General features: G+C 27.9%; 6 protein-coding genes and 1 pseudogene across 15 annotated transcripts; 2 read left to right on the top strand and 5 right to left on the bottom strand.

Annotated features, from left to right (window-relative positions):
• Positions 1-13,064: 13,064 nt before the first annotated feature.
• Positions 13,065-33,394, bottom strand: LOC111295141 (protein STRICTOSIDINE SYNTHASE-LIKE 2-like). Of its 3 annotated transcripts, XM_089742886.1 has the most exons (4): positions 33,008-33,394; positions 15,456-15,617; positions 14,001-14,267; positions 13,065-13,828 (listed from the first exon to the last, which is right to left on the bottom strand). In XM_089742886.1, exons 1-4 carry the CDS (start codon positions 33,259-33,261, stop codon positions 13,258-13,260), a joined length of 1,254 nt encoding a protein of 417 aa, XP_089599012.1. In that variant the 5' UTR covers positions 33,262-33,394; the 3' UTR covers positions 13,065-13,257. The 3 variants fall into 3 exon arrangements, with proteins under 3 accessions (XP_089599012.1, XP_022744254.1, XP_089599013.1); XM_022888519.2 differs by lacking the exon at positions 33,008-33,394 and having other exon boundaries at positions 13,066-13,828; positions 15,456-15,891; XM_089742887.1 differs by lacking the exon at positions 15,456-15,617 and having other exon boundaries at positions 13,068-13,828; positions 33,008-33,390.
• Positions 33,395-37,935: 4,541 nt separating this feature from the next.
• LOC111294289 (protein STRICTOSIDINE SYNTHASE-LIKE 10-like) lies at positions 37,936-41,249 on the bottom strand. The gene is made up of 3 exons (XM_022887554.2): positions 40,852-41,249; positions 39,463-39,726; positions 37,936-38,678 (listed from the first exon to the last, which is right to left on the bottom strand). Exons 1-3 carry the CDS (start codon positions 41,127-41,129, stop codon positions 38,111-38,113), a joined length of 1,110 nt encoding a protein of 369 aa, XP_022743289.2. The 5' UTR covers positions 41,130-41,249; the 3' UTR covers positions 37,936-38,110.
• A 449-nt stretch (positions 41,250-41,698) lies between these two features.
• LOC111294748 (pentatricopeptide repeat-containing protein At3g04130, mitochondrial-like) lies at positions 41,699-55,002 on the top strand (annotated as a pseudogene).
• A 35,900-nt stretch (positions 55,003-90,902) lies between these two features.
• LOC111293703 (two-component response regulator ARR9-like) lies at positions 90,903-92,979 on the top strand. The gene is made up of 5 exons (XM_022886583.2): positions 90,903-91,359; positions 91,475-91,578; positions 91,713-91,790; positions 92,252-92,322; positions 92,443-92,979. Exons 1-5 carry the CDS (start codon positions 91,263-91,265, stop codon positions 92,747-92,749), a joined length of 657 nt encoding a protein of 218 aa, XP_022742318.1. The 5' UTR covers positions 90,903-91,262; the 3' UTR covers positions 92,750-92,979.
• Positions 92,980-93,214: 235 nt separating this feature from the next.
• Positions 93,215-98,606, bottom strand: LOC111293702 (uncharacterized). Of its 3 annotated transcripts, none has more exons than XM_022886580.2 (10): positions 98,048-98,606; positions 97,694-97,775; positions 97,278-97,372; positions 97,078-97,149; positions 96,770-96,849; positions 96,559-96,658; positions 96,322-96,369; positions 96,172-96,240; positions 95,525-95,674; positions 93,215-95,336 (listed from the first exon to the last, which is right to left on the bottom strand). In XM_022886580.2, the coding sequence occupies exons 1-10, from the start codon at positions 98,306-98,308 to the stop codon at positions 93,453-93,455; spliced, it is 2,841 nt and encodes a 946-aa protein (XP_022742315.1). In that variant the 5' UTR covers positions 98,309-98,606; the 3' UTR covers positions 93,215-93,452. The 3 variants fall into 3 exon arrangements, with proteins under 3 accessions (XP_022742315.1, XP_022742316.1, XP_022742317.1); XM_022886581.2 differs by having other exon boundaries at positions 93,215-95,333; XM_022886582.2 differs by lacking the exons at positions 96,559-96,658; positions 96,770-96,849.
• A 1,724-nt stretch (positions 98,607-100,330) lies between these two features.
• LOC111293996 (inositol 1,3,4-trisphosphate 5/6-kinase 4-like) lies at positions 100,331-112,630 on the bottom strand. Of its 4 annotated transcripts, XM_022887101.2 has the most exons (14): positions 112,492-112,630; positions 109,633-109,810; positions 106,438-106,810; positions 106,303-106,338; positions 105,867-106,056; positions 105,566-105,660; positions 105,197-105,265; positions 104,792-104,994; positions 104,400-104,553; positions 103,492-103,605; positions 102,240-102,302; positions 101,669-101,814; positions 101,437-101,575; positions 100,331-100,820 (listed from the first exon to the last, which is right to left on the bottom strand). In XM_022887101.2, the coding sequence occupies exons 3-14, from the start codon at positions 106,567-106,569 to the stop codon at positions 100,602-100,604; spliced, it is 1,560 nt and encodes a 519-aa protein (XP_022742836.2). In that variant the 5' UTR covers positions 106,570-106,810; positions 109,633-109,810; positions 112,492-112,630; the 3' UTR covers positions 100,331-100,601. The 4 variants fall into 4 exon arrangements, with proteins under 4 accessions (XP_022742836.2, XP_089599523.1, XP_089599522.1 ...); XM_089743397.1 differs by lacking the exons at positions 109,633-109,810; positions 112,492-112,630 and adding an exon at positions 107,411-107,844; XM_089743396.1 differs by lacking the exons at positions 109,633-109,810; positions 112,492-112,630 and adding an exon at positions 107,415-107,829.
• Positions 112,631-131,108: 18,478 nt separating this feature from the next.
• LOC111293895 (uncharacterized) lies at positions 131,109-137,686 on the bottom strand. 3 transcript variants are annotated; one of them, XM_089743395.1, is made up of 8 exons: positions 137,663-137,686; positions 136,767-136,939; positions 135,320-135,425; positions 134,658-134,840; positions 133,142-133,621; positions 132,706-132,789; positions 132,521-132,601; positions 131,109-131,576 (listed from the first exon to the last, which is right to left on the bottom strand). In XM_089743395.1, the coding sequence occupies exons 2-7, from the start codon at positions 136,812-136,814 to the stop codon at positions 132,537-132,539; spliced, it is 966 nt and encodes a 321-aa protein (XP_089599521.1). In that variant the 5' UTR covers positions 136,815-136,939; positions 137,663-137,686; the 3' UTR covers positions 131,109-131,576; positions 132,521-132,536. The 3 variants fall into 3 exon arrangements, with proteins under 3 accessions (XP_089599521.1, XP_022742675.2, XP_022742678.2); XM_022886940.2 differs by lacking the exon at positions 137,663-137,686 and adding an exon at positions 137,533-137,656; XM_022886943.2 differs by lacking the exon at positions 137,663-137,686 and adding an exon at positions 137,533-137,656 and having other exon boundaries at positions 133,142-133,591.
• Positions 137,687-144,179: the final 6,493 nt, after the last annotated feature.

Raw genomic sequence — 144,179 nt, 5'->3', positions numbered from 1 at the left:
GTGAAAACTCAAGTGGAGTAATTTATTCCCAAATGTCACCTAGATGATGGGGTATTTAAGAAATTTTATTCCATTAAGTTTTTTAGGTGAGTCATTAATTCCCTTTAACAATAGGATTAAAATCAATAAATAAAAGAGGAATATTAATAAAATGGGATCTTAAATATAAATAGTCACACCTAAGCTCTGCCTAGATGTTGAAAAGTCAAGGTGATCTTATTATATTTAAGAATCTAATCTTAAATTTACATTCCATCATTATACACAGCAGCTATTAGCTTACATACATTTTATTTGTTATTGTTTGCATTCATTTATATTTCTCTATCTTTAATTTTTACTTGTTATCTGATAATACTATTATTTATTTTTTCGCATAAAATTTTTTTTATTTACTTACTTTTAAAATTGTGATATCATAAAATAAAATAAAAAAAAATAACATTCTAAAAGAAATAATTTTTGGTACTTTGCCTAGATGTTGGAGAGTCACCAACAATCATTTCTTGCAATAAGTGTTATTTTCATTTTAAGGGATATTGTATTAAATCTCAAGTGAAAATAGTTATTTTAAATTTTGCCTAAATGTTGAAGAATTTTAAGATAATTCTTTAACTTAAATATTTTCTCAATATTTCTAAATAAAGAATTTTAGCAAAAATATTTTTAAATGAAGAGGATTAGAATTAAATTTCAAATCGAAACCATTTCATCTAACACCGAAAATAACGCATGATTAAATAGTATCAATTTATGGGCGTTGTGGTGGTGTTAATCCTTTCCTAAGCGTAACTGACTCCCGAGCCCAACCTGATTTTTCATATACCAAAATTTATCATTTTGATAAACTTTAAACCTGTTTTTATTGTTTTATTAAAAAGATAAACTTTTGGGTGGTCAATCACACCGTAAAAAAGATTGGTGGTGGCTCCTTTTATTTTTTTCGATTTTCAAAACTCTTTATGTTTGGCGATTCCAAAATCGTTACGACAACTTGGTGACTCCACTGGGGATATTTAAAAGTCCAGCCAAAATTTAATTATGCGTTATTAAGAATTGTTGGTTTGATCGATTTTATTTGACATTTAATTTAATCCCCTTTATTTCCATTTTTCAAAATATATATATACGAGTTAAAAAATAAAATAAACTGTATGTTAGTTATTATTTTGCTTGGATTTTGTGTTTATGATTTTATTTATGGTATTTTGATTAATATGTCGCTTTGTACACTTTTGGATATGCACTTAGATGCATGAGCTTTAGATCCGAGCTTTGTCATTTTATGAGGAAGTGAAGTAGCTATGCTTCTGTAAAGTGATAACCTCTATATTTGCTAGCAAAATACTTTCACTTAGATTGAACCATTTTCATTGGTAGCCTACAATGGGTGAGGATCGGGGAGTTTTACTAGTCTATAATAGACGATGATGTAAGGAATAGTCTGGGAACCTTAGATAAATAAATCCTAACCTAGCATATTAAAAGCCATAGGAAGCCTACCTAGGATAGAGCCATGCCGTTTTTTAGAAAATTACCAAAAGTTAGGATATTATACATTATATTATTTTGTTGTATAGTTGTTATATTATTTCTCTTATTTGTTTTGAATTCTTGAGTCATTTTTTTATTGTGTGCATTATGTTTTAAGATGTGATATTTATTTTAGGTCAATCATTGAAATAAAAAAAATGCAAAGAAAAAAAAAGTTCTCATGAAGCCATTAGTGGTGTTGACCTTTTGTAAAAATCATTTAAAAGTCCAAAGCCATGCCATTTTTTCTTCTTCTTCTTTAAAAATTATTCAAATTAGGATAAGTGGGCCACTTTGATACAGTTAGTGTTTAAGGGTAATAATAGTGTAAATAAAGTTAGGGTAAACAAAAAGAGATGAAAAAAAAAGTAAAAAAAAAAAAAAGATTTGGATAGGTAAGTTTTGTTTTCTTTTTGGAATTTAGTCATTCCCTTTATCATTAGGTTGGTTTGTATATTTTTTGGTTACTCCATCTTTGCATCATTATCATATTCAAGCATTCACAAACATGTTACATGCAAATTAGGAATTGTACCATTCATTTAGCAAGAATAATAGCATAAGCATTGTTGGTGTTAAGCCTTTGAAATAATATTGTCGTTAATGGGTATAAAAGGCCAAAAATATGAAAGATTAATTGAAAGCTCGAATTATTGCATTAGAACAAAATCAAGACGAGTTTGGTCATGACATTCGAGAGGTAATAAAACAACTTGCTGAGTTTACAAAGACTATGAATAAACTCAAGAACTTACCAACTTCAGCCTAAGTGAGTCTTATGAATTCATGGAGTCATGATTAACCAATTCCCACTAAGCCTAGTAAACTTTCAAAGCATGCTGAATCATTTTATGGTTTGAGCAATAATGAAGGTTTTGATAAGATCATGAAAGGGATGAGTGATCTAACTATTCAAGTATCTGAGCTATAGAATTTGATTTTCAAGATGAGGTTATTAGGTTTCGTGCAGCCTTCACTAATTGTTTCAAGCTCAAACTTGCATTCAAATCCTTTCATGACTGTTTTCGACCTTTTTTCCAAACGTCTATGATCAAGCCCTTAAATTTCATATAATCTCCAAAAAGTCCATATTTGAACCAAAATCTTTAACCTTTCATTCCCTAACCATATGTTCAGTTGATTGCTCAAGTCCAAACCTTTACACCACTGTCAAATCTTAGGACTCCTAGTCAACTTGTTACCTGAAAATTACCCAAGAAAAAGAAATAGCGAGATTTTTTCCCCATTTCATAGAAAATTTTTTTTCTATCTATTTGAAAAACATCTTATTTTCCTTGTGCCTTCAAAGCCATTAAAGCCTTCCTACCTAAGATAATTTGACCCAAATGCAAGATGTGAATACCATAGTGGGAATATAGGACATTCTATTGAGAATTGTGAGGGTTTCAAGCACAAGGTATAGTTATTCATAGATGCAAAATGGTTCTATCCAACTATAATAGGGGATTAAAAGATTTAAGAATAATGGAAAAAGGATTGCAAGATGATAAAATGGACGGGACTTTTGTTTAAAGAGGGTTTTCAAGTGATAGGCTGTTTGAAAAATAAAATGCTTTATGAATTTCTTCTGTTTGAAAATTTTTTTTATTTTGACATGACATTGTCCGTTGAACTTAGATATGTGAATTATGGTTCATCTTTCATTTTTGCCCTTTTACCAATTTTTATAGTTTTCACTAAAGAGTTTGTCAATTGTGCATTCACTCATTTTTTCATTCATTCATCCATTTATGTATTCATTCAATATGATTCTTATGTGCTCTAAAAGAAAGAATTTTTTTTAAAAATAATCGCTACGATTCTTTTAAGGATATAGAGAATATTGATTGGATAAGAGAGATGGAGAAGATCATCGATAGATAGTGTGCTCAAAGAAATAATCATCTTGAAAGACCTAGCTTAGGACTCATAAGGGAAAAGCCAGGGAATCTAAATGAACAAAGAAGGTATAATCTCTTGGAAGAAAGGGTTCGAGCTATTGACGATAAGGAAGAATCTTGTGATGTAAAAAAATCTCAGCTAGTTCCAAATGTGATTATTCTACTCAAGTTCAAGGTTTCGACATTTGAAAAGAATAATGGAATTGGATGTCCTAAGAAACATTTGGCTTAATACTATCACAAAATGGTTGGGTACGCTGATGATGAAAAGTTATTTATTCATGTCTTTCAAGAAAGTTTGACGGGGTAGCAGCTAAGTGGTATTATAGTCTGAAGAGCAGTCAAATTCATACTTAGAGGGATTTATTACAGGCATTCTTGAAGCAATATCAGTATATATTGAAGTTGGCTTCAAACCGATTAACCCTTCAAAATATAATTTGAAGAGCCCTAATGAAAGCTACAAAGAATATGTTGTTAGATGAAAAAATATGACATCGTAAGTACAACCACTTCTTACTAATAAGGAGTTGAATTTTTTGTATGTGGATACCCTTCCTTCTCTTTATTATGATAAGTTGATCAGTAACACTTCGTTAGAGTTTACAAATTTATTATTTATTGTGGATAGAATTGAGGATGGGATATAAAAAGAAAGAATTATAGATGTTAATGATGAAAAGATTGGAGATATTTTTGCATAACAAGATCAAAAAATAATTGTTAAAGGGCGAAATGAGAGAAACTTCACCATGATGCAAGAAGATTTAATAGATGACTATTCATAATGGTCACCATATTGTCCCCATCCGATATTTTAGATAAATGATTTTCCTCAACCACTTAATCTATGTGCTCAAATTTCTTCACCACAAATAGAACCGATGATCAACTCAAGCCATTCATAAAGTCGTAAGAGAAAGAGAGTCAAAGTGTATCATTCACTTTCAATACCTTATGCTGAGCTCTTTACCTTACTGATCAACAATCATATGATTTTTGTTATTCCTGTAAGACCTAGAAAGCCTTCATATCCAAAGTGGTATGATCCTAATGCTAGATGTGAATTTCATGATAGAGTTAAAGGGCATTCCATTAAAGATTGTATTACCTTCAAGCTTATAGTTCAAGCTTTAATCGATACAGATGCTGCAAAGTTTAAAGAGTTGGTTGGTGGTCTTGATGATTGATAGTAATAGAGTTACAAGTTAATGATGCTAAAGTTGAAACATCAAGGGGAAAACTTTTGTTTATGTAACTTTGAATGTCATATCAAGAGTACCATCAAGATGATAAATTTTTAGGTCAAGTCTTAAGGTTTGTATTGCATGAGTAAACATTGTGCATAAGTTTTTGATATATGGTTAGTTTTCTTAAAAAAAAAATTTAAAAAAGGGAAGATGTTAGATATGAATAAAACCCAACGTGGTTAAATTTCGAGGCTATAGAAATACCTTAAAAAAGTAAAAAAAGAAAAAAATTTTGAGTCTAAGATGAATTGGCAATCACTATTAGGAATTTTCTAAATACCTAAATGCCAAATTGCTTTAATCATTCAGTTGACCCCATTCACCAGTCATGACCCCTTGACAGCCTTGAATTCAAATTTGTAAACCTTATTTTCTCCTGATACTATTATTATATGAAAGGGCAATATTCTTTTCTAAGGCAGTGAACAATGAAACAACCATTGAAAAAATGTGTGGTTCCTAGAAAATCAAGTGTATATGACCTTTTTTTTAAGAATTCAAATACGATAATTTGATGTGTAAAGATTATGCTGTAGTTCTAAAATTTTAAAACCCAAGTTTTGTAAAATGAACTCAAACATACTACCCTTTCAACTTTTTATCCCAAAATTGACCTGATCCTTTGTCCTGAGGTATGTTTGCTAGAAAAGAAATACCTCATTTCCTCTAAGGTAACTTGAGTTATGATTAACTTTTTTATTCTCTTTTTGTGGAGTAACTTAGATCATTTGATACTTCAAACATGTTTACCCCACATAATCCTTTTCTTGTAATTACTTTCATTATGGGTGGATTATTAAAATGGGGCATCTTTCATTAAATGTATTATTGGAAAAATGAATCTAGGTGTTAACTATGGGGCATGTTAAAAAAAACAAAAAAAGCATAAAAGAGAAAAAAAATTGTTATAACCTCATGCACTTAGAAAATTTGAGCGAATCCAAATAAAGTCCTGACAAAGTCAAAGTTTTAAAAAAAAGATGAAAAAAAAAATCCAAAATAAAAAAGCCAATAATTCAAAAAAAAAACACAAAACTTTTTAAAATAAAAACCTTTCTTCAAGTTCATTTTCTTAAAGAGAATTGCTCTTCAATTTAAATGTTTATGCTTGAAATGACAAATGGCTATCTTTCATTATCCCTTCACAAAAATAAAAATTTATCTTTTGTTACCCCTTTGAGCTTGATTGCATTCTTTCAAAATAAACCCTCACTAAGAATCACCATCCACATTGGGGGGCAAAAAGGAATATGTTTGAAGGATAAGAATAAGGGTGTCTAATGGAATCTCATGTGGTGGGGGCAAAGGCCTAATATAAAAGTTCACAAAAGTTTTGAATCCATTCAGTGAAGGAATGCAAAAGAAAAAATGAAAGGAACAAAAAAAAAAGAAAAAAAAAAGACATGAATGGGTGGAAAGCATAAAAGGGAATATAACTTACAGTGTATCCTTCAAATGAAAAGTGATCCTTAGTTTCAAATACCCTTAAATATTTCTTTTGGGCCTTTCTATCCTTTTCTTTGGCAACCATGAACCTTAACCTATATTACAACCTTTGAAAAATCCATATTGGATCGAGTATGAAGGCTTAAACTTGAAGAGTTTCTCTTGAAAAATGAACATAAATCTTTTGAGTTCCCCTTTATTATCTAATTTCTTGTTTGAACCGTTAAACCCTTTCGAAAAAATTCTTTTCCTCTGTCGGATTAGGTTTGAATTTTTTTTAAGTGCATGGTGTGTAAAAAAAATCAAATCAAATCAAAAAAAAAAGAAAGAAAAAATAGAAATAAAAGGGCTCTAGGGTGAAAACCCTCAAAAGGGCAGTTTAGAACAAACCCTAAAAGGCCATTCCTGATGCTAAATATGGTGGATACTAAATAAAGGTAAAGCTAAACCTTTTTGAAAGATATGAAATATCAAAGCCACAAAAGTCTGAGATGGTTTGATTTCGAAAATTTTAATTGTTGTTCATTCCCAAATAACCTTTTAAAATCTCAAGCCCTTACAGTTGACTTTGACATATACCTAAATATCGCATTTGGAAATGCTTGATTTTCAAGGAATTCATGTTTTAGAAATGCTTATGTTTCATCTGTGAACTTGCATAAAAAATTATATGCCTCTTTCACTCTTTTCAAGTGTTGAAGCCTTTTGAATAGACAAAAATCTATCTACATAACCATTACATCCATTTGAAAAGAAAATTCCCACCTCTTTCATTTCTGAAAGGGATTGCCAAATTCTAAAAAAAAATTAAGCCTAGTTTAGCTGGCCCTTAAGGAAATTTTAAGCCTAGTTTATCTGGCCATCAATGAAGTTTTAAGCCTAGTTTAGCTAGCCCTTAAGGAAATTTTAAGCCTAGTGAAATTTTAAGCCTAGTTTATCTGGCCATCAATGAAGTTTTAAGCCTAGTTTAGCTGGCCCCTAAGGAAATCTTAAGCCTAGTTTATTTGGCCTCCACTCTTAAGCCCAATTTATTTGGCTCTTAATAAAATCTTAAGCCCAATTTATCTGACCTTCAAAGAAGACTTAAACCCAGTTTATCTGACCCCAAATAAAGTTTTAAGCTTAGCATAGCTGGCCTTCAATAAAAGCCCAATTTATCTGGCCTTCAAAGAAAGATTTAAGTCCAATTTTTCTGGTCATCAGTAAATTTTTAAACCAATTTAGCTGGAATGTAAACCTAGATTAACGATTCCTTAATTTTGACTTTATCTCGATCGATTCTTTACTTTTCGACTCACGGTATTGTCCTGATCGATTCTTTATTTTTTGACTTACGGTGTTGTCCCAATCGATTCTGTAAGACCTCTGGGCATGATTTTTAAGACCTTCAGGTATAATTTCGATTTATGATGTTATCCCAATTGATTTTTTCTTTTTTGACTTATGTGTTGTCCCAGTCGATTCTATAAGACCTTCAGACATGATTTCTAAGACCTCCAGGCATAATCTATTTTTTTTTACTTACGGTGTTGTACGATCGATTTTGTAAGATCTCTGGGCATGATTTTTAAGACCTTCGAGCATAATTTTGATTTACGATATTATCTTGATCGATTCTTTATTTTTTAACTTACGGTGTTGTCCCAATCGATTTTGTAAGACCTCTAGGCATAATTTTGATTCGTGGTGTTATCCTAATCGATTCTTTATTTTTTGACTTGTGATGTTATCCCGATCGATTCTGTAAGATCTCCAGACATGATTTTTAAGACCTCTGGGCATAATTTCGATTTGCAGTATTGTCTCGATCGATTTTTTATTTCTTAACTTGTGATGTTGTCCCAATCGATTCTTTACTTTTCAACTCACGGTGTTATCTCGATCGATTTATTATTTTTTAACTTATGGTGTTGTCCTAATCAATTCTTTATTATTCAATTTACGATGTTGTCCTGGATATTTTTCTTACTTTTTGACTCGCGATGTTGTCCCAATCATTTTTTTATTTCTCAATTCGAGGTGTTGTCTTGATCGTTTTCTTATTTCTCTGCTTGCAGTGTTGTCCCAGTCATTTTTTTTGTTATTCGGCTTGTGGTGTTGTCCCGATTGCCTTTTTTTCTTGACTTGCAATGTTGTCTTGGTCGTTCTTTATTTTTCTACTCATGGTGTTGTCTTCGTTTTTTCTTTATCACTTGACTCGTGATTCAATCCAAAAAAAAAAAACACACAAAACAAAACAAACAAAAACTTTTGAAAAAAATTTGAATCGTTATTTCGAACAAAATTGATGTCTTTGTCTTTGCCCTAATCCTGATTCTCAATAATGTGCAAAGAGGAACAGTTATAGATACCGAATTTTATCCGGGTCTACTAGATTAATTTTTTTTCAAGTTTTGTTTATTAATTAATAATTAAATATAATATTAATAAAAACAAAAAAAATAGAAAATTAGGGTGGCAATGGTGCCTTGCACAGCACCACTGGCCACCCACCCCTTTGGTCACCCATACCCTACAAACCTTGTTCACCTTATCAACACTCCTAAACCACCACGCCACAGCCCTATGCCCTATCAATCCTAGATCTCTACAAAAACCAATTTGAACTCCCAATCAAGGAGATTAGAAGACCCCAAACTCCAATCCATCTCCCCTCAGTCACACTGCCTTCGAACACCTAAAAACTCCAAGTATTTCTTGCCCAGGAACCCCAAACTCTTATGCCCAAATGATCCAGCCCCTGCATGCCCAGAAAACCAATCCTCCACAAGCACCTGCACGTACCACTAGTATTCTACATCCAGAAACCCATACGCATCAAAACGCCCAAACCAAAAAAAAAAAACAACAAAATCAACAAAAAAACACAATCCTCGTCGAATCGACGAGGATCTCAATGCCAAAGAGGTAGCTGCAACAAAAAAGAAAGATCAATAGTTTGAGATTTAGAAAAAAAAAAAAGAATTCAAAAACTTCAAACCCCCAATCTACGTCGATCGGGGCCATTTCTCACAAAAGGGAGATCGGATATGGGCTCAGGGGATCGAAAGAAATTTTTAGGGAAAGTTTGACCATCAAAGGTGGTGACCAGTAGCTAGTCTAGATGCGGCTAGCACGGTGGCACAAGCGCCGATAATTATACACTAGCAGAGCCCTTGGAGCTCTCTTAGAGCTTTGAGATTTTTTTTGGGATAAAAGGGAAAAAAATGAGTTGAAATTTTTTTTTTTTGGTTTTATATAGAAGAGCAAAGCCTAAAACGACGTCGTTTTGGACTAAGAGGATTCGCATATGGACCCGGATCTGACCCGAGATTTGCATAACCCGACCTGTTTCAACTAGCCTCCAACCGGTCTAAACGAACCACCAATGAATCGATTCGGACTGGTTGAAACTCCTGAACCGTCGAGCGGCCCAGATCAGTTTTGACCATACCGTTGATCAGTCCGGTTCAAGTATTTTTTATTTTTTAAATTTTTTTATTTTGAGCTTTATTATTAATATTTATGCATGATAAAATTTTAAAATTTATTAGAATAAATATTGGTTTTTAATAATAATAAAAATGAAAACAATAAATAATAATAATAAAAATAATAATAATTGAATAATATTTTTTTTATTTTCCCTGCCTAGATGTTGGAGGGAATAAAAATACACTTCTAAAAATAATTCTATCTAGATGTTGGGGAAGTATTATAAAAAAAATTAAAATTAAAAAGTATAAAAAGATAATAAATAATAAATAATAATAAATTAATAATATTATTATAATAAATTTTCATAAGAAAGAATTTTTTTTAGATTAATTTTCAAAAATTATAAAAATCGAATTTGCTTCGAAAGTTCGCCTAGATGTTGAGAAATTTTAGAAATGTTCATGTTTTCCATAAACCCTAAAATCCAAAATCCAACAATTAAAACCATAAATCCTAAAATCTAAAATCCAAAAATCAAAACCATAAATCCTAAAAAACTAAATCGTAAATCCTCTAAATCCTAAAATCAAAACCTCAAACCTCAAACCATAAAGTTAAAACCTTAAAATCAAAACCCTAAACCTTCCAAACCCTAAAATTCAAGCCCTAAGACCCCCAAACCCTAAAAATCAAAACCCTAAACCTTATAAACCCTAAGATCGAACCCTAAAACCCTTAAAACTCAAACCAAAACCCCAAAATCCAAAACTCCAAAATCTTGAAACCCCAACCTTTAAAGCCTCGACCCTTACCTATATTCAAAACTGTTCCAAAATTCTAAGAATGCGTGTGAAAACTCAAGTGGAGTAATTTGTTCCCGATGTCGCCTAGATGATGGGATATTTAGGAAACTTTATTCCATTAAGTTTTTCAGGTGAGTCAATAATTCGCTTTAACAATGTGATTAAAATCAATAAATAAAAGAGGAATATTAATAAAATGAAATCTTAAATATAAATAGTCGCACCTAAGCTCTGCCTAGATATTGGAAAGTCATGGTGGTCTCATTATATCTAAGAATCCAATCTCAAATTTGGATTTCATCATTATAGACAGTACCTATTGGCTTACATACATTTATTTGTTATTGTTTGCGTTCGTTTATATTTCTCTATCTTTAATTTTTACTTGTTATCTAATAATACCATTATTTTTTTTGCACAAAATGTTTTTAATTTACTTACTTTTAAAATTGTGATATCATAAAATAAAATAAAAATAAAAATAATATTTTAAAAAAAATAATTTTTGGTACTTTGCCTAGATAATGGAGAGTCACCAATAATCATTTCTTGTAATAAGTGTTATTTTTATTTTAATGAATATTGTATTAAATCTCAAGTGAAAATAGTTATTTTAAATTCTGCCTAGATGTTGAAAAGTTTTAAGATAATTCTTTAATTTAAAGATATTCTCAATATTTCTAAATAAAAAATTTTAGCAAAAATATTTTTAAATGAAGAGGATTAGTATTAAATTTTAAATCGAAACCATTTCATCCAACCTCGAAATTAGTGCATGATTAAATGATACTAATTTATAGGCATTATGGGGGTGTTAATCCTTTCCTACGCGTAACCGACTCTCAAGCCCAATCTGAGTTTTCGTAAACTAAAATTTATCTTTTTGATAAACTTTAAACCCACTTTTATAATTTTATTAAAAAAATAAACTTTTGAATGATCAATCATATCTTAAAAAAAATTAGTAACGACTCTTTTTATTTTTTTCGATTTTCAAAACTCTTTATATTTAACGGTTTCAAAATCGTTATGACAAATGATCACATATTAACGTGAATTGCATTTAATATTTCAAATAAATTAGAAATTAATTGATCTATTATAAGGTGTTTATTAGACGTCAATTTTAGCAGTTGGGTGAGCCTTTCCCAAATATGAAGAGATGGAGATGAGTTTGTGTTGTGCGAGGAGTGTGGATATTGATCCTCTTTAATGGTGACGTTATAATCATATCTATACTGACTTGATGTGGGTCACTTGATTTTGTTAATTGAGTATGTTGGTATAACAATTAAAATATTAATTTTTTAGATTAATATTTATTTTTAATATTTTTTAACTTTATTTTATAATATAGTTAAAATTAAAATTAAGTAAAAAAATTTTATTAATAAAACAATGTTTTTTTATCAGTCCTGAATTTAAAAACTTTTGTCCGAGATTTTGCTTGAGTGAGGCTAGGCTCGCGGGTCTAGCAGGCCGTATCAGCCAATGAACATATTTAATGCAAACCAAATGAAGTCAAGCTTCAAAAAAAAAAAAAATGGTGAATATGTAAAATAGCCCTTATACTATTTGTCTTCCATCGTTTTAATACCTAAAAATATAAAATTTTCATTTTCATATTTTAACTTTTATTTTGTTAAATATTTTGATACATTATACTGTTTTAATCAATTAAGTCATTAATGTTGTATAAATATCCAATAAAATTATGTCACGTATCACAAATATTCAATTTTCACTAAATGAATTATTATCACGTGAGCAAAAAATTTTAAAAACATAAAAAATATGATTTTTTTAAAATAAAAAATAAAAAATAACATAAAATAAATAATTTGACGATAACTGAATATTTATGTCATGTGTTATAATTTTATTGGATAATGATATCATGTAAGTAACTTGATTAATAGTGTTAATTTGAAGTATCGAAGGATTTGAGAGGATGAAAGTTTGAGGGTAAAAATAAAAATTTTATTTTTTTAAGTAACAAAATTGATAAAAATATATATATAATACAAGAATATTTTTTATTTAACCCAAAAAAATGGTGAAGTACTTTTGTTGTTAAAACTCTTTAACAGATATATTTGCAAAAATACTTTTAAGAGACTCCACTTAAATTTTATGGATCATCTAAAAAATGGATAAAGAAAATGGTAGAAGGGCAATTTCTTTTTAATTGAAATTATCTAGCGTTTAATCTAAAAAAATATAGGTAAAAACATTTATTTTAAGGCATCGAAAACATAATGAAAAATATGCCTAAGATTTTTAGGGATCTCTTATCATTCTTTGCGCGTGCAAGTTCTTGTCATTTTTATGACTAATATTTTAGTTGAAATATTTTTTTATTTAATTTAATTTTAGTTTCTTAAATTAATTAATAAATCTTATTTTATTAATTGTAATAATGCTCATCAATACAATCTAACTGACCTCGGTAGAAAAAAATAATTATAAATAAGTTTTTTTTTTTTTTTTCGTTGTAATTGTTACCAATAAGTTTTTTCATCATACCATATTTCTCATGCGCTTCATGGACAAAATAATTTTCATTGTCATATCAAACTTATTACAATAATTCATCATTTTCTTTGACTGATTTTTTTTTTTCTTTGAAACAAAATAATTCTAAAACAATTTAAAAAACATATCGGCCAAATTCTTGAGTTAACAAACTTTTGAAATCGCTTAAAAGTTTTTTTTTTTCGATAAAGAATGATAAATCTTTTATTGAGCATCCAATAGAATTTATTTAACATGTATATAATCCAACTAGATCTGTCCACAACTCTGTAGCTACTTTATAGCAGAAATTTATACATTTCTTTCATTGGGATACCCTTTCATCTTATCAAGTTATAAGTTATAACCTTCCAAAGAAAAAAAAATTAAAATTTATATCCTATACAAACCTATAAAAGGCATGTTAATTGATCCAATCCATAAATGGCCATCTTTCTCTTGCACTTCACTCATGGACCTCATTGTCTTTCCACTTTTATGTTCTAACGTTTCTAAAATTTCGCCATCCTCACTGAGCCTCATTGCCAATCCTGTCCCGCTGCACTTGGACCAAACCGAATAAGCTTTCATAATGTCAATGGGCAGCAGTTTAATCAAAGCACTGCCTACTTGTGGATAGGAAAGAATCCACGATATAATCATATGTCTTCGTGAATGCATGGCCACCCAAAACCCTCCTCTTGGGCTTCTTTTGATATTGTCAGGGAATCCTGGGAGTTGTGCGAAAGTTTCAAGAGTTGCAGCTTTTGATGTTGTTAACCAGTACCTCATGATTCTACAATTGGTGGTTTCGGCAAAGAGAAGAAAACTGCCATCTTTGCCTAATGCCACTCCATTGGGGAATGAAAGATTGGTTAAAAGAATAGTCACTTGTTTGCTTTCCTGCTCATATTTCATCAGCCTTCCCGTTTTATCCCCGGTTAGTATTAGAGGGATATAATTCCTGTAAAATTTATTAAAAATATATAAAAAAAATTAAAATGTTAATAAAAATATTAATGAAAATAACAGTTTTACCCCGACAAAATTAAAATTTTTTTCGAAAATAATAGTTTTTGCTCCATTTAAATGTATCAAATTAATTTAAATTTTAGCAATAGAGTTTTGAGATGTACCTCCTTTGATAAAGAGAACTGCTGTCAGTGAAATAAATGGATCCATCGGATTGGTTGATGTCCAAACCATTGATGAATTTGAAAGGGCTGCCTTGAGCATGTGTTGCTATCCTAGTGGCCAAGCCGCCTTCAGGACCAACTTTTAGTAGCCCCATGTATGCATCAGCAATGTAAAGATCACCTGTCGCCTCGCTGAAACAGATGCCTAATGGGCGCCCACAATTCTGCTCTGTTTCACGATGATCATGTTGCCCTTCACACCCTTCTCTGCTCAAAGCAGCCACTTATGTCATGACTTACATATATTCTGTCTATTTCTATGAATAAATTCCATATCTAAATTCTCAATACATGATTCACAATTGTGAGTTTTATTATTATTTTTTTTTTGTTAAACAGTTGTTAGTTTTAATTGGTTTTACCTTGCTTGGAAGATCATTTATTTTGAAATTTGTTGGTTTAATTGGTTAAGTATTAATTTCATTTTATTTTAAAACTTAAATGTTACACTTTTAAATTTTACTAATTAATTTTCTTTATATCTCATTTTTTAGAATATATATAATGATCTTATACTTGCCATGCCATCATATTCATGCCAAGATTGGACTTGATATTGTCTATTAATTTTTCTTATGTTTATCATTTGTGTGTTTGGAATCTACAATTAAAATTATAATGCATGTGTAAAGATGATGAAATATATTTTGTAAAATAATGGATAAAAAAAACTTGTAACTTAATTTAATTGATTAATATAATTATTTTTAAGAGATGATATTTAATAAATTTAAAATTAAAATTTTTTTCCTTCAAATTGTGATTTCTTGTATAAAAACACAAAATTGTAGAAGTTTACGTTGTGGGGAGTGTTTTTTGTAGTGCCGTGGGGCTAAACGAGCTGCGGATGTTTTGAGTGTGGGACCTAATTATAGATAAATCAAAGGGCTGCCTCTGCTAGGAGGGCGATGACAAATACAAACCACACAAACCTGGCGAAGACATCTCCAACCCTATTCACGCGACCCAAAAATTGAAAAATGCGATTCCCAATCACGTTTTTTTTTTTTTTTTTAACAAAGGATGGGTTTAGTCAATAAGAAAAGAAAGAAAATCTTGCTTCCAAACAAGGCCTTTCTATCTTCTTTTATATCTTCTTAAGAGCTCAGATCAAGGAGTTGAGAAAGACTTCCAATCACTTAGGTTGGTAGTAAACTTTTACAAGATTGCTTGATAATTTCTTGTTGGTAGATGGGCTAGCGCTAAGACGAAGAACCTTAAATAACCCACTTTTGATCCCATATGAAGGAAAAACGTAAAGCAGGTGTTCAATACTTCCAAACTCTCCGTATATACTGCAGGCCTAACGCTCCCATGGAAGATAAACGAAAACAATTTTCAAACGTAGAGAATATTGGCTATCACACAAGGTATGTGTACGTTGGAGATACGTACCTTTTTGGGGAAGTCGTGGCAAAACTGATCCATCGCTGTTCATTTTCTTGCCACTTGATGATCCGACCGTCCGATACTCCGGTATAGGGACCATCACCAAGTCGGTCAAACGCCACGCTTTCAGGTCCTAACGCATCCACAATTGGGACAAATTCCATTTGCCTATGTTTGCCGTTGAAAAGTTTTTCTAAGACGGATTTAGCCATATGATTGACGGTGATTGCACAGAAGAGTATGATCGTTGCTAATGCGATGAAGTGTTTGGAGGTCATGCTAATTATGGAGGAATGAAAGAGTTTGAAGAGAAAAAGGAAGAAGTGCTATGAAATACTGTGAGCAAAGGCAATGCAAAAGAAATTAATGTATACGTTTCATTTATAGTAAATTCCTGACGATGGATTGACTGTTGCCAAGAAAAAAAAAATGCTTTCCATGCCCTTAATTATTACCTGTATTGTCATAATGTGGAAATGGAAATTAATGAACCTGTTCCTTTGACTTGACAATATAGGGAATTCTATTTATATTCTATTTATTACTCTATATATTATATTTAAAATTTAAAATTTAATTTTTTATTTTTACTAAATACATCCACACTCTTTATTTTTTATTTTTTATTCTTATCCTTTTTCTCTTTTTCTCTCTTCACTTTTCAATAGAAAAACCCAAAATCCATTAAATTAACTTCAAATCACTAATATTTTTGAGTTTTTCAGTGATTAAAGGTAAGATTCCTATCTTGTTTTCAATTAATTTTGATTAAAATAATGTGAATATAGGTAAGAATTTACAGTAAAATTTAAGTGAAATCAAGTTTCTTGAAAATAGATATTCAAAAAGCTTTAAAAATTTTTTAGAATCCATTTTTGAGAAGTTTCAATGATTTTTGGATATCCATTTTTGAAAAGTTTCAAAAATCATTGAAGTTTATCGAAAATGAATTTTCGAAAAGCCTTAAAATTTTTTGGATATCTATTTTTGAAAACCTTTAAGAACTTCCATAAGTGAATTTTTTACTTTTAATCACTGAAAACCTTACTTATATAGATCCATGTCCTATGAGCTGTTTAAGAATGACTTAACTAAAAATATATGCACTAATGGACCCATTTACTTGATCATATGTACGAATGGAATTGAAATAGATGTTTTCAAGCATGCATGGCACAAACTTGTTTTTTCTCTTGAGACTTCAAAAAACAAAAAACACCTTTTTTTTTTTATTTTCTAATTTTGCATGGGCAAAAAGGTGTTCTTGGTTTTTTGGTCTCAAGACAAGAACACTTTTACGCCATGTATATTGTAAACATTGAATTTTGTCATGAACGTTTTAGCATGGGTAACTCAGGCCCATTTACAATCCTTTAAGATCCCATAAAATGCATCGATATTTAAGTATAATAAAAAAGAGACCCATATGATTACTATCAAACTCTTTTGCATGACTTTGGTCAAAATTGTACAAAACTTGATCAAAATAAATAGGACTTAGGTTAATTCTCAAAGTTTATAACCTAATTGGAATCAATGTGATTTAAAATTAAATTTAGTGATTTTTAAAACACTAAAAATTTTTATTGTACTAAGGAAAGTACAAAATTACTAAAATACCTTATACGAGATATTTTTGTAATTTAGGTTTTTTAAGCTCAAATTTTCATGAAACTTTTCAGATCTCAATTTCTTAATATTTCATGATTTTTTATGCACTTAAAATTATAGCAGCAGTACCTCGAGAAATATGAAATTACCAAAATACTCCTATAAGAATTTTTTTGTAATTTAACTTTTCTAAGCTCGAATTTTCATGAAATTTTTTAGATCTTAACTTCATAATATTTCATGATTTTTTGTATATTTGAAATCACAGTAGTACCTTAAAAAGTGTAAAATTATCGAAATACCCTTAAAAATGTATTTTCGTAATTTGACCTTCACAAGCTCAGATTTTCATGAAACTTTTCAGATCTTAATTTCATAATATTTCATGATTTTTGGTGCATTTGAAATCATAGTAGTACCCTAAAAAGTATGAAATTACCAAAATACCCTTATAAGGGTATTTTTTGTAATTTGACCTTTTCGAGCTCGGATTTTCATGAAACTTTTAAATTTTAATTTTATAATATTTAATAATTTTTGGTGTTTTAAAATCTCAAAAATGAGCATGGAAACATTGATTTCTAAGAAAATGACCTAAATACCGAAAACTTTGTACTATAGGTAAAATGATCTTTTCATGTGTTTGGAGGATATAAAAATCTAATATTTGTAGTGAATGATATGGATCATTGGATCTTTTATTGATCTTGATCCAATGACCAAAGGTGGTTCCTTGAAAAGAATAAAAAGACAAGCTTTAATCCTTGGATGAAATCTCATCCGAAGGTTTATATTAACCAAGAATGAGAATTTTTTTTAGGGGGCTAACTCTTGAAAGAAAAAAAGGGGGGTCCACCAAATGGAGAGGAGAAGAGGATGAAAGAAAAAAGGGAAGAAGGAAGCCAACATAAAGAAAAAAAAAAAGATTGAGAAAAAAAACCAGAAAAATCATAGAGGAAGAAAGGAAAGCTTGGTTGAAAAAGGGAAAAGAAAAGAAAACTCTTGAAGAAAGTGGGAAGGAAGGTAGTTTTCTGAAACTTTTTGGATATTCATGTTCTTCCATGTGAGATTAAGAAAAATGGTTCTTTTTTTTTCCTTCGTGTTTGTTTCGGTATAGGGTTTGTACGAAAGTTGAAAACTTGTTAGTTTAGGGAAGCTTAAAGCTTCAAACTTTTATCGATTCTAGTATGTCCTTGTTTGTAGGTTGTTTGTTGAGGGTTTAAAGGTTACTGTAGTTGTTTTCTTCTTTTACTTGTTTTTATATGTATGTTATTATATAAGCTTAAAAGTTCATCTTATATAGGTGCTATGGTTTTTAATCTCTACATGAAATGATGCAAAAAAGCTTAAAACTTCTTTTTTGTTATGTTTATTGGCTTCTCATTATTATTCATGCATCTTGTTCTTTTTTCTTTTCACTTTTGCACATGCTATATATAATGCATGCTTTGTAATTAGTCCGTAGAGGTTAATGGTCTTAATACTTTAAGGGTTTGTTTTTTTGCATGTGAATTGTTGGATAGAGTTTATTTATAAAAGTTTAGAATGCTACTACGGGTGGCATCGTTTTTAGGATGGAAGAATAGAAAAAAAATTATTAAAATGAAGAAGCCATGAATATGACAAAACTAGAGCTTTGTTTAAAATGGGTGGGGACTGCATGGTTTTCTTGGCTTTTTTTAGATTGAAGAATGAAAAAGGTATTAAAAAATGAAAGCCATGTAAAGAAGAAGACAAAGCTTTCTATAGAATGGCATGGGGACCATGGCATTGTTTTCTTTTTGCTTGATGGAGTAAGTAGGGATTTAATAGTATTTTGTCCATGTTGCAAGACGTGGGGAAGCAAGACCACATCTTTTGTTGACTTTCAATAGGTTAAGTTGTTTTAGTTGAAATTCTCTAAATAAATTTTTAATAAAAGAAATAAAATTGGTCTCTAATAAAGGTATATTTTCATGTATATTTAAGCTTAATCATGTTTACATGTATATTTCTATGTTGTTTAAGTTTAGTTACAAGTTTAATTTTATACATTTTTAATTAGATTCCTATGTTTGTTGTAATTTAATCCTTCCTACTTTAATCTATGTTTGTCATTTTATTTACGCAATACAAATGCTAATAGTAATAAATGAAAATTTTCGATGATGGGATTTCGAAAAGTCTGAGTAGTGATTCTCGAGAATTCTCTAGGTAAGAAAAGATTTCTAAAAATTATCAAAGTATTGGAATATTTTGAAACTTTTTTCAATACAAAATTTTTAATTAATTTGAACAATTCTAATAAAATGATAAAAAAATATACATATTTTTTAAAAACCATTTTTTAATAAGTAATAGGAATTTTTGATGATGGGACTTTGGAAAGTTTGAGTAGAGATTCTCGAGAATTCTCAGGTGAGAAAAGTATTTTGAAAATTGTCAAAGTATTAGAATATTTAGAAATTTCTTTTTAATACAAAAAATTTTTATTTTATAATTATTTTCTATAATTTGAACAATATTTCTTAATAAATAAGAGTGTTTTTAGGCAATAAATGTATTCATGTATAATATTATTGCTTGACTTTTAATTTTAAAAAAATAAAAAATCTTTCGCGATGAGATTTTAAAGAAATTCAAGTAGTGATTATTTATGAATCTTTAGGTAAGAAAATCTATCTAAAATGCTGCCAATATATTGAACCAATTAGATTAATTTTCGGTAAAGATTTTTCATTTTTAATGGCATAGAAATGAGTTTTTAAGAAAATGATATTTTCTTTTTTTAAAAAATTATATATATCATATTTTATGCAAGTAAATTTGAATCATCGAGGATTGAATTTTTGAGAATTTTGAGTAGCGATTCTTAAAAATTCTTTAAGTGATATGGTTCATTTTAATATTGTCAGAATATTGGAATATTTTTAGAAAATTTTCAATATAAGGTTCTTATTTATTTTTCAAGCTTACTAAAAAAAATAATAAAAATATGTGCTTAAAGAAAATAGAAAAATTAAATCTTTAAATACCAAAATTAAGACTATTCTAGTCAATAGAAAAAGATAGCACATAATTAATTTGTACTGTTTTAAATGGGTATTGTAGGGGTGCTAATCATTTCCCATGCATAACCGACTCCTGAACCTAAACTATTTTTCGCAGACTCAAAAATTATCTTTTTAATAAATTATAATTAATTTATTAAGAAAGTAAGTTTTAATAGGTGGTCAATCGCACCTAGCCAAAAAAGATTGGTGGTGACTCTTTCATTTGTTTTCAAATTCGTTTAGCGGTCCCCAAAACTATTACAACACATACTTAAGAACTAACATGTCTTTTCCATTCACACATATGATCAACTAAGCATGGGCACATTGATGACTGGACCCTTCCCACCCATGCTTGCTTGTGAACTTGTCTCCAATATTCCTACATTTGTATTATTTATTTTAAGATTAAATGTATTTATTTTATTTAGATTTAAATTAAACGTTGTCATGAGTTTATAATTAAATATATATTTAAAAAAATTTATGTATTTTTGAAAATAAAATTTCAAGAATATAATGTAAATCTCGAAAATGAATTTCCAAGAATATAGCATAATTCTCGAAATGAATTTTCGAGAATTATATTGCAGTATAAAAAATGGATTTTGATAATTACATTATATTTTCAAAAATCCATTTTCGAAAATGTAATTGCAATCTCAAAAACTCATTTTTGAGAATGCAATATAATTCTCCCTATTGTTGAATTCAAAAGAAGAAAAAAGGTTGGGTGTATAAGCTATTAAGGATATTTTTATCATTTACTAAAAGCTAAAATTGTTATTTGCTATGTGGGTATTTTCAGAAGAAAGGTTGGGTGTATAAGCTATTGAGGGTATTTTTATCATTTACTAAAAGCTAAATTTGGTATTTGCTATGTGGGTATTTTCAAAAGAAAATTTAGAGGGTGTATAGAGAAAATTTTATGGTGTATTTTAAAGTCTCCGACAAAAAAGTTTGTTCTTTTGGCCAAACTATCTTAAAGATAATAGTTTGCTTATTATGGTGCAAATTGACTCTTGAAAACATTATTTTCAAATTACAATGCTTTAATAAAAAAAACAAGATGCGTTTTAAGTTATTCTTGAAACAATTAAACTATAAATAAAAAAATGAGAGTGAGAAAGAATGATTGAAATTTTCAAGTAAGTAAAGTTTTGTTAATGAACATTTAATGGAAGTATTTATAAGTCTTAATCAGTGTTGAAAGTACCACTCAATGAATATTTATCTTTTGGGTGAAGAATTACCAATTTTGCCATGAAGTATCATATTCAACTGACTTTTTTCTTTTTATTTTTCAATAAGGGCATTCGAATGTTTGATTATGACATTCGATTACTTTAGGAAAAATTTTATATTTATGCAAGGAAGTTGATTACTTACTTTAGGTCAGTTTATTGCTCTAGATAACTTTTTACATAAAATGTGAAATCCTATAAAAACATCAACTGCCCTCCTTAAGAAGTCGAATGCCTCAAGTAAAATTTCAAACAAAATGTATGAAGGTCATGAGTAGTTGATTGCTACCCGAAGAACAATTGTTTGCTCTAGAAACTTTTATTTCAAATATTTTTATACTTAAAACTTCACTTATTCAAGACAAATGCATACTACATGTATTTAAAGCTTTGTTTTTAATAAAAGCACTTATGAAAACATCTTTCATAATATATACAACAATACCACACTTATTACTAAAAATTGCAAATGCATGCAACCTAAAAAATTCTGAAATTTGGTTCATATGCATGGTGTACGTCCAAAGCTAGCTATAACTTGAACTTTTATTTTGAATATGAGACATAAAGAAACATATTCACACTTTACACTAGTTCATGTATTCCTCCAAAAGTTAGTGCATTAATAATGATAGGCATTCACTTTTATCTTGTGATTGCAAGTACTCTACAATTAATCAAAAATTCACAAAGAGGCCTCTCACTTCTCTACTTGCATTGGTAGACTTATTAAAAGTATTCCACAACCTCCTATTTTACCTTACAATATACTCAAAATCTATAAGTCTGTTAAGGACTTATGTCCAACTTTTATGTTTTGAAATAAAAAGGCTTCTAGGTATGAAACTTTATAAGGAATAAAATTCATTTTAATTACCCCATTATTCCAAGGAATAATACATTCAAAATTTCATAAATATCATATATAATTTTTTTGGATAATTCATGATTCATATCCTTTTAAACTCTAATACACAATGACATCAAATGATGAGATTATCCTTTAAATTTAAAGGATCATGTTCTTAATTAACATTAATGAGATAAAATTGGTATCAATCAAGATCATATCTAGTAATTGTTATTAATCCCATTCCATTGTGTTAGCAATTTTATCACCCGATAAGGATTTAGTAAGGGAGTCTACTAACATTTGACTTGTAAGTAGTACCTTACTACCTTTACAACACATGATTATTTTTCATGGCAATGTGTTTTTTACTTTTAAATGATCTAATCTTTTTATCTTAGTATAGTTAATCATAATTTGATCACTATAATCTATAATAATTTTCATCACATAAGATAAATAATCATTTGTAGATTTGAAACTCAATATATTCAAATTCCAATTCAATCTCATTAATTTTTACAACAATAGATTTGAAATCTATTTTCTTGAAAGTAACATGTCTTGTAAATTTTCCTTACCTTATCTTTTTAATTATCTTAAGTATCTCCCTTTTCACTTGATGAATATAAGTTATCATTCATATCATCATTAAGGATAATATCTCTATATTTTCACTAGATGTACTTCTAGCTTGTAACTTAGAATATCAAGCATAATTCCTATAAAAATAATTTTACTCTAATACCTTAGCCTAAATGATAATTGGGCTAGATTATTACAAAAGCCCATTAATTTATTTAAAAGATTAATTACAAAAAGAAAAAGTGGCCTAGGTATTTTATAAGAGGAAACCTAGCCATTTTTATTTAATGTGAAACAGAAAAGAAAATGAGAGCTTTTCTTTCTTATCTTCCTTACGGTTAAGGAGTTTGAAAAATCAAGTTAAAAATTTGAAATCAGAGGCTACAATCTAGTTAATTTTCTAAAGACCATTAATTATTTTGGGAAAAAACTAAATAGTGGAATTGAAACGTGGCAAGTAAAATCTCACATACTTTGTTTGCTTTCAAACTTATGTATATATGTATGTTTATAAATGAATGAAGATTTTATTTCTTTATTTTCAATACATGAAAATAGGATCAAACATATGAATATTTTATGTTTTGCTATATAAATGATAGATCTTGTTTATGAATGAAATGAGAAACTAATTTATGCTTAAAGAACGATTTTATGATAGTTATGAATAAATCCTCAAGAAGTGAAATTATCGACATCAAAACTAGTTTTATAACCCTAGCTAATTGGTTATAATAGTTAGCATAGCTATAATCATACAGCTTTAGCTAATAGGTTATAATAGTTAGCATAAGGTCTTAACTAGCAGGTTATAATAGTTAGCAACAATCATAGGGATGAAATTATCAATATGATCATTACCATAGGTTATAGTAGTGACCGTAGCTAATAATGAATTAATGATAATGATGATTCATGATGATGAATTTATGATTTTGAAGACTTATCCATGATTTGTATTAAGTATGTACTTGACCATGATTTATGATTTATAATTAATGAAATGTTTTGATATGATGTTAATTCTTTGCATGTTTACTTAAAAGTTTTGGAAACATAATTTGATTGATGAAACTAAATGATCTATATGTATATATGAAAATGATGCTTGATCTGATAAGATGTGTGAGCCTATACTTGCTGAGTTATGGTTTGCTCATTTCACTTTTACTTTCTCTTTACAAATAAGTAAATGAGAAGGTTACTTAGTTTATAAGAAGCTCGAATATCAAATTGAAAATATTACTTGAGCATTGGAGATATTGTTGGCTTGTGAGATTTTACAAAGCGATTTTGTAATTTTATTAGTTTACAATTAAGTATATGGAGATTTATCATTATTTGAATTAAAGATTATCTTATTAAAAAATTTTACAATGATCAAGAAAAAAAGCATCGTATTATTTTGGAATTTTACCTCAAGATAATATGGCCATATTGCTTCTTGGTCTTAGGGCGTGACATGAAATGGGAACAAAGTTTAAGTTATGATTTTTGAAGAATTTCTAAGAGTTAGATTATAATTTTTAAATTATGTTGAATTTTCTTTAAAGATTAGGCCATGATCCTATAATAGATGGAATTCAAGTTATGATTTTTAGAGATTTTTAGAAGATTTAAGTATGATCTTTGAATAAATGGAGATTTTTTAGGAGTATAGTTTATGATCTTTATAATATGTGAAAGTGTGTAAGAGCTTATATTATGATTGAAATTTTTTAAGAACTTAGGTTATGATCTTTAGAGATTCCTAAAAGGTTAAATTATGATAATTTGATTAACAGTGATTTTTTAATAATATAGCTTATGATTCTTGGCTTGAAAGAGATATTCTACGAGTAAAGTTATAATCCATATATTATGTGAAGATTTTTAAAAACTTATATGATGACCTCTAGATTATGTGATGATTTTCTAAGGACTTAAGTTTGATCCATAGACTATAGTGGTGAATATAGGTAAATGATTTAATGAATTTTGGAGTAGTTGAAGTTTCAATGAAATTTTTAGGAATCAATCATTCAATGAATTCTTGGTATAATTATTTTGATTGATATTTATGTATTGCTTTTGGATTTTATAATGAAGAGAAAGTTTAATTACTTTGACATATTATAATGTTATAAGTTGAATAGATTTTTGTTGCAACTCATAATAAGATATAATTATGAGCTCAAAGGTTATTAAAAAAAATGAACTGATCAATGAAGGTCTTAAGGATTTGAGAAAAGATTGATATTCGATTTAAAGAGATTTTGAAACTATTTAATGAGTGTTAAACGAATCCTTAATCATGAACTAAGTTAAGAATAAAAGAGTACATTGTTGTAATTAAACTATGGAAAATTGTTACTGGAATGAAATGATATTTTAAAATAATTATTTATTGGTTATAATGTTTGAGAATTTATCTCGGTGGATTTATTGGTTATATGTAAAACAAAAAAAAAAGATATCCACTTAATTGGTTTTTTTTTTTATTTTCATTGAGAAAGGATTTAAGGTTGATCACGCGAGTAAGAAATTGGTATAGTTAATTTGAAGTTTGATCATTATATTTCTATTTGGAGTGAAAAGAATTTTCTAAATAGTCAAAGTGATTATATGTGGTTATAGTTTATAGCACAATATTGGATTCCTTGAAATTATATACTCATGAAGAATATTGCCTATTATGATATAAGCTGTGTGCACATAACAAGGAAATAAATTTGTGGATAAAAATTAAAATTGTGGTTATCTAAATGATTTAATAAGGAAGTTGGTTTTGAAAAACTAATTGACTTACATAAATATATAGATACGTTTTAGTTAAAAATTCATTTTTTTTTTTAAATCTTACAAGTGCAAAAAATTGTTGATATTATGTTTAGGTCTTAATAACTTATCATGATTTTGTATAGATGGTGATATTGAGTAGGGATTCAATTTTTGAGAAAATTAAAAAAAATTATGAATAATGTGATGCATTTAGTTATTGTTTATAATTATACTTTTGGCCTGAATTTAACTATGTGAAGTTCTTATTTGTTGAAATTCTATAAAAGAATTTTATTTATGAGTTATAATACATTGGTATTGACTTTGACTTGGAGATAATAGCAATATATTTGGTAAAAGGAAAATTTGAGACATGATGATATTGGTATGGATTGTGAAGAATCAATTGTTATCCGATGATCAGTCTATAGAATTAGAAAGAACAATTTTCGAAATTGAAGATAACTTGGGTAATTAAATATTTATATTTGAATTTACATAGTGTAAATTTATGATATGATCTATTGCATTGACTTCATATGTATTATAATGGTTAATTGATAGAAAATTTCATATTGTTGATGAAGAAAAAAAGAAAATTAAAGTAGTATGTGATTTTTTTTTTTTGTGATTAAAGAATTTATTGATATTGTTATTCAATTTTATGGTTATTATGGTTATTAATATTCGATGTGAAGCAAAAAACTTGCAAAATTTGTGGACATATGCTTTTTTTTTTTGTTATAAAACAATGTTATGAAAGTTAATTTATTATTTTAAAGTTTTATTAGAAGGAAATATTATAGTGTGTTGTGAAAGCTTGATTTGGTTTAAGATATAAATTTTTAGGCTATTGTTAGTCGAGAAAGTGATAAATATTTAATAAATAAAGACTATTTAGCGTATGATATTTTGTATTCCTTCCAGTTTTGGAGGCTTTATCATTGATGAGACATTCTTTTAGTAGTGCTTATGTTACGACTTTAAGAAAAACTTTTTATTTTAACAATAATTATAAGGCAAAAATTCAATGGCTCATTTTAAGGTTTTGTATGGAGGTAGATCTAACTCTTAAACTTATTGGAATTAAAATGTTTATTTCTTAAATTTATGGAACATATGACTAATAAATTTTAGTTCATTAAGAAATAGTTTAAAGTGAGCAAAAGAATTATATCAAAATTCAGAGATAGGATTTATAGCTTCAAGTAGGTAATCATTTATACTTAAATGTGTCATCATTAAAAGTGTTACAAGGATTATAAAGTAAGAAATGTTAAGTTTATATTATGTATAAACATTTGAAGTTCTTGGTAAAGTGAAAAAAATTTAATAGAAAGAATCTTGCTACCTCTTATATATAGTGTACATGATATGTTACAAATCTATATTAAGAGAATATGTTCTTGATCCAAGTTGTGTAGTTGGATATGAGTTTTTAAAAATTCAAGATGATATAAGCATGAACATATCAAAAATATCATATTCAAATAGTTAATTGGAAAGAATAAGTTTTAAGACAGAATTATTACTTTTGAAAAAATTCAATAGAAGAATCATATGCAAGAGAAGTAATTTGAGAAATGAAAAGAATAATATGTGAAGGTAAATCAAGTTTCGAAGACAAAACTTTTTATAAGAAGGAGATAATGTAATACCCTATACCAAATGATAATTGAGCAAAAATATTACCAAAAACCATTAGTTTATTTAAAAGATTAATTACTAAAAGAAAAAATGACTAAGATATTTTATGAGAGAAAACTTGGCCATCTTTGTTTAATAATGATCATAAGGATTAAATTATCAATATGGTCATAAGTCACAGGTTATAGTAATGACTAGAGATAACGATAAACTAATGATAATGATGGTTTATGATGATAAATTTATGATTTTGAAAATTGATCCATGATTTGTATGAAGTATGTACTTAACCATTATTTATGATTTATAATTGATGAAATGTTTTGATATGATATCAATTCTTTGAATGTTTATTTAAATGTTTTGGAAGCATAATTCGAATGATTTTCTAAATGATCTATATGTATATATGAAAACAATGATTGATCTTATAAAGTGTATGAACCTATATTTACTGAATTGTGGTTTACTAATTTCACTTTTACCTTTTTTTAACAAATAAGTAAATGATAAGTTTACTTAGTTTACGAGAAGCTAAAAAATCAAATTGAAAAGATTATTTAAGCATTTGAGACATTGTTGGCTTGTGAAATTTTACGAAGCAGTTTTATAATTTTATTAGTTTACATTTAGGTATATAAAGATTTATTATTAATTGAATTAAAGATATAAATTTTACTTGAACATATTATCTTATTGAAGAATTTTATAATGATTAAAAAAATTTTTTTGTATTATTTTAAATTTTTACTTTAAGATAATATGATCATTTTGTATTTCGATTGAGGTATAACATTTACTTACAAAAGAATAGATTTCAAATAGTTCATATGTATATTTTTTGTTTTATAATCTTTGGTTATAAATGATCTTCAGTTTGAATTTGTATTTTCAAACTCCCAATTTTAGCTCAACAAATTTAGAAGAAAGATATTTTTATAAGTCTTAAAAGGCGCAATTAAATAAATGAGATATGACGTGTTACTCTTGATGTTCATCGTTACTCGATATCATAATTAATTTCAGTGATCAGTGTTGTCATGTCATTTTCATTTATTACCACAATAATTTATTTCCAAATTAATTATTTTTTGTTAAAATGATTTACTTTTTTAAGTTCATTTTCATCACAAATAGAATATTAACATTTCTCTTCCTTGAAAAAATTATCAATCTTCAACTCAGCATTTGTAAAATTTTAGTATCATAAAATAATCTCATATGACAATATAATAGCATATAATTTAACTCATGCAAAAAATAAAATTCATCATGAAGCAACAAACATCACAATGTAATTCTAAAGTTTTTAAAACTTAGTCATGCAATTCTTAATTAGGATTAGAACTATGATCATTAATTTATTTGACAAACATAAATTTCTTGTATTTCTCAAAACTCATATACTCATAAAATGTTAGATATATGCATACTTGCATCAAGGAATTATAAAACACTCTAAAATAATTTGTCAAATAAGCATTTATTATACTTAACATAATAACTATGCAAAAATAATGCATTAATCTCAATTTATAAATCCCATAGCAATTTATCATAATCTCTCAATAGTCTCATACTTCATACTAAAGTAAACATTATGTGTAGATAGATCATTCAAATAATCTCTAATACCACTAAATAGATTCAGCAAACATATTTAGTAGATTTTACTAAAAAAAAAAAAGGATAATCATTGTCATTGACCTTAGTGTTTTTGGTCAAGAGATATATCTTTTCGAATTGTGTTGGTTAACCAACCAATTTGTATTCATTGAGTTTTTTTTTTTTTTTTTTTTGAAACTCAATAGTTACCATTGACAACCCTTTATAAATGAAAGAATACCGTTTGAAAAAAGTTTAAACATTTGTAAAATGAAACTAATCATTTTAGACCAAGAATTGAAATTTCACTCCAAGGCAATCAATTGTCCCGGTTAGAAAATTTGTTGCTCCTTTATATTTAATTTCCAAAATCAAGTTTTCATTTTAAAGCTTTCTGGTAATTGATTAATTGCCATAGATAGTCGATTATCTTATTTGGAAATGTCTCATAATTAATTATTATGGTCATGAAATTTTCTTTTCACTTCTCTTGATAATAAACCAGGTTTTAAAACTTAAAAACTCAAATAAATTATTGACAATCCAATAAAAATATATCCACCTTTTTGAAAAACAATTCAATCCATGATTTTAAAAGAAAATATTAAAACCACTAACATACAATTAAACATTCAATCATATAGATATTTATTTATCTTTCCACTATCACATAAAGAAGTTCAATAAATTAATTACTTACCTTGATTTACCGAAAAGATTTGCTCTTTATAGGAGTTACCATTTTTTTTCTTTGTTTATGAACTTAGTCTTGTCTGACTTCAAGATTTGTAAAAGAATAAATTTGGAAGATCAATCTTGTGCCATACTTGAACCAAGAGTAAAATTTGGGTAATATCAAAATAATCTTCCACCTTCATTAAGATAATTCTTCAACAAAATATTTTATGAATTTTGGTTCAATATCAAGAACATCCTTTCATACTATTGAACCTTTCAAATTTCTCCACTTTATAAACTTTAGGTTTGGTTGATTGCAAAAGTCACAATTTAAGAAGTCTATTATCCTTGATTTGTTGTATGTGATGGGTTTTAATTAATGCAAAAAATGAAGTAGCGGCGGATCCAGAATTTTGTTGAAGGGTGTTCACTTATAATATATATAAAATACTGTCGATGAATTTATTAATTTTATTTACAAAAATGATGTCCAAAAGAAAGTTTTGGGATGTTTATGAAAAATTTTCCTTTAAATTTTTTTATTTTCTAATTTTTGGAAGTGTTCCGTTCAAAATTTTCCTTTAAATTTCCTTGTTTTCCAATTTTTGAAGGTGTTTCACAATGACATGTAAATTCGCCACTGCAATAGAGAGAAGAAATGAAGAAACTTCAGGTATGTCGCTTTTATAAAACTATCTTAAGGATAATAATTTTTCCATTATGATGCAAATAGATTCTTGAAAACATAATCTCAAGATACAATGCCTAAATCAAAGAAGCAAAACATTTTACTTCAAGTTTTTCATGAACACACTTGATCCACGAATCAAAAAAAGAGCGTGAACAAGAAGGATTTAATTATTCAAGTAACTGAATGTAATGTTATGTTAAATGAATGCTAATTTAAGTATTTATAAGCTTCAATCGGTGTTTGAAACACCTTTCCATGAATAGATATCTTTTGGGAAAAGATCACCACTTTTGGAATGAAGCATCATGTCCAGCAAACAATTTAGATTATATATATATATTATATATATATTTCAATAAGGGCATTCGAATTAATGCTTGATCATGACATTTGATTGCTCTAAGCAAATTTATATAAGAAATGTAAAATTCTGTAGGGAATTTGACTGTTTACCTAAGGGCATTCGATTGTCTTAGGCAACTTTTCACCAAAGAATGTGAAATCCTACATGGAAGTCAACTGCTCTCCTTAAGAAAGCCAACATGCCCTAGACAAAATTTTAAATAGAATGTTTGAAAGTAATGAACAACCAACTACTATCCAAATAGTAGTGGTGATAATTAATTAAATCGGATTAAATTTAGTTCGATTTTTAGGATAATACATAGTATTATAAATTTTTAATATCTGATCCGAATTTAAATTGATTTTTTTTAAATCGATTCTGTTCATTGATTTATAGAATTTAATTTTTTATCTTTTATATATTATTTTAATAGGATATTTCATATATTTAAATAAATTTATATATAAAATAATTATTTTTATTTTATAAAAATTCAAAAAATATATAAAAATTAATAAAAATATATAATTCAGTTTGATTTTATTTTTGTCTTTTCACATTTCAATTTGAAATTCGATTCAAATTTAATATATATATATATATTTAACATCCAAATTTGATCTAAACCGAATAAAAAAAATTAATTCGAATTGAATCGAATATTACAATTTCGAATTAGTTTTTAGTTTTCTCAAATTTTTTTTACCCCTACCAAAAGCAATCAACTACTCTAACAACTTCCATTCCAAAACTTATTTTTGTCCTTTCAAATTTTATTTATTCAATACCAATGCATAGTAAATGGATTTAAAACTTTGTTTTTAATAATAACACTCAAGAAAACAACATCTTTCATAATGCATACAACAATGTTTGGCATTGCATTAACAAAATTAGCATATTTGGATGGCCAACTTAGTGTCAAAGTTATCCTAATTAAGTAAACTCTTGGAGAACGACAATTAGCCTTAACTTAAATACTACCGGTTCCATTTCCTATAGGATCACCTAAGAATGTTAGACAAACAACGACAGAACCTATTAAAAAAAATGAGTAAATTTCATTATTATGACTTTTTTTGTTAAAGTTTCACTTTCACATGTTACTTAAAAATTTTAATTGTTCATCCACCATATTTTAATTTGTTCCAAATTTATCAATCTATCATTAAATTTAGGATAAAAAATTTTCCATGTGTATCCATTAAAGCATCATGTGAAAATTATTTCATCCATATTTTATCCAAAATTCAATAAACTATTGAAGGATGGCATGATTTTTTCTTGTACAAAAAGGTCATAGTTTGAGGATATACAAGGTAAGAGATTGTAGATATTATTATTTAAATTTCAAACCTATTGAATGTAATCTTTTAAAGGTGATTGAAATAACATAGTTAAATTTCATATTAAAAATTTTAATAAACTATTAAAGGATGGATGGATTTTGAGCAAATTAAAAAAATGGCAAGTGGAAAATTAAGTTTTGGGTAAATGTATAACTAGTCACTCAGTTATAATTGTCTTTTTGAAAATATTATTCAACTATTAAAATTTTTAATTTAGTCACTCAGCCATATGTCACGTGATATTATTGACATGAAAAAATTTTGTTGACATGACAATATCATATGATACCTAACAATTGATATGTCATTATCATGTTAGCATGTCGTTAGACACTATTAGTTGGATGATAAAAAAATAATTACTCAAACTTTAATAAATTAATCAAAAGTTTCAATAATTTAGTAACCATTTTAATTAAAAACAAGAACATAATGAAATGAATGCACTTAAGTTTTTAAGTCACATGTGAAAATGCAACATTACAAATGCTAAAGTTTTAAAAATGAAATTATCTTATTTAACCAAATAAGAATTAAAATGATCAACATTATTAGATTTTGAATGAAGAATTTTAGAGGGTTCAATATTGAAGGAAGAAATTTTCATATTTTGAAGGCTATTATTGAGATCTGAATGTTAAAGCTTTTTGTTAGATAAAAGAGATTTTGTGTTATTGTGGTAAACGAACGTTGTGTTTTTTTTTTTTTTTTTTTGTCAGTAGCTTTATGTTTTATGAATTGTACTTTTTTTTAATCAATTTTTACTTTTTTCTTTTTTTTCTAAAATTTTAAAAAAGATATAAATTAAAAATAATTTAAGAAAAAATATTTAAAAACATGTGCCTTTGAAATATTGTTACTTTCTTTTGAAAGAAACAGAGAATTACGTGAGAGAGAAAACAAAGTTTATTAAAAAGATAAAAAATAAAAATGATATTATTTTTTTCTCTTATTTCGTATTTCTTTATTTTTATAAATATTTTCTAAACAATAAATTAAATAAATATAATAATTTTATCAATCTGTAATTTTAAAAAACACATTAACACTCTCGCGAGAGAAAATACGCTAATAATTTTTTATTTTTCTAGTAATTTTCTTTTCTGTCTTGCTTTTTGCCGATCACATAGCACATAAGACAATAAAAAAAGCACGCGTACCTCTCAGTGGAAGTTATGGCAAAATTAAGCCATCGCTGCTGAGTTTTGTCCCACTTGATTATCCTGCCATCGGATATGCCAGTGTAAGGGCCGTGACCATATGGGTTAAATGCAATGCTTTCGGGTCCAACTGCCTCTGGCAGAGAAATCGCTTCTGTACTGGATGGTTGTGATGAATCTCCGTTTCGATGAATCGCTACCATGGAGGAGAAAAGCACCACGATTATCGCCATCAATAACAGCTTTGCGTTCATAATTTTCGGATTTTGGAAAACTTGGAATCAAGCAGGGAGCTAAATTACGAGGTTGTTAGGTGTTGTTTGGTCGATTGTCTACCAAATTTAAAAGCCGTGTTGGATAATAATTGTATTTGAGTATTATTACAACTTTGAAGCTATTGTCAAAAGTTTGGTTTAAACACCAATTAATACATCAGCGTTTCACCAAACAGCACCAAGCGCCATTCGAGAAAGATCTACGTAACATCAACCATTACTGGACTTATACACGCCTCACGTTTATAATCAAAACTTGCACAAGGTCTTAGCCAAGTAATAAGTGAAAGGTTTTAGACTCATAAAATTTTAAATTCAAGTTTTATTGTACGAAAATTTAATTTAATTTAATTTTATATTTTTAATATGTGGCAAGTTAGAAATTTTGGGATATCATGAATGATTATTTGCCCCATGATTAGCAGATAAATGTCACATAGGAAGAGTGAAAATAAGAGCTTCTAAAAGAAAAGCTCAATCTTTTGGGTTTTACTAAAATCAACTTAAATTATATTAGATTCTAAATTTGCATTTATAGACCTCACTTCTTTAAAAAAAAAAAAAATTAATTTTACCCTTTTATCAAAGCTTAAGAAAAAACAAAATGAAATGTAATCCTAAAGATCCAAATATCTAAAATGATAAAGCCCAAAACAATATAAATAAACTAAATAACAATTTGATAAAGATAAATAAAATAATGAAACTCACGTCAATTTACAAGTTCAGATATCAATTTCATGCTCTCATATTGTCTTTGTCTTTAAAGGTGAAGGAAATTACACTTGTCCATGAATTGAATCTTAGACCAAGTTTTTCAAATTTAGGTTTGATTTGATTTGAGATATTATTTAATTAATAAAAAATATTTATAATATTTTTTAAAAAATTTTAGGAAAAGGTTATCAAAACACCAATTGGACACCTCCAGAAGAAATTGCTCAAAGACTTTTTCGTTTTTAGTGCCATCATCCATACAACGAACTCCATGCATGAAGTCATGCCAACCGAAGTTCCTTCCCTCTCAAACCTCTAACATCTTTGAAGGAAACAATAGAACTTAAAATCTTTAATTTTCTTCTATACGATGATGATAAAACTTTTCAAAATATGTGTGATTAAAAGGTTTGACACACACAAGATTGCTAATTTTTTTTCCGAAAAAAGTTGATAGTCCTGAAGTGGTTGCGAGTCCTATCACTCATCCATCATATTTTTAAAATTTAATATTGATTCAACATGAATTTGTTGTTTTTCTTTATTCGAGAATGAATCTTTAATTGCTTCAAATGGATCATTCTGATCAAATTTTTGAAGAAGACTTACTTGTTGAAAAGGTAATCTTAAAGAATTAAAAGTTTCAAGATCTCATTGAGAATGCTTATTAGATTGTGAAATCTTTTAATCTGACTCTAGATACCAAATAATATATACTTATAAATAAGAGAAAGTGAAAATAAAAGACTTCCAAAAAAAAACTCAACCTTTGGAGTTTTACTAAATTCAACTTAAATTAGATGAGATTGTGTTCGTTGATTAGGTTAAATTGGGTTCGGGTCGGACTCATATTTGCTAATAATAATTTATATGTGTGTCTAGATTTGATTAGGTTTGAAATTTTGAATCTCATAATTTTTTTAAATCTAACCTAAATTAAAAAAATAAATTCTAAACCTATCCATTAAACTTAATTTATATAATAAAAGAATAAAAAATTATTAAATTAATTTTAATGAGATTATATTTAATTCATATATATATATATATATTAAAATTAAAATTAAAAATTATATATGTAAAAATAAAAAAAAATTAAGTTTAATAAACTATATATAATTTTATTTTTAATTTTTATATATATGTAAATTAATTTATATATAATTTACATATATATAAAAATAAAAAATTTATATATATATGAATTTAGGCCAAACTGTATCAATTTTAAGCTTTAAATATTTTATCTAAGGCCTGGTTCAAATTTAAACAAGTTTAAAAATTATATATAAACTTATTTAATGTGATTTAATTTTTTGTTTAAATCCTCTCAAAATTTGGATAGACTTTTTTATTTAAAAAAGTAGCTCCAACCCTTGAACAGGTCTAATTATAACTCTATATTTATATACCTCACTTCCTAAAATAAAAAAAATTATTCCTATCATTTTATCAAAGTTTAAAATAAAAACAAATAAAATGAAATGTAATCTTAAAATTACACATAATCAAACTACAATAAAGCCTAAAAAATAAAAACTAAATAATAATTTGATAATAATTAAACTAATACTAATCTAGAAGTTTATAACATTAGCATTTTCAGAAAAGTGAAAGCTGTTCAACTTGAATTTTTTTAATTCTAGTGAAATTAAAGATTTTTTAATTCTAGTGAAATTAAAGAAGCTTGCAGCCAACAATAAAGAAGAAAAAATAAATAACAGAGTATTGAGAACCTTGTTTTAATAATCAAAATTTAAAATTTGACAACTTCAAATATTAAACAAATATAGAAAAATATTATGCATCCTACCTATATTACCCCCAACACTATGCACCCCGTCCAATCTCAGGGATGAATTTCCTTTCCATGTAGGGAATGTTTGCTCCCTTCTCAGATTTTAGAATTTCAAAAAAATATTTTAAAATATTTAATTTTTTTAATTTATCAAATAACCTAAGTTAACTTATACATTTTCAGATAACGTTAAATTTCAACGACAATAATGTAAAATTAAAAAAAAATTAACATATAAACAAATTCAAAAACATAAATTATACATATTCAGAAGTACAAAAAAACCATCAAATACATATATCAATAACATACTATTAAAATCAGAGTTGTGCATTTATAGCAAAGAATTGTGCTTTATAAGACGGCAATTTTTTGCCATTTGTGTGTCAATTGTGTGGTGAAAAGAGGTGTGTGCTTTGTTGCCGAGGTCAATTGGGTTTTCTTATTGAGATGGGCGGACAAAACGAGGTGGAAATTGATCATGTATGCTCTAGCTGGATTTCCACCAGTTAGCCAATCAACTCCCGTCCAAAGGACTAGCAATTTGTTGCTGCAATTCCTCACAATTGCATCAACTTTCACCTGCAGAATTTTGTTACTAGTAATGTAGAAATATTTTTTGGAAAATGAATTTTGAAAAATATATATTTTTAAAATTAAAATAGATTTTTTATTGTTTGAATGAGTTAATAAAAAATATTTTTTGTTAGTTGGTTATTTTTTAAAAAAATTATTTTTTTAAATAATATTAATACAACTATTAAATTATTAAAAATTATTTATTATTAAAATTATTAATATTAAAAAATAATTATATTTAATATTAAAATATTATGTTTAATATAAAAATACTTAAAATAAAACTATTTATTAATATATTATAATATTATTTATTAATATATAATAATAATTTTATTATTTATTAATATATTATATAATAGTATATTATTTATTAATATATTATAATAATATTTATTTATTTATATAATACTATTTTCAATAGATTATAATATTATTTATTAATATTTTATTATATTATTTTATTATATTTTTATTAATATAATATTATTTATTTATTTATATAATATTATTTTTAAGTAAAATTATGTTAAAAAATATTGATAAATAATTTTACTTATAAACGGTTCTTTTTTTAAAAATATATTTTTTTTCAAATCGTAAGATAATTTTAAAAAAACAGTCTTATTTTTATTGATCAATAAATTATTTTTTATTAACAAATCAATTTTTTACTAAACAAATACTTAAAAATGTAAAAATTATTTTTAAAAAATCATTTTTTAACGAAATAATCAGAATCTTAATTTTTTGTTTCATCCTGAAGCTGCTAGCTTGCCTTTTTAAGTTCACAGTTTACTTTAATTTTATCTCCAAAGAAGTAGTTGGTGCAACCAACTTGTACATGTAGCCAAATGATTTGCTTGTGTGGAAATTTTGAAACTTGAAACTTAGTCTTTTGCTATCAAATCTGTTTCAAATTCACATTACTCTTTCATCCTCTAATTTTTCTACAATATGAGAAAATTAAATAAATTAAGAAGGATAATTAAAGTAATTAGCTAAGAACTAAATAAAATTATAGAATTAATCACTATAATAATTTTACAAAATTAGAGTTATCGAATTTGTTTCATCAAATAGAAGTGGTATGTTACTGGATTGTCCTTTCGCACTTATCTTATTAGAAGCGATATAAAGCATGAAAATCATATTCATGCTTGGCTTTGTTCTTTTATTAAGTATAATTTTTGAGGCTAGAAATTATAATCAACTATTAGATAGCTGATTCATAAACTTATCATTTTTAAAAAAATGTTTAAATTCCAATTTCTTATTTTACCTTACATTTTATTCTATTAATTATATACAAAAGTAATTCTGGAGAAGCTTAGTTGGTTATATCAATAATAATACAATTAATATGAACAAAAAAATAGTTAATTAATGTTAATTATAATATATAAAATAATGTAGTGATGATGTTATTGTATATTGATTTTAGAATAAATATATTAAGATATGCAAAAGATATAAATATATAAATACTTTCAAAAATTAATAAATATGCAATACAAAAAAAAAAAATCGTCTTAGCATATAATGAAGTGGTATGTGAGTTATTGATTTAATTCAAACAGCAAGGAAATAGTATTGATGTTGCTAGAGAATGGAGTGAACTTTAAAAAAGAATCCTTCCATAGGTCAACTTTACATTTATCCTACTTAATGGTCCAAAACATATAAAAGAAAACAAACGATACAACATACCACTAATAAGAAGTGAGAACTCTGTTAGAGATTATAAATGCCAACAAAAGGCATCATTACTGATCCAATCCACAGTTTCCCATCCTTCTCTTCCACTTCGCTTATCAACCTCATGGTCTTTCCTTCAGTATCTTCCAAAACTTCCAATATTTCACCATTTTCACTCAGCTTTATAGCAATGCCATGGGGTTTCCCTCCTATAAATAGTGAGTGCAGTTGCTTGAAACTAAGTGGAAGCTTTAACCATGTTTTTCCAAACCACTGATACGAGAAGACCAACTTAGCAAATAGTCCCCTTTTTGCATGCAATGCTACCCAAAACTCCCCTTTCACATTTCTTCTAATGTTGTCTGGAAATCCAGGAAGCTCTGAAAAAACATCAACATTTCCAGCATTAGGACCATGAAGCCATAGCCTTAGAATCCGACAATTGGCGGTCTCAGCAACAAGTACAAAGGAACGATCCTTGCTCAATGCAACACCATTGGCAAAAGCAAGGTCTCGTAGTAAAACTATTACTTCCTTGCTTGATTTGTTGTATTTGAGCAATCTGCCAGTTTTGTCTTGACTTAAGATTGATGGCAAGAATTGCCTGCAAACAGAAAAATAATCTATGAGGGTCTCTTCTTTGCTTATTTTGTTTGTTCTTTTCTCCTCCTAGGAAAAGCCACGTAAGTTATAATCAAGACCCACACAAACAAATGTTATTTCATTTGCACCAAGGCAACCTCCAAGAGTAACAAATCAAGAAGCAATTAACCATCCAAAACCAAGAAATTTAAAGATTTCTATGCCACAAAAATCTGTTGTAAAAGAAAATAAGGCAGATGAAGGACCAATTTGCAAGTATTGGATTATATACTTCCTTTTCCACCTTCAATGTGTCATTTTAAAATTTACTTTTGGAAAAAATCACTTCTTTTACAGCATAAAGAAAATTTTATGGAATGTTAAAATAGAGATGCCCGCTCGGCAAAAGTTTCTATGAGCTTCTGAATATTTTGTCTATTAACTAATAATTCAACAATCGAACCAAGTTCAAGTTTTTTAACTGCAAATAATTGAAGGCTTTCTTTCTTCCTTTTTTCTTTTTTTTTTTTTTTTTTTGCAAGCCTTCTTTTATAAAAACATATTTTTCAACAAATACAGCCTACAACTCTTTATTGCATTCAAATTCAACAATATGGTCAAACTTGAAAATTTTTTAATAAGGCTATTGTCAAACTACCTTGGTGAAATATCACAAAACTAGTTTTAGTTTTCTCTAGAAGTCAATTTAACACATGCCACTAAAGAAGGCATTTTCCTTCAAACTCTTTCTAACAACTTTTGCATCTCAAAATATAAAGGCAAAGGAAAGTTTGGGCCCAAATCACCTTCTTTGGAAGCTTGTACTGGTATCAGTGAAGTAAATGACATCATCAATCTCATCAATGTCCAAATCATTGGTGAAGTAAAGTGGTTGGTCCTCAACTTCTGTGATGAGTTGAGTGGCCAAACCTCCAGCAGGACCTACTACTTGGAAGCCAAAGTAGGCATCCGCAATGTAAAGATCCCCAGTTTTTTTCTCAAATCGTAATCCTAATGGCCTTCCACAAATATGCTCCATCTCTGGTGCGAACACCTGACCACAGTCCTTCCTTGAAAATAAGGATTTACATCAAATAGATTATACAAAAAATAGTATTACCACTTGAAAATTATTGTACCATATTGTAATCATGAGTCCGATTTTGTAATGAACCCATAATCTACAAGCACTTTAGACTTTTTATCACAGCCTAGAGCCTCAATACAATCCTATCTAAACCAGGCATGAACTCACACTGTCAAACAGATATTCAAACTTCAATATCTATTAATGTGCATGTGTATGCCATTGTATGAAACAGCAAGAAAGTATGTATATGTGAGTATTTGTCTCAGTTATAATGAATCTGATTTATGTTCATGGAACAACCACTGTTTCACGACAAATTACATACCATAAAAGTAGCATCATTTTTTGTTAGAAAGCATCCTGGGGAAACTTAACTATGGTAAAAAAGTGGCAGTCCTCACATAATGGATCCATTTTTGTTGGGAGGAAGGAGTATGACATCGGTAGGATGGCACAGGGACCTGGGCAGAAATAATATAAGTACTCATCTGTTTTCTGATATAGCTGGGCCGGGTTTCCTTCCCTATTTTGTAATGTTTTATTTGAAGTTCTATGAATGAATGCCATTATATACCAAAAGAAAGAAATATCAGGCACTATGTCTCACAGTATTTTACCAATGAAAAAAAGAAATATCAGGCACTATGTCTAACAGTATTTTACCAATGAAAACCTGGAGTTGACAATATTAGGACAGAGCTATTTCAGTATGAGGAATCTGTTTCTTCATTTTTGTCCCAATCCCATTGAATCCCATAGCAAAGTCACTATATCAAAAGCCTTTCAGAAGTAATATTCTGTTGCAAACAGCAAGAATTGAAGAAAATGCTGTTAACCCAGCATGTAAAATTAACAAATTTGAGTTCTAATTGTGGAAGAACAAATCAAAAACCGTATAATATAACTCAAATTTGAAAGGTCATTTCACCCAACAACAGATTTAAGTTGCTCTATCTAGTTCACCAATATTATCTTAAAAAGATCAAATTGAAACAAATCATGCTTATGCATACCAAAAAAAAGTTTCAGTTCTTCTCCAATTCAATCATCCGCTGTCCAAAAGAAAATCTACATTATTTGAGGAACCATTTAATTAAAATGTTACCGGTGAGAAGAGGTGAAGGCAAAATCAGTCCAACCGAGAGCATCCCCTTGCCATTTAAGAATCCGACCATCAGCAACGCCGGTGTATGGGCCATCTCCGTTGGGGTCAAAAGCAAGACTCTCGGGGCCAAATGCTGAATGGAGCTGGATGGTTTTAGCACCGTGGAGGTGGGTGTTGGAGTCTGGAATGGCAGGTGGAGCCAAGATGTTGAAAGATATGATGATGGATAGTAATGTTACTAACGTTGTACTTAACGTCAGTTTCAGTTTAGTATTCATGGCTTTTTCTTATATCTTGGATTTGCTGTCTTTGCTTTCTAGTTGCAAGTTTTGGGATAAGTTCTCAATGGCTATGAGGATTTTATCATTATTTCTCTATCTACCATTAAACAATGGTTGAATGTAAGGTAAAGAAAATGTGCTTTCTCGTTTGTTGTTTGAACCATAGGTGGCGAAAAAGATAATTTTTTATATATTAATAAATTTACTTGAGTTGATTCAAGCATCTATGGAATTAAATTCAAAAAGCTTTACTATTAAATAAAAAAAATTGATAAAAAAAGTAAAGTTAGATGTTTTGGATTTTCAAATTGTAAAATATGTAAATCCAGCTTATTTGTACAGATATATTTGTTTATTTTTAAAAAGTTTTATTCAATTAAACACGTACCCATACCAAACTAATATGATATGGTCTCTATAATCTATACAAATAGTAACGACAACAGATGAGCCAATATAATTACGGTCAAGCATGATATGAAACAGTAGCCTTTGGTCCACTCAAATGATAAAAAAAAGAAAAGTACCCTTGGTGTTATCGAACTCCTATCTTCTGACTTTAAAATATGTTATGGGTTAATTACGAATTTCTTGGACTCTGTGAGGTGAAATTCGACGGTGCTTTTGATAAGAAAAAAAGCAAGGGCGGGATAGGTGTGGTCATTCGATACTCAGCAGGTGTGTTTATGAGAGCACTTTCAGCTGATATGAATAAGATTGTTGATCCTTTTACAGTAAAGGCCATGGCAGCAGTACGGGCTTTAATTTTTGCAGCAGAGATGAGATTCCAAGAAATAGAAATAAAAGATGATGCTTTGGGAGTTCGTAAAGAGGTTGAAATCAACTGAACCTGATGTATCACCCATTAGAGTTATTGTAGATGAGACCAGATGTAAAGCAAGACACTTTTTTAGTTGTCTCTTCATGCACACAAATAGAGTTGGGCTTAGCAGGGCAGGTAAAATTTAACCCAATACATGTGACTAAGAGATTATTGGGTTAAATAAATAAATAATTAATTAACTACCAATATGGGCTTTGAGATAAAATCCAACCTAGATATATATTAGTCCCAAGCGTGTAGGCTAATGATGGTTTGAAAAAATGAAGCCCACATAAGCGTATGAGAAATTTAGTGCAACTCAATGCAGTGGAGAAATTTCAACACGGTCAAATGGCATTTTGAGCCTTAATTTTGGATTGATTGATTTTTCAAATCAGACGTAAATGCACATGTTTTATATGCTTATTGAAGAATCAAAACCCAAAAATTACTTTTTTATTTAACCATTAATATATCCCTTGATCATGGGCTGGATATTAATTTCTTTCTTGTACTGTAACCCAAGTCTCTATTTTATCTCCCTCTTTTCCCTTGGTTCCATAAGCAGGTCAACGATGATCAGTTCCTGCAGTGGAGAAAGATCCTACATCGTGCTGAAAAGTTGCATGGAGCTAAGAGAATCACATTCAGTTTTAAGTTTATAAAAAGGAGGCTTATGCTGCAACATACCAGCAACAAGAAACCAATTATGCCTATTTTCAAAAAAAAAAAATTCATAATTATATTTTTTTATTTGAACCTATTTTTTTTATTTGAGAAAAAAATATAATTATGAAAAGGGTGTTCAACTTATCAAACATTTTGATTTAATGAAGTGGCCCACCATATCTATTCATGAGCTAAATAAGATCTAAGAAATGTATTTATATGATTTCATTGATAGTTGACCTAACAATGACGATGATGATAATGATGATTCCTTTTATTTGGAGGGTCAAAATGGTGGTTTACATATTCTTTGGTTGGTTAGGAACAGTTCATTGAAACAAGCCCATTGCTTCCATGTAGCTTGCAATCATGTTCCAAATTAAATAAATGATCATATTATCATTTGCACAAAACCTTTATTATTTACTTAAAAATTAAAATTGAAAGCATATATATGACACTTTTTTATTTATAAATTATGAGTTAAATTATGCAAATGGTCCATGTATTGACACAAAATTTAAACTTTAGTTCCTCTAGTATAATTCATAAAAATTTTATTTTCGTACGATTTAAATTTAATAATATTAGTCCAATTATTAATACTTTCAGTTATTCTCCATTAATTTTGCTATATGGCCATCGACTTTATTGACATCACAACTTAGATAGATGAAATTAGTTAGTCAAATTATACAAATAGTTCTTGTATTGACATGAAATTTAAACTTTATTCCCTTTAGTATAATTCATAAAATATATATGTCCGTAAACAAGTTTAATTCGATAATGTTAGTCCAATTATGAATATGTCAATTATTCTTGATTAATTTTGCTGACGTGATATTGACGTTGTTGACTAAGAATATGTTTTCATCCGAGATGAATAAGAAACTTAATTTGATGTTGAGCTAGCATCACCAATTTTGATGGGATTTGCGACTTATAAGATATACCAGTATCATACTTGAATTTCAAAGAATTAAGCTAATTTTAATTTATTTATAATCTAAAACTCTAGTATATAATTATACAAATAAGTCAAAATAATTTTTATAGGATACTTTTTGACAATTTTATTTTTCCTTTCCCTTTAACTTGAGGGTCTAATGTATTCATTGAAGAAGAGACTTCAATTGGTTCTATTTCGCACATCACTAGAACGAACATCAACTATTGGATTGAATTTCAAGGCTTATAAAATTTATTAAAAAAAATACATATGCAAGTTTATTTTAAAATAAATAGAAAGTTAATAATTGCTATATATAGTTAATCCTAAACATGTATTTATGAGTATAAAGGTAACTTTTATATTTGACTTTCAAACAATATCTCTTTGTACTTTGTCTTTCACAAGTGAGATTGGAGATAAAAAATCTTTTCTCACTAAAAATGTTAGAGATGAAAAATCTTCTTTCATAAAACAGGTTTGAAACTTTACTAAAAACTCTTTTGAGACACTTATTAGATGACTCATGGATACTTTTTTTGTTGCTTTTATTATCATGAGAAACAATAGGAATATAAGCTTTATTATTGAGTGTTCCTATAGTATGTGATTGACCATCACTTAAATCATTGGCATTGAAGATATGTTCATCTATTGTACATACAAAGTTTCCTTTTAACTATGTAGGAAGATCATCACAATTACAATCATGATAAATAATAAGAATAAATTTCGAACAAAGGAACTCTTTTAATTGAATGGCTTCAAGAAGTTTATTTTTCATTGAAAATAAAACATCTTTAATAGAATAGATGTTAAATAATCTTTTCATTTTATCAATATTGCCTTTAAGCTCTACTATGTTTTTCTCTATAGCAACTACTAACTTGTATAAATTTTGTTAGGTCATTTATATAACATTCCAAAAATCATTTAATCTCCCAAATCGTTTTTTCAATAGCACACTTTAAACTTTTTTTGATTTTTTCCTCCATGTAATCAACACATTCACATAATTCAATAAAAAATAAATATTAAAAATACAATTATCTTATTTAGTTAATGTAATAATAAAAATTAAATTTATGTACACATACTTGTATTGAGAAGAGGAATAAGCATCAAATGACAACTTCTGCTAACTTCATATAAGAAACTTGTGCAAATGATATGTGCCTAATTATTTAAACATAAAGTGTTATATCATTCCAAACAAAATAATACAACAAAAAAAAAAATGTATTAGAAGGAAGCTTAATTCACATCACCTTAACATCTTTGAGATTTTCGAAATCTTTAATTTTGGGCCAAAATTCGATCAATGTTTATTTGATCAACAATCTTAGTTTTGAATGTAGACCATATTCATTATTGAATCAAACAGCAAATGCATGTTCCAAAAAAGTACCTATGCTATAAGATTCTTGTGATCAACCTTTGATAATTTTAGTTTAAACATATATAAACTATAAAAAAAAAAATTACAAATTACTATTTGTGTTATTAAAGTAAAAAAAAAAAAAAACCTAAAGAATCAAAACACATCCACACAACCATCTTGTTTTCCCATTCCTCTCAATGCTTTTATTGCAAAAATTACAAACTAACAATGTTTCGCAAACATATTTTGTCAAATTCAAAGGTTTACTACATCCAATACTATATAGTAACAAAAGTTTTTTTTTTAATGTATGTTACTGTTGAAGGGCATAATAAACTATCTAATGCATATAAAATAAAATTTGCCTTAAACTACTCCAAATTAGAAGTAATGTGGGGAATTATCTTTTCTAAGACATCAAAGTTCATGCAACCATTCTTTGGAATATGAATATGCTTACAAATGTATAGGGTTTTCGACTTATCTCAAAATTTTATAAGATGGGTGCCTTTAGCTAACAAACCAAGAATAATTAACGTTGTTTTAGTTATCAATGATATCTTACGATCATACAAATTCAACCAACGGTTGTTTAAGTCCACCATTTCAACTAACTACAAACAAAGACCTTTTTTAAGTTTATGTTCTTGTAGTTGGAGCTAGTTTCCTAACCCAAGACTACAAATTGAATCATGGGATTGTGAAACAATATTTTTCAGTAACTTGTACAATCAAAAAGGGCTATAACGTGTATCCCAGCAAACCAAATTTTTTTTAAAAAAAGGTAAGCTTTTAAATTAATTAAAATAATAACCAATAAAACATTTTCATTAAAATCAATTAAACTTTTTGAAATCTTAAAAAAAATTGTGAAACCATACAAATTAAAAAAATATAACGGCAAATGACTAGCTTAATTTTAAAATAAAAAAAAAAGCATATTAGAAATACAATCTATGGAGAATATATGTTATTATCAATTGTAAGCGTTAATTATTATTCAACACATTATAGTAACTTTAATGATAATAACATAGTCAAACAATTATTTTTACATATAATATTAATACCTTATTAAGCTCCCGTTCAAAAATTTTTTCCCTTTTCATACCACACATAGTCAACAACTGTTAATTCTTCATAAACTAACTTTTTAACCTTAGGAAATGATGAAAATGCTTTTGTAATATCTCATTTAACCTATATAAAAAATAGTAATTTAAAATATATATATTATAAACTTGTTTGACATGTTTATTTACAAAATGCATATACAAAGAAAATTGACATTTTTCCACCTTATTCATCTTTTTCATCCTGTCATTTTTCTTTTCATCATAAATTGACTCACTGTAAACAAATAACTTAAAAAAACAAAATAAAACTAGTAATCACTAATGCAAACACTAAGTACATTACAAAGTTCTAAATTTATTAAGAAATGGTAATTACTATTATATCCAAACTTTCTAGCAAAATGAAGGAAGCAATAACTAAAGAATGGACAAAGAACTAGTTGTAAATTTATTTGAGAAAGGATGAAATATTTGATGGGATAAAATAACCTTAAACAATATTCAAATTGAATATGTCATGCAGCAAAAAAAATCAAATTATTAATCTCCTGTGTGAATCTAGCAGGAATCAAACAAATAGAGCTAACAAATAAATCTTCAAATCATAAACTCAAGGATATAAGCAATTTACATGGAAAACTTCCCCAAAATAAGAGTAAAAACTACAAGTGGCAACAAATAATCTCCACTATCAAAATAATGAGAATACAAGATTTTCTCTAACTAAAATTAGAGGTATACAACCATAATATCTCAAGATTAAACAATCTTGGTAAAAAAAATCTTGCAAGAGAAAATTGAAGAAGTATCACAAATTTTAAAAATTAACAAACACCCACAAAATTAGTATGTAGAAGACCTAAAACTTGATCTCTACCATTTAGACTAAAGAACAATGAGTCATGAATGCATTGTTAAAATTTTAGCTCAATCAAATCAGGAATTGACTTCGATTATGCTATTTGATTGAAACTACACAAACTCTCTTTTCTTCTTTTTTTTTCTTTATTTTGCTGCAACTTACTCTCTTTTTTTTATATTGGCCACATAAAACAATATATAAGAGTTTAAAACCCTAGGATTAAAAAGTCCCTATTAAATGGGCTTTGGTTTTAGGCCACCTCCATATGAAGGAAACCAAGTCCAACAAATCTCTCCATTTTTTACTATATGGAGGGATTCGCCATTCCAACGATCAAATGACAAATTTCAAGCTTTTTCCTTGGTAGTGTCTTTGTCAATATATCAAAACCATTATGATCAGTGTGAATATTTTCAAGTTCAAAAAAATTATCACTGAGAACATATCTTAACCAATGGTACATCATATCAATATGCTTTGATCTTGAATAAATAGTAAAATTCTTACCAAGGTGAATTATACTTCGATTGACACAAAATATCATATAATGTTGCTATTTGAAATCGAGTTCTTGTATGATTTTTTTCATCCATAAAAATTTTTTATATGCTTCAGTAGCTGTAACATACTTTGCTTGTGTTGTATAACACATTTATGTAGTCTCAATTGCCAAAACACAACCCCATCTGAAAATCTAATCAAATAACCTAAAGTGAACTTTTGAGAATCTACATCTCTTGTCATATCTAAATCAGTATAGCCAATCAGCACTAGTTTTCACTTTCAAAAATAAGTCTCAAGTCGAAAGTACCTCATAGATATCTCACAATCCAGTTAACTGCATTCCAATGTTTTCTTCCTGTATTTGAACAAAAATGATTAATAACTTCAACTGCATAGGCTATGTATAGCCTAATACATATCATTATGTACATCAACCTTCTTGCTACTGAAGCATATGAAACTATTTTCATGTTTTCTTTCTTTTTAGCTATAGAAGGGCTCTGATTAATACTTAGCTTAAAATGTGTAGCAAGATGAGAACTTAACCACTTTAGCTTGATCCATATTAAACCTTTCAAGCACCTTTTCAATATAATGCTTTTGTGACATGTATAATTTCTTGATTGCTCTGTCTTAATAAATTCAAATTCCAATAATTTGTTGTGCTAACTTCAAGTTCTTCATAGCAAAAGACCTACTTAATTGCTTTTTCAACTGATTAATTCTAGAAGCATTCTTACCAACAATCAACATGTTGTTAACATAAAGTAATAATATAATAAAATCATTATCAGAGAATTTTTGTACAAACATACAATAGTCAGAAGCAATTTTATAGTAACTTTACTCATTTATGATTGACTTAAACTTCTTATACCATTATCTTAGTACCTGTTTCAACCCTTTTTAAACTTCTTATACCATTATCTTAGTGCCTGTTTCAACCCTTTAAAACTTTTGTTCAGCTTACACATAAAGTTCTCTTTTTCTTTTACTATGAAACCCTCTGTTTGCTCTTTGTAAATCTCTTTGTCCAAGTCACCATGGAGAAAAATAGTTTTGACATCCATCTTTTCAATCTCTAAATCAAGACTAGCTACTAAACCCATAACTATATGAATAGATGATATCTTAACAACAGGAAAAAAGATTTCATCAAAGTCAATACCTTTCTTCTAACTAAATCCCTTGACAACCAATTTAGCTTTGAAACATGGTTGTGAAGTATGTTTTTCTTGCTTCACTTTGCATACCTATCTGTTCTTCAAAATTCTTTTACCTTTAGGTAGTTTTACCAACTAAAAAGTATCATTCTCATACAAAGACCTTATCTCATCTTGCATGGCATCAACCCACTCTTTATTGTGTTCATCTTCCATAGTTTCTACATAATATTTAGGTTCTCCCTCATTAGTTAGTAGCATATACTCATCAATAAAATATCATATGAAAGGCTATTGATCTCTAGTAGACCTTCAAAGTGAAACTTTTGGTAAAACCTCTAATGCCAGTAACTGTTCATGAATATCATCACCCACCTCAACCTATACAGGATTAGAATCAACATCATCTATATTATGTTGGTTATCTTGAACATCTTCAACCTTTATCAACACATGTGTTAAAGGAACTAAATCCAAGTCAATCAAACCATGATACATGGTTAAATATTTTATATGGTCTAATCTTTAATAAAAAAACAATATCTATTCTTTTTATAAGTTTCTTTTGCACTATATCGTAAAACTTATAGCCAAAGTCATCTTGACTATGACTAAAGAACACACGTTATATATTCTTAACATCAAACTTAGACTTTTCATCTTTAGAAATATGCATAAAAACCTTACATCCAAAGGTGCGCAAGTGATCATAAGACACATCCTTGCCTAACCAACCTCTATCTGAAATATCAAAATCTAGAAGAACACATGGTGAAAGATTCAAAATGTGTGCAATTGTACTCAAAATATCACCCTAAAAGGATTTTGATAGTTATACTTGTGAAAGCAAACATATCACTTTTTTTACTAGTGTCCTGTTTATCCTTTCAGCTAACCCATTCAATTGAAAAATTTTAAGAGGTGACCTTTGATGTCTAATGCCCTACTATCTACAATACTCATCAAAAAGTCTAGTGTACTCACCTCCATCATCAATCCTTATGCATTTCAATTTCAACTATGTTTGTTTTTTAATTAAAGCATGAAATTGTTTAAACACATCTAACACTTGCTCTTTCAATTTCAAGGTATAAGCCTATATCTTCCTTAAATGAACATCTTTAAAAGTCATAAAATAGATGAAACAACCAAGGGTTTTTGTCATAGGATCACAAACATCATAATATGCTAAATTAAGTATACCTAACTTTCTTAATGGAAAAGATATCTTGAATGCAACTCTGGTTTGTTTTCCTGCCAAGCGATAAGCACACTCCTTCAAGGATACATTTTTCATTCCAAAAAGAAAATTTTTCTTTGCCAAAACCTTCAAACCCTTTTCACTTGTGTGACTAAGTCACTTGTGCCAAAACTTAGTTATATCATCATTATCTATTGTATTGATAATGGAATCAAATACCTTCGTATGCATTAAATACAATAAGTAAAGTTTCGTACCCCTAGCTACAACCATATAACCTTTAGTAAGCTTCCATTGACAATCACAAAAAAATGTTGTAAAATCTTTCATCATCAAGCTTCCCTATAGAAATTAAATGCATGCGAATATAAGAAATTTTTAACATTTTCAAGACTAACATAGTGCCATTATTGGTCTCCAAGAACACATTTCTCATACTAGTGACTTTAGTTGAGTCATCATTACTCATTCTAATACTCCTAAAATCATCAGTGTGTAAGGTGCAAATTAGTCTTTTCGAGATGTAGCCCTAATTTTGGTATCAATATTAATCACTTAACTAGTCTTATGACATGCAAGATTAACAACATCATCATATAAAGTTAGAAAGTCATTTGTGACAGTAACATCTTTTTCAACATTTTTACAACCTCTATTCTTCTTTTCCTTATCCTTATCATTACTATTATCTCTTTGCAACTTTCAATAATATCTTTTTATATGCTTTTTCATATCACAATAATGACACTTAACATTGACAAATCTGTTGGACTTACTTTTACTTTTGTCTCTATTTTTCAAACCTTTATTTTTACTCTTCCTTTATTTTTTATGATTAAGACTTTTGGCTGTGAAGAGAAACCTTGTAACTTTCTTTTCATCTATTCATTTAAAACACCACTCTTAGTCAAATTTATAATGATGACACTATTTGGGGTTAAGTTAGATAACGTTGTTCTAAACATCTCCCACCAGTCTGACAATGTACCAAAAAGCTTAAGTCTTATATCTCATATTCAAACTTGATATTTATGTCAGCCAATTGATTAATAATATCTTAACATGCATTCAAGTGATCTGTCATAAGAGTTTTAAATATTTCAAACTCACCAACTATTTAATTAAAAATAGTTTATTATTCTCAGATTTTTTAGCATACAACTCCTCAAGCTTGCTCTATAAAGTATGTACATGTGTCTCTCTATTAACATAGTTTAAAATATTATCATCTATCTACTATCTAATACAACCATATACTTATTGATGAAATAAACTTCATTTTAAATCTATTTTATTTTCAGGCTTTTAAGTGGTAAACACAGGTAAATAATAATTTTTCACATAAAACAAGTTTTCCATCTTCTCTTTCCATACATGGTAATTTGAACCATTCAAATTAATCATTCTACATGCATTGGCTATCATTATTCAATACTAGGCATAAATCAAATAACCTAAACTCTGACACTATTTTGATGGGATAAAATAACTTTAAACAATATTCAAACCGAATATATATCATGCAGCAAAAAAATTTTAAATTATCCCTCTATTATGTGAATCTAGTTGGAATCAAATAGATAGAGCCAACAAATAAATCAACCAAAAGTACAAAGATGTGAAAAATTTTTCTAAAACAAGGAGTAAAAATCACAAGCAGTAATAAATAATCTCTACTATTAAAATAATGGGAATATAAAATTTTTTCTAGCTAAAACTAGATGTATACAACCATAATATTTTAAGATTAAATAATCTTGGTAAAGATACAATCTTGCAAGAGAAAAGTGAAGAAATCTCACCAAATTTAAAGATTAACAAACACCCATAGAGTCAGTATGTAAAAAACTCTAAACTCAGTCTTCACCTTTCAGACTGAAAAATAATAAGTCATAAACATACTGATAAAATTTCAACTTAATCGGATCACAGATTTAACTTTATCAAACTATTTGATCAAAACTACACAAACTTCATTTTTTACCTTTTTTTCTCTATTTGCTACCACTTACTCTCTCTTTTTTGTACCAACCACATAAAACAATATATAAGGGTTTAAAACCCTATAACCAAGTATGAAAAGACTAAAAGGTCTTTGGTGAATGAGTTTTGGTTTTAGACCACCTTCACATGAAAGAAACCAAGCCTAACATTATTGATAAATAAAAAATTATTATAAATCAAAAGAATTAGCTATCAATACTAGTAAAATATATAAGCTTTCTTAGGTCGCTTTAGACGATAAAGCTTGTTAATCACTAATTCACCATATCTTCATCATGTATTATCTTTTTATGATTTTTTCTACAATATCCTGGGTTATTTTTTTTTCATAATCTTAACCACTAACGCTTCTATAATAGCACACTCCTACATTAATAAACTAATAGCAAGCAAAAGCAAGTAAAAAAAAATATACTATTATTAACCAACAAACTAGGATAAATAATTAGTGAGGAAAATAAAATTCATTAATCTACACAAATCTTGTTTGGCAATTGTGAAAAATTTCAACCATAAAATAAAATTTGTATTTTCAAGTTACATACAAGAAAAAATTGAGAAGAGGTGAGACTTGAATCAATAAGAAAACACCAATCTATTATTATTAGTCAAAGCAAGCACGTTGTTGTTTTTAGTCAAACATATTCACAGTTTACACCAACCTTTAATTAATTTACTCAATAGTCTTCTTAATTATCTATTGAAATTTGTTCAAAAGGTTTTTTTCTTAAATCTATGGGAACGTGGCTTGAAACTTGGTATATGTTGATCATAAAATTATTGTGGACAAATATAATCAAAAGCATTTATTGACTTATTCTTATTAATTATATTATGTCGTTGTTAGAAGTATTGGCTTATTTTGATATTTATACATAAAATAATAATAATAATAATAATAATAATAATAATAATAATAATAATCTATAGTATAATATAATAATAATAATAATAATAATAATCTATAGTACAATATATAAAAAAGATCTCAAAGGATCCTAAGGCTATCACATGTCCATTTCTTGGGTTTGGTTTTTCATTATTTTTTCCCTTTCTGAAAAAGTTTTTGATTTTTGGGTTTAGTTTTGAAAAAGATTATTTTGCTCTTTTTGCATAGCTATCGAAGATGACATCTGTTGTGATTTTGTGAAAGGAGAAAATCTATTTTGTTTTTATGAAAGAAGGTAGAAAAGAGAAACTTTTTTGGTAGAGAAAAAGGTAGTTTATTTTTTTCAATTCATATTTCTCTTTTCTGTCAAAAAAGGTCATTTTCCCTTCTCTCTTTATCCTTTGTACGTCATCATTGAGAGAAATTTACTGATGATTTTATCTCTTTTTTTGGGTGAAATCAAGTGAAATTTATGACTGAAGATGAACTAATAAAGATTGTGCCAAAAATGTGGATGGATCCTCTTAGTTTCATTTATCTATTCTTGAATTCTATTTTAACTTTTACTTTTTCTTTTTTGAAATAGAAAATTTGGTTAATTTGTTTTTAATTTTGATGAAATTATGGGGTGATTTTGGTCTATTCTTTACTCAAATAGCGACTCAAGTATTGCAATAGCTTGTAGTGACTTTACAAAAAATAGGAAAATGCAAAATTTTGCCTATTTAATGTATTTTAGTTGGTTAGTTTCTTTCTTTTCATACTTTGATTTAGTTATTTTTACTATTAAAATTGCATTAGAATTTTTAGTTTGTGAAGCTTGATTTGATGCTGTTGTTTCGAGTAAAAAATTTTGGGTTTTTTATTTTCAGTGATCTTTCTCAGATAAAAGATTTGTTATTTTTTGTTATGTTTGTATATTCGGTAGAAAATTATTTGGTTGGGTTTTTTCTATTACATGTTATTAGGAAGATTTTTGCTTTATTTTAGTAAGTATTTTTTTGTAGGAATTGTAGAAGGTTTGGTACTGTTTTGATATAAAATGAGCTCTTTTAAATATTTATTTATCTTGGTTGTGTACTTTTCTCCAACCTTTGCAATAGTTGGATTGCATGTATAATGGTGTTCTGTAATTAAATTAAGGGTCAATGGATGGTTTTTTTTTTTTTTTAGTCTTTTTCTATCTCTAAGTTGATTAGGATTTTATTTTAGTGCATGTTATTTGTTGATATTTGTTTAAGTTGTATTCTTTTTTAGGTTGCATGTTAGTTTGGTTTGAATTTTTGCATTTTTAACTTTTTTTGTGTTTTTTTAGTTATTTTTGTGTTTAATTCATTATTAGTGTTTTGAGGTTTACATGTTGTTTTATTTTGATTTTAAATGGCAAGGTTATGAAAAGGTTTGCTGGTGTACAAGAATGAGAAAATGTTATGAGCACATTTGATGAATTGGAAACTTTTGGACTAGAGAAAAATACAAATTCAATGAACTTGCTGCTTGACACCCTTTGCAAAGAGAAAAACGCCTGAAAAGTTTTTTTAATGCTCAAACACACATTGCACTTGTTATTCACACATTTAATATTTTCATGGACAATTCAAGTGATGAAGAGACATGGTTGTCACCCTTCTATCATTAGCTACTCAACTGCCATCTAGTTTTGTTCATACCAATATAACTTTTAAAAAGTTTATAAGCTTTTTGACAAAATGGCTATCTAAGGTTATCCTTCTAATGTTGTTACTTACACCACTGTCATGTGCTCGTTATCAAAGGTAGAGAAGTTTGAGGAAGCTTTGCAAATTACTTTAAAAATGAAAACTATCGAAGGGACACCTAATACATTTTTTAGCAACAGCTTGATCTACACACTAGGGTGAGTGGGCTAAATGAAAGATGCTACTGAAATTTTTAAGGTAGAGATGCTAAAGAATGGTGTTACTCACAATACATTGAGATATAATTGCATGATTACTATGCTTTGCCATCATGTTCAACAATAAAAGATCTTAACTCTTTTTTAAGATATAAAAAATTTGAAATTTTTAGATGTATTACCCATTGCTAAAGTCATACCGTACAATTGGGAAAATAGATAGTATATTGAACAAACTATTGAATGATATGGCTAATAATCATCATCTTAGTCTTAATATTCTAACCTACTCACTATTGATTCATGGACTTTGTAGAGCAAATAGAAATGAATAGGCTTACAACCTGTTTGAAGAGATTATTAGGAAATATATAACACCAAAATATCATACATGCCATTTACTTTTAAATGAAGTAAAATATATATATGATGCAGTTGAGAAAATTAAAGGTTTCATGAAAAAATTATGAACTTAGCCAGTTGAACATTTAAATGGGAACAACATGTTGGCAAATGACAATTATGAAATAGGTTTTAGTTTTGAGTTGTTGTGTTATGTTACATTTTGCCAATTGCTTAAATGATTTCAAGTCGGATAGAAAAGTTGAAACGTTATCAAGTAGGCTTAACCTTTGTAGCTAATAAAGTTATAGCAACAATAAGCTTGCCTAACACTTTAGCTTTTTTGTGTTTTTAATTTTCTTTTTTAATTAATGTATTTTCTTCTCTTATTGATTCTTAGTGTCCTATATTGTATAGGTTAATGTAGAAGCTATAACATCAACTTTTGATTCAGATGGATGGTTAAAGATTAGTGATCTTTACTACATCAATGATAATGGCTTCATGTTTATTGTTGATAAGTTGAAAAAGCTTATTAAATATAAAGGATATTAAGTGGATAAAGCATTTGAGTTATGGATAGTTAATTTGATGATATTTTTTCCTTTAATGGCTTTATTTGCATTGTTGTAGATGCCTTTTGCTGAATTGAAGGCATTGTTACTTTCTCATCTAAAGATTTCTGATGCTGCTGTCATACCATAAGTTTTCCTCTTAAATGATTTATATGGAGCTAGCTTGAAACTCCGTTTCTCATACATGATACATAAATTTTTTGGTCTTGATAGAAAAGTATGTTTCATGAGAAAGTAGGATAGACTCTAAAACACTTGTTTCTTTGATCTAATCTCTTTTGAGATAGTGATTTTGATATCTTATGATTTCAATAATCATGTACAATTTTGTTTATAATCATGAACAATTTTGTTTATTAAAAATTACTTAGTTTGTTTCCCCTTATATCATATGCTTTATACTATAAATTTTAAAACTCGAAGTTTGTGCTGACACTATAGTTGAAAAAAATATGTTCTTTCATGTTTTCAAGATGTTTTAGGTGTGTAGTATTGTTCTTTTTTATCAATACTTCTAATAGAATGGTTACATCAAAATTCAAAACTTTTACCTTTTTGTTTCATCTTAAACTTAGTGTAATCATTATTGCTATTTTCTTTGTGCAAGCTAGAAAGCATCACAGTACAATTGAATATGGAACAATTTACCTATGTGCTTTCTTTTTTATGCTTAACTCAATTATTTTTACTAGGATTTTTTAGCTTTCATTAACCATCGATAAGCTTCCAATTCAATATAATATAAAAAATTATTGTAACAAATCGTGTGAAGCTAGGCTTTACGACTAGTAATAATAATAATAATAAAGTAGTTGCCAATGACATGTACAACACAAGACAAAATGTTAAAATTTTAAAAGTAAAATCTAAGAATAAATCATGTGAATTATAATGAGCTGGATGTATAAATTTTCTTGTATCATGCAATATAAACTAACAAGAATATGAAATACAAATCTAATATTTTACTCACAACAAAATCTTTAATTATTTCATGCCAAAGCTTTTTATGACATTGTTTTGGAATAGAAAGATGTTGAAATTTGGATGGGATAAATAATGCAAATTTGGCAACCATGCAAGAAAATAAGGAAAAAGCTTTAATGCACTAATGAAAATGATGTTGAAATTTCAAGGAATGGATGAATGTGCAAAAAGGTTTCCAAATACAATAACTAAATAATTCAATGAAATCTAAATCTCAATCCTATAATAAAAGAAAAGAGAAGTTGGTAGAATAACAAAAGAAAAGAAAAGAAAAAAGAAGTAAACTAAAAAATGAAAAAGAAAAAGAAAAAGAAGCCTAATAGTTTTAAATAAGAATGTCAATACATAGGATATGAAATGGATATAGCATTTTTTACTCTCATCCTTGGTTTTTTTTATTTTACCCATTCATGTATCTATACTTAATGAGAATGTTAAATTCACCGATCTCCATCCTCATGGATATTTAATGGGCATGAATAATCTTTATATCCATAGCTTTTTAAAAATAAAAAACAAAATTTATTTTTTAGTTTTTTTACTTTTATCTTACATATTTATGTAATTTTTTATAAATATATTTTTAAATACAAATATATTAGTTCTAATTAATCTAAAATAAAATTTATATTACCAAATGAAAAATTAATTTATTAAATATATATGTATATATAAGATATAAGTATGAGGTGGGTGCTATATTACCCATCCCTATATTTTTACTCAATAAAAAATTTAAAACCACATTAATTCCCATCTTTTTCTCCAAAATATAACACCCATCCCTATTTTCATTGAAGTAAAAAATTGAATTTTTCATTACGTCTGAATAAGATTGACATCCTTAGTTTTAGAACTCTTTTTATTTTTATTTAATAATTAATATTTAATGTTAATTTATTAAAACTAAGTTAATAGGTTATGATTTAATTAGTTATTTTTACAATAAAAAGATAATTAATGGTTTATATTAATTATTGTAAATATAATGCTTATTATTCAATTTCCTTACAGTAAGGTTAAAAATTTTAAACTTATTATAAAATTTCCAACATGGTATGATTTTCAATCCAATATTTTTATTGGTATAAAAGATGTTACAGTCAGAAGATAAAGAAATGGATTATAGTTGTTGGAATTTGAATTCTAGACTTTTTGAATGATACCTTTTAAAGGTAGCTATATGAATTAGCTAAGTTAAGTTCTAAGTTCAACCCATCCTTTTTTAGACATTTACATTTGGATATAGAATAAAGAAATTTAATTTATAAAAAAAACTCAGAGAAAAAAAATGATTGTTAGCCTTGAATTGATCTTTGTTTTGAAATAACAAAACATTAAGCTAAATAAGCTTGATCAAGATTTTGAAAAATATTTATTTAGTACATGTTTTTAAGTTTTATTATTTTGGTACTAAATAAATAATTTGATTTTCAAAGTTTAAACAAATATTTCTTTATGTTTTCTTATATCTCAAATTAAAACTATCTTTAAATATTATTTATTTAAGTTTAAATGAAAATCTAATTGTTATTTTTAAAGTGAACTTATTTATTGGGACTTAATAATTTTGATAATACTGGCTTTGAGAAATAGATTAACTTAAAAAAGTTATTTTAAAAGAATAAAGTTTTCCAACATTTAGCTTGTTTCATTTTTTTTTGTATTAATTCACAAAGTTTTAATATTTGAATTTTATATGGTTGGAAAGCTCTTTGAGTCTACTTTCTAATGGATCAAACAAAATCAAAATTCAAATTTTCTAAAAAAGATTTTGAATTTTTACCAAACACTTTGTAGTTGTCTAAAAACTGCATAAGGGGTAGTTTTAAAAATTCACTATAATTTGTATACAATGAATTAGGTGACAAATTTTATATGGATAGAAAACCCTTTAAATCAAATTTATAAATCTTCAAACGATTTTTGATTTGAAATTATATAACTCAAGATATGATCTAATTAATGAGTAGAGTGCAAAATAAAAGATAACCACCCAGCTTGACCGGATTGATCCCCTGGGTTAGAAGATTGATCTCTTGGATAAACCAATCGATCCTCTCTTGTAATTGACCAAATGATTTTCTTGCAAAAACAAAATAAATTTGAAAAACACCAAAAGAGATCGATCGGGTAAGGCACGGGATCGATCCTCTATGCCCAGAAAAGCTCCAACAGCTCGTTTTTCAAGTTTCAATGTTTTTTCTTTTTTTTTAACTCCAAACCACTCCCAATGGCTAGTTTTTCAATTTTTCTATAAATTAAGCATTCCAACACACCAAGATGATTAATGAATTAAGAGGGTAAGATCAAACAAGTCATATTTTCATTCTCTTAAAGAAATCAAGAGTTTTAAAGCTTAAATTCAATATCTTTTGTATTTCTTGTATCCAAAATATTATTGTGTTTCACTCACCATTTTTTTTGTCCTTTATTAGGCAAACACTCAACCTTGATAGATACTTTAATTTGCAAAAATCATTTAGGTTATCTTGTAAATAAGAGGTGAGGTATCATCTTAATTGTGTAAAAGTAGAGGTTTTTATCTTAAGCCTTAGGAAAAAAAAGATAAGGATGTATTCTCAATTCAAGATTAGTAGATTAAAGCCTTAATATGGATAACCAAGAGAAATGACGTAGGTGCTTTTGTGGAGAAAGACCAAAACTCTATAAATCTTTGTGTTTGATTGCTTTATCATTATCTCTGTATTTTTATTATAGTTTATATTTGCTTATAGTTCATATATTTATTGTTATTTGTATCATATTTTGATATTGGTTTTAATTTTCATTCAATTATATTGAAATCTAGTTTTGAGAAAAAATTTGGAAAAATCCAATTCACCCCCTCTTAGATCACCATCTCACCTAAAAAGCTAACAATTTGTATCAAAGCTTTGATATCTTTTTGTAGGTTTAATCACCTTGAGCAAAGATTCTATGACTTAATTTAGGTTCCAAGATGGTGAGAAAATCTTCAAAGCTCCCAGGTTCGATAAATATGAATTTTGTAAATGAAGAATGAGAATGAAGGTATTCATAATGGCACATGATTTTAAAGCTTGGAATGTGATAGAGAAAGGGCTAGGAATTCTTTCAAATGATGCAAATTATATGAGACAAGTGATGAATGATCCAAGGTAAACTGTTTACTTTATGAAGCTTTTAACTTCCATAACTTCAACATTGTATCAAAGTGCTTAATCTCAAATGAGATATGAGATAAGTTAGATGAAAGACATAAAAGACAATAATCCAACCGAAATGCATCATGTCTCACGGCTTTTGAAGATCCAAAGGTAATCTTTAATTATATTGATTCATATCATATACTTTTGATGAATTGCAAAATGCTTATAATGAGTTATATGTTGAATGTGAATCAATGAAGAGGGGATATAAGAAAATGATTTCAAAATTGAATGTTGAAAATAATTTTTTAATGAATGCAAAAAATATTTTGGAAAAAAAATGAAAAATTGAAAATAAAATTTAAAACCTTTAAAAATAGAAATGAATTTTTAGAAAAAAAAAATATTATTTTGAAAAATAAATTTGATGAATGATGAATGAAAAACAAAAGCTTTTAAAGAGTTCATTAAGTACTAAAATAATTAAATGTAATTTTTTTCATTTTCGTGGTCATACTACGTATACTTGTTACAAAAAGAAAAGTTCCATTTAGAATTAGGTACCAAAATGAACTAGAGACTTGGTCTTTACCTCTCAAGGACCTAAAGTAATTTGGGCACCAAAAATAAAATGAGAATGTCTCTTGTAGGTGGGCTAGAGTAAGGAGCTACAATGTACTTTTGAAGATTGAAAACTCTAGACACAATGAAAATTGATAAACTATAAGTCTAATATTTATTTGAAGAGTATTTGAAATCGGTTGCCTATTCTTGGTTGAATGTTGAAGTGCTTAATTGCTATATGCTTTAATGATCTATCTTGATTAATTCTAAATTTATTTGAATAAAATATATGCTACATATGCTATGTTGATATTGCAAATATGATTGAAATTGATTATATGTTATAATTTGCATGATTTTGAAAAATATGCACTTGATTGTGTATGTATTTATTTTTGCTGCTGAATGCATGATTTTAGTAATTTCTCATACTTGTTATTGTGTTTAATACTTATATGCTTGAGATACATTTTTAGCAAAATTCATGTATGCTCTAATGAATTTGTGGGATTACATGAATGATCTTGATATTTTGATTTTGTTTGTGAAATTGATATTCATGAGAAGTTGTGCTTATGTATGATTGTTTATATGAATGTTGGATATTGATGACATCATGCTTTGTGAAAATGCTATTCATGCTTGATGTGATTAATTGTGCGCTAAATTATTCTATATTTATGCATAAACTTATGGGGAGTACTCAAAGATTAACGATTTTGAAATTTTAAGTTTTGCTTTGAAAATAATTTTTGCTAAAAGTCAAGCTTGAAAATATGAAATTTTATTTTAGCAAGTTTTAAGAATAAAAGGGATTTGAATATCTTGTGTTCAGTGATTTAAACTTGCTCAAATAAAAAAAATTGATTAACTTGCTATTATTTTTATTTTTAATATTGTTACATGCAAGTTTTAAAGGATTTTAGAGCTTAATAGATCAAATATTGTTTTTTAACATACATGGGCATAAAAGCCATTTGGATAATTTCAAATTGTGATATAAAATTTTTCTAAATGGTTTAAAGAGCTTAAAATATATTTTTAACAATTTTGCCCATCTTAAGAGCCTTTTTCAAGGAAATATAAGGTTTAAGAATTAACTTTTTGATTTCTTTGCTTCTATGGCCAAATCACTACTTGAACAACTTTGTTAATTGAAACTTATTGAAATGGTTCAAGATGGTTAAAAATGAACTTGATTGGTTTTGAGATTTATTAAGCTATTTTTCAAGTAAAAATGAGTTTTATAGTGCAAAAATCAAAATCTCAGGCATATTAAGCTTTAAATGGATTATTTTATTATATTTTGCATAAATATATTTTTTGAATGACTTTGGCATGATGAAAATAATATTTGTGATTTTTATGCATATTGATTAGTGATTGTTAAACGTGCCTATATAGCCATGATATTTGAAATTGCTCCACTTGTTAGTAATGCTTAGATCTTGTGAAATATTATTTAAACTTGATTCTTTTATTTTTAATTGTTGTAACTTGTGATTTGTGATTTTAGAAATTGATGATCATCTTGTGCTTAAGTCATATATATTGATGTTTTTTCATTCATCTTTTGATTTCTTATGAAATAGTCTTGAAATATGCATTAATTCTTTATCCTTATTAATTTAAGATTTATTTCTTCTCTTATGTTGATGAATTGATGAACTTTATGTGCTTAAAAAATATATATTGATTCTTTGTTCATCTATGTTTTTGGTCAAGATATGTGTTCATATGATGATTGGTTCAACTTGACCTTAATACTTGTAATTTGAAAGTACTTAAATTGCTTATTTCTTAATTTATGAAATGCTTTTCCAATATAATTGCTTTTGTGCTTAAATATTTTATCACATAATTTATGTTTTTAAATTGATGAACAAATTATTTTTTAAAATGATATGCATTGTTGGTTCATCTATTACTCTTGTCAAGTGTGTGCTTATATAAATATGATTGAGCATTACTTGACATGCTTACAACATGGCTTAAGTAAGTGATTTTCTTATAATGCTTATGTTTGCCTTAAGTCATTGTTGATTATGGCCTTTAATTTGTTTGTGATGAAATTTTCTTGATTATGTTTTTTATTATAAATATGTCTTCCTTGTGCTTTCAATTTCTATATGGCATTTGACATTTTCTTTTGTGTTTTCTTGAATAATTTTGAATATTGGATATGTCTTCCTTGTGTTCATTATTCTCATAAATTGACTTTTGCACATTACATGAGAACTTTTGCTTTAGTGCCTTTCTTATACCATTTGATATTTAAATTGATATATAGCTTCTAGCTTAAGTATATATCTCTTTTGCTATTGGCAACTTGTGCTTAACAAATTTTTTTTTTGCCTATAATGACTTAGAATGTGAAATTCATTTTCTAACAATTAATATAATTTTTATCAATTTATTTTCTTGATGCTTCTAATGAAATCTTTTGTCAAGAAATTTTCTAAGTTTATGCTAGGAGAACTTAAAATGAGCATGAATGGGTTAATATTATTTTTGAAGTTTCTAGTATAGTAAGCAAAGCATCTTCATCCATCAAACTCAAGAACTTTAAAGATTTGCTCAAACATTTGGAATGAAGAACTCAAAGCCAAATGAGCAAAATAACCTAGCTTGACATGAATGGAGGTAAATGTATTGACTCTATGCTAAATGATTATAATTAATGAGTTTGAATAAAAGCTTGCTTTGATATGTGCTTAAAAGAGTTATTTGTTTTTGAATGCTTTGATTGTGTATAAAAATGAGATATTGTGCTTGAACATATAAACACATTGTATAAATTAGTACCAAGCTATTTGATAAAAATTGTCTTAATATATTTTTTAAAAGCTTGGATTGCTTACTTCACTTTGATTAATATTCATGCACAGTTCTTGATTGCCTTGATGTTATTAATATATATATTTTTTGCATAAATATTTGTTTAAGATGAATCTTTGCATATGGCTATGAGTTGACTATGTTGATTTCTTGATCTTTAAATTGATTTAACTCATAGATTATGAATTATAAATTTGAAATATATATACATGTTCATTAATTGAGATCATTGAGATGCCAAGTACCAAATTGTGTCTAAATGCTTGTATATTTTTTTAATTAGGTATATTGCTTATGTATTTTGCATATGCTTGCATTATTTTAATTGAAATATATAATTGAATACTTGCATATGTTTGAGTTAAGTACATTGCTATGCATTGAAATAATTTGGATTATATTTGAATGTTTATGCTTTCATTATTTTTTTGCTATAGCATATGTGCTCATCATGTTTGAAAAATCATGCTTATATAATCTTTGTTATGACATGATGATTGAACTTCATTACTCATTAGTACTCATAAATCATTACATATTTATGAGCTTATGGTTCTTATTTTAGATAGGTTATGCTTATGAAATATTGGTTTTATCATATTAGAATTATTGATTAAATCTTTTATATGCTTGAAATATGTGTGATCTTTGAAAGTTGTTGGACAAAATTGCTAATGAATCTTTTGAACTTTCATTGATGCTTGTTTAGTATGTGTGATCTTTGTTACTTATACATTTCATGCAAAATTATATGTGCCTTAAATTAATTACTCCTTATTTAAAAAAAATCTTATAATATAATTTTACTTGGATTAAAATGAGTTATTTTGTGATAGCAATTGGTATTCTTCTTAACGACATAACTTTAACAATTGTTGTCCTTAACATTTGGTATAAGCTTAAATATATGTGCTTGAATTTATGCTTAATTGATATTAATATTTTATGTTCTAAGCACATCTACAATAACATGATTTATAAGTAGGTTGCATATCATTCATTATCCTTTGCTCATAAATTTCATGTAATAAATTTGATGACTTGTGCTAAAATGCTAAATTGGATATATTAAAATACTTTTATGCTTTTGTGTTTGAATACATGTATTTGAACTTGATTATGAATATCTCTTGATTACATACATTCAAAAATACTTTTGATATTATTGGTATTATGCATTTTGTCCCATGCCTTGAATTGATCTCTCTTTATTTTGAAATGACAAAAAAATGATGAATTTAGAGATATTTTTTCTTGTATGCTTATAGAAATTGTTATAGGAGCTTAAACATTTGGTATAAAAGAGCTTAAACAAAACAAAAGAGAAATGTTTCATGAATATATTTGTTAATGGTGCCTCTTTGTGTTTATTTGCTCGTTAATATACTCATATCTTTTTACTATGACAAAAAAGGGGAGAAATATCATAGGGATAAATTTGCTTGTGCTTGACATGCATATGTTTGATTGTGCTTATTTGACATATTTGACTAATATATGTTTATTGAGTTGTGTTGGATTAGGATGCATTAATTGAAGAGGAGTTTTGCCATGCAAAGTTTAAGGGGAGTTTTTCAAAAATCTTAAATGTTTTAAAGAAAGTATTTTTTTTATCAAGCAAATTTATCTTTAAGTTTTGTCATATCCAAAAGGGAGAGATTGTTAGCCTTGAATTGATCCTTATTTTGAAATGACAAAACATTAAGCTAAATAAGCTTGATCAAGATTTTGAAAAAGATTTATTTAGTACATGTTCTTAAGTTTTATTATTTTGATACTAAGTAAATAATATGATTTTCAAAGTTTAAACAAACATTTCTTTATGTTTCTTATATCTTAAATCAAAACTATCTTGAAACATTATTTATTTGAGTCTAAATAAAAGTCTAATTATTGTTTTTAAAAGTGAACTTATTTATTTTGGATCAATATAATTTTGATAATATTGGCTTTGAGAAATAGATTAACTTAAGAAAGTTATTTTACAAGAACAAAATTTTTCAATATTGAACTTTTTTTTATTTTTTTGTATTAATTCACAAGTTTTAATATTTGAATTTTATATATTTGGAAAGCTTTTTGAGTCTACTTTCTAATGGATCAAACAAAATCTAAATCTAAATTTTTTAGGAAAAGATTTTAAATTTTTACTAAACACTTTATAGTTGTTTAAAAATTGCATAAAGGGTAGATTTAAAAATTCACTATAATTTGTATACAATGAATTAGGTGATGAATTTTATATAGATAGAAATATCTTTCAGTCTAGTTTCTAAATCTTTGAACGGTTTTTAATGTGGAATTATATAACTCAAGATATGATCAAATTAGTGACTAGAGTGCAAAATAGAAGACAATCGCCTAGCTTGACCAGATTGATCCCCTGGGTTACAAGATCGATCCCTTAGCTAAACTAATCGATCTCCTCTTGTAATAGATCGACTGATTTTTTTTATAGAAACAAAATAGATTTAAAAAACACCAAAAGGGATCGATCCCTTGCAAGAAAGGATCGATTGGGTAAGGTACAAAATCAATCCCTTATGCCTAGAAAAGCTTCAACGACTAGTTCTTGAAGTTTCAACATTTTTTTTCAAGTCCAAACCATCCCCAATGGCTAGTTTTTCAATTCCTCTATAAATTGGGCATTCCAACACACCAAGATAATTGATGAATCAAGAGAGCAAAATCAAACAAGTCATATTTTCATTCTCTAAAAAAAACAAGAGTTTTAAAGCTTAAATTCAATATCATTTGTATTTCTTGTATCTAAAATATTGTTGTGTTTCATTCACCACTTTCTTTGTACTTCATTAGGCCAACACTCAACTTTGAGAGATATTTTAGTTTGTAAAAATCTTTTGGGTTATCTTGTAAACAATAGGTGAGGTATCCTTTTGATTGTGTAAATGTAAAAATTTCTATCTTAAGCCTTAAGAAAAAAAAGATAAGGTTGTATTCTCAATTCAAGATTAGTGGATTAAAGCCATGGTGTGGACAACCAAGAGAAAGAACATAGGTGCATTGTGAAAAATTACCAAACCTTTATAAATTCTTGTATTCGATTTCTCAATCCTTATCTCTTTATTTGGATTATAGTTTATATTTGCTTATAGTTCATCAATTTGTTGTTATCTATATCATATTTTTATATTGGTTTTAATTTTCATTCAATTATATTGAAATCTAGTTTTAAAAAATAATTTGGAGAAATCTAATTCACCCTCCTCTTGGATCACCTAGCTCGCCTAAAAAGCTAACAATGACTAATGACAAAATTTTAAAACCTTGTGTTTGGTACACAATAGTATAATAGGATAGGATAAAATGATATTATGAATATAATTAAATTAAATAATATCATCTTATCTTATGTTCGACGTGTTCAAATATTATGATAGAATAATTTATTTATTTATCTAAATTATCTTTTCTCAAAGTTTATATATATAATTTAAATTATTGATGTAATTTTTAAAAGTATAATAAGATATATAAGTTCAATCTCATAGATTTATAATTCTCTCCACTTTATGAGAATTAAATCATTTTATTCCAGAAGATGATTAATCCATCTTATAATCCTATCTCTTTTCTTTAGATACAAATTAAGCATAATATAAAATGATTATCATCTTATCCTATTCATTATTCTATGTATCAAATATAACTTTTTGTTTCTTATCTTTAAAAAGATGCCTCTCATTAAAATTTGATAGTTAAGTTCGAATCTTGAAAATGAAAAAGTGTTTGGAATAAGACAAAAGTTACCCTTTATATGTACAAAAGAAAAGAAAAGATAAACACTTCCAATTAAGTTATTACCTTTCCTTTTAATTGAATATTAAATTAGATTGCCATTAAGAAAAGAGGCCTATAAGGCTGCAAGCCATATAAATGATTAGTTAATGGTTTTGCATATAAAGTAATAGGTAGGGATGGCAAATGGTCAAGTCGGAGTAAATTTTTACTATCTTAAACTTGATCCGATTTTATAAACTTAATATTCGAATCTGATCCAATTTGATATTAAAATAATAGTTTTTTAATACTTGAATCCGATTCAACTCATATATATTTAAACCCGCAACTAACTTAATCCGATCTGAAATTAATAAAATATTTTTTAATATAAAATATTATTTTTTTAAATATAAATCTAAAATTAAAATATATAAATATAAAATTAAATAAATAATAAAAAATAATATATATATATATATAAAGGATCAGGTCGAAACGAATTTGCATAAAACTCGATTAAGGTTGGCAATGAGTCGGGTCAGGATAGGTTTTTGCTTGCTCCGAACTTGACCCGACTTCATAATCATAAAACTCGAACCCAACTAACTTGAAAATTCTTTTTATTTTTTTATACCCAAACCCAACCTGACCTGATATTGTATAAATCGTACCCAACTCAACCCAACCCGAAATTAATAAAATATTATTTTTTAAAATATAAAATATTATTTTTAAATATAAATATATAATTATATATAAATAAAAAATTAAAAAATAATTTTTAATATAATATCGGATCGGATTTGCCTAAAACCTGAACTTGACGCAACTTTGATTTTTTCTTAATAACCTGACCCGACCTGAAACTCAATTTTTAAAAAAAAAAAACTGACCCTATGAGATCGGGTCGAGTCATGTCAAAACCCGCCAAGCTCAGGTTGGGCTGCCAACCCTAAACTCGACTTTGATTTTTTTGTTTCAAAAATACTCAACTCAAAACCTGATTAAAAAAAATAAACAACCTTATAAAATTGAATTGAATCGAAACCGATGAATATGAATTGAATTGCCAACCTTAATTATAAATACAAGTGTAGAAAGATACGTGCAAGGAAAAAAAAGATTAAAAATGCATAGCATTGCACCTAAAAACAAATAGGTAAGACACTCCATGAAAGAATTAATGATCAAAGGGGTTTGGGATTGGAATCCAAGATTTCACCTATTCTAACTTGTTAAAAGTTAGGTAACAATTATCCGAAAGTTTAAATAAAGAGAAAAATATTCAACCATTTTATTTGTTTTTTTAGATTAATTTATTAATGTCACTATTTTTATGATCACATAATTAAGTCTCTAAAGAAACCCTTTGTACTTATTAGAATAACTAAAAATCCGTTAGGCTTGTTTTCATCTAAAATTTATCATTCTTGTGGTATGAGCAAATAGAATTTCTCTTTATTAATTACTCTTTACGTCCTATAAATATTGTGTTAGTTTGACTTTTGATGATCAAAATTTTCAACTTTGATTTTATTTTATTCTAAATATGTTGCTAATTAAATATGAAATAATATTTTCCAAAAAGCTAAAATGAAGAGGTTTTGAAATATATTTTTATAAACTTTTAACTTAATAAAATATTCAAGATCAGACTTGAAAAAATTTGACTACAAAAAAAAAATCAAACAGTAATTATTTACATATAGGACGGAGGGATTTTATGAAATTTTAATACTTAGAATTCTCTAATCAAAAGTTGATTGATTTTCTTTAAAAATAAAAATAAAAAAGTTGATTGATTTGCATTTTAATTAAAAGCAAAGAGAATTCATACACTTATCAAAGGGTGAGATTAACAATATTATATTTCATGTAATTATATATATTTATATGAAAGATGTATGAAATAGGAGAAGATAACAAAAAAGATATAATGGTTCATAGGATAGCAGATGTGGGTGTGTTTAAAAATGAAAACAATGATAGGGTTGAGTGACGTTGAAATTTCAAAGGGAAAACATGCAATGTTCCCATGGGGTAGACACGCATGCACTGCTTTTAAAATCTCATTGTTGCTTTGCCATAGGAGCATGAAGATAAAGATACCATTTCATTGATTTGCTCATTCATTCTTCAATTTTTCAATAACGCAAAATTAAAAAATTTGCAACCGATGATAAAGAGTAATATCAAATTTTAGAACTTTAAAGATTACATATCATAATAAAATCGGAGAAGATAGAATTCGAACCTTACTTTTTAAATGAAAAAAAAATCATACATTAACTGTTAAATTAAATATTTTTTTTTAATATTTGAAATTAATAAATATATAATTTAAAAGAGAAATCCGAATCCAACCAAGGGACAACAACTAATAGATTATAGGAAATCGTGTGTCGGGGAATCTTTTATAGTTTTATTTGATAAATAAAAAGACAATGGTACCCCATTTTCAGATGTTCTGTTACATGTTGGATGTTGCTTTGCTACCCTATCCCTACATCCTCAAACTCTCAATCTCTTGCTTCTTCGTACAAGGTAATTTTTTTTTTTAATACGTAAAAGATTTGTAGCTAAAAAAAATTATATATACTAAAATTTAATTGTTAAATCTATTAATATTATCCTTTAAGCATTCGGATCTTTCCCTTGCGTCTCCTTAATAGCCAGCCACGTTGGTAAAACGCAGCTCACCTTTTAGTAAGGTTTAGAAATGCCGTTATATGGTAAAAAATATCACTAAAAATTCAATTTTTTATAATAGTTGACAATTTATTTTGATGCACGGAAGAGCTTTTATATATATACACATATTTTTATATCTATTGTATCTAGAAAAGACAATCGATAATTTGGAATAGAACGAAGTTAGTGAAGATAAGCTGAAGGTCATCAAGTCTTAATTAGTGTCTAGTTTTGTCATTACCATTGTAAAAAGCATGTTTAAAGAATATTGTGAAAATTTATTGACAAAGAGTGTAATTGATGAGTTTTTTTAGTGTTTGATATTGTTATGAAATATTTTTCTTGAGATTCAAATTTTCCAAAAGTAACATGATATTGTAAAACGAAAAGAAAATGGGATTATTTTTTATATTTAAATAATAATTATTAAAATATATTAAAAGGAATTTATTGTGAAATTTAATTCTAAAAATCTTCAAAATAATACAAACTTTAAAATTTCTGAAAACTAAAATTATTTTAAGCTAGAAATTAAATAGTTGTAAAAATTCACTATGTTTTCATTTTAAAGACAAAATAATTGAAAAATTAAAGTGCACAAAATGAGCTGATAGCTTAATCATTGTGGTCTAGTTTAGTATTGCTGTGGCAATTAAAAAAACTTGAATTAGAAAAAAATCGATTAAAAGTTTGTTAAAAAAAGTCTGATTAAAAATTTTAAATATTTAATATTACTGTAAAAAAATGTTGAGTAATTGAAATATTTTTTAAAAATGTATAAAATAATAAAATATAAAAATAATATAATGATTTTCTATCCCAAATATACTTTTTTCACCACAAGCATTTCTTGATGAGCAATTTGGTTTGGAACTGAAAACTATGTTTTTATATTAAAAATTCACATTTTTTTTTATTATTTTGTATTGAAATTGGATTAAAATAACTTTTAAAAGCAAAAATTATTTTCAACAACGACGCTAAACTAAACATTAATATTCAGAAGTGCTTTATAATGTGCTTCTGTCTTTGGCTCCAAATATAGGTCTAAAAGTACTTTTAGAACCAAACAAATAAATGGTTAGCATTACGTTTAGATCGAAGCATGATTTGGGGATTGTAAACCCATTTTTAAGCCTCATTTGGCGTTGTTGCCTATTTTATGTTTTATGTTTTTGAAATTTTTATTTTGTTTTATTTTTATTTTATTTTTAATTTATTAAACTTCAAAATATGTTTGAATATAATGTTTTTGTTGCAGAAATTAAAAATAATAATAGTTCAGTTCAATTTTGATTCAATTATTTTAATTAATGTATAATATAATAAATTTTTACAAATAGATTCAAATATGAATCAAACTTTCTTTGAAACCCATCCGAATCGAGTTTATTAGTTTGGTCTAGCTCTATTCGGATTTCAATAATTCCTAAAACTTTTTTTTTTTATTTTAAAAACAAAAGCAATTAACAAACACACTTTTGTTTCCAATTTTAAAAAAAATGAAAATAAAAACAAACATAAAATGGTTACCAAATGATCCCTTAATTAGTTCAAAAAAATTGGAGAAAAGATCATTTCCAATACTTAAAAATCAATAAAAATTTTCACTATTTTATCTTAAGGAGAATAATATACTCCCTAATTAAATTTATAATTGAAATTTAATAATTTTAAATTGAATATAAAAATAAATTAAATAATTAAAAAAATAAAAATAATTTAAACAAATATTAATCATAAATTTAATTGAAAATACATTTATTACCATTAAATAAAGTAGTGAAAACTTTTGTTGATTTTTACATAATGAAGTGAAACCTTTTCCGAAAAATTGAGCAATGTTTTGTTAAAAGAAAATATCACGTCCAAATGAAAGACCCTTTTCATGGTTTTTATTTATGGGAGAAGTCAAGGTTCTCTTTGGTTAATGGTTTTATCACTTATTTTTTGTTATTATCTTTTTAATTTTTTTTGAAATTAATGACAAAGGAAAAACTAATTTTATAATTAGTTTAAAATCGATATATGATATTTAATTTAGTGATTAATTTATAATAAATATGTCAATCTTACTCATATCTACTGAAAAACTTGACTTTTTATCTGAATAGAGATAAGTGTTATATTGTGGATATGGAGATAAGGATGTATATGATTTTAAATTTTTATTAGATATGAGAATAGAGAAGGTTAATATAATACATACCTCATACCCGTACCCTATAAATATTTTTATATATTTAGTAAATAGATTTTTTTATCAAATAGTATAAATTATTATTTTAAATTAATTAGAATTAATATATTTTTATTGAAAAATATATATTAATATATATTTATAAAATAATTACTTAAATATATAAAATAAAAAATAAAAACAAATTTTTGTTTTTATTTTTGTCTTTTAAAACTACGGATTTGAGAATTACTCTTACAGAGATGAAAATAATGATATATTAAAACATTCATTAGGTATAAGTATAGAAATAAGTATAATATAAAAATCTGGGTATGGGGACGAGGAATGCTCTACCATATTCATTGACATCCCTAGTTTATAATTTTTGTGTATTCAATTTCTTCCCATAAATAAAAAAATTTTAAAAAATCATTAAAATACAACATTAATTATAATAGAATTGGTCTACATAAAAAATTATAAATTTTATGTATAATCTTCCAAAGGAAGAATAAAATGGATCCATTATTTTTTAGTGTACCTTTAATCACCAGTCGAGGTAAGAGTTCCAAGATTTATGGATGAATTTTACAAATATTGACGATTGTAATGAGTTATATTAGAAAGTAATACACAAAAACTAATGTAGATGAATTTGGAAGACATTTTAGTCCTTCTTTGATTGATACTTTTACTATTTTAGGATTTCATTTTAACAATAGATAACGATCCGCAGTGTCGCTGCAGGCATGCTTAAATAATAAAAATAGAAAAGATAACAATATTTAACACAATAATTGGAATTAAAGTGCACATAGATAGTATTTTAATAAAGAGTTAAAGTTAAAGTGCAAATACATTAAGAACCTTTCAAAATGGATCCATCCAATGTAAACGAGATTACCCTAGATGACATAAACTTTGATTTTAAAGCAATTAGCTTGAAAAAAGTCAATGCGACTTGTTTTAAAGGCTTGGGAATTGCACTTTTTTGATGAATTACTCCCACAACATGCTTTTTTTGTAAATCAATTATACTATATCGAACAACTTGCTTTGAATCTCTATCAAAAGGTTCCCCAATAGCTGATTATGAAATAAATCAACCAACTATGAGCACAAGGAAACGAAAAGCGAACAGACTAAGAGCATAGAAAAATCAACCAATTATCAACTAAACAAAAAAGAATGAAACATAGACCCCACAAAATTAATTTGATTATAGTAAAAGGGAATTCGATAAGATAAAGATTTTTTGTTTGAGAAGATAACTCTATTTTATATGTATCACCATAACCGTCAACTTCAATCTCAATTCTCAAGTTAAAGGTTGGCTTTGAAAAATTGCTCTCTTATTGTCTCCTCACTAATTTCAAAACTTTAGCTTTATATGTGGATGAGCTATGGCAAATTCTAATCCCACCAAGTTCTACATTTTTATCAAAATTCTCATTTAATAAAAAAATTATTTTATTGGTTTCTCAAATCCTAAAACAATAGAAATGTAAACCTTGTTCAAACTCATTTGCAGCAAACAAAGGAAGATGTTGGAGAGCTAAGAATAGCGGAATGAAGTGCCTCTTCTCCAATAATGATAATGCTAGATTCACTTCTCAATAGACAAACACATGCTCGAAATGTACCATCAAAGTTAGATTCACTTTTGCGTTAATAAAATATTGCCTTAATCACCACTTTTTTGGTCAAATTCCATTAAGCTGTTTGTCGATTGTTTTTTCTAATGTTCTTACCAATCTAACGTTGTTCTAGAACTTGTTAGCGAGCAAATAAGACGAGGGCCCACCATCAAATGCAAGTCACTTATAAATCTAGAATCAAACCGAAGAAAATGCGAGTTTTATATGCAACAGAATAACCAACCTTGTTATACAACAGGCACAGATACAGTAAAGAACCGTGAATCTGGCCGACCCTTACTTTTGACTTCTGAAGATAAACATGAACACCTTTCCTGCTTGGTTGTCATTTCAGTTCAGCTGCTTTTTAAAAGAATAGCAGCTATTCTGTTTTCTGTTTCCAAGTCATCTAAGCTGTAAAACCATATTCAAGATCGGATAAGTTAACAAATTTCCCATTAGAATATATAGATAATTTAAAATCACCAAAAGAAAATCTTAAAAAAGATAACTCTTATAAAATCCAGAAGGAACTTATCCATGTCAATGCTGATAAGCACAAAATTGAAAAATTATGTGTAAAAACCAAACACCATCCATTCAAAAACAATTTTCAAATATGAAAACTACACTCGTTTAATTGCTTAGAAGAAAAATATGAAATATTGACATGAAAGGCTATAGTCCAAACACAAATATAAAAAAAAAATTAAAAATAAAATATCAAAGGCCTAGTTTAATTCATTCTGCCATATCCAAACCCATCGATAAAGAAAAAAAATCAAAATTTATTCTTTTCTCAGTATCCACCAAATTCCAAAGAAACAAATAACAATTCGCATCAATTTTTCTCGAAAAAACACAAAAGAGAAATTAGAAACCCATTTTCTTGTAAACAATTCTTACATTTATAATTTCCCTAAAACTGACCTCAACATAGACAATAAGATTTCTCCACAAAATACATATAAAAAGAAAGAGAGAAAAATTACCTAATCAAAATGGATGAACCTATGCAATTCTAAAGTAGAAACCAGATTCAATCAAAGCAACTACGCTATTTTTCTTCTGCAATCGAAAACTCTAACCCTATTTCTCTTTTTAATTGGAAATAATTGACATTAGTAGCTTTATTTTTAATTTTTATATAAAGACACCTGTTAGGGGCATTTTGTGATTAAAAGGGTATAGTCATTTTTTTTTATGTTAGAAGCCTTCAGCAGATAATCAAGGATAATTCTATTATTTGTGCCGACCTAATATATCAGATCGGTCTGACACGTGCAATGCTACATCAACTCAGCATTGTCTTTGTTGTCCCCTAATGGTTGCTCATTACTTATCTATAAATATAAAGGTGCAAACATCATTAAGGTAGGTTCAAACTACTCCTATTATTTCTCTTTATTACTCTCTTTCTGACCTTACCCATTTTAACTTGCACGTTGGAGTGTAAACAAAGGGAACACTCTTTGCTTTTGCCTCTAGTTGCCCTTCTTTTCTATCTTTCCAGGATCACCCTAAGATTAGAGCTTGGCAAAAACATTTGGCGTGCCAAGTAGGGGCATAAAACAATGCCATTAAGGAAAAAAACCTTAGAGGAAGGAGAGATAGCCATTCTAGTTAGAATAGAAACACATAATAACCAACACTCAGAATCACCTCACCCACCACAGATAAGTCTACCATGCAACAATTTTAAGCCTTAACCGATCAAATACAAGCCCTTAAACAAATGATGCAAACCATAATCCTGCCATAAGTTTCAAAAGTGCATGACTTGATCACCCCTGGATGAGGAGCTACAGTAAGACAACCAATCTATTAAGAGTTGGAAGCCTCTTCGACCTCTAGAGAAGAGAAGCATAACATTCCAATTCGTCATTACCCCAATCACAATTCAACACATGCTATAATCCAAAAATCTAAACAAACAAATCTTGAACCCCAACCAAATAAAGACTTAGAAACTCATATGCAGGCCATGAAGAAAGAGCTAAAAACAAAAGTAGTGGCATTTGAGGATCAGTTTAAGTTCTTAGAGACCTTGCCTTTCACCGAAGAAATCAATAAAGCCATATCTTTCAAAAGGTTTAAAATGTCAACCTTGGAGATTTACGATGGTACTTTCGACCCTTTCGATCATTTGAAACTTTATAAGACTAACATAATGATGCATTGTGCAGATGAATCCCTAATATGCAAAGGCCAGGCTACCACCCTAAAAGACAAGCTCGATCTTGGGACAATAGCTGGAACTAAGGTCAATTACAATTTTTAAAGAGCTCAACCACTCTTTTCTATCTAGATTAATGAGCAGTCGAAGAGTGAAAAAGATAACTCTAAGTTTGATGTTGATCCATCAAGGTTGCAATGAATCTTTAAAGAGCTATGTCACACGTTTTAACACGAAAGCTCTGCAGGTTAAAAACCTAAAACAAATGGCTACTGTAATCACCCTAATTAGTGGACTCAACGACAAAAAGTATCATCCAAAGTTAACCTTCTCACTGGAATTACCAAAAACTCTAGTCGATGTCCTGCTGATAACTGAGAAATATGTAAATGTCGAAGCTATAATGAAAAGCAACTGAGGTACAAAAGGCTCATCCCCTCTTTTCAATCATAAGAAAGATAAAAATTTCTACGATCCTCTCTCAAAAAAGAAGACATAAGGCTAGAAGCCCCAATGAAGAAAGGAACTACACTACACTGAATACCTTATGATAGAATATTCTAGTGCAAATTGAAAAAAATCTCAACCTCAAATGACCGAAACCACTGAGACAGAACACAAAGAGAGATTCGACCAAAAGATATGTCTTTCACAAAGACATAGGCCATAATACTGAAGATTGTGTTGACCTAAAAAATGAGATCGAATCCTTGATAATGAGAGGTCAGTTGAGAAAGTTTGTAGAGTAATGAAGATAAGGCCAACCCAAAATGAACTATAAACAAAGACAAAGAGAGCCTACTCGAGGTAGAGAAAGAAAGCCAAAAAATAGAAGAATAGAAGTTCAAAGAGATAAGCTAATTCAAAAATAGGAAGATTGAAGAGATAAGCCGATCTTATTCAATCTGGAAGAAATTCAGCATTAGTATGACAATGCTATTATGATCACAACTGTAGTGTAGAACTATGTAGTCAAGAAAATCTTGTTTGACAATAGAAGCTTGACTAACATCATATACAATGAAAAAAATAAAAATTAGTGAAGATCTATTATAATCGATCACCACAGCACTAATAGGATTTGAGAATGAATAAGTATCGATGAAGGAAACAATTAAGCTATCGATCTCTTTGGAGATAAAACTGAAAACTATCACCTCAATCATAGAATTTATGGTTATTGATGTCCTATTAGCCTACAACATGATATTAAGTCGACCTAGCCAATTTGTTATATGGCTTATAAGCTCAGCTTCCCATCTAAAAGTGAAATTTTCAACACCCAATAAGGTTGGAGATGTTAGAAAAGACTAGTCCATAGTATGATAGCGTTATGTCACAACAATGAAAGAGAAAACTGAAAAGCAGACTAAAAATTCAATCGCAAATAAAAACACTGAGGAAAAGTAAATAACAGAGGCCGATAAGAAGTAAGAAGCTAAAGCAATAACATAGAACGTAAGACTGACTTGACAGAAATGCACTTTTAAGCCACTCTAAGCTCTTAAGCTCTAGTAAAAAAAAATTTTTTTATTTTTAAAATTTTTTGAGGAAACTCTAAAGACGACCCCAACTTTTAAGCCTGCATAAACAACTACATGTCATTTGGATTGAGCTAATATGCCAGTCAAATTATAGTATGAAATGAAAAATACATACTAATTTCATGACATATATATTCAACAAATCATTAACAATATACTAATCATCACTCCAAGATCTGTTTTCATAGGAAATTATCTCGATCTAACTGAACAAAAAGAAATAATTGACCAAGATCAAACTCAAACAAAAGTTAACCTGAGTCGAACAAGGATTTGGTAGCAATGTCATTCTGAGACAGTGTCCCTAAAAAAGATATACAGATCAAAGCCAAACTTTAGCATACGAATCAATTAATTTAACTTCTGAATGATAATACCTTGTGATTTGTCTAGACACCATCTAATATACTCGGGATTGATATTGAAATGATGATCCATAAGCTGCATATTAGTCATGAGGTAAAACCAGTTCAATAAAAAAAAAATAACCTTTGTCCTAAAACATAAAGGGTCATCGAGAAAAAGATTAATAAATTACTACAAGCAAGCTTTATTATAGAGGTCTACTACCTTGAATGGATAGCCAATGTAGTCATAGTCAAAAAACATAGTGAAAAGTAAAATATGTGTGTTGACTTTACTGACCTAAATAAAGCATGCTCAAAATACAACTTTTCTCTCCCTAGTATAGATTGGCTGATAGATGATAGTACCGAGTATAGCTTCATTAGCTTTATATATGCCTATTCTAGTTACAATCAAATTAAAATGCTAAAAGATGATAAGGAAAAGATTACTTTTATTACTGAAAAAAGCCTTTACTGTTACAAGGTAATACTTTTCGAATTAAAGAATGTATGGGTGACCTACTAAAAGCTAGTAAATAAGGTGTTTAAGAACCAAACCAATCGCAACATGCAAGTATATGTGGACAATATGATAATCAAAAGTAAAAGCTTGACTGAGTACCTAAAAAAACTTAGAAAGACCTTTAACACCTTGAAAAAATATAAAATGAGGCTTAACCTAAGCAAATGTGCCTTTAGGGTCATGTCAAGTAAGTTCCTCAGTTACATGATCAACCAAAAGGGAAAAAGGTAAACTCAAAAAAGATTCAGACAATCTTAAATATAAAGGTAATGACTTCGATAAAAGAAGTACAAAGGTTAATTGACAGAATAGCCATCCTAAATTACTTCATGTCTAGTCAACAAAATGATGTTTGTCATTCTTCAAAATTTTCATAAATGTTTCTGACTTTAGGTGGACTTCTCAATGTCAAAAGGCTTTTGAAGAACTCAAAGAGTTCTTATCCTTTCCACATATTCTGTCTAAGCCAAGACCTGACAAGATCTTATACTTATACATGACCATCATAGATCAAGCCGTCAATTTGGCCTTGATCTGAGAAAAAGAAAAATGATTAAAAGTAGAAAAAAAATTGATGAGATTGACCCCAAAAGGGAGAACAGCCAAAAATAAAGGAAGGTCAATCATAAAAGATAAATCAACTTGAAAAATAAGGAAAGGTAGTAGATTTTGTAAGTCAAAATCTATCTAAGCATATAGTTTTTCTATACTTAAGACTCGTTCTCTTCTTGTTTGAGTATTTTTTTTTGTTTTGTCATTGATCTTCCTTCGACATCGGGTTGAACTAGAAAGCCATCTTTTCACAATTACGATCTTCGATGAATGGTGAAATCAGATCATTATCGTCCTGCTCGAGTTTAGCTCCCTTAGGTTCTACCTTGAAACTCCCGACCTCTCTTAAAACTTATACTAAAAAACATGGTGAAAAATATGTACCAAAAAAAAAAAAAAAAAAAAACTTTAAGACCAAAAACCTTTTGAGATCAAAAAATTCAAATCGGAGTGAGAGCAAAAAAAGTAAAAATGTGGAAAATAAAAGTCCCAATAGTCTTTTATATAGCTGTATCTCAAATCAAATGAACAACACGGACCATGCCACGTGTCAAAGCAAAGAGGGAAAAACATTTTTTTGTCTTCCCTCTTTAAATTTTATTGCTAAAACTATTTTTTTCTTCATTTAATATCGTCAAACTGATCAAACCAGATGAATCCTAAGTAAGACTAGACGCTTAATTCGTCATCAAAGTTCAAAGTAGAAATTGAATCCAAACTCCTAAAATAAAACACAACTCTCATGTTGATCAAACAAACTCCAACACTAACCTTAGATCATTCCGAACAATTATCACCTCGGTAACTTTTAAGCTAACTATACACTCAACTCAAGACATATACACAAGATCAAGCAATCATAAGGTTGGAACATGGCTTAAGGCTAGTTGTCCCTTAATACCAAACCCCTTTTATGATGTCGACTTTAAAGAATCGAATTTGATGTCATTCTCTTTTGCCTATTTGCCTTATGCTGGATGCATTAATCATACATCCAGTAGTCTAATACTCAAACTGCTTGGTGGAGAGACAGAGTGTTAGAAGCATTTGGTGGTCAAAATGGTATAATAGTCTTTTTTCATGTTAGAAGCCGTCAATAGACAATCAGGAGTAATTCTATCATTTATGTCAAGTTGACATGTCAGGTCGGTCTAACACATCTAATGTCACATCAGCTCAGCACTATCCTTGTTGTCCGTTAATGGTCCCCTATTACTTATCTATAAATATGAAGGTTTAAACACCATTAAAACAGGTTCGATTACTCATATTTCTTTTTATTACTTTTCCTTTTGACCTCACCCATTCTAACTTATGCATCAGAGTGCAAACGCAGGGAACACTCCCTGCTTTTTCCTCTAACCGCTCTTCTCTTCTGTCTTTCCAAGATTACTCTGAAATCAAAGCTCGGCACAAATGACATCTTTAACCCTCAAATGAAGTTAAATGTCAAAGCTGACCTAGCCTTAGATTTGAAAAAAGAGACAACTTTAATAAATTACTAGAAATATTTACCCGACATCCTTCAGGTTATAATTTTATTCAATATGAACAAATAAAAGATATTTATAAAATAATATTCAATGTGAACAACTCAATCAATTCATTTGATTGGAACTCCATTAATTCAGAAATTAACTATTAAAATTTTATTTCTAATCATACAAACCAAGAATTATACTTTTATAACATATTAAAACATGAAAAAAAAAATGAAATTAAAATATAACAATATTAATTCGATTTATGGATATTTATACTATTTAATATATACGTTAAACTTAAGTTACAATAATCAGTAATTAAAATCAACTACAATTAATTGGGTTTATCAATACCATAATTTCATAAATGGCTAAATTCATAAATAATTAGATTCATGCATTCTGGGTTTGATTAATGATTATTTATATTAATGAATTGTAAATATAAATCTAGACTCAAAATATTAAATTTAAATAATTCTAAACATGAAATATATTCATCCACAATTTATTGTGCTCATAGATACAATGAATTCATGAATGTTAAAGTTCATGAATAGTTAGATTCGTGAATAATTAAATTCATATAATTTAAAATAAAAGATAAAACATTAGTAAATAGAATATATGAATCTAATTAATTAAAAATCATACAATTTATTCCTTACGATTATTTCAAATCAATCAAAGTCACATAATGAAAGATGTGTCATTTAATTAAGCAACTTAATTGATTAAATTTCATTTCATTTCTTCTAAACCCAAAAATAATAGTAGGATATCGATTAAGTATTGAGAATTTAAAAGACACCAACTAATTCATAAAGTCACTTAAAGATTAAATGCTAAAACAATAAAAATTTTAGGATATATGTACATATATACATAAATTACTACTATATATAATTATAATAGGATTCATTATTACATAACATAAAAATTTTTTAAAAATTAAAAAGAATATAAAAGATTATATTAATGAAGTATAATAATTAATAATAACGAGTTCTAGAAATCTTTATAGAAATACTGATAGTTGCTTTTTTGTACTTCAAAAAGGTTACTTTTGTTTTGGTCCAAAAGCTTCTTTGTACATAAGCTTCTAACTTCATTTTCTTTCAATTCTATGTTGCCTCTATTATTAAATTAAAAAAGGGTTAAACAAAAAAATGTCTCTTTAATTATACATTTTCTGTCAAATTGGTATCTCAACTTTCATTTCGTTATCACATTGTTACCTTCGACTAACGCTCTAGTAAGAAATGCTTACATGATATTAACATCCAATAAAATGCTAACATATCAAAAAAGACTATTTAGCACCATATAATCAATGCCGCGTCAATATAAAAAGAAATTTTTCAACAAAATTTTAAGAAATTCAAAGAATTCTTAAAAATTTTAAAAAAATTCTAAAAATTTTTTAAAAAATTTTAAAATTTTTTTAAAAGATTCTAAAATTTTTTTGTAAATCCTAAAACACAAAAAAAATTTAAAAACTCAAAAAATTTTCTCAAAAATTCTAAATTTTATAAAAAAATTAAATTTTAAAAATTTCTAAAAATATTTATAAAATTATAAAAAATATTTTAAATATTTTAAATTTTATAAAAAATAAAAAAAATATGAAATATTTTTAAAAATTATAATAATTTTAAATATTCAAAAATTTTTTAAAAAATAATAAAATATACCCAAAAAATTTTAAATGAAAATTTTAATAAAATTAATTTTTCTTAAAATTTTAAAAAATAAAAAACACTTAAAAAACTGAAAATTAAAAAAATATCAAATTTTTTGAAATTTTAAAAATATATAAAAAATTTTTAAAAAACAAGAAATTTTTTATAAAAATTCTAAAAGCTTTTTAAATTTTTTTAAAAATAAAACAATTTCCAAAATTAAAACATTCTAAAAACCTTTTTAAAAAATAAAAAACATAAAAATCTAATAAAAATCCAAAAATTTTTGAAAACTTCATAAAATATATAAATGTTAAAATTGTAACATTAAGAAATAAAAGGTTTTTTATTTTTTAAAAAAATATATAATTTTTTACATTTTTTCAAAAAATTTTATATTTTTAATTTTGTGAATTTTTTATTTTTAAGAAAATTTTAGTAAAATCTTCATTTTTTGAAAATTTTGATTTTTTTTTAATTTATTGATTTTTTTAATTTTGAATATTTTTAAAATTTTTAAGTTTCCTTAATTTTTTTAGAATTTTTAAAAAAAATTTAAGAACTTTTTTTGAATTGTTTTGAATTTTAAAAATTTATTACTTTTTTAATAATTTTTTGAAAATCTTATAATTTTTTAGAATTTCTTAGAATTTTTTTGAATTTTTCGTTTAATACTAATGTGATATTTATGATGTAACATTAACTTGACTTTTTGACAGGTGTCAACATCATATTATATATTCATGTCACGTCAGTAAGTTAACTAATAGCGTTAATCTCTTGTACTAAAATAAATAACGGAATGACAGTTGAAGTACCAAATTGATAAATTTATTTCTTTATATATCAAAATGATAAAAAGTGTATAGTTTAGCAATTGTTTTTATATTTAACCCTAATAAAAAATTTTATTGAACCAATGAAAAAATAACAAATGTCATCAAATTAAGAGTCTTGATGATTAGTACCTAATTTGGAGACTATTATCCATTATAGTTATAGATATAGAATTTTGAGCTTTCAAATTCTTTTTTTTTTCTTAAAAATACAAAATTAGAACTTTTATATCATAGTTATAAGTGTTCAAGGGCTAAGTTACTCATTTTCAGGCTTGAGCCCTATTAAAAATATTTTCAAAATATGAAAATATTTTGATTAAGTAATGACTTAATCAAAAGAAAAATCATATTAAGCTATTTAATTAGCTTAAGGTAATATTCCATAGTCAATAGGATGGGTTATACATAGACACCCCATTTTGACTTGTAATTTCTCATAAATTGAAATGGGCCTTCAATTCTAAATTGGGCCCAATTAGAAGCTTTGGGCCTAATGGGATAAAAGCCTAAAACTTTTTTATTTTAATTTTAATTTGATTTTATTGATTTTGTTTTTAGTCACAAATAAAAAAAAGTCAAAAAAATAAAAAAAGGAAAATAAAATAAAAAGATAAGAAAAAGACGTGTTTTCTAGAAAAATCATGGGATATCTTGGCATTAATCCCAAAGATCAAATCTAGGATTTTATAAAAAATAAAAAAAAAAAGTTCAAGGATAGATTATTCAATTGAATCTATATGAAAAAGGAAAGAAATCAAATCACCACAAATCAAATCCCAGAAATCAATAAAATCATTTGGTTGAATTTTTTCTAAATTGAAAAGGATTAAATCCCTATATAAACCCACAGCAAGAATAAAAAGAACACTTAGAATTCATATAGGAGGAAAAATTAGCAATCAAAGATGTTTAAAAATTCTCTGCGTTTGTATTCTTGGAGTTTTTAAGGTTGGTTTCTTGGAATTTTTTTATGGGTTTAGATTTTGGGGCTTTTTTTTTCTTGAATTTGGTTTTTTGATATGATTTTAGAGTTGCTTTTAGTTTTTCTTTCTTTTTTTTTAAGCTTTGGGAAAGTTGTTTGATTCTTGGTTGGTGCGGCTTTTTTTTTTCAATTTTGTTTTTTGAAATTGTTGGCTTGAATTTCTGGGAATTTTTCATTAAATTATGGTTTTTCTAGGTTGGATTTGAACTCGAGGTAATTTTTGAATTTTATATGAATTTTTTGATGAAAGTTTAAGTTTACAAGTGAGGTTAACAACAATCGGATGAATTTTCCAGTAACTGGTTTCTAGGTTTTTGAGTTTTTTAAAAAAATTTAAATTTTTGGGCAGCTGGTTGAATTTCATGACGTTAGATTCTGGATTTTTGGCCTGAGTTATGGGTTTGTTGAATTTTCTTGTGAATTTGTAGAGAGAAGGCAAAGGAAATTAATTCTAAAGAGAGAAGGGACTGAGGGAATCTGAGAAAAAACTAAAATTTTTGTCTTTTATACAGAAGTAATACAACGTTGTTTTGGGAAGTATAAGATTCGTGTGTGATCTAGTTGACCCACGTGTTGACCTATAATTAAACCCAACTTGATCGTAAGGTTTTACTTTTCTTTTTCTTCTTATTATCATTTTTATTTTCTAATTTTCCTATTTTTTGCTTTTCTTTTTTTGTTTTATTTTTCTATTTATTATTTATTTATTTTAATTGTAATTGAGTTAATTAAGACGTGGAAAAAGAAAAAACTTTGATATTAGCTGTAATGTATACTTTGCATGATTTTATAATATATATTTGCATGATATGATTATATATTTATTTGTATGATTATATCTAATTTGATTGCATGATTATTAATGTATTTATTTGTGAGATTATATTGCATGATTATATATCATTTTATCTATGTGAGTTATATTTGCATGATTAATTAATATCTGCATGATATATTATATTATTGCATGATTATATTATTATTGCATGTTATATTATATTATTGCATGATATTATTTACATGATAATTTTTATTTATTTTAATTGACTATTTTTCTCAAAATAAAAAAAAAAAGTTTTTAAAATAAATTCATGAGTCCTACCAAACCATTGGAGAATTTTATAATTTAATTTTTGTGAAAAAATAAATTAATTTTTAATCCTACCAAACCATTAGAGGATTTAAATCTTGAATTAAAATTTACCAAACTATTAAAAGATTTAATGAATTGTCTTAAAATAAATTTTATAAATAATTTTACAATAAAATCTCACTAAACTATTGAAAAATTTGCATCAAATTAAATCTTACTAAATTATTAAAAGATTTTACTAATTATTTTTTGAATAAAATATATTAATGAATCCGACAACAAAACCTCTTCAAAGTGGGACACTAGTTTTCATAAGTACTCTTGAGGTGAGAAAATTATCTTAAATTGTTATCAAACTATTAGAGAAATTTTAAAATTAATTTTCAATAATTAAATTATTTGATAAAATTACAAAGATATTTTAAGATTTGGATAATTTGAAATTAAACTGTTATCATCATTTGGATAAGCATTATAAGGATGCTATAATCTTTCTAATGCATAACTATACTTTTAAACCTAAATATAATTTCATAAACTTGAATCTACTATTTAAAGATACCTAAGTCAAATTTAAGATTTCTCTTTAAAATAAAATCTATTCAATTAGGTGATAAATCACACCTAAACAAAAAAAAAAAAAATAGTAGTGATGCCTTAAATTTGTATCTAAAGATAGGTCTACAGATTTATACGTAATGATATTATAAACTTAAAAAATCAATGAAACATAGCATATCTTAAGAGTAGTCAATTTTCTTTTTTTTTTGAAAGTTTCACCTTAAGTTCAACAAAAACTTGGAAAGGAAGCATATGAAAGGAAACTACAATGAAAGATACAAATGAAAGGTCATCACCAATATGTTCTTGATAAAATAATTCTAGATTTTCTAACAAGACCCACTTGATTATATTATTTTAATAATTAATATATTTATTTTAATTTTAATTTAAAAATATTAACATAGGCTAAATATGTATTTTGGTACAAATGAAGCAGTAATTTAAAGATAAAAGATAAGATTACGAGTATTAAAATTTAAATTTTAACTTGTTAGATATCATTTCTTAAGAAGGTTATATGAATAAAATAAGTTAAATTTTAAATTTAAATGAATATGTTATTATTAAATAAAAATAACTGATAAAGCTTGACTTTTGAAAATAGGTATGGGAGGTCCTACCAATCTGACACATGAACACTAAAGATTGAAATTTTATACTACTTAAAAGCATTTTTCTTTTTGTAAATTATATTTTTGTTATATGAAAAACATTATGGATTGATTTTATAATCTCTCTCAAAATTTTGTCTTTCATTTCTATCACTCCACATATTCTTAATTCTTCGTTTAAGTATACAGCTTTATTGTGGCCAATTTCATAGCTTAAACTTATAATTAGGCAGAACAGATTTTTTTTATAAACTTAATTCATTATTTTGTTTATCTATTTTGACCCACATAAATTTAAGAAATGTATATTTTGGATAATTTTTACCTAGAAAAAAAAATGTGCATTATCAAATATTTTTAACAAAAAGAAAGAAAAGCTGACCTTTTTTCCTTTGCAAAGGCCAATTATGTCCAACAAAGTGAAGAAAAAGGAGAAGAAATTATTACATGATTTACGCCACATTGGCCCACTAAGATCTACACCTTACTTTATTATCATTGAGTTTTTCTTTTTCTTTTTTTTTTTTCTTAATAAGTGCTTAAAGTGTCCTAAGATTATTCTATAAATATGAATCAAATCAAGAAAATCTAATCATATAATTAAATTTTTTACATAGAATACAGCATTTTTTGTTTTTATAATTAATATGATCATAAGTATTCTCAAGTTTTATTTGATGATCTTAAAAGTGAATTTTTTTCTCTTCAGATTGTTACATTCAAAATTTTTTATAAGAATGCATCCCACAAAAATCAAATATCAATTGATGAGAAAAAATTTACTTCTTTACCACTTGAATTAATCCTTGTAAGTGATACCTATTTTTTTTTTTATTAATCTATTTTGGTGAACTAAATAATTATAATTGTGGTCAATCTCGTTTTCTTGTGACCTCTCACACTTTAAAATTTTTTTTATAGATATGATAATTTAAAATATGATACGATAATATAATATAAATATAATATAAAATTAATATATGAATGTGACACGACTTAAAATTTTAATACTAATTATATATGAATTTAATAAAATTATAAAAAATATATTTTATGTTTTCATATCAACACGAATTATAATATATAATTTTCGTATAAAACGCATTACGAATATATGAATTTTAATGTTTTACATGACATAAATATACGAATTATCAAGTTTACTTTTAATGACAATTTTGAAAAAACTTGCTTGCATAAAAAGACAGAATCAAAAAGAAAAAAGAAAAGCAGAATCAAAATTTGATAGTCAATCACCAAATCTTGAATTTTTTTTCTGCTTTACTGGCCCTATGTTTCAATAGGAATTCAAAAACGAGATTGAATTTGAAACTTCAGGAATTCGATTGGGTAATTTCATCAACTAGCAGAAAATGTGTGGAAATATTAAATAATGAAATAAAACTTTTAGACATCATATTTTACTATCAACTATTTAATCAATGTAATAGGGACAAGTAAAATTTGTTATTAAATTCTCATCTAAAATTTTGTTTGATTGACGCTTTTTTATTTATTTTTCTTAAAAATATATATAAATAAATAAAAAGTATGTAAAAGAATAACAATTTTTTTTTTTGGATTATATGAAAACTACGTAATTTTTTTAGATGGAAAAATGTAAAATTCCAGTCCTATATAGTTGTGACTTGAGATATCGCTAACAAAAAAAAGTTAAAATATAAATTTGATTAATAATAACATGTCTTTCGAATAAGAAGCTTCAAATTTGATTCTCTTATCATTTTAATTGTAGTAGACAATGGTAAGATTTATAGAGTGTTATGCTTAATTATATGGTCAATGATAAATTTGGTCAAAGTTTATTTAATAAATTTATATTCTTGAGTTGATAAGGCATATTGGATCACCATGTCATTTGCTTCTACGGAAATGGCTTGTCTTTCACCAAAACAAAAACTAGTTCACTATTTCATTAAAGTCTCGTTAAAACAATCATTTCAAAATTGATCATTTAAATTTTAATTTATCTTAAATTATTAAATATAATTCATACTTACATAAAATCATTAAATATTACTCATAATTATTTAAATATTACTCATAATTATTTACGTTGATCCTTATTAAACTCTACATACACATCTCATCAATTATCAAATATCTTAATCATACCAACGCCCGTTATCTCATACATATAGTAGTGAAAAAATCAGGCATGTAGGATTCTCCAAACTTCACACCTAAGCTTTTTCCTCTCTAAAGCTTCTCACACACACTTCACCTTCTTTCTTTCACTTTCATTACCCTTATTTCAGACATACCACTTATTTGAGCGACGAAAAGCGTCCCAAAGCCGCAATTCTGACGCCTCCTAATCTTATTCTTTAGCTGTATGTTTAAACTGTCTTCTCTTGAACCCTACCTCACTTCCTTCTAAGAGATCAAGAACACCATCAATAAAATTATGAAATTTTGCAATTTAAAATAATTAAATCAAAATTCAAATTAAAAATCAAAATCAAAATCAAAATTAAAATCAAGAGATTATTAAAACTCATGGAATAAATCCAATATATCAAATTTAAAAAAATATATATGTTTATTATCTTATTTAAACCGATGGTGTTTTATTTCAATAATAAGATTTTTTTTTACTGTTTATCAACTAAAAAAAATACATTTCAAGTAAAGGAATTGGATTCTAGAACTAAACGAGGCAATTGGATAGGTCATATTAAATTTGGATTTAGTCAATTTAAGTCATGTCATTTAGGTAAAAAAAAAAAATTCGAGTTTTGTTATTTTGATCATCTAGAATTTAGATTATTTTAAGTTTAAATTGTTGAGTTTTAAAATTTAATTTAATTTCAAATAATTTTAAATTAACTTTTTTAATTACTTAAATTTAAATAATTTTGGATTCAAATTAAATCAAATTTGAATTAAACGGATTTGAGTTACTTTTTTTAATCAAATCAAATTAGATTGAATTTAACTTTAAATGAGTTGAATAATTTTTTTGAGTTTAGGTCTATTTTGCCAACCTTTTAAGTAAAATTGCCAAATCTAACAATTATAAAAAAGGTTAATGTTATACATAATTCTTGAATTACAGTAAAATATTTAATATGATATTTAAATTTTTAAAATTTTTAATATAATATTAAATTATGAATTTATTAATTAATATGATATTCAAATTTAAAATGATTAGCTTCAAATAATGATGTATAACATACAAATAACTTTTTAAATATTATATTAAAATTTTTTAAAATTTAAAAATTATATTATATATTTTATTATAATTTAAAAATCATCCATAACGTTAACTTAATAAAATGTTAAAAGGGGAGAGAAATCCACAATCCCAGCCGGACAACTGAAAAGGTCTTGAAGCTGAGCATCAATGGTATTGGATTCTCTCAAAGCTTACAAAACATAATCACGAATGGTGTTTTGACATAAAACGCATTGTTAGAAGATAATGAAATTTTGATCAAATCATGACTCATATATCGTTGTTGGAAAGTTTATTCTTTTGGAATAACTCAAATATCTATATTTACTATTGGGAAAATTGTCATCACTCCCACCATAAGAAATATGATCGCTTGCTCTTTCTCTAATATCTTTTCTTTGTAATGGTTTAAATAGGGAAATTCTCTTCATCATAGTGTCATATAAAAATGAAACAGCTAAAATAATTCTTTATAAAAGGAGAAAAAAGCTTCCTCCAAAAAAGAAAACACTTTATAAAATGTCAATTCTATATTTCAAATTTCAAATTCCCAAAAAACTAAGAATAATAGAATGAAGGAATTTTAATTAGAATTTGATTAGCTTTTTCATAAGATTGAAAGGAAGTATTAAAGTATTCTTTTTTATTCCTAGAGTTTGTAGGTGAAGTTATATTCACCTTTTAAACATGGAAGACAATGTCAAAAGATTTTTGTCAATAAAATGGAAAATGAACAATCATTTCAGTTGAAGTACCTTTGGATTTGTAATAGAAAGTGTGAGCTGGTCTTTAGCTTTGGGTTAAAGATTCGATGCATGAATAAATGGGTGAATTAAAGATGGAAAGATGGAAGATGGATGGCCATGACATCCATTGTTGAGTTTACAAAAAAAAAAAAAAAGTTTAGATGATGTTAACCATTGCATTTTGAGAAAGAATACAGCAATTGATTGCTTTTAAATTAATTAAATAAAATATTATTAAAATTGAAGTTTAAAAATTATAAATTTAAAAAATTTTATACTTGTGCTTTTTTATCAATTAAATAAATATTAAAATAAAAATTTGAAGATAAATTAAAAATAATAGCAATGGTGATGAGGGGCAATGGGCATGCATGGGAAGCAAATCTTAAAAGGAAATCAAATCTCCTTTTTTTTTTCTTTGGCAATAGCAATTAGCAATTGCCACCACTACCCCACCTCACCCCACCTGCTGAAGATATGGTAAGCGCCACATGATTTCACGTTCGGGAAAAAAAATACTTTGCTGACATCACCTGTATCTCTTGACAGGATTTTGTTGGGTCCCACTTACCCCCCGATTCCTCTTAAGTCTCACCTCTTTCTTCTTTCTTTGCTTTTGCTTTCATCCTAAACTTTTTTTTTTCAATTTTCTTTTCTTATACTGATAGTAGCATAAAATTAAATATTTTTCACTTAAGCTTTCATTTTACCAGCGGTTGCCCATATCGCTGACCTTGCTCTTTATATTATATATATATATGAGTATATATATATAAATTGTAAAATACAAGAATAGTCATTCTATTTTAAATGACTTTTTATTTTAATAATTCAACTATAAAATTTAATATTTGAATCATTAATATTTAAATAAATATTTTTTATCATTTAATTATCAATATTTTTTAAATAAAAAAATGAAATACTAATGAAATATACTCTCATAATATTATTTTTTATTGTTTATTATGAAATTCAAAGAAAACGTTTTCACTTTAATTCATATAATATTAAATTTAATTTTTTAATAAAATTTTAATAATAAAAAATTAAAAATATGAAAAATAAACTTTAAAATATAAAAATAAAACATTTAAGAATTAAAAAATTAAAATTTTAAAATATAAACAAATAAAATTGGACTAAAAAAATATCATGTCTTATAATAATAAAAATGCCTATTCATGATATTAAAAAATAAAAACATTAATAGTTAAAATGTTAAATTTTATAATTGAATAATCAAAATAATAATTAAAAAAAAAAACTCAAACTTGCGTGACGTTTGGTGTTTTTTACTATAAATTAAGACCACCTTCTTTAAAATCCCCATCTAGATTTGTTACATTATTTTATTCATTTATTAATTGTCATTCTGTTTTTTTTTTCCCTCCATTGCTTTCTCTGTAATTCAGAATCAATCAGCTTGGAAAATTTGAAAGATTTGGGACGAAATCTGGTCGGATCTTGCATTGCGGGTGTGGATTTTGATGGGTCTTATTTCAACACAAATTCTTTCTCTTTTTCACCTCCTCCCATAGAACCAGAACAACTGAAAAAGAAAATTACCCAACCCCATCCTCAGGAAAAAAAGAACAAAGAACTTTCTCAATCTCAACTCGATTTCATTTCTCTCGAAACATATTCTATCTCTGGTTTTAGGGATTGGATCTTGAAATTGAAAAATAGGCATGGCAGCAGAGTCACAGTTTCATGTTCTGGCAGTTGATGACAGCCTCATAGACAGAAAGCTTATTGAGAGGCTACTTAAAACCTCTTCATGTCAAGGTACTTGGGGAAATTTTCATTCATAAATCATGGGTTTCCTTGCTTTTTTTTCTTAATTTTAGTTCTGCTTTTGTTAAATTCTGATTGTCGTTTATCATTTTGATTCCATTGGCAGTTACTACAGTCGATTCTGGCAGTAAAGCTTTAGAATTTCTGGGTTTATATGAAGCAGACACAACCAACCCAAACACAGCCTCTACTTTTCCTAACAATCATCAGGTTGGGAATTTCTGTTTAATATCTAAGATAACCCAACTTGTTTTATGCTTTCTTTTCTATAACTCCCCCCCCCCCCCCTCCTTTTTTTTGCTCTGTTTGTAAAATTTTTCTGCTTGTTTTTGTGGTGCGTACAGGAAGTTGAAGTGAATCTTGTCATTACAGATTACTGTATGCCAGGCATGACGGGCTATGATTTGCTCAAGAAAATCAAGGTATGCTTTGTTTCTATTCTTTGTCTCTTTTCTCTTTCATTCCCTTGTTCCTGTCCTTATTCTTTAACCCTTCAGATCATTTCCTTTTCGAGCCAGGAAATTTTAGGATTTTCTTTTTCTAAAAAATCAATTCTAGATTTAAGATTTTGCATTGCCAAATTATTACTATACTATATTGTAATCGAAGGAGTTTCCAATATGGGGTTCTATTGTTGCTGCGTGCTTGAGAATAACAATGAAAAATCTTTTGGAATATTTTGCCTCTTGTTTTCCACCAAAGGCAAAATCAGTTCCAACATATTCAATGGAAACATGATTTCATAATTTGCCATTACACTTTCTTTGATTTATATTGTAATCTTATCGTCTATGGAGAAAGTTGTCCAAAACTGTTACTCTCCCTTGTAAAATATGGATCTGAGAAGCTTACAGGATTTTTTTTTTCTTCTATGATTTTGCAGGAATCTTCATCTCTAAAAAACATACCAGTAGTTATCATGTCATCCGAGAATGTCCCTTCAAGGATTAGTAGGTAAAAAGACAAAATCAAATAATAGAACTATTTGAAAATGCTTTAATAGCAAAGAAGAGGATACTGGGGAATTTGATTTTTGAGGTGAAACACATTAGTTGGTATAATTTTTTTTTTCAGATGTTTAGAAGAAGGTGCAGAAGAGTTTTTCTTGAAGCCAGTCAGGTTATCTGATTTGAATAAACTTAGGCCCCATATGTTGAAAACCAAAATCAAGGATCAAAACAAAAAACAAGGGAAGCAAGAAGAGAAAGCATCCTTTCAATCACCGAAAGAACAAGAACAAGAAGAAGAGCACCAGCAGCAATTATTGCAACAAAAACAACAACAACAACAATCCAGCAATAACAAGAGAAAAGCCATAGAGGAAGGGCTCTCACCTGAGAGAACAAGACTAAGATACAATGGCATCACAACTGTGGTTTAATTATGTTGGGGAAAGTATCTCAAAAAAAAAAAAAAATGATGTTGGGGAAAAAATGTTAATAGTTTCTTTTTTTTCTTTTAAATGTAATTCATGTACTTCCCTTTTTTTTTTGGATTTTTTTATAATTTTACTGTTGTCATACAGGCTATAGGAGTGTAGAAATAGAGTTCTATCATGTATACATCTTAGATGAAAAAGAAAAGTTGAAAATTCCAAACTTCTTGTGCTAATTGGATTCCCTAAACAAGGAAAAAAATCGTGTAAAATAACAGTTTATGATTGAAATTATCTGAAGATCAAACATTGGGCATTTCTTTTTTATACTGGTGCTGCAAGTTTAAGGTCAGTCTTTGGATTGGTGCTGCAACTGAATGGGGAAAAATAGTCTACGAGCACAATTTCTTATGACTGACTGTTTTCTTTTCCTTTATTATTATTATTATTATTATTATTTTGCACCATCAGTTGAGAAATAATTAAATGGCAAACTAATCTCACTAAAGTTTTTCTCAACGAGTTCCATAGATACAGTGAAGAGTAAAATTTCATAGAAGAATATTAAAGAGAAGAAATTGAAAGAGAAACTAACAAAAACATAATATACAATATACAAGAGTGGGCCTTGCCTGGTTCGATCACTGCCAAGGAAACCACCTTCTGTCAAATGTGTGGCAAGACTCCAGTTAAGGAATTAGACCATGTATTATACTTCAAACAAATTGTTCTTGTAGCAAAGGTTCCAATCTGAATCCTCTGAACGCGCCAAGCCACCTCCATCAGTGCTAATTGACTCTGCACATGAACATTGTACTGGAGAATGAAGCTTTTCTTTGCTTTCACCATCTAAAAATTCCGTAGACCCACAAGCATTAGTTAAAGTTGGAATATTCCCTAAATCAACATTGATCTCAAGACTTTGGCAGGATTTGCATGGATCACTGCTATTGACGTTTAAGTCTTCCTCTTCATCTGATAGGCATCTGCAACCATCAAACTCATCCATCTCAAAAATCCGACTTACTAATCCTTCCCTCCAGGATATTCTCATATGTGATTGTGACACATTCTCAAATGCAGAATTTGATGTCCACAAAGATTGATCATCCAAAATCTTCTGAAACTGAGAAAGATCCATGGAATTGGAAGGTGTTGTTAAACGATCAAACTGAAAACTAGAACCATTCGTGTCCCATATTGATACATGGCTCTCGGGAGACAAGCTTGCCATCCGAAGATCTCCGGCCACTGACAGTCGCTCGGAATGAAGGTGATGTCTCTTGTGATCCCTTGCACTTGAACATGACAGCCCAATATGCCTTTCCAGGCTTGAGTCAGAACTTGGGGTTTGCATAACATTTTCACTCCCTAATGTATCCGCAGAGAATGGAGAGTTTCCTCCAATATTGTATGAGTGCTTTGCCCCTTCTTTCAACGGAACAGCTCTGGAATAAGGTGTGGCATTTGGAGAAGATGAAACAGGAGCATCGTCACATAAAGAATCCAAACGTACTTGAAACTGAGGGACTTCAGTGGAAATAAGCATATTATTTATGCTCTTTTGGCTCTTCTCAGTGCTGCTATTAGTTGCATCGCTTGTGTTATTGCTTAAGTTACACCAATCCAAAGAAAGGCCAAGATCAGATAATGGTGAGGAAGGAGAAGGAAGTGTTTTATGTTCAAGCAAGCTGTGGAAAGGAGCAGAATTTTCCTTGTCATCCTCGTTGTCCTCGTGACATGGAGACAAAAGCCAATGCATTGAAGCCTCAGCAGGTAAAGGGGGCATGGAAACACTACAGTTCTTATCAAGTCCAGTAGCATAATCTTCACAGTCAACATTGTTATAGTTATTGATTGATATATTATTATCACCTGTTCCTGGTAGAGCTACAGCCAGTACACCTCTAGCCTTACATTTTCTCCTGTCAGTAACCCTAGAAATGAGATGACCAGCACCATAACAGGCAGGAGTGGTTGCTGTGATTGTGGTGGATTGGATCTCTGGAGAAAATGAAGCCTGAATGGGTGGGGTTTTAGTGTTGCTAGAGCTAGTGTTCGATTTGTCATCATCCATAAGCCTATTCTTATGATTTCCAATACCAGCAACTAGACAATCCAAAGTGGAACAAGTTGCAATCTTACTCACAGCCATAGGAGTGAACTGGAGCTCCTCGGACACATCAGGCAGCTTCAACAAGTCTTGAGACATAGAAAGTGACTCAGTTACAGGAGCGCCAATATTGGAATCCAAAAAAGCAGGAGTTTCTGAAGTTGATTTTTTGGAGGATTGGACTTTCTTAACTTGGTATAGTTTGTGGGAAATGGATTTGGACGAAGAATTTTTCTTAACAAAATGGAAGCATTTGGAGTGAGGGAGGCGTGAAATGGGGGCAGATTTGGGGCTTTTGGAGATGAAATGGGCTGTTCTGGTTGTGGGACAGTAGCGATTCAAATGCGTTTTAGAAGGAGAGAGCAAGAACCTGAGACAACACCTTGGTGCTTCAATGGAACCAGAAGAAGAGAACGAAAGATGGTTGTTGCTGCCAGTGATGGTGTTTTTGACAAGTTGGGATGATCTTCTAGACCCCTGCTATAAGAAAGGTACTATAAGAAAGGCACCATATATTCATAATTTTCAAGAAGCCATTTCCAGTATTTCATTTTTTTAGTATTATCTTTTTTTTTTCTTTTCATAGTTAATTTTTGGTAGAGGGGATCTATTCCATAACAGGGAGGCCTAACTCAAGGTAAATACTTATTGTAATAATTAGCACTTACGCGACACTCCTGTGAATGGATATCAGACAACTGAGAAGGATCTTCTTCTTGTTTCTCAATTGACTGCTGCTCAGATGTAGAAGCATGATCTTCCTCATAGTGACCTTTCGCATCATGGCCCTTCTTCCCTCTTGCATGAGCAGGTTTTGACTAAGAATGAGAGAATACAAATACAGATGAATGGTCTAGTCTAGTTTAATGAATCAATTAAAAATTGAAATTAGCCAACATAATAATTTTTTTTTCCATGAAACCAAGATTTCAACTGAAATTAATGAAATATGCAATATATAGGACACAAATTCAAAATAATAATAATAATGATTAGATTTCTTTTTGGCATTCTGTGTATGTTGTGAGGGACTGTATGCTCTACTAAATGCTCACTTATTTACTATTAAATTTTGGTTCTGTTGGTAAACATGACATAAGTTTCACACTAGAAACTACATGGTGATATGAAATGTTAAACAGTTCAATAAATAAACAGACTACCATCTACTCAATTATCTTTTGGAATCAAACAAATATTTTTATCCTTTTTTTTTTTTACTGAATTTATAATTCACAACATGGAAAGAGAAGAGAGGGAGCAAAGAGCAGGAGAAGTAACTGAAGCAAAAAGCCAGAATATTAGCACTACATACCACACGTCCAAGCATTAGGCGAACCCTAATGCCAATCCTCCAATTTCCCTCATCATTTAGTTCTGCTACCTGCAAAATAAGACATTTATCCATCCATTTACAACCATGGAAGGTAAAAAGGATCATCCTATGGAAAATGGGAGTACTTACTGCTTTCTCAGCCAGCTCAACAGATTCATATTCCACAAACGCATGCAACTACAAATAGAGTAAGAGTCCAAAATTAAATCACCCAACTCAATATTTAATACTTGTTAACCGGGAAAAAAATCAAGAGAATGTTATATATTTCCAAAGAATTTGACCCAAAAAAAAAAAAGGGAAAGAAGATATCTTTCCATAGGAAATAAACAAAATATCTAGCACATGCATGATGAGCAGATGTACCTTGTTACTTAAATGCATGCAATCACTTTTTTCTGATCTAGATGCTGAAGATACCACACCACCAGAGGGTTGAGGATGACAGATACAGATTGTCTTCACACTGTGAATGAAAACATCAAGAGAGTTTGGTCCACAGAGACATGATAAACAAGGTTTAAACCACAAATCAAGAGACTTTATAATTTCGTTAATACAGTAATAGTTTTGGTACCTCCCAACAGCAGAGAAAATCTTCATTAGATTTTGATGGCAATGATCCTTGGGCAAATTTTCAGCAACAATTATACGAGACTACAAATCACAAGTGTTTGGAAGTGCTATGTAAGACATTAGCATACTTGATTTGATTGAATATAATATAATGTAAGACGAAATACAAATCTCTCATGCAATATTCAATGAGACTGCCTGACTACAAAGACAAACATGACATTTACAGAAAAGACATGTAAAAATCTTGCATAAGAAGAAGTAAAATAAAAATAAAATAAAAAAAAGCAAAAAGAACAAAAACCTTACTTGCAACTCTTCCCTATCTGATTCAGTTAGAGGATGCCGGCGTCTTACTTTCTTTCCATTTTTGCTAACCACCTATGCATTATGGAATCAAAAAGATACAAGCACAGCCGTTAAAGAGATATGAAGCAACAAGATGTGGAAATAAAACATTAAGAAGCAAAAGTAAGTGCATGAAACAATTGTACAAGGACAATACTCACAAGCTTCAATGACTTCCGCAAAACTCTAGCTAGCTGGGAATGAGTAGTTATGAGGGCTTTAATCTTCTTAAAAGATGCAACAACAGATATTGGCACTATATGGGAAGCAAAGAAAATATTAGTCTGAATGCAGAATTGTTAATATTAAAACAAGTTCAAAATCTTCAATGTTAGAACAAGTCAACAATCTTTTAGATTAGGTGAACTCATATCAGTAAATTAAGAAAGAAAATTGAAGAGGTGAAAGTGAAGCACTTAAAAAATGGTAATGAACAACTAGATTATATAATAGCAATGTTAATCATCAGTATAGTATAAACAAGACTAACGTGCATGAACACTTTAAATGATAGGAATTTGCATAAACTAGAGTTTCAGTCTAAAACTTTTTGCTCCCAAATGGAAAGAAATCATACCATATCCTTCAGGATCCTTGCTGATGAACCTCATAAGATGATCGGTGGTGGCCAAGTTCAAATCACTAAAATAATACTCAACCTGCGAAATAGATTGTTGGTTTAACATTAAGGAAAAACTATAGAGGAACAAGACAGAGGAAAAGGCCATGTTCAGAAAATTGGTAATAGCCATGGTTAAAATTAATCCAGAATTTGATCATTTCAAATTACATGTATCCGCCAATGATTAGTTAATCTCATAATCAGATTCTCGTAATCAAAGGAACAAAAAGTAGTAACACTTAAAATTTGCAAAAAGCAGCAACGGGAACATTGATTCAGTGATAGTAGTGATGAATGGTGAGCTCTGACCTGATTCAAAATCTTTAACGCAGCTTCTTCGAATAGTCCATTTTTGGAGGAAGTAGCACCATGATCCTTGTGCTCCTTCTGTTGCTGATCCATCTTCGTAACAGCCTCAACTTCTTGCTCTCGATTGTGATGATGATCCGGCATGGGCATACGATGGTGGACGGGAACCATGTGAGGCGGCATAGGCACGGGGCGATGGACGGGGAGGTTAAACTCCGACGGAGACGGAGGCGCAGGAGGAGGAGAGTAGAACTGAACCATCCGAGGGGGAGGAGGAGGAATCAGCGTCCTGTGACTCCGCTGCTGCTGTTGTTTTTGTTGTTGTTGTTGTTGCTGCTGCTGCTGCTACGGCTGAGGCGTAAAGCGAGCAGGCACAAATTCGGGCGCCCTCTTGCTGGGCCGACTGGATGACAAGTTCCGCGACAGTTGTGGATCTGAAGAAGAGGAAGATTGACGAGAATCTAGGGTTTCCGACAAAGGCAATTATTTGGGGATATACAGAATTTGAAGTTTATTTTTTTAATATCATTATTATTCAAGCTTAGGAAATGACACCAGTAAGTTGTAAGTAGTACTGAATAATTTAAATTGGGGAGGTAGATAGAGCGGTGGGATTGTGATTAATACACGTCCTAAAAGCCAATGGCAGGAGGGGGTGAGAAAAAATTTTAAAAATTAAAAATTAATTTAAATTATGGTGTTTGGTTTAATATAAATTAAAATTTTTTATTTGATTTGAATTAAATTTGAATATTAAATGTATATATTAAATTTGAATTAAATTTTAAATTAAGATGTAAAAAATTGAATTGTATTATATATTTTTATTAATTTTTATATATTTTTTAATTTTTTATAAATCTATTTAAATATATTAAAATTCATATTAAAATAATATATAAAAAATAAAATTTAAAAATCAATTAATCAAATTAAACTGAAACAATAGAATTTGATTTAAATTAAATCAATTTTAAAAAAAAGTTAATTCAAATTTAATTTGAATTTTTAAAATTTATCATATTATATATTACTTTAAAAAATTAAACCGAATCCAATTTAATTTAAATTATTATCATTTTAATGACATCGACACATTTGATATTATCATTAATGATAATATCTTATCACTTTTATTTTGATACAAATTAAATGATCAGGTTCATTTAATCTTAGCTTAAAGTTTTCGAAACATGAATCTTGATATAGATTGGATTAGAAGTGTTGATGATTATTTTGATACAAATTAAATGATCAGGTTCACTTAATCTTAGCTTAAAGTTTTCGAAACATGAATCTTGATATAGATTGGATTAGAAGTGTTAATGATTCTAAAAACACTTCCGGTCATGTTTTTTCATTTAAAACCCTCACTTTCTCAAAATTTTTTAACCGAATGATATCTAATTTATATTTGTTTCACGAAGATATATGGATTATGGAAATTTTTAATGTTTTATAGTAAGGAAATGGAAGTGGGGATATATCAGCAATAGGAATTTTGGGGTTTCTTCTAGATTTTTGGTAGATTGCACCTCGGTTACTTTTTCTAGTCGAAATGCCCAAGAATTCCAGAAGATGAATGAAATGAGATCTATGTAATTCATTTCTTTTACATGGGCTTGCCATTTGTATTTGGTTTCCAATTATCTTAATCCTGTTATTGTAAGTTAGAACATCTTATGTTTCTCTTAATGAAGACTTGCTTGTTGAGATAATATTGCTATTATTGTTGTTGCTATTGTTGTGTGTGCATGCAGACATTTGAATAAACGTTTAAGCCAATTTACGAAACAGTCTCTGTGACAACAATCTTAGATTACGTTCCAAGTTCCTGATGATACTTTTCATCAATTTAATAGACTAGTAATTAGATTTTATTTTGGTTTTTGACAGATTTGTTGATGAACTATGATAATAATTTTTCCTAAGCTGTTCATTTGTAAAATAATGGAGTTCATCCGTTCATGGATGACCTATATTTATTATGGAACATATACACTGTAAACCTGCCCTGTTTCACAACACCCATTGCCCAAAATAAATAAATAAATAAATAAAGGTTGCAAGTGCTTTCATCCTACTTTCTGTCTTCAGTTCAACAACAAAAAGACAATAATGTTTTAGCTTCTTCAATGTTTTTCCCTGAGTTTAATGGTTCTCTTGCACATGTGCTGCTCAAATATGCAAGTTAACAGTTTTGATGAACCTGATTTGGTGCAAAGACTACGTGAGCAAAACTGAAACCTCAAGTTGCCTTTGCTGTATTTGATCCTCACAGTGTGGTAAATATATATATACATATATATATATATATATGCTTACATCACAGATACGCTCTCCTATCATGAGTTTGGATTATCTAATTATGGAAGAAACTCGTAAGAAGAGAACCCAAAACTTTGGGAGTAATATTATGGACTCGTACACAAGCAAGCAACTCAAGTGTTCAAACTCAGAACAAAAATGAGCCACATGGTCCCTCTCAAACCATTATTGTCAAAATCTATCATCCATGATTCATCTCCCATGGCATAATCTTCAATGTTTTTTTTCAGACAACACTAGCACCCGCTTTGCATTTGTTTTTCTCCTGCTCATCAACAGAATCCATGGGAGGAGGAGCCACACTTGCATGTTTCATCGCTTTTGAATCCACCTTCTTTTTAATAGCATCCCAAAAGGCAGGAATTGCTACATCGTCAGGAATTTCTTTGAATGATGGCAGGTAGTTTACATCCACAATGACATGATCACCGGAACCTTCCTGAATCTGAAAATTTTCACAGCAAACCAAAATAATCCAATTAACATGTACACATTATGATGGCTAACAAACGACCTACAGAAACATGTGTGCTAAAGGTTATGTTACACCATCTCTTGCTTCTCTTTGGGCCCAGTCAGAGCTTCATTCCACAAATGCTTTTTTTTTTTTTTTTTGCAACGCTAGTTTCACCAAATTCCCCTGAATACCTCATTTCAACAGTTTCAAAAATCATTCTCCATTACCAAGTAAAAGTGCCAATGTTGTCCCCCATCAGTCATTCACCCCACCTTCCTCCCCCAGTTCCCCTCCCCAAGTCGATTGCAAATATTGGGCACAAGGAATCAAAGTTAAGTATCTAAAAGTAATTGCAATTATTGCAGGTGACTAAGGATTTAGTGGTGTCCAAACAGAGATTAAATGGTAGACTAAAACATCCCTTTTCATTTTTAATTCTAATTATAGAACAAAAGTTTTATTTTTACATATTTTACACAAGTATAGGTTTCTGCAGTTAAACATCATCACTATAACTTAGAATTCAGTAAAAACAGAGTTTTAATAAGAATATAATGGTTTTCACTTCAGAAATATGCAGTCAAAGTTTTTGTAAGCTACTCACAACAACGTCAAAGCCAAAGATGGTTAGTCCAAGAATCCTTGTAAGCCACTTGGCAGCCTCGTTTACTAGCCCAAGATCAAGACACAGATCCTGACCTCCAGAATGCTTGTTTGCAATGGCAGTAGGTAGAGATTTTAAGCTGTGTGAATATGCAACCACAACAAAATTTTAAAGAATAATGAAACAAAAACCACATTACAAGGGAAAAAGGGAGAAAGGAAACAGAGTGTACCTATCAAAGAGAAGAGGTCCAGGTGCACTTTTTTTGGATGATTTTATAAGAATGTCAGCATTAGGTGTAGACTTCTTTACCGCATGGAAAACTCTCTCACCCAGAACATAAAACTTGAACAGAGTGGATGAATGATCAACATATTCCTGCAATCCAAGTCATTTCCTATTTTAGAGCCAAGATTTCCAACAAGAAATAGATTGTCACATTTACTGATTATAGAAACAAGCTTTGATATAGCACCATATTGTTTAAGGTCTCCCATGGATCATGAATGAGAAATTAGTAACTTAACCCTTTTCTTTTTTTTTTTTGGAAAAGCAAGTTAGTACCTTAAACAGAAATTGGCTTTACGAAGTAATATAAGATGAGCACACACACACAAAAAAAAAAAGAGCATAGTCCAATAAGCACAAAAAGACACCAGCACAAAAAATGAAAGGAAACTAGAATTAAAACTGGAATTATGAATCTTGTTTTTTATACTTCAAGCAGAGAGATTTAATAATATAAAACATATAGCTATCATTTCCTTCATATGAACAACTTTGAATTATTATTGGATGCTAACCTGAACAACAGCAGGCAGTGGAACATTCAAATCCTTGAAGTCTTCAACTCTAAACACAATTGCCTGTTAATGACAAGATTTAGCTTTTCTGATGAAGAAAATTTTGGTAAAAGAAAAGTTGATGGAAGACATGACAACTATGGTTTGTTTACATTGAATCACAATGTCCAAAATAAGAGTCACAATCATTTTACAAATGCTGACAAAAAAAGTTAGTACTTGACCAATAATTTTGTTTCCTCTGCATATGGAATGATATTAGACAAATTAAGCATCTCCTTATAGTAATATTTTATCAGCAACAATGCAAGTCTACAACACAAACTACTAATCATTCATTCAAAAAAAGATAATTTAGCATGTTTTAGACATAATATCACCTAAGTTGGGTTATAGGAGTTAATAAAGTGGAAAAATCTTAGGGCTTTTAGTTTTAGAAAATGTTTACTATTTCCCAATTCCACTTACACAATAAATATGATCAAAATGATAAAGCAAACAACTCCAAATGTAGTTAAAAAATGAGGAAAACATTTGTAATAATTTTCCAATTCTACACAAAATGGGAAAAAAAGGGTTTCCAAATTTGGTTATCATCCTTCATTGATTATCTATGATGTAAAATGGAGATGGAGAAATGGAAAACTAAACGGTTGCTTAAAATTTTAACCAAATAAACAAAAAATTCATTTTACAAAGCATATTGAAGATATGGTTTTAAATAAACACAGTGCGATAATCTGAACCATGCTGCCAACCTCTTTTTGCAAGAAAAGATTTTGTAATGAAATAATTGCCTATGTAATCTGTATTCTAAAGACTTAGCATCTAGTCTTTCTCCCTAATATGTTCCTTTCAACATCTCGAGTAGCAGTAATATACAGATAAAGACATATACCAGCAATGCTTCCTAATTGCTTTAGAACAAAGACAACCTTCTTCATCATCAGGATCTTATATCTATATTTCCAATTTAGAGAAGACAACACTAAGATCGGAAAGGGGAAATAAAGAGAGAAATAGAGTACGGCTTCACCAAACAGATAACGCTTTATACTGACATGAAATGGTAAATCAGAAACTATCTTATTTGGAAAAGGATACTTTAATTAAAGCAACAAGAACTCAAGGATAACAAATGCAAGAGAAAATAATTTATGAAAATCTAGGTTCCTCTTATGAGTTTTCTCCTCAATAACATAATCCAATCTCATTGTACCAGAAGGGATGTGTAATTTAAGCATATATTTACCATACTGTGAGCATCAGCTACACCACAGGCAACTTGAGGTTTCACTATACATGGAACAGACAGTTTTGCATCATGTAGTCTTTGTACCAAATCAGGTTCATCAAAACTGCTAACCTGTATATTTAAGCAGCACATATGCAAGAAAGCCATTAAACTCAGGAGAAAACATTGAAAAAGCTAAAACATTTTTTTAATTGTTCTTGAACTAAATACAGAAGGTGGGGTGAAAGCACTTGCAACCTCCATTATTTTGTAAATGAAAAGGATAGAGAAAATATAATAATTCAGCAACAAAGTGGTCATAAATCAGATTAACAGCCTATTAAATTGATAAAAATTCTCATGAGGACAAACAAGTCTTCATTATGGAAAACATAAATGCTCTAACTTATAATAACTGCCCCAAGACAATCGAAACAAACCCAAATACAAAAGCACCCAACTCAAGGCAAGCCTATGTAAAAAGTGAATTACATAGATCTCATTTCATTCAAAGCCTGAACAAAATATTGAAACAATGTATCTTCTGGAACTCTTGGGCATTTTGACTAGAAAAAGTAACCAAGTTGCATCCACCAAAATCAATAAGAAGCCCCCAAATACCTATAACTTATATACCCCAATTCAATTTCCTTATTATAAAACATTCTGGCATGTTAAACTATGAAAAACCTCCAGTAAGGAAGTACCTGTTAGAGGCTCCTATTATGGCAAACTTCATCAAGCAAATAACTGAAAATACCTACCAATGTCTGACATAGATTCTTCATAATCTGTAGCATATACATTTCAATCATAGAACTAACATTTTCTGCAAATTAACAATTTAGAAAAGGTTCTGTAAATTAAAATAGTTTTCCACATCCTAGTGAAACAAGTATATAATAGATACCATTCAGGCAAATGACCTTGAGAAAGTGAGGGGCCCTGACTGTGCAACGACCTTCTGCATTAAGATCCTTCAGCCCAAGTAAAATTTGTTGGATCTTTAACCGATCAAGTACAGGGTAAATGCTATTAAGTGGATCAACTTCAAAGCAATGATTGTGGTTTTCAATATACCTGTACAAGCATCAGCACTAGTTAGAAAGCAGCTCCATGAGTATCACATCAAACTAAATCATGGACTACAAAATAAATTAAATTTCTTTCTAAGATAAATACACAAGCTTAAGATTATGGTACTGCTCTTAGCCACCATAAATACTGCGTAGTCAGATATGACTGTCAAAAGATAAGAAAGCCTAGAAGCTTTATATTTTATACTGTCTTGCGTAAGTGCATGGATGTGAACAATTACCTTTGTAGTTCCTGCATTCCTGTTGTGTAAGCAATTCTATTGGAAGGTTCTGAAGAGCTGTTCAATTCAATGGATACAATTTCATCAGTTGCTTTATGAAGAATCACATCAGCCTCTTCTAACTGTGTTGATATAGGAAGCTCAAATGTCAGGGGCAAAAAAATCAACCCATTCAGAGTTGGACACATTGGAAAGGCACCCCTCTACAAAATTCATGTCAAAACATGAGCTTTGGTTAGTCCATATAAATCATAACAGGAAGTACAGAAAAATTATAACTTGTTAAGTCCGTTTCTAGCAAAGTTGAAAGGAGAGAAAAAATCATAATAAGTTAATACTTATTTTTAGTACAATTGTCTTTTCTGAAGAAAACTAAATAATTTCATTTGTTATCAAATGGCTGACCTTGGCAAAATCTTCCTCACGAGAAGGCTTCATAATGTAACCAACTGTCACAACATCGGTGCTTATTGCCTGAGAAAAAAGTGAAAGAAGTCATGAAAGGTTGTTGTCTTTTGAGTAATCTAAAGTTGGCTTAAAAGTACATTTATTTTGAGGCAAATCGTTACTCTAATTTGTGATTCTTTGAGGGAGACACCTATGTTTATCATCATTTATATTACTCAAGGTTTATATGTTCTTCATAATTGTCCCTGTGACCTTTGAAGTTTTAAGGTACTTGATGAATACAATGATCCAAGTATATTGCAGTGCATTAAGGTTTTGCAAACGCATACAAGAGGAGATGTATAGAAAAGAGTGATCATAGTTGACCTTTTTATTTAAGCGGCAAATGGTCAAAGGTAGTTCTTGCAATTTGTCCATATAAATCCTGTTTGACTTGTGGAGTGAACTGGTAACTTCAGCATCTGAGGAAAGGAAGCAATTATGACCCAAAAAAAGCATGAATTTGGGTCAAGCAGGAGGATCCTCCCTCTTCAATGTGAGAGACATTGATAAACTCTAGTAGGTGTCTAGAAAAGTTAGTGTATACGTATTTCCATAGGAAAAGCTGAGGTAACTTCCTTGATGATTGTAACTTAACAAGGAACGAAAAATATTAAACAGTGCTCACCGGGAGCAATTGAGAAGAATGCGCAAGTTATTTTGGGAGATGAATCATGGTTAGGAAGGAGATACAAGATGGTGCCTGAGATATGAGCCCAAGCATGGGCAATCTCATGTGGAGCAATGTCCAGGGAAGATGCAGTCAAAGGAAGGCATTCAAAAGAGTGTAGCTCAGCCATTGCCTGCAGGAGATTGATCTATGAAAAGAAAACAAAAAAATACATAAATATATATGTGTTGTATAATTCAGCCCATGCAAATGTTATTTATGGCATTGATGATGATGCGGAGGATGAAGTGATCATTCATCACAGTATGAAAAAAAATTAGTACTATTAACAATGGACAATCAGAAATCATAATGAAGAAAAACATGAAATTAAGATGCGGATAAAAAAGGAAAAAAAAAAAGAAGCAATATCATCATGTTTTTTCTCACTTACTTGCTCTGTAGAAAGAGGCAACCCATACGAAATGGCCTGCAGTTCAAGAGGAGAGTAATGGGGAATGGGATAAAATTAAAACAAATAAGAAAAGGATAGAATAAATTAAATATCTATTTATTTATTTATTTATACCGTATGGATGTTGGAGAATCGAAGCTTGCGGAGCAGGGACAGTGTTGGGTTGCTCTTGCAGTTCTCCGGATGTCCAATTCCATATTGAAGCAGCGCATGGTCCAATATAACTCCCCTCACAGCTAAACCCATTAGCAGTAAAATTAAAATAAAATAATTACTTCTCACAAAGAATATGGTTTTGCCACCGTTAGTGTTGCTTGTAAAGTTGTTGTTGCCCTTGCCCTACTACTGTCTTCTTCTTCTTCTTCTTCTACTTGTTTTCTTCTTCTTCTTCTTCTTTAACTTGTTTTGTCTAGCCCAATGTCCAAACCAAAACCAAATCTCTTCTTATATCATCTATTCACACTTGTTGATGTTGGAATCTGAATGTCTGATTAGGGGTGAAAAAAATTTAATAACCAACTTAAGTGATCTCATTTAAAATAATAATTGAAACTGACCTTAAGTAAATAACTGACAGTAACCAAAACCAACTTAGCTCGGTCAGTTCAGTCAGTTTCAATTGGTTTTACTAATTTTTTTCAACTAATTTCCAACAGTGGTTTTCAACAATTCCCACCCAATCTAACTTAAATACATCAAGATAAATTCAATTTTTAATCAAATTCATCTCCACATTTTTAATCAAAGATAAATTCAACTTAAATACATCAAGCAACAAACAAAACCAAAATAACATTTGGCATTTCCATTAGAGCTAATAATACCATACAGCCATACCATATAATAACCATAATGAATTAAAAATTTTAAAAGTTTAGACAAGGTAGAAAGCCAATTTTCATGATGCAGCTTCTAGACAACAAAAAAAATGTCCATGTACCTTTATAATCGGTTAAAAAGATTAGACATGCAAATCATCCATGCTTTAATTTATCAAATTCTAACAATTAAATAATTTGGTTGAGACTTTCATTCTACCATGACAATTGAATAATTAAATTGAAGCAAATTATATTTTGGTCAAGACCTACTGCTAGTCCTTCTGGTGGTTGACAGGTTGGTGCCTGGTGCGGCACTGATGAAAGAGGTCAGGCTCAAGCTCTCAACCACAAGGCAGGGTTGTCATTGGGTCAGGCTCACACCCAAAAGGTAGCGTTGTCGTTGGTGGTGGATTGACTGGCTGATGGACAATGGTGGTAATCTTGGAGATGAGAAGAGAATAAATGCAAAGAGGCAGTAGGCAGAAGAAGAACACCTGAGAGAAGATGAGTGATCAGTCTCTACACAAGACCCAGCAGGATATCCAGAACACAGACAAGGGGCCTTAAGGCCCCGGAAAGCGAGAGGGGAGAGTAGGCAGAGATAGGATTGGGAGAAAGGGGCAGTAGCCAAGAGGAAAAGAGGGTAGACAGTAGGCAGATAGGTGAGAACATCAGGGGAAAAATTGAAGGGAAAATGATTGACCCCCCTGAGTTTCATAAGGAATACCTCTTACCCCCCCCCCCCCAAAAAAAAAAAAAAAAACTTTGAACAATAACCTCTTACCCCCTAAAATCTCTAAACAAAGTTAAATTAAATTTCCGTTTAAAAAAGCTGACCCAATATAAAAGCAATTAATGAAAGCCCAAAAATACACTTTGTCGCATCAACCTTTTGGAAACATATCAACTTGTACATTTAAAGCCTAAAAAATGCAAAGAATCAATGCATTAAAAAAAAAAAAGAAGACTAGCATACCTAAAAAAAAGAAAACGAACTCTAGCTACACCAATAAAATTCCAAGTAGCAAGAATATTAAACATAATAATCATAGTAAAAAGTCAAATACCAAAAATATACCATGTTAATATCATCACACAAAAGTCAAATACCAAAATATACCATGTTAATGTCATTACAAAAAAATATTCTTCAGCCAATCCAACAATAATCTGAGCTGTCTATTACCATCCGGATACACAAAAGCAAAGAGTTGGCAAGTTGTTTTGATACAATTTAAAATACCAGCACAACCAAAATAAATGTCAACCTTAAGTCATACTTTGTTGAGTACCCACGTAGTGGTCTTTACCTCTTCCTCTAGATGTTGTCCGTGGCAGTGCCACATGACAACCAGAGGGAGCCATGGCCCCCAAGAATTTTGAAAGTTATTTACATATATATAGTGTTATGTGAATTTTTTTAGATATATCTTTCAAAACAAATAAATGGTACCTTAAAATATAATCATTTTCAATTAATTTTCATTTATAACTTTTTAACTCATTGAATCTTAAAAAAATGAAAGTATCAGAAATTTTTTTAAGTTTTTAACATTTAAACTTTATCTTATGTAAAAATGAAAAATCTATATGAATAATGGGAAGGAATCAACTTACCTTAGTGTAAAACTAAAAAGTTTTTTTAATCATTGATTTTAGTAGATCCAAGAAATGAAAGAAAAAAAATGAAAAAGAGAAAAAAACAGTTTAATCTCATCACTTGGATCTATTAAAATCAATATAAAAAATGTATAACACATTTTGGTGTAAGTTGATCCATCCCCATGAATAATAATAAATTTAATATTTTTGTAAGCTATGAGTACTTTTTTATATAAAATGATTTACTTATTTTTTATAGTATCAATAAATAAGCTAAACACCTTTGATTTGGGATGGAGTAATTCAAGTTTTGCTTGGTGAAGAATTATGCATTAATCACTAAATTTAATACTCAAGTGTAAATAAGATAAACACTTTAATAAAAAAAGATAAAATAGCAAAATATATAAATTCTTAAGTAAAATTCGTGAAGTTCATGACTAAAAATGAGTTACATGAATATTATGAATGAAAACCAAAACTAATAATCATACTATAATTTAAGAGTTTCGATTAGATTATTTACTAGAAAATTTTGAAAACTTTAAAGTTACAATGTATTGATTTATTTATTAAGTTCGATTAATCTATCCATGTTAATCTTTAAATTTTTTTTATATTATTTTTATTAGAAACACCCAATATTTCATGAAAAGCTATATCTAATTAGTTTGTCTTATAAGAACATACTTAGCGTTAATTGAAATGTTGACTTCACTAGTTATTTTTAATTGATTAAAAAAAAAAGTAATAACAAAGACAAATAACATAAATTGATAAAAATAGACTTCTAACTAAAATATTTGCTTTCATTATATTTTTTTAAATTTTATGTATAATATATATCCATAATATAATATGTGTAAGTAAATAGCTATATACTCACATATGTATTTGGCCCCCTCAATAGAAATTATGGCTCCGCTGCTGGCTGCAGTGACATTGGGCAAAGCTTGCTCAGAAAACTACTAATTGCTGTTGTCACCACTCCATTAAAGCTTTCATCATGTCTTTACCTCTTCCTCTAGTCCAAGCCCTTCAGACAAATGAAGACAGAATAGTGCCTGGCCCAACGGAAAAAATATCACATCAAGACAAACATCAGTTCATAGAAACTTCAATTTTTCTGGCAACTGGTGACATCTGAAGACCACCATAAACATTATTTCTAATGGAAAAATCACCAATCAATTGGAAAGAATATGTTCAGCTAAATAACAACTTGTTCTTCAAATTACAATGACCAAATAAGTGAGCTATGGGAAATATACATGGAAATAGACTAGATGAGTCTATATCAATCCACTAAATGTTCGGAATAGCAAAATTTATTCTCCAAGTATAAGAAAAGAAGACATATATCCAAAGTTCCCTTGTAGATCACATTAAACCCACGGAAGCATCTTCATGCACAGAACATGAACAAAATAATTATTACAATAACCTAACTGCATAACAGGTAAACCCATGGATACTAATGATTTAAGTTTCAACTATTTCACTTGTCAAAGATGTTCTATGGTTACTTATAACGCATACATAGATTTAATGCAATAAAAATCAATGTGACCTTGCAGGGAAAACAATTCAGGCATAGATTCAGGTATTGCTAATACATTCTTTGTACAACTTAATCGAAAGCCACAGGCAACTTGCCCTAATAGAACAAGTTTGCAGTCTCACATATCAAATGCAATCAATTTTGCGTAAGTGACAGCAACCAATACCAAGTACATACAGGTGTCCAATGAGTTGGACAGCAGATACGATTTGGCATGATATGAGTCGTGCTTAGCATGGCTTGCTATTAAATAGTTAGGTTGGGCCAAGCACGATACATATATGTATGCCGTGCTGGGCTAGAAGTTTTTAAGTGCATGGGTTGGCATAGCATGGTCCATTAAGGGCCAGTGCCAACACGTGGCACATGGGCTAGCAAGGCACGATACACAAACCAAAATGTGCTATGCCATGCTAGCCCATAACCGTTATAAATGGGCTTCTGACCTTTGAAACCATTTATGTTATTTTTTATATTCTAATGAAATTATATTTGCTTTTTGTTAATTTATAAAATAAAATTATATTAAATAAATTTACTTATTATATATTTAAATTATTGATAGATAAATTATATTTAACTAGTTTGCGAATTATTCAATGTACAAATTATTTTTATTTAAATTTGTGTGCACAAAAATAAATTAACATTCTTTTCAAAATTATATGATCAAAATCTTTAAACTTATAACATATATATAAAAAAGATTTTAGTTTTAAAACAAAAGAAGGGACCAGTCATCTGAAAAGGTATAAGGAAAAACATGAGGCTAGATCTGTATCTCCTAATGATCCCACACAAACTACACTTAGTCAACATCCTAATGGGTCTTTAGATGCATTTTATTTTTCACAAGATAATTGGCATTATCAATTAATTAAATTTATAATGCGGTTTGAGCAGTCATTTGCTTTTATAGATGATGAACGTATTAATGATTTAATTAAAAATGGTATACTACCCAATTATAAAATAGTTTCAAGAAATACTATTAGATCAGATGTTTTTAAAATATTTTTTCTTATAAAGAAAATTTAATATCTAGTTTATCAAAAATTTCCTCTAGAATTTCACTTACTTCTGATATTGAATTAGACAACAAAACCTTACTTATATGTGTATTAATGTGCAATTGGATAGATGATGTGTATGTGTTTTTTTTTAATATTAGGATCGAAATTTCAATATCTTTATTTAGTGTATTCTATTATGCATTTTTGCGGATGTAGATATTTTGCTAAAACACATAAATTATGTGCCCTTTTTATTTCATTATGTGTTTATATCTCCTGCATGGTATTTTTAATGATAATAGATGAAAAAAAAAATTAATAATTAAAATTTTGAAAAGTATTAATGGGCTATGCTTGGCCCAGCTAGGCACGAAAAATAATGTTGTGCCTGGCATGGCACGACCTTAAAGATTATGGGCTAGGTGCCATGCTAGATCATACCTTTAACCTTCATGGGTCGTGCCAATACAGTACGTTAAAAAAATAGTGCTGGACCGGCACGATCCATTAATATTGGGTTAATATTTAAATGGGTTATACAGCCCAGTACGACCCATTTGACACCTACACTATAAATGGCATCTCACAAACAACTTTCTCTGTTTCAAAAGAATGCAGTGACAGCAATCAATACCAAGTAAACAAGCTAATGTCCACTACAGATGACATTTTCTATGCATTTTTCTTGTTCTTCTTCGGCTTAGAGTAATGAACTACAATTTCCTCAAAACTATTTTATATATTTATAAACACCTACTAAACAGAAAAGTCCCAACAATATATAAACTAAAATGGAAAAGGCAACAGAATAAAATTCCCTATGATATAATAATCAAACTTTCCGTAAAGTCCCAGAACGAAGGGTTCAACAGAGGCAAAATAGAACTAAAAGAATTAACATATTGTTATATTCTCGCCGTGTCAAAGCAACCAAACAGGAATCTGACGTTTGTTACGAACTGGGTATTCAAGAATATCATGAAAATTAACAAATTCACACGGAAAAAAAAAAAGAAAAAAAAAACTAGGCATGCCTCATTTTAAATGCCAGAAAAAAGGGAAAATCTAGCAAGATATATCTATAAAAAGAAAGAGTAAAGAAAAATTCAGACAAAATATACATAAAGAGATTAAGATTTAGATAGTTAAAAATAGCGAATGCAATAAAAACCTTAGCTCCAAAGACGAAACAACTCGGAACAAAGAAGTGGAAAGAATTGCGAAAGGAGAAGTGAGATTGTCACTGACTCCCCTCTTTTCCCTAGAAGATTTGGTGCTTCCTTCAAGGTTCGAGAGCTGGTAAATAAAAATGAAACCAAAAGAGATCGTCCTGTTATTTTGGGTAAAGTTGTCATTTCATCTTTTATTATTCTTTTTCTAATCCAACTATTTAATAGACAGCATTATTTTTTTTTTTAAACAATCGGAATCACTTTAATAAAAGGTGAAAAGGTTATTCACCTAAAAATGAAACAAAGGAAGTGAGAATTGGTCTTAGGGTTTTTCTAAAATTATTTATATTTCATATATAATATATTTCAAAAATTAATTATATTTATAATATCGATTTTATTACTAATATTATTAACCAATAACTAATTGAATTAGTTGAAAACTTACTATTTTAAAATTTTTATCAAAATTAAATTTATCAAATTAAATCAATTTTAATAAATTAATTCGATTACGATCGATTTCTCTCACCACTAAGCTTATATTCTTCCTTAGCTTAAGCCTTAAGCTTATAACTGAATTGATACTAAAAATATCACCGGACATCATACTCGTTAATTTTGAAATATTTATTATCAAACTTATTATCTATTTACTCATTAAGTTTGAAATATATATTACGAACTCATTAAATATCTATTTATTAACTCAAAATTTAATTTTTGAACTCAAATTTAAAATTAACTTTAATACATATTATTAAAAAATTAAATTAATAAATTAAAATTAAAAATCATAATTAGAGCACTTAATAAATTAATTTAATTAAATAATATATTAATAATAAATCATTTATAAATAAAAAATTTATAACATTAAAAATTATTATTAATAATCCATTATAAATAATAATTTTACTTTCCAAATTTTATCCAAATTCAATTATAAAATACTTTTATTTTATTTATTCGGATCATATAATACAAGACAAACTTCTATGTGATACCCACTGACATACTGGAATCAACCCAAACCAACCTATTATACAACATAATGACCTCGACAGTCGACCTTGAATCACTCAATTACTCTACCCAAAACCCGCAGGCTATAAAGCCTTGGACACTTCATCGGGGAGGATGTACTATGTCTTTTCTTTTTAATAAAATAAAAAAATAGCATATAAATGGATTTTTTAAAACTTTATGCTCCTGATTTTTTTTTTTTTTTTTTTGGAATGAAGTAATATTTGTATAGGTGGTTTCTCTGGCTAGGTAGGGTGATTAAAAATTAATTTAAATTTATTTAATTGATTAAAATTGATGAAATATAATCAATTGGTTTGGTTTATTTAATTTTTTATCGATTAAATTAATTAAATTGATCGATTTTTTATTTTTAAAATTGATAATTGAATCGATTTTTTAATAAGTGCAAAAAAATTGAAATAAATATTTTTATTTGTCTTTTTCTTATAAAATATTGTTGAAATTTTTAAATTTTTTAATGATTTAATTTAAATGATATTTGAGTTTAAATTTTATTGTATTAAATTTATAATTAATAATTATTTGTAATAAGAGAAAAAAATAATGAAAAGTTCAATTATTTAACTGAATCAATTTGATTTTAGTTAGTGTGATTATGATCAGTTATTTAAAAATTTTTTACCAATTCGATTACTTATTAAATGAAAGTCGATTATTTTGATTATTAATTTTTTTAAATTGAATCAACTGAATTGGTTAATTGACCACTTTTGATAAAATTACAAAAATAAAAAAATAACGAATTTCAATTAAAAAAAACAAAAACATGTCAAATTATTAGTAGGCTTTAATTACATTTGTTTTATCACCTTCCTATGAAAAGTAAGGGAATCCCAATATTCATGGTAGAGCAAGAGAAAGAGAGAGAATATATATATTGTTATCATATCATGTCATCCTGAGACAAGCCAAAGCCAAGGTAGACCTTGATAGCTACTTTTATATGTGTGAAACAGGTAAAACCCAATAAACAAAGGACAAGGGCGTGGGCAACGAAAACGATCTTAACTCCAATGGGTGGTTCATGAAAGATAATCACATCCATTTGGCCATCTAATCAATAGCAAAATTCTTTTCTATATATAGGAACATGTTGGATATTTAGTCCATTTGCAGATGGCTTCAACAAGCTAATAAGAGTGATGATGATGATCACGAATGAACCCCTTTCTTTATAATGCAATTTCTAAGAAAACAAGAAAAATATGTAACCCAATTACCATGTTTATCCCTTAAAATTCCTTCGGCGGCCATTAATGTTGATTTTAAACCAACCTAAAACTAGTTTAGTCCTTGAAATTAAGAAGGATTTCTTGTTTTCTTATAACAATTAGACAATTGGTCCAAGAGTCCTTCATAATCTTTTGAATGGCATCAACTTTACAAGGAAATGGGATATCAAGTGGTATTATATGTCTAAGATTTTTCTATTTCTCCACTTCCAAAGCAACCAAATTAACAACATTAGCAAACCAATTGCCCAACTTCAGTTTAATCCATTAATTTTTTTACATTTAGTGTCTGAACCAATATTATTCTTCAAAGTAATTAGAGGAGAAAAACTCATTTGGAAATTAAATTGAAAAGTAAAAGTTCTATCCAACTGGAAGGAATAATATTATTCATGAATCAATATACTCAGTTGGGAGCCATTGATACTATAAATTTTTCAACATTCCATATGTTTTCTTCTTCACTAGTTAAATTTTTGAAACATTCGTGAATAACGTTTTCATCAAAAGGTTATCAAGTTACCATTACCCACTATTTACTCTCAACTCAAGACTTGATTCACACATGCTAAGAGAAGCATTAATGCTCATTTTATTTCTTATTTTAATATTTTACAATATATTTCAAATTTAAATAAATAAAATTATGATTTAATCGAATTCAGTTTAACCAATTTTAAATTGTCAAACTCTTTGTTCAAAACCTAATTTGTGTTGAGAATAGTGACTCAAATCCTATAATAGATTTGTTTATGATTGGTTAGATATTACTTGATAAATAAAAATAGTTGCAAAAAAAGAATTCTAAGAGAAAGGAGATTCTTGATAGGTAAATTTGTATACTTATAAATAGGTGAAGTCTCTATAGGGTTAGGTATGAAAAAAAGATATAAAAGAGTTGTAAGATTTTATGAGTAGATATCCTATAAAACTATTGGAGATTTATGTCTTATGGGTGTGTATGTTTGAATGTTTGTGAATGGACTAAAAAAGTCTATATAGGTATGGTGCATGGGTGCATATGGGTATGTATTTATTTGGGTTGAAAATATTTCACAAGACTAGAAGAGATTAAGAGGGTTTTATAAATATTGATTGTTGAGTGCTGATTGATATGAATTGTATGTTTGTAATTCTCTACAACTAATGGATCTTTTTTCTCATCCATGGATGTAGATCAATTAGGCCAAATCACGTTAAATTATTATCTCTTGTATGATCAATTAATTATTTAATATCGATTTTGCTGGTGTGATTAGATTAGAGCTATTATCTCTAACAATTGTATCAGAGCTATGATAATCCCTAATAACTGGTATCAAAGCTAAAGGTTCAAGATATAGAAAAAGGCAAATCTAAAAGAGCTCGACTCAAGGAAGAAGTTTGAGTTCATATTTTGAATATTGATTTACATGAAACGTGAAAACATACAAGAGAATATAATTGTGAGACTTATATTATAGATGGAGCCAAGCATATCTAACATAAAACCAGATAACCTGATGAAATTTGAGTTAAGGTAGAAATTTTTTAGAATAATTACTCAAATCCCATAAGAGATTTGTTTGATATTAGCTAGATATTACTTTATGGATAAGAATACTTGTAAAAGAAGAATTCTAAGAGGAAAAAGATTATTGATAGGTAAGTTTGTATGCTTACAAATAGGTGAAGTCTTTATAGGGTTAGATATGAGAAAAATATACAAAAAAGTTGTAAGGTGTTATGGGTAGACAACTCATAGGATTACTGAAAATTTACGTCTTATAGGTGTGTATATTTAAATATTTATAAATGGACTAGAAAAGACTAAAAGGATTCACATAGGTATGATGGACAGGTACATATGAGTATGTATTTGTTTAGATTAAATATACTTCATAAGATTAAAGAAAATTGAAAAGATTTTATGAGTATTAATTATTGAGTGCTAATTGATATGAATTGTATGTTTGTAATTTTTTACAACTAGTAGCTCTTATATCTAACCCTATAGAGACTTCACCTATTTATAAGCATACATACTTGCCTATTAATCAATCACACAAGAGATAGCTTTGATACTAGTTGTTCGGCTAAAAAGCTCCAATCAATCAAGCCAGTGAAAACATAATCAAACAATCAATTAACCACATAAAAAATAATAATTTAACATGATTTCGCCCCACTAACGTACATCTATAGATGAAGAAAAAGATTCATTAGTTGTAAAAAATTACAAATAAATATCAAATCAAGTACTCATAATTAATACCTATAGACTCTCTCAATCCCTTATAGTTTTATGAAGTATTTTTAACTCAAACAAATATATATCAATGTATATCTATGCACCATACCTATGTAGACCCTCTCAGTCTCTTCTAGTCCACTCACAAACATTCAAACATAGACATGCATAAAACATAAATTTTCAGTTGTCTTATGAGATGTTTACCCATAAAACCTTACAACTCTCTTATATCTTTTTATACCTAACCTTGTAAATACTTCACTTTTTTATAAACATGCAAACTTACCTATCAATAATCTCTTTTCTCTTAGAATTCTTTTTGTATAAGTCTTCCTACCTATCAAGTAATATCTAGTTAATCTTAAATAAATTTATTATGGGATTTGAGTCACTATTCCTAATAATCTCCACCTTAACTTAAATTTCATCAATCATTAATTTTTATACTAGATATATTTAGCTCCACCTACAATAGAAGTCTTGTAATAATTTTTTCTGTGTGTCTTCATGCTTCATGTAAATTGATCTTCAAAACATGAACTCAAACTTTTTTTCTTAAGTTGAGCTCCTCTAAACTTGCCTCTTCCTATGACTTAAACTATACTCTGATGTCACTTGTTAGGGATCATCACATCTCTAATATTACTGTTAGGCCAAAAAGCTCCAATCCAATCATACCAACGAAAGTGAAATCAAATAATTAATTAATCAAGTACTTACAATTACTAATATCAGAGTTATCATGATCCCCAATAAGTGGTATCAGAGTTAAAAATTTAAGATATGAGAAAAGACAAATTCAGAAGAGCTCTACTCAAGGTAGAAGTTTGTGTTTTGAAGATTGATTTACGTGAAACATGAAAACTTACAAAAAAAGATGATTGTGAGATTTTTATTACAGGTGAAGTCAAGCATGTCTAGTATGAGGACAAATGATTTGATGAAATTTGTGTCAAGGTGAAGATTGTTGAAAATAATGACTCAAATCCCATAAGAAATTTATTTAGGATTGGCTAGATATTACTTTATAGATAAAAAGACTTGTAAAAGAAGAATTCTAAGAGGAAAGAGATTCTTGATAAGCAAGTTTGTATGCTTATAAATAGGTTAAGTTTTTATAGGGTTAGGTTTGAAAAAGAAATATAAGAGAGTTGTAGAGTTTTATGAGTAGACACCTTATAAAACTACTGGAAATTTATATCTTATAGGTATGGATGTTTGAATGTTTGTAAGTGGATTAGAAGAGACTAAAAAAGTCCACATATGTATGGTGTATGAGTGCACATGGCTATGTATTTGTTTGGATTGAGAATAAACCATAAGATTGAGAAGATTGACAGTCTTATGAGTATTGATTATTGAGTGTTGATTGATATGAATTGTATATTTATAATTTCCTACAACTAATGGATCTTTTTTTAATCCATAGATATAGGTCAGTTAGGTCGAACTATGATAAATTGTTATCTCTTATGTGATTGATTAATTGTTTGATTTTGCTTCTGCTAGTGTGATTGGATTTGGGCTATTATCCTAATAGTGGTATCAAAGCTGTGGTGATTTTTAACAATTTGTGTTAAATAGTATGGACTGAAACATTTAAAAATATATATATAATTCAAGCTCTTAGGAAATAACGATTCAACCTAACTCGAAATGAAAAAGTAAAAGAGCAATGACAAGCCATGACTCAATTCATTATGAGTCAAGTTGATATTATTTTAGTTATAAATCATGCCAAGCATGAACTTATTATAGTGTCGGGTCATATCAAAAAAAAATTTATCCATAAACTAACATGACAAGACTCATAATAAGTCATGGATTAACACATGACATGGTCTAGCATTATACAATCATTTTTTCATTTCATTTTCACCTATCAAATCTTTGATTTTTTTCCTACATTAAATAATGAGTAATAATCAATAAATAATGGATTCATTAATTTTTATATAATTTAGTCATTGATTTTTTTTAAGTTGTGAAAGCATATATTATTTGATTAAAACTCATCACATCCTCAAAGCATATTAAAAAAAACCTATTTAAAAAAATTGAATTATTTTTTTAAAAAAATCAAAGCCCTTTTAAAAAGAACCCCCACTACCGCACCCCAAACGGTCCTGACCATCGCACCTTTTTATAAATAGTCATATGGTGGTTATGGAGACCAATTGTCATATGACTGTTTAACCCCCCAATGATCATCTCCAATTCCTTCCTCTTATACCTTACATTCCATTCTTCTCAAACAAAATAATAAAAAAAACCTTCATTTGATCTTTCCCAAATTAACAACTCACATCTCAAAGTCTCAATTTAATCTCAAGATTTGTCTTGCTCTTTTCAATTCCTTAAAAAAAATTAGCTTACTCATTATTTCTTCCTATGTGTCTTACTCTTTTTAATTGTTTAAAAAAATTATCAAATAATTTGACAAAAAAATTTTAAATTTCACGAGTGAAATTAGTAGAATGACACATACTTTTTAAAATATATTAAAAAAATTTTTTTAAAAAAAAGATAATTAAAAAAGTGGATTGTTAGTCAATTTGTAGAGTTAAAAAATTTCACTAATAGTGTATCAAATAATTTTTCAAAAAAAAAAATTATCTTGCACTTTCTAATTATTTAAAATAAAAATTCTTTTCTTATATTTAACTTCTTCCTAATTATGCCTTCTAATTATTTCCTCCTAATTATTGCCTCTTAATCAAAATTTTCCTACATCTTACTTAAAAAATTATTTTAAATTGCCTTAAATTTACAAGTGGAGATTGCATATTAGAATTCTAAGTTGGTAAGAAAGCTCTCCAAATTGTCAAAGTTCCAAGCAAGAAGTCTACAATTGTACAAAGCTCTCACTCTCTATAATATTTATTGGTAACAAGTTTATTAGAAGGAATATTTGTTTATTTTAACTACATTACTTAATTTATTAATCACACATAATGACGTGACCACCTCAAAATACTCATATTTATTTTTTTTGTTTTACTAAAACCATCGAATCACAAAATGAAAATATTAATGCTCATTTAAATCAAAATGTGCAACCAACTTATCTTGGTGATGCTTTCTTTGAGCCTAGTTGTAGTAGAAAGGTATTCTAAGTACACCATCAAATTTTTTCTATACACCTTTAAAATTTTCTTTATAAAATACTCACATACCAAATGCCAATTTTAACCTTTAGTAAATTATAAAAATATCCTTAATCGCTTATAAACCCCAAAACCACCTCGTATTTTTTGAAATGAATTTCCTAAAGTTACATTATATTCTCAAAAATTCATTTTCAAGAAAAAAATATAATTCTAAAAAATGGATTATCGAGAGTAAAGTATAATTCTAAAAAATCCATTTTTGAGAATTTTTGAGTTTTTGAAAATGGATTTTCGAGAGTCATCCTATATTCTCATAAATTTATTTTCAAGAATACATACATTTTTTTAATTTATATTTAATTATAAACTCTTGATAACGAAAAAATCAATACCTCTAATTTTTGGGCCACTAAAAAATATTATCAATAAATTGACAAATTCGATAATAAAGACTAGTGGCTGAAAGATTAGATAGAGTCAGATTTGTTAGTCTACAACTGACATTGTCAATGTCAATGTTCTATAGGGTGTTCAAGCTCAAACTAGTATGTATGCACGTATGTGAGTCATCATTATGTCCTTTCTTACTTGATCATATGTGCGAATGGAAGAGACATGTTAATTCTCAAGCATGCATAGGCATAAAGATATTTTTGTCTTAAGCCCAAAAAATTAAGAACTCCATTTTGCCCATGCAAAATTAGAAAATCAAAAAACCAAACAATGGTGTTCTTGGGTTTTTGAAACTTCAAGAGAAAGAACAAATTTATGCCATGCACGTTGAGAATATCGATTTTAGTCTCATTTGCACACATAATCAAGTAAATGGGTTCATAAGTGCATGATTAAGGCTTTTTTATGATTAAAAGTGAAATTAAGCTTCTCATAAATATAGATCTAAGAAGCCTCAAATCTTCTTAGATATATATTTTTCAAAAACTTTAAGTCTACTCGAAAATGGATATTTTAGAAGTTTTGGGTTTTCTTGAAAATAAATATCCAAAAAAGTTTTGAGGCTTCTCAGAAATGGATATTTGAAAAGCAAATGGATATCCATTTCCAAAAAGTCTCAAAACTTCTTGTATATTCATTTTTTAGAAACTTCATTTCAGAAAGTGAAGAGAGAAGAAGAGAAAAATGGTAGGAATGAAAAACAAAAAGTGAAAACTGAGGTATATTTAGTAGAAATAAAAAACTGAAATTTGAATTTGGAATGTATTTAAAAGTGGGATGTATCAAGCATTAAATGAGGTGTAAATAGAATTCTCCATAGTAGAATCCATAAACCTAAAAAAACTACTTGTCATATATAGGCATTATTTTCAAAAGAAGTTGCATGTAAGGTTATTAAAGCAACATGTAAAGTTTGCAAAGGAGATTATGGTTGCAAAACAAGTGGTGTGACAAGTCATCTACTTAGGCATAAAAAAAAAAACATAAGGAAACCTCTATGGCACATAAACTACTTTTTCCTACAACTTTTTCTTGGCTTAGATGCTTTTCGTTAAGGTTAATGTCATAAGTATCTTTTAAATTATAATGAAATGTTTAATGTAATATTTAAAATTTAAAAATCTCTAACATGATACCTAAATTATAATCTGTTAACCAATATGTTACTAGCCTTTAACATGGTTAGTTTTAAATGATAACATATGACATACAAACAACCATTCAAATACTACATTAGTTGATAAATTTATAATTAAGTTATTATATTAGAAATTTTTAAAATTCAAGTACTACATTTTTTTTGTAAATTAAAATAGAATTAAAATTCAAATACTACATTGAACACTTTGTTATAATTTAAGGGCTATCATGATATTAATCTTTTTACTCCGAGTAGAATTTGCTTAATTAATAAAGGCAAGACAACCTTTTTAATGGGAAAGGTAAAAGATTTACCTATTACAAAAAAATTCAAATCCTCCATATAAAAGTTTTTCAAAAAAATACTGTTAAATTTCTTTTCAATTATGAAGAAAATTTAGTTTTGACTTTATCTAATCTTTCTTGTAAAGTATCACTTCCAAGTGATATATGAAGGAGATATACATATTTGTGTGTGACCGAACATTAGATTGATAATGATGGAATTTACAATATATAATTTTAAGTTTTAAAAACATTGATCGATTGTGTAGTGGAAATGTCATTTATAATGTATATTTTCAAACAATAAAAGAGTATGGTCTTCAAAAATAGATTTTCTTTTATATCTTTTTATAATGCTGGAAATAATAATATAACAATTGATTATTTGAAAGCAACATTAAAATCAATTTTAAATGGTAATCTTTTTCATGTTCATTGTGCATGTCGTATTTTAAATTTATGTTTTAAGAAATGTTTGAGATTAGTTGATACTCATATTGAAAAAATAAATATTACCTTAAAGTTATTTATGTTTCGGTTCAAGAAGACAAGATTTTGAAATTTATTTTTGTCAAATGAAAATAGTTATATAAAATTTCCTTTAGATGTTGTTCGTAAATGAAATTCCACTATTTGATGTTAAAAATTATTTGCCTTGCAAAGATATTATTACAATATTGTATTTATATATGAAAATATGTTAGAAGATTGTCTTTTAACACCAACAAGATGTTACTAATAACATTACTAACCTTTTAGAACCCTTTTCTGAATTCACCAAAAAATTTTCAAGTGTACACTAGCCAAACTTCTTTTCTTTTTTTTTTTTAAGAATAACAACAAAGCGGATATCTGTTATTTTTTAGATATTCATATCTGAATTTGTTTAATATTTATAATATCTAAATTTGTTTAAATATCCATTTAAATTTAATATCACTATTCAAATTCGAATCCATTTAAATAAGCGTTATCCATTAAAATATTCGTTTATTTAAATTTTTTTGTCAAAATATAAAATAAACAAGAATTTAATTTAAAATTCAAGTTCATTCTTAGACAATAATAAATAAAAATTATTTTTTAACGTCTGAAACCTTTTATATGTATAAAATTTTTTATATTTTACATATGTAAAACAAATAACAGATTCGGATACTAATTTGAATATCCATTATTATTTATTAAAACTTAAACAAATTTGAATATTAGATATTTAGATGAAACTATCTGTATATGCTCCAATTCGTCACAGATGGTAAATCTCTTATCTAAATCCATTAATTATCAGTTTCTAATTATCCAAATCCAACATAATTGGATCGAATAATAATCAATATATGTTTATTTATTATCGATTATCATTTTTAATTTTTTCTAAATCATATATATATATATTTAGTGTTTGTTTTGTAAAATATATAAAAGATTATATTTTAAAAAGTTTTGTGAGCTAATGAAACTAAAATTTATTTATTGAAAAATGTTTCTCTTCTAAATTATTTGGCCGCGATTATGGATCCTAGATTAAAATTAAAAGATGTAGAAACTATACTTAAATCTTATTATTCTAATATACAAATTGACATTGACATGGATATGAAAATAGAATCTATTATGTGGCATTTGGTTTGGAGGAGTCTATAAATTATCCCTTGGAATCTTGATGGTGTGTATTTGATTCCTACATTTAGTTCAAGATAATTCAATTATAAAGAAAAATATTATATTTTCAACAGTACCCAAAATTTCAAAACCAGAAACCCATATCTCCTTATAGTATTCTAAGATTTTGAGGAAAAAGTTATCTTATTTTCAAATTTAACTTGAATAAAAAATGATAAAATAGTCATTACCCTTTTAAAAAGTATGTTTGAAAGTGACTGGAACTCAGTTCTAGGTTTTTGTATAGAAAAAATATTTTTTATATTGTAATTAAGGCGTTTGGCATGAAAAAACGCCTTAAATAATTTTTTTTTATATTTTTATACATGGATTATTTAATGTATTTTTATATAAAAAAGTTTTAAATAATTCATTTATATTTGTATAAAAAGATTATTTAAGGTGTTTTTGTACAAAAAAAATACCTTAAATAATCTTTTTATATTTTTTGATTTAGAGTTTAGGGTTAATATTTTTATAAAATGATTATTTAAGGTATTTTTGCATAGAAAACGTATTAAATAATTATTTTATATTTTTATAAAAGTATTATTTAAGGTATTTTCTATATAGAAACATCTTAAATAATTCTTTTATAATTTTATAAATGGATTATTTAAGGTATTTTTGAATAAAAAATGCCTTAAATAATTCTTTTCTATTTTAGGGTTTAAGGTTATTATTTTTATAAAAAGATTATTTAAGGTGTTTTCTGCACATAAATGCCTTAAATAATTCTTTTATAAATTAAATGATAATTATTAAATGATCCATAATACAAAAAAATAAAAAGATTATTTAAAGAATTTTTTGATCTATACAAAAATGCCTTAAATGATCATTTTATAAATAAATTAAAGAAACATTTTTAATTTTTTCCATTATATAAAAAAATGGCAAATGCATTAATTGATTTTTTTCTAACAATTTTTCTATCAATTTCTATTACTTGAAAAAGTGCCAAATGTCTCAATTAATAATATTTTATAAATAAAAACATCAATCAAATAAAATGTCTTTTTTTACTGTTAAAGGTATTATTTGTCATTTGAGTATTTATTATTAATAAAACAAAATAAAAAGTTATCATCATTTATGTATATAATAACATATAGATCCGAAAATTTATAATTAGATTTAACAAATGAATGGAGTCGCCACCAATCTTTTTTATCCAAGTGTGTTGGTCACCTAAGGAATCTATCATCTTAAGAAACTTCTAAGCTTGACTAAGGGTCCCTAAAAGAACAGGTTCGGGTCTATTAATCAGAATAGAGTTCAGGAGTTCGGTTACATGTAAGGAAGGTTATAGCGCCCCCACATGCCTATCCGAAGGATGGTAACATATTATTTTGAATTTATCTTATGGCCTTAAGTCTAATGATTTTAAATTTTAAGTTAAATATTGAAAATAATTTTTAAGATTTCTCCATCAATTTGGTAGAACCCTTAAAAAATACTTCATTACCTCAAGAGTATTCAAGAATCTCATTTGATTTCTTGAAGAGGCTCCGTCATTGGAAAAAGGTTTATTTATTATTTTTTATTATTATCATTTTTTATTGAAAATAAATCTAATTATTCCACCATTTAGGTCAAATTAGAAATATTTTCTCTCTTGAATTTATAAAATTCCCACTATTTGGGCCTATTTAGAAATTTTCTTTTTTTTTCTTAGAAAGAAAATAATATGCAATTATTTCTATTGAAATTTCATTTAAATTATTCCACCATTTGAGACAAAATTTAGAGAAAATTTCTCACATAGAGATTTCTTAGGAATTTACCATTAAAAATCTCATCATTGGGTAATTATCATATATTTTCAATCAAAATTTTATTAGGAAAAGAATACAATTATTTATATTAAAATTTTATCTAAATTATTTCACTATTTTGGTCAAATTTAGAGAAAATTTTTCATCTAGAGATTTCTTTGAAATTTACCATTTAAAATTTCTAAGAATCTCATCATTGGATAATTTGTATTCAATTCCAAATTTATTTTTTTTTATTTTTTGTTTGAAAATAAATATTAATTATTGTTATTGAAATTTTATCTAAATTATTTCACCATTTGGGACAAATTTAGAAAAAATTAGTCACCTAGAAATTTTATAAAAATTTACCATTTGAAATTTTTATAAATTCCATCATTGGATAAATAATATTTATTCCCAAAATTTTATTTTTTTATTATTTTTTATTTAATTTAATCATAAAAATGCTAAGGAAAAACCAATTCATAAATAAAATACTTAAATAAAATAAAAAAAAAACCAAAATAATCCTAAAATGGCTCGGTTGGGAGTTCGACGCGACTTGTCTTCAGGCATAAATATCGCTCGAAAATGCAGCTCGGGGAAAATAGTTTGGCTCGATTCGGCTAAGGTTGGCTAGAACGCGGATTAGCCAAAAGCAGATTGCGCTCGGGTCGGGTCACCTGATAGCAAAACGCACGGATCTTATGGGATTTGAAGGTCAAAACAACGTCGTTTCGTATGGGGTATAAAAGGCTGAGTTAAGTTCTTTTTTCTCAGATCCCTCCTCTCTGCTTTCTCTCTTCCCTTTCTTTTTTCTCTCTCTCTCTTTGGCACCTTAAAAACACCGATTGAATTTCACTCAATTATGAAATCTGGGTTTTTCGTTGAAAGTTCGTCAAAAAGTTCAACAGTTTCTAAAGATGTTATGCCGAAAACTGGACAGCTAGCCGAAAATTAGGGATATCGTCAAAAAATTTAACTGGTGTTGAAAAAGTAGCCAGAAAATTTAATCGGTGTCGAAAAATTTCGTTGAATTTTGAAAATTTTCTGAAAATTTTCCAAAACAAAAAAAACCCAAAAAATTCAAAAAAAAATTCTAAAAATTCTAAATTACCTCTAAACACTTTTGGCTTCTGTTTCACCTCCCTCTTGTGTTTTTTCTATTTTTTGTGTCCCTTCTTGCATGTTTCAACATCTATTTATTAGGATTGATGAGAAGAGTTTCTAATTAATTTTAATTCTATTTGAGATTGGGATTCAAACTTTGAATCTAATCTACCGGCCCCCAAATTCACGTCCAAATTCACTTCCACCACTTTTTTTTATTATTTTTAATTAATCTAATCATTATCTCCTAATTAATCAAGAAAAGATAAAATCAATCAAAATAATAATAATGATAATATAAATAATAATATAAAGTAAATAATAAAAATAAAAATAAATGGAAAAAATAAAAAAAAATAAAATAAAAACAAAATAAAATTAAAATAATAATAATAAAATGGGCTCATTTTATCCATTTGGACCAGGCCCAATTGATCCGAGCTTGAATCAAATTAGGTATCTATAATGTAAAAGAGATTATGATAATTATACAATAATTAATATATGTAAATTCTCCTCAATCAAACAAGTGAATCTGAACATTTGATACCTTAAAAAAAATCCTAGATATTATACTTTCCCTAAAAATCCAAGATTTTAGCAAACTAAGTCCTCTTAAAGTAAGTTAATTTCCCGCTGTGTGCTTAGTTTGATTTAAAAATTTTAAGTGAACCTTAAAAAAACAATCTTGCAAATGATGTAGTATGATATAGGCAAAAAAAAAAAAAAGAGATGTACTCTGATTTTTAGGAAGTCAAAGAAACAAGGTTCCAATATCTCATTTACAGCAAAATGATACATTTTCAAAAAAATAATTAGATAAGTTTGATATTTTGTTATGATAAAAAAATAAATAAAATTTTTTCCTATGTTTTCTTTTATAACTCATTGTGTCCACAATTTCATTGTAATATTGTTTTAGTGCAGGCGAAAGAATATTTTACCAAAAAAAAAAAAAAACTAGGCTAACACTAGAAACGATTGAAATGTGCGTTCTCCTCAAAAATTGGTTGAATGTCCAATATCACTTACGATAATAAGTTGTATCTGAAAAAAATAATGACTTATGATATATGTTATCTATACTTGTAAATTTTTTTTGAGTTAATTAGTGTTTATAAAATTAATTTATTCATAGTAAAAAGTTTCTTCTTTTCTCGTGGGTAGGATTGTACATTCAATTAATTCAGTTAATTTTGAATCAAATTAGTCAAAACCAAATTATATTATTATATTTTTATTAGTCAAACTGAATTTATTGATTTCAAAAATCTAACCTACCAAATTTAATTTTGTTAATTCGATTTATTTTTTAATTAACTGAATAATAAAATATATTTAAGTTAAATTATATTTTAAATTATTAATTTTTTATATTTGAAATACACTAAATAAAATCATTTAACAAAATATTCAAATATAAAAATATTAAGTTAAATACTCTAATAATTTATGAAATAAAACGGTTCGTTTTATGTGTTTTTAATTTTATTTTGAGTTTCTTATATTTCAATTAAAACTTCGATAAATAGGATTAATTCAATTATTATATCACATTAATTAAAAATCAAAATTCCTTCAAAATAATTTTCGATAATCGATCGAACTTGATTAAATGATTAATCGATTAACCAAATTAAATTGATTCAACTGGTTAATTTAATTAAAATCGAAAGATGAACACATTTACCCATAGACATAATCTTTTTAAATTGAACCATGTAAATTATGCATCGAATTTTTTATGTTTTTGCTTTTTTTTCATAATTATGACACCAAAATAAAAAATTTATACTATATATTGAAAGCAATCTACTAAGTGTTTTAATGCTTGACACCTCCAATTTATGCAAGTACCATTTTACTTTTTCTAATATTATAAAATTATTATTTTATTTTTAATTAAAATAAAAAGTAAATTAAATTATAAATAATAAAAAATTAATTATTCAAAAATTAAACAAAAAAAAAAAAACAGATTTGCAAATAAGTTATGAGAAAAATTAGATTTGCCAAAAAAAAAAAGATCTGTAAATTTTTTTTAGATTAAATCCAACAATAAAAAAAATCAACTCTTTCACAATCGAACTTACCACCTACTCAAAAACTAAAAAAAAAGGAAAACAATAAAAAATAGCATTATCCTAGTCAAGATGAAGCCACACAAAGCACACAATGAAAACATTAAAAAAAGAAATAAAAAAAAGGGTTTTGGTTTAAGGTTTTATAGAGGGTTTCAAGCTACCTAATTTGATGATTAGTGAGATAGGGTTTAGAGAAAAAAATATATTAAGAGTTATAGGCATTTTGAATGGTTATAATGGATTTTTTTAGGAAGGTGGATGATTTGGGATCAAGATCTAGGAAAATCGATTAGATTTTTAGAAGAGAAGTGAAACAAGGATAAAAAAAATGAAGATTTTTTTTTTTTTTTAGAGAGAGAGATTGAAATCTAGGTATGTACTGAACTCCAATTATTTTGCTAGAGAGAAGGAGAGGTTTTGTGTTTAGAAAGAGAAAATGGTGAAAAATGAAACTAAAAACTTTAGGTTATTGATAAGATGGTTGCTATTTGCATTGTGACATTTACTCAACACACCTCATTATTTTTAACACATCGTTTTTTACTCACTACACTTCATATTCAAAACTAAAATTTACCAAGACACCTAAATATCCTATCTCTTCTCCTTCACACCACATCTTTTCTCTTTCTTTCCAACCATAAATCATAAAAATTTGAAATTAAAGTCAAAGGAAAATTCACCTATTTGAAGTTAGAAAGCTTATAATTAGAGGTAAATCATTTGTTCTTTGTGTTTTTTTTTTTTTCGTTTTTTTTATATGATTTGAAACTTCTAAAAATGAATTTTTGAAAGCTCTAAAATGTTTTTGAAAATGGATATTTAAAAGCCTATAAGAGCTTTAAAAAATAAAGATATTCGAAAACAGATTTTCGAAAACTTTTAAAGATTTTGAAAAATGAATGTTTAGAAACCTTTAATAGCTTCCAAAAATGGATTTTTGAAAATTTTTAAAGGTTTTCAGATATTCATTTTTTATAATCAATTTATCCAATTATTACCTCTAAATCTTCATTACTGCATTTATTTCTCTCAAGTTCACATTCTATTTTGGTAGTATACAATATATTACAAATTTTGATTGTGAATTTTGATAATAATATGACTTGTTGCTGGAAGGAAGGAGAGAAAAAAACTACTACTAATCTAAAAAGAAGAAGAAGAGAGGAAAAGAAAAAACGAGTGTAAAGGACAAAAAAAAATTGAATAATAAATATTTAAATAATTTCATTAAAAGTTAAATTTATAATAAAATTTTTTAGGTATATTGAGTAGTTATTAAGATGCAAATAGAACCCTTGTTTATAAAGATGCATAAGACACCATTCAAGGGGCAGAAAAAAAAAAAATTCAAAACAAATAAAGAAGGTTGGATCCGCAACACAACCCATTGAATTTAATTAGATTGGAAGCTAATGTGGGCTTTCAAGCCCATTATAGCTTGGAATTCTTGTTTTTTCATTTTAGGTTTGAATTTAAAATTTTAGTTTGGTACAATTTTTTTTCTTTTTATTTAATATATTGCTATAGTTAATGTTTATTTAATATTAAATATTTTTGAAAATAAATTTATATGTTGATAATAGAGGTTATTTTGGAATAAACAATAACAAATTAATTATTTACTAATCCATTTATTATTTATTTATTTTTTAATTTTGTATATAAATTAAATTACTATTTTAGCCTTACTCCTTTAACAAATAGACAGCAATAGGTTTTTTGAATAATTAAACAATTAAATGAAAATTTTTATTAAATAAAATTTAATTTTAAATAATTAAAATACTTGATAAAATGTAAATACGTTATTCATTAATTATTATATTTTTATTAAAAAATAAAAATCAAATCATCAGATGAGCTAAATAATTATACTTTCTACTAAAATAAAAAATTAAATAATAATACCAATAGTGAATTGAAAAAAAAAGAAAAGAATTAGCCGTAGCGAGAAGGTCAATTCCAGTACGTAAGAAAAAACTAATAGATTTAAAAAAATTATAACGAAAAAAATAAAAAATACTATTGGGCCGACTTATCCCAACCCAAAACATGCCAGCCATACCAGTCCGGCCCATAACATAACCGAACCAAGGGCAGTGCTGAGCTAAGATTTTGAAAGTTCGTGATTGGCCCGAGGAAGAGCGGGCCAAATATTGGGCCATCCAAGGTTGGACCAACCCTTTAGTTTTCAGACCTCTAAATCGGATGATAACGCTTATTGTCGAGGCTCAATTACAGTCTGGCTTGAGATGTGCCTTCCATCTTACCAAAGGGGAAAAAAGAAAAAACCCTTCAATTTTAGACTACATATACAACTTCTGTGCGTACGGCGACAGTTTTTGCACGTTAAAATCAAACTTGATATCGTAATTAAAGATGAAACTGGCTGTGGCTGAAAATAATGGCATGCAACGGTCACCTGCAACTTCAGTCTTGAGGCAAAATGACAAATTTAAAGCCATTTCCAAAAAACAAATCGATAACCAGATTACAGAAAACTGTACGAGATTCATATTTCTGCATATTCGCTAACAAACTTTTTAACATATTAACGCCACAACTATTCTCAACATAATCCACACAAATATTATTCCACAATCCCCATTCAAAATGAAAAGGCATTAATTATATAGTCAACAAAATGTCTATCCCTGATTAGCTGTCCATAAAGACCATCATAAGCAAATAACACTCGCCAACAGATTCTAAGACAGCCAGCTGATCGAGTAAAAGCCACTTCCACCGAGTCCCACGGGCACCAAAAAACTGTGTATGTTTGTTTGAATTTATTTTTAACCTCTTTGTCCATCTCCGAGCCATCCTATTGTCTATTTTCATCACTACAGAATGATGTCAGTGAACTTCTTCCATCCATCATCAATCAAAGGAGTTGAACTTTTACTTCTAAAATGCTATATATACAAAACCCTTTTTTTGCCTACGGGAGCAATTGGACCTGCAGTAAAACATTGCAGAAAATACATTGTAAGTGATAGCTGTATACCAAATAAAACGAAAATACAAAGGAAGAAAGTTTGCTCACACATAACTAGATGATACATTACATTTTATAAATATAACAATCAACAAAATCTTGCTTGAATTATAAATCCACTCATTCACTGCTTTAGGTTTTCTGATCTTTGTTATTTCTAATACATATAAGGAAGTCCAAGAGGGCCGGGGAGATTTGAACCATGGACCTTATCCCTCATAAGGAGTAACAACTACTAGGCCAAGCCTTGGATGTTTTCTTCTTAATAAAAGAAGACAGGTCCTAAGAAAGTGAGTTTCATAGCATGGCCAACCCCATTTTCTTGCAGAACTTGTGCAGTACGAAAGCAGAGAATAATTGTTAGTTAAAAAAATTCTAAAAGTAACATAGCTTTGCAGGTTGAGAGATGAAAGAATCAAAATATGATCTCATTGACTACCTTCTAATAAAATGATTAAAATCTATTCCATTACTTAAATAATAACAATAAGCATTCTTCAGTTAACTAGCATATGTGCACAAATAAATGAATTTAGAAGATAATGCTTGATAATGGACAACAATGAAGCAGTGAAAGAATGGTTTCATTTCAATTTATGGACACCATTTCTTGCGCTTAAAAGCTCACCAAATTTAGCATTGAAGAATGAACTAGATCGCTATATTAAAACGCCAAAAGAAATTAATTAAAGTTGAAAGGAGAGCATACAAACTTATCAAAATCTATTGACAAAAGAAAATAAACTGAGAAAACACATAATATTGGCAGTAAAGGATCTTAGCAGATGCAAAAACTTGTCTCTAATTGATACACCATGCAAGTAAATTCCAAAACAGTTGCTAGCCCAGCGGATAAATGAAAACAGAAACTATATATATATATATATTCTTTGTAAACCAATTACCATTGATGTTGTAGGGCTATTCATTTCTAAAATCTTCATAACTCAATCCCTCTGATATGGTGTCCAACCTTCTGTTGTCTCCTACAACCCAAAGACAAAAATGTCAAGCTCTTCATAAAACACAACTAACAAAATTTTGATGTATAATTATTTGGATGGGGAGGCATAGGAGAAAAGAGGATCACCTTGATGTTCTCTTTCACGAGAATCCAGGAAATTCTCATTATCTGTTGCTAAAAAAGGTGACCGGGGGTAGCTCTCCAGTATATCTGAAATTATTAAGAGGTTATCTGAAAGTAAGCATTTCTAGATTTTTTTTCGGATCACGTATAGATAAACATAAATACATCTGAAATTATTAAGAGGTTATTCTTAAAATATTGTGATTTTCGTAAATGAATTAACTAATGCTAACTGGACCAAATACTTTCTTATGCATAGGACGTATATTTTAGTTAGTTAACTCATAAAAGACCCCCAAACTCAGCTTTGTCTAGAACAATGCTCAAAATAGACTGTCAACCAAGTCATGGATGCACACACACATGCTTGCATGCAGACAAACATATGTGGCACAGGGCACATGCATGTGCCCACATGAACTGACAGAAAGAGAGAGACCTGAACTCTGAGAAAAGTCAGCTGTGAGATCTGAAAGACTGAAATTGCGAGGGATCTGGCCTAAAAATCCAAATGAAGAAATATCAGCATCCAGAAGTGGTTCATTCAGTGGTTGTGTGCTTGATTCTACACTACTGAAAGACGCATCCCCAATTGTTGGACGTGCCTCTAGTGCATTGCTCTCAGCACCAAACATGTAAGCAGAACTGCCCGAATAACCAGCTTCAGATTTTAGCATTTTCCCATTTATTCCTTGCATCAGGCCCATGTTTGAACTCTGAGTTGGAAGCATTGCTGCTGGGGGATCAATCCTGCTGGCATGGGTGGGCACCTCAATAGGAGCATGCATTCCAGCATGCAATGATGAACTACCATTAGTGAATACATTAGGCAAACTGGATCCCATGGGATGGTGCATTTTCTCCTGCTTCAAAGCTTGCCCTGTGTTCTCTGGTGCATAGCAGGATGAGTTCAGGGGCACTATAAGAGAAAGCTAAATCAGTTGAAAAAAATTGAAACTTGGAGAAAGCCAAAGCTTGGCTTTCAGATTGTCAGCAACTAAACTTAAGGAACTCAATAATTAGTAATAGTAATAACTATTTTACCAGTACCACCAATGGCGATCTATCAAATTATTAATGAATTGCTACATGCTCAAAAATCAATGAAAAAATGCAAGAAAGAAGATTGGAGAAGTTAATAGACCAAAACAAGGTGAGCAACATAAGAATTTTCCTGCAACTGGTCTCTTTTATCAAAGCGGATATGGAAAAATAAAGGCTTAAATATAAAAATGCCCTTAAACAAAAATTAAAAATCATCCAAGCCCCTATCATTTTATTACAATCAATTGAGATCTCAAACTTTTATTTTCCTCCAATTGAGCCCTTAAACATCTATTTTCATCCAATTGAACCCTTAAGCATCTATTTTCACCCAATTGAGCCCTCCATTAGATGGAAATGAGTATTGGCACCTTGGCAGTTAACCAATTTTCGTCTAATAAAGGCTCAATTGGTGAAAATAGATGTTTGAGGATTTACTTGATTGCAATAAAATGATACGGGCTTGGATGATTATTTAATTTTAGTATAGGAGTTTTTTTATGCTTATGCCAAAAATAAATGTATAAGTAATCACCCTGACGTCTATGCCTGCCTATATCAAAATTCCACCTATTGATGCCTGCCTATATCAAAATTCCACATATTGATGTGGAGGAAGCTAAAATGAAGCCTTTATGCATATTGTCAAGCATCAGAGTTAAAGAAGAATGTAGACAAGCCGATTATTTCTTCTCTCTTTATTAGTCTTTACACTTATACTAACAAAAAAAAGCATCAAAATTATCCTCCCTCTTTGATGCTAGAAAAATGTATAATAATTGTTTATAAATCAAATCTCAACAGAAGAAAAGGCATACTCAGAAAGTGCCAATTCCACAAATTTGGAGCATACCCGAGCAATTAAACAAAAATGTAAATAACATGTCTAACCAGGCAAAAAGCAATCTTACTCAGTGGCACGTGAGGTCCATTAGAATTAGAGATTGAGGAAACTCCAGTTGGATGAATCTGATGCATCAATCGCACCTGTTGCTCAAGTAGCTTGTTGAATTCCATTATTTGTTGCTTCACCATCAATCTCAGATAATAAGCCTGGAAGAATTCTCTATTCTCTTCTTCAAGCTTTTGCCAAACTGACAGGCATGAAATATTAGTGAAAGGAAATTTTTAAAAAAAAAAAACTAATAAAATGTAATGGCTGTAAAGTATTGGCAGACCCAAATGATCAGCAACAATCTATTTATCAGTTGACCAGCAATCCATACCCAACAATAAGTTAAAGCGAGGAACTAAATCAGGTGGTTTTGGACTGTCCAGTTTATAAGCTTCCCTTAAAATGGATTTTTACCACAAGGGCAAGCCAATCCATTGAGAAATGGGTACTGATTGACACCCCTGTTTCTACACAGTGGGACCTACTTTTTTCTTTTTGGTTGGCAGATGGAAGGCAAATCAATGGCTTGGATTTAATGTATCTCTTCTAGTAATTTCTCTAATATGTGAATTATAATAGGCTCTAGCTATAAACTTAGTGGTGTTTCACAAGAATGATGGACAACCAGGACAATCTGTGGATATTATGGCAAAATAAAATGTTTAAACTATCTGATACCAAGTTCAGTAAAACCAGGCTCAATTTTGGCCTGAGCCAGCAGAGTTTCCACAACTTCCTTCTGCGTCATGTAGAGTTGAAGACATCGTTCTATAAGGTTTTGAACCTGAAATCACACAAAAAAGAGCAAAAACACCATTAGCCACTTTGCACAGCAAACTACCTTTCAGAGCCTACATGCCAAACAAATCTAAGACAGTAGAAACACCTCCATGCACGTACACACACAAAAGGAAGAACAGTATCTGACCTTGTAGAACTAATAGCACACCAAATATACATCTTAATTTTGCTAGAGGTGAAAATAGAAACAGTTGTATGCAGTTTGTGCTGTTTCTCCATTATCCGCTCCTATATTCTTAAGGTATGAATGACTAATACTGTGTCAAGAACTTAATTCCTGATATTCATCAAGTGGGGATAAATGACAGGCAATACTTACAAGTTAGATCAGCTAAAATTATAATTTTTCTCAGTTATCTAAACTTTCCTTAGTAAGCATATAATTGCCACATACAATCAGGAAGAGCATTATAAAGTCAGAAATTCAAGGAAACAGAACCCCAAGACTAAACATTTCTCCAGCGTTCCCACAAGATGGTTGTTCCAAGAACATAAAATTCAAAAGCACAACATTTTATTTTTGATATAAACAACTACTAAAAATAAAAAATTGACTGTTTTGCAACAACTTACCAAAGATTTGTTTATCTGTTTTTCCGTGTCACCACAGGCTATTGGAAGTTTAGATTCTATGACATAGTCTATGTTTCCTCTAAGATGTTAGCAGTAGGGGAGACCAGCTGGGATTAATTGGAAGGAGAATATATGAAGACTGAGATTAGAGGCTGCTTGTGATTTCTATAGTGAAATAAAAGCAACCCATCTAAAAATTGGATCAAATTAGCTTGGCTATAAGAAATATCAGCAGAGATCTCTAGGCCAGCAAAATTTGTGTCAATTGTCACTTTCTTTAAAGAACTCAACTACCCTCGGTCTTCTGTATCTTTCCACTTTATGGTATAAAGCAAGCTATCTTAAATTCCTCTTTCATCTTTATCTTTGCACACATATGTAATTATTCATTATAAACTTACTAAACATATTTCTTTCTGCTTCTTATAATTTCCATCAAATAGTTCCTTCCTCTAAACATCCTCAAAATTTCAAATTCATATAAACATTAAAAGAATTTCAGAAAATGTGAATTACCAACTAAACAAACACATCTACATAATTGCACTCAATGCACAGTAATGACCTCACTCCACCCTGCCCGGCATTAAGTAACAGTTTTATGCAACAAAATTTAAGTTTTCATAAAGGAAAAAGGAAAACAATAAAATTAACACTTCAATTTATACATACAACTAAAATTAGTACGTAAGCATACAATTCATTATACACGATCAGTCATTAACTGTATCAATTAAGATCAACATCTTACCAGCTGTATATCTTGACGTGAAACCCTTCTTACTGTTCGAGTTGACATATCTATTACTTGATGCTCCAAACAAAATTAAGATACTAGCCTAACACAACAAATTGTCTTCCCAAGATTACCCGAACAACGAGTCAAGCAATCTTGCAGGCAGATATAAAACTGAGAATATTTACCTGAAAACGTACAGAATTGACATCAAACACAAAAAGCAAATATTAAAAAAATATATAATTTAATATAAGCATACGAAATTCACTCTTGATCCATTTTCATCAATAATTTAACGGCAAATTCTGCACTCCGAATCATATCTACCAAAAAGGATAAATCCTTCAACAGCAAGAAAAGAAAATTAACTCGACAAACAACAAACTAGATTATTTGATCATATAAACACAAGATTCGGTTAAAAAAAACGAGTAAATTGCCTTAAGTTATCTAATTTCATCGCACTACAAGTTTGAAGTAGTGGTCAACATGAAAACAACATAGTTAAAAGTTTTACAACAGGAATTCTTCTTCTTTTACTTTTCTTTAGAATTGTAAACAAAAGACGATTACAAACGTAAAATAAGGGTAAAAATCGCAGCAGATATGAAATTGAGGAAGTAATTTCATTTCAATTCCCGGCGACATGTAAAGAAACACGCAGTTTTATCGTAAAAAAAACGTATTGGATACGTTTCAAGCGTTTGATAAAGCAGTAAAAATTTGTGAAGAACAAGGGGAAAAAATTACAGCAATGAAAAGAATCGAAGTTTCTCACCTGGGAGGCGATCCGTACAAAACTCAGGTAAGCTGAGAAAATATTGGAAAATGGAGAGAGAAAGAGGGAATTTTGAGAGAAAAAATTACTAAAGGAAGATCGTAAAAGGTGATGATTTTATTTATTTTACCTTAAAACGCAGTGGGGAGTAGTGGGGAGAAAAAGATTCTTGCGTTTTGGACACTGCCCCTTTTTCTCTCTTCCTTTTTTTTTTTTATTTTTAATTTTTTTAAATCGGCTGCACCACATTATTGTGGCCTCTTGGATTATACTTGGGCTTTTTTTTTTTTTTAAGTAAACTAATTTATGAAAAATATTGTCTATCAAAAATAATTCCAAATTATTAAAACTTATAAGTTCCTAATTCGAAATCTTGGAATTCAATTTTGAATGGGCAAGATGAATTTGAAATTCTTACAAAGGATACAATTTATAAAATGAACTGTTATATACTCCATTAATTAAAAAAAAAAAAAACAATTCTCTAAGATGAGGGCATTAATTAAGATTTGGAGTTTAATTGGAAGATTTTGAATTAAAATTTTGAGTATAAATTTATATCATTTGTGAATAAACAAAAGTTATATTTCTTTGTAATCCAATATCATTTAAACTATTATAAAACCCTTGACTTTGTTGGCATAACGTACATTAAAAAACAAATGTCAATAGTGATAGAAAAGTATTGACAAAAATTTTTCATCGCTAAAATTTATTATTGGCAACAAATTTCTGACGAAAGAACAAACGATTTAAGTGGAATAGTATTTTTTTTAGCGATAAAATTCCATCATTAAAAAAATAAATAAATTATCAATGGAACCTAATTAGGGCGAGCCAAAATTCTAAGAATGGCGTCAATTTTTTTCGCTAATACCTTAAATCATTTTTGTATTAAGTAAAATAAATTTTTTTATTTTTTATTAGTGACATAATTTTTGTTGCTAATTCTTTGAAGACATTTTTTTATTTTAAGAAAAATAAAATTATTTTTGGAATATTTATTTATTTATTAGTGACAAAATCAACTACAGAACTCCATTGCTAATTCCCTTAAAAAAACAATTTTACTTAAAAAATATTTTTTAAAATCATTTTTTATTAGCGATGAAATTCCATTGCTAATGGTCTATAATTCCTTTGTGTTATCTTTTAATATTAGTGAAGGAATTCCATTGCTAATGATCAAAATTTCATCACTAAGTGTCGGCAAGATCTTTTAACGATGAAATTTTGATCTATTAGCGATGGATTCTATCACAATTAGTTAGCTTTTCATTAAAATAGATTTTTAAAATGATAAGAAATTAGCGATGAAAACTTTGTCTTTAAATTCCATCCCTAATGCCTAATCATTTTAAATTTTTCCTCCCTTATTTTTCCTCTTTTCTTTCTTTTTGCTTCTCTTGTTCCTCCCGACTCTTTTCACCTTCACTGTATAAAAGGCCACTTAAGCCAACTCTAGCCACATCCAATTGCCCACATCATCCGCAAATCCAACTAAATCTAACTGAATCCAAATTTAGCCCAAAATCACTCATAAACCTTCTAAAATTGACATAAACCTCCTTCACTTTTTTTTCCCTTTTTTAGGGAACTACTAGTGTTACGTCCTAGGCGGGCACACCAGGCGTGCCAACTCGAGCACCTGAGGTTGAGGCTCGCGCACCAAGAGCACTAGTGAGAGTTTGCACACTAGGGCTTGAAGAGGATTCCAAACCACCCACACAGCATGCAGGCCAGCCCGCACAACCAAGGTCAGGCCCGTATGATGCCCACACCATATCTGTGAAGGCCCAAAAGAGGAAGTACACAAGCAGATCTTCTAAAAGTGCACAGGATTAGCAAGAACCTTTAGCAGGATCTGGTTGACCCTAAAAATCAATAAGTAGATCTTGAATTAATATAATCTATGTAATCCTTAATTGATTGTAATTATTTTATTCTAAAGATTTAGCCATAAGTGTAGCTGGAAGCCTCAACTATAAATAGAGGGTCACCCCACCTTTCTTTGTACATCATTTTACACTTTTACTTCAGTAAAATACAGAGCATATTTCAACAATTCTCTTATTTTTCTGCTTTCTCAAACTTTTTCATTCTGTCGTTTTCATTGTTCTAGTACCCACACACTTATGGTTTAGGCTGACTTAGGCTAGAAGAAGGTGATTCCAAGCCTACGGTTGCACGGATTTTGAGTCTTAAATTGGAGCATGTGACACTAGCACCATTGCCAAATTTTCAACCCCAAATCAAACCTCCCAAAATGCCCTAACTTTTCCCCCCATATCTCTTTTAATATTTTATTTTTTTTGTTTTTTATTTTTTATTTTTTAAATTTAAATTTGGGTTATGACTTTAATTTATGTTTTGTTAATGTTTTTTGTTATTTTGGTATTTTTTTTATTTTTTGATATACATATGTTTATTTTAAATTTGTAAATTTGATTTATGTTTTATGGTTAATATTAGTTTTTTAATTTTTTATTTTGTAGGCTTTAGGATACAACAACAATTTGGTTATTTTGTCTTACGGTTCAACAATACTAGGTAATATCTTTTTCTATTATATTTTTAAATTTTGATTGTCAAACAAAAACTTAGGATTATTTGAGTAATTTGGGAAATTTGTGTGGATTTATGTAAAATTTATGAAACTTGTGTGGAAGGATTTGAAATTTGTGAGAAATTGATGTTGAATTTGTGTGATTTATAAAGAATTTTAGATAATTATGTGAAATTTGAATAATTTATGTGGATTACGTGAAATTGATTGAATTTGTTGTTTTTTCATACAATATAAGTCCCTGCATAGAATGGAAAAGAAAAAGATGTTTATTGATTTGTATACTTTAATTTGGAAGCAATAAGAATAATGATTACAGAAATAAGTTTCAGCTCTCTTTAGTAAAATCATTGTTGATGAGTGAAAATAAATATCTTATACAATTATGTTTAATGTTTAATACAGATTAAACATTTGCTACCATATAGGGATGAGAAAAAAATTTGAAACAACCAAAAATCGATTCGAAATCTTAGTATTTGGTTCGATTTGAATCAGTTTTTTCTTATTCAGTTTAAAACAAGGTTATATATTAAATGTATATATTAAGTTCATATCAGATTTCGAATCACGATGTGAAATATTGAAAAAAAAAATCTTATCGAACCAAATTATATTTTCATTAGTTTTTATGTTTTTTAAAATTATTATAAAATAAAAATAATTATTTTATATATGAATCTATTTAAATATATTAAAAATGCTATTAAAATAATATAAAAATTTTAATTTTAAAAACTAATGAATCAAATTGAATTAGTAGAATTCAGTTTAGATTTTTTAAAAAAGGTCAATTCAAATTCGGTTTGAATTTTAAAAATGTATAATATGATGCATTATTTGAAAAAATTGATCCCATCTGAACTTTTATCACCTCTACTGCCATTTATATTATAAATCATAATACAAGCATCATGTACAACCAATTGATGGTATTGTAATTAGATTTTGGTTGAACACTTAGATGTGTTGCATGTATGGAATACTAAAAACTTCATGTATACATTTACTTTTAATCATTCTTATTATTGAAACGATTGATTTTTTTTATCGATGATTATAAATGTCTATAAATGTTTGTGGATTTATTCAATTATTAAGTAAGGATGTTTATGATGGTTGTGTGATGGATATTATGAATTTATATGAAAATAAATTAAATGTTGAATTCTAGTATATTTTTTAGTTGATTTAAGATTTATATAGATGATTTTCATTGTATTTGTAATTAAAAAAAAGCTAAAAATGAATACGATCTTTTTGAAAGGACGATCAATCCTCTATGAATAGGGACTGCTCATTTATGAATAGATATAGTTATCTAAAATCCTAGAAAAATGTTTTAACAACGAAATTTTATGTCACTAATGGATTTTAACGATTAAAAATCAAAAGGGATTGATCCTCGTTCAAATAAATATTGATCCCCAAATTCCTAAAAATTAATGCGTTGGTAATGGAAATAAATGTTTTAGCGACAAATTTTTATATTTTATTTTTTAAAATATCCAACCTTTAGTAATAGAATTTCTTTCGCTAATTGGTTTTTGCAACAAAATTATATATTTTATTTTTTAAATATTTTAAAAAATAATCTTTAACAATGAAAATTTCATTACTAATTTTTTTTAGCAAAAAAATTTTAATTTTTGTTTCTGAAAATTTAGTTAAAATTATAATTACTTTTAGCGTCGACAATTATCCTCTCATTACCGATGAAATAATTATTAACAACAAACTACTTTTACCTACTTTACACTTTTCGACGAACTTTTTGTCACAAAATTTTCACTGCTAAAACCCTTTTTCTTTTTGATAAAAGGGGTTTAAATTTCTATCAAAAACTTCTGTCGCTAAAATTCTGTTTTTTATAATGGAATCAAATGACATCAACTTAACCAAAAAATTTACCCAAAGACTAAATATTTTAAAATTTATAAAAATAATTGAAAATTTTACACAAAGACTAAATTTTCAAAAAATTACAAAATTGAAATTAAGGATTAATATATATGCCATTTTGAAAAAAATATATTTAAAAAAAAAACCTACTTAATTCTTTTAAGGATTAATATTATGAATGATTTAAAAATTATAGTGAAATATTCAATATGATATATAAATTTTAAAAATATCTAAATTAGTACTTGAATTATGAATTTATTAATTATTATGATATGTTAGAGAGCTATTTGTTGTCACGTATCATCATTTAAACCTAACTACATTAAGAGTGAATACTATATTAATTAACAGATTTATAATTTAGATACCACATTATAGATTTTTAAAATTTAAATAGCAATTGACTTTTTAATTATAATTTGAAACCATTGCTAACATTAATATTTTAAAAAAAATATATCACATTTTAATCCGTTAACTTTTCCTTTTTTAAATATATATATATATATTTAAAAAAAACCCAAATATTGGGTGAGCAAATTCTAATAGCATGTAAAAAGAAAAAAATAAATTTATTTATATTTCATTACATGAAATTAAATAAGAAAAATACTATTTAGCTCAATATTTTTGTTTCACTTTTATGGTAATAAGTTATCTGTTTTATTGTAATAGTACATTAGTTGATTTACTCATGAATTGATGGATTCACATTTGAATTTATAATTGGTATAATAATTTTGACTTTGTCTAATAATAATCTAACATATAACATCTACAATGAAAGTTATACACTCACATGTAGTGCTAACAGTCTGTCTTTTTGGACAGCATGAAATTATTATTCTAATTATCGAGGGCATTAAAAGTATTTTGCTACAAATTATTGAAAAAATTTTAGGCTTTTAGGATTTTAACATTAAAATTAATTTGTTCAACCAAAATATTTTAGATTTTTATGTAAGTGTAAGAAATATAATTATTTATTACACTATCAGTGAAGTTTTTAAACTCTACAAGTGGATTAACAGTTGGAAATATGTCTTCCTTTTTTTAATTAGGTTCTTTATTATTTTAAATGTATCATAAGAAACATGTATCATCCTATTAACCTTATTTATAAAGTTAAAAAATTGTCACCATCAATGTATTTAATAATTTCTCTAAAAATAATTTTAAATTTTTGTATGATTTTCAATTTCATGTATTATTTTACTTTTATTCTTAAATATTTTTAACAAAAAATTTATTTTTGTATAAAAACAAAAATGCTATCAAGCATACATATTACTTTTATTAATTTATATATTCAAAATAAAGAGAAAAAGTTTAAAGTCTTTTGCTAAAAAAAAAAAGTTACAACAATAAGATTAATTTTAGAGATAGAAAAAAGGTTTAATCAAATTGAATTGTTGCCATTAGAATAAAAATTTTTGAATAATAATTCTTTAGATAACTTTTTAACTAAAGGGTAGTAAGAATCCAAAAGTAAATATATTTCATGCCATCTGATATATATATATATATATATATATAATATTAAATTTAAAATTTAGCATATTTAATTTATAAAATTATTTGTAAGAGGTAGCATTCAACATATTTAGAATTAAATCACGGTACTTACAAATTTTTTTCTTACTTTTTAGGTTGAACTTCCTTTGCAAAAAAAAAAAAAAAGAAGTTATATATATAAAAATGTTTTTTTTAAACTCTTTTATAATTTTATGTATGATTAATATATCAATTATTAAATTTAACAACTAACTTGTGCTCGCCGTGCACTTAAATTTTTAAGTTAATATGAGATCTTTATCATTTTGATCGAGAATAATATTTTTTTAATATATGTAAACAAATAAAATATTATTATTATTGAATAAATAATTAGACATTTTTTTTTAAAATTTAAATTTGACATGCATGATTTACTTGAATAGAACATAAAATTCAACATTGGATTAAAAAATATATCATATAAAATTATAAAATTATATAAAACTAAATAAATTTTATAGTAACATAAGTGAATCTTATTATATATATATATATATATATATGTATTTAAAAAACTTTAACTTCAATATTAGCTCATTGTCAAAAGGTTTGAGAACTAAGAGTTATTTTATTTATCAAGTTAGATTTAGGAATGAGATATGCTCTTTTTTTTAAATGA

This window comes from Durio zibethinus, chromosome 14 (assembly GCF_047325235.1).
Source record: "Durio zibethinus cultivar Kanyao isolate XHJ-2024 chromosome 14, ASM4732523v1, whole genome shotgun sequence".
NCBI classification, from domain to species: Eukaryota; Viridiplantae; Streptophyta; class Magnoliopsida; order Malvales; family Malvaceae; genus Durio; species Durio zibethinus.
Note: the sequence above shows the minus strand (reverse complement) of the source record. Positions and strands in the feature narration are given on the sequence as shown.

Excerpts from the sequence above, each read along its gene's own strand:
- LOC111295141 (XM_089742886.1), bottom strand. The coding sequence starts at position 33,261 with ATGAACGCAAAGCTGTTATTGATGGCGATAATCGTGGTGCTTTTCTCC. Across the intron at positions 14,268-15,455 it reads GCCACGACTTCCCCAAAAAG|AGAAGGGTGTGAAGGGCAAC; the intron begins GTACGTATCTCC and ends TGCTTTGAGCAG. Across the intron at positions 13,829-14,000 it reads AGTTCTCTTTATCAAAGGAG|GAATTATATCCCTCTAATAC; the intron begins GTACATCTCAAA and ends TAAATTTTACAG.
- LOC111294289 (XM_022887554.2), bottom strand. The coding sequence starts at position 41,129 with ATGAATACTAAACTGAAACTGACGTTAAGTACAACGTTAGTAACATTA. Across the intron at positions 39,727-40,851 it reads GCCTTCACCTCTTCTCACCG|GAAGGACTGTGGTCAGGTGT; the intron begins GTAACATTTTAA and ends CTTATTTTCAAG. Across the intron at positions 38,679-39,462 it reads AGTACAAGCTTCCAAAGAAG|GCAATTCTTGCCATCAATCT; the intron begins GTGATTTGGGCC and ends TTCTGTTTGCAG.
- LOC111293703 (XM_022886583.2), top strand. The coding sequence starts at position 91,263 with ATGGCAGCAGAGTCACAGTTTCATGTTCTGGCAGTTGATGACAGCCTC. Across the intron at positions 91,791-92,251 it reads ATTTGCTCAAGAAAATCAAG|GAATCTTCATCTCTAAAAAA; the intron begins GTATGCTTTGTT and ends ATGATTTTGCAG. Across the intron at positions 92,323-92,442 it reads GTCCCTTCAAGGATTAGTAG|ATGTTTAGAAGAAGGTGCAG; the intron begins GTAAAAAGACAA and ends TTTTTTTTTCAG.
- LOC111293702 (XM_022886580.2), bottom strand. The coding sequence starts at position 98,308 with ATGGTTCAGTTCTACTCTCCTCCTCCTGCGCCTCCGTCTCCGTCGGAG. Across the intron at positions 97,150-97,277 it reads TGCGGAAGTCATTGAAGCTT|GTGGTTAGCAAAAATGGAAA; the intron begins GTGAGTATTGTC and ends CATAATGCATAG. Across the intron at positions 96,659-96,769 it reads ATTTTCTCTGCTGTTGGGAG|TGTGAAGACAATCTGTATCT; the intron begins GTACCAAAACTA and ends TTTCATTCACAG.
- LOC111293996 (XM_022887101.2), bottom strand. The coding sequence starts at position 106,569 with ATGGGTTTAGCTGTGAGGGGAGTTATATTGGACCATGCGCTGCTTCAA. Across the intron at positions 104,554-104,791 it reads GGAATGCAGGAACTACAAAG|GTATATTGAAAACCACAATC; the intron begins GTAATTGTTCAC and ends ATGCTTGTACAG. Across the intron at positions 102,303-103,491 it reads TAGCTGATGCTCACAGTATG|GCAATTGTGTTTAGAGTTGA; the intron begins GTAAATATATGC and ends TGTCATTAACAG.
- LOC111293895 (XM_089743395.1), bottom strand. The coding sequence starts at position 136,814 with ATGTCAACTCGAACAGTAAGAAGGGTTTCACGTCAAGATATACAGCTG. Across the intron at positions 134,841-135,319 it reads GCCTGGTTTTACTGAACTTG|TTTGGCAAAAGCTTGAAGAA; the intron begins GTATCAGATAGT and ends CATGCCTGTCAG. Across the intron at positions 132,790-133,141 it reads TGACTTTTCTCAGAGTTCAG|ATATACTGGAGAGCTACCCC; the intron begins GTCTCTCTCTTT and ends TAATAATTTCAG.